The sequence below is a fragment of the Canis lupus genome, chromosome 33, assembly GCF_048164855.1.
Source record: "Canis lupus baileyi chromosome 33, mCanLup2.hap1, whole genome shotgun sequence".
In the NCBI taxonomy this organism is placed as follows: domain Eukaryota; kingdom Metazoa; phylum Chordata; class Mammalia; order Carnivora; family Canidae; genus Canis; species Canis lupus.
The window spans coordinates 19,824,145-19,968,323 of NC_132870.1; the positions used below are offsets into that span (position 1 = coordinate 19,824,145).

The window sequence follows — 144,179 nt, forward strand, 5'->3', positions numbered from 1 at the left end:
AATCTGTAGGTATTGGGTTTCCCAGAAAGAAGACTCTGAGATGGAAAGTGGGCAGAAAATACATCCGGAAGTGCTCTCAGGATCAACAGCTGTGGCAGGAAAGAGAAACAAGTAGGACTGAACAAAGGGAGAAATTCAGCTCTGAGGCTATTCAGCAAAGGCCTCAAATGACCCAAGAGAAAACTCTGAAACTGGGATAATCCTTCAAAGTTGCAGCAAACGTACTGAGCCTTTATGGTCTTATGAATACAGACTTCTTCCGGGAAGGGATGTGATCTTGGACAAATCAGCTCTCTCCAGCTGAGGGCAACTGCCAGAGAACCCTGATAGCTGGCGGTAATCAGCTGGGAACTACAAGACTCTATCTTTAAGTCCTGGAAGGAGACTTGAGCAACATTTCAGTATCCATTCTAGTCCTTGTACCTCTCAGACTTAGTTCTTTGTGTATGTTCTTGGTGCAGTTCTTCTAGGACTCGAGTTTTATTGGGACAATTGTCCTAAACTCCTGATTGCCCTTGATTGTTTTGGTTATTTAGATTGAGCCTACCTTTATTGACTACCATCTGTCTTGTTCCTAAAAGAAACATATTCTATGTCATTTCCATAATTCTGTGTGTCAAGCCACCCATTTACTCCCTTCTATGCTATGACATGGTCACTAATTATAATAACTGCATCTACCTAGTTTCTGTTGGTTAAGTCTCTCCACCTGTCGTTTGTTGCTATGGGCTCCTTATATCTGCATTGCTCCCAGAGAATGCAGTTCTGTATTCTCCTTTGGCTTGGCAGACAAAGGCATAGCTGAACTTCTTAGTGATATTGATTCCCTTATCACCAACACATTCCTTATTGTTCTGGGAGAACGAACCCTCGTTCTGGGTAGTCCCAAGAAACATAGTCATTGGTGTTATTTCAGACCTTACATAGTATAATCATTCTAGCATGCCCTTTTTGTTGAGGCTTTAAATCTCTTCTCTATATGCCGTAACAATTTTGGCATTTCCACCACACTTTGTATTACTCTTTTTTTGTTGATTTTTTTTTCTTTTAGATTTTATTTATTTATTCATGAGAGACACAGAGACAGAGAGAGGCCTGCCTCTACACAGGCAGAGAAAGAAGCAGGCTCCATGCAAGGAGCCCAATGTGGAACTTGATCCCAAGATCCCAGGATTCCAGGATCCCACTCTGGGCTGAAGAAGGCAGGCACTCAACCACTGAGCCACCCAGGCAGCCTGATTTTTTCAGCTTTTAAGACCCATTCTAGGAATGTGTTGCTGAGACCCTTGTTAGGGTGTTAAATCCCATATTCCATAACAGTGTACCCATATTGATAATTTATCCAACTTTATGATCTTTCCAACCATTGATATATCACTTTTAGAATCCAATCCCATGAGTACCTCACCTCCTAGTTCCTACTAATATATGTTGCCTAAGTTCTGTATATCCTTGTGAGTATAGTTCTTTTTCTCCATTAGCAGGCACAACATTTCCCTAGTCATGTTATATTGGGACTTAGCCCTAAGTATTATCTGGGTGTGCAGGAATGGATGTAGGGGAAATTCAAAGGGGGATAAGGGTGTCATGTTTTCTTGTAGGTAAAGGCCTCTGCATCATCCTTAAGCCAGAGAAAGCAATAGCCCTTAATAAGGAGTGAGCCACCTTCACAGGCTTAGAGAGTTCAGGAATATTTGATGATTCAATATTTGACTGCCTTGACACTGGCATTCCATTCCATGATTCTGGGATCTGATCTTTGGATAGCAGACATGACTAGGTTTTGCATGTAACTCTCTTAGTAGCTTATGATTAAATTCTAGACCCAGTCTGCAGATTTTTTGTCCTCCAATTTAAAGAAGTGAGAGCCTCTATATTCTAAAAGGAAGCCTGACTTTCACTCATAGTTTTAACCTCCAGTTAATTCTCCCAGCCTTTCATTATCTTTTTCCAAAATATCAACTATACTTAGCAACACACATTGGATTCCACTATCCTTACAGTTCTTATTTTCCCATTGTTTTCAAACACATGCAACACTGGCCCTATTAATGCAATCTCTTCTATAGTCATATCATTCCAATCTACCACCAGTGGAAGTTTTAAGGATTACATTTGATACTTTATACCAGCACCTATGTGCTCCACCTACCACCAGTGATGGAGTCCCCAGGGCCAGAGAGCTGGTGGATAATTGCCAAAATGCCATCTAAGTATCTGCTTTCTCACATTCTTCTTAAGACTGCTTATGGAACCAATTGCTGCAGGTTGGGTTCTTCTGGAAACAGTTTGAGGTGGAGATGAGCATGCAGAAAACTTGTTAGGCAGTACTCTTTAACACTGGTACAAGGAGAGTAAAGAAGCAGAATTGAGCAAGAAAGAAGTTATATTGTTAAACAGACCATAAAAGATTCTGCTGATCCTTAGGAAGTTCAGAGGGAACTCTGAAGCTGGAATAACTCCTTAGACTTAACCTGCTTGTGGCAAGAGGGCCAGACCTTCATACTCACATATCAGTCATTGAGTGTAGTCTGCTTCTGAAAAAGGAGCCTGATCTGGGTCAAAGAATCTCCCTGAATCTGAAGACAATTTCTGGAGAGGTGTTGATGAGGGCTTTAAGGCAGTACCACTCCTAGTAGCTGGAAAAAAATGTGTCTTTCAGTCCTAAAGAGGTATCTGGACAATGCATTACAACATTCACTACTGGGGAGATCTGAAAAAATGAATATTTTATATATTCATCTTATAGAAAGTTTATTTCCCTACCACTCTTTACTTTGTATAATGACAAATTTATTAATCTGAGCTATTACATAAAAGAACAGAGAATTTAGTGAAATTGTGAGAACACAATCCCATTTGTGTTGATTGCTTAGCAACGTTTCACAGGTTACATGAAGTTAAAAGTTTACAGAGCAAATTTGTTAATGTATGATAAACTCATAATTATATAGATCACCATGAAAATAAGCAAAAATAGTAAAGAAGTTGTAATAACCAGGTTGAAAGTTGATTAAAGCTCAAAAATTAAAAAATCTTTTAGAAAGCAATATAGGAAGAGATCAAAGAAAATATGTAAATAGGAGAATAGTTCACAGTTGCATTATGTACCACACAGAGGTTTCAAGAATAAAGCTGCAGGTTACAAAAGAGAGAGAGAGAGAGAGAGAGAGAGATTGTCATCCTGCAGTAGAATACCACTTCTAATTTATCACAAGAATCATTTTGGAATGCTTGATACAAACACAGATTTCTGGTCCTAGTCCAAACACATCAGATTGTCATAAGTTGGGTGACCCCAAAAGAAAACCTTGAGAAAAGTGTTGAGTATCAATAACAATTTAGAAGAGGATCTCAAGAAGCAATGGTAAGGGAGTAGGGAAAGGAAACAGGAAAGGAAGGGAAGCCAAAAGTTGTAATCATTGAGCAGATTATCATTGAGGATAGCTAGTGCTCAATATTATTGGAGAATTCTGGGGCTACGTAAATAGTTACAAATAGTTATTCCACCCAAAAGGCAAGGAATTTCAAGCCCCCCTTACTCATGCTGAGACCTGTTTCCAGGAGCATGAATACTTTATCACTTCTTATCTGTTCTGTGTGATCAAGAAAGAGCCCCCATGAGGAAAGTTGCAAGTGCTTATAGTGGATGTGCTAGAATAGTGAGTCCAGAGTAGATAAGGATGGGGCACTGATAGCGTCTGCCAAAAAAAACTTCTAGGAAGAGGAGCATGGAATTAATATTTTTAGTGTGATCATTAGGTAGTTCAAGCTAATAGAGAGCTATGCACATGTTAGAAATGGCCACTACAAAGATATTACTTCCATTGGGAAGTAAGTAGTCACAAGGTTGGAAGGGCCAAGTGATATGAGTGAACACAATCAAGCAATCAAAGGAATTCAATAGCCACCTAATCAGATAGCACTTAGATGATGAACTTCCAGGTAATCTTAGTATAAATGGAATGTGAAGGGCCCTGCCTATTTAAAAAATGCAGTATTATTTGTTTAAGTGAGTTTAAAAAGCTATGTTAAAAGTTATATTAAAATTGATAACATATTTTTAGCCTACTATCTACTAGGCACTTAATTTCTTGGGAGTTTTTCAATGTACTTTAAATAGAAAGATGTTTTAAGGCAAAAGTAATTAAATTGAAGGAAGTAACGAAGTTAGGTTCCTCCTAATATGGACTGTACCCTCCTCCTTCAGTATTCATGATGAGTAGCTATATTTGGGAGATCACACTGATACTCTCTAGGCTTTAAAGTGTGGGCTCATCAACAATAGGAATGTTTGCTCCCCCAAATATAATTGTGTCCAGTCTAAGACCTGAATTGTTACAGTACTACTCTTAATGATACGTATTGGAAACCAAGTTTGAAACAAAAAGAAATATATAAAAAGGCATCAGATTGTACATTTTTACACCCGGCTAAAAAGCATTAAAGAATCATTCATATTCACTTTTCTAGCTGTGTTTTCTTAGGGTATTTTAAACACTTCAGTTTCATTTTGAGGCTCATAACAGTATGTTGGAAATGGTGAGCAGGAAATAAACCTTAAGTGTCCTTATCAGTCAGAGTCAAGGATTTGGATTTTACTCTAAATGCATTTTTTCCTAAGGTATTGAATTTTTTTAAACAAAGGATTACACACCATTGTTTTTAAAGAGATCACTTTCAAGAATTAGAGGCAAGCAAGGACAAATAGTTAGAAGAGTACTGCAGTAATCCAGATAATAAAGAGAAAGGATTTCTTTAGACTAGAGGGTGGAATTTGATGAAACAGAATGGACAGATTTGAGATAAATGTTTCAGATGGATTGCTAGATTTAATTGCTGAACTGGATTTGGGGCCATAAATACTTTGATATTTGGAGAGTACAGACCATCTCTGCCACACTATTATGCAAGAATGAAGGGATCCCTGGGTGGCGCAGCGGTTTGGCGCCTGCCTTTGGCCCAGGGCGCGATCCTGGAGACCCGGGATCGAATCCCACATCGGGCTCCCAGTGCATGGAGCCTGCTTCTCCCTCTGCCTATGTCTCTGCCTCTCTCTGTGTGTGTGTGACTATTATAAATAAATAAAAATTAAAAAAAAAAAAAGAATGAAGACAAAGTAAAGATATTTGCCAATTAACAAACAGTGAGTATTGGATATCATCAGATTTACTGAGGATATTCTGAAAGCTCCATCTTGGGAAAATTAAAATGAAACGTCAAACGCTGAACTAAATGACTGCAAAGAATAATAATAGTTTTGCTAGCATATGATAAACCTTTACTGCATAAAACAATGACAAACTGATGTCTATAGATTTTTTTTAAATGATAGAATTCAAATAAAGAAAAATAACGATGTGAAAATGTCAAGGGCTGAACAGGGTTAGAGCATTCTAAATCCTTGTATTGTTTGAGAGGAGGGTTGAGATGTGGATTCATTTCAGACTTTGTTATACATGCAAATTAAAAATGTGAGTTTATACTAAAAAAAATAGAAAGAGAATATGTAACTTCCAATCCAAAGAAAAAAAAATCAATAAATGAAAGAAAAAAACTGATAGCAAGGAAGAAGGGGAGAAAAAAAGCATAGATACAGTTGGGTAAAGAGAAAGCACAAAATAAAATGCCAGAGGGAAGGGAGGAGGAGGAATGGGCAAAATGGGTGAAAAGAAGTGGGAGATAGAGGATTCCAGTGATGGAATGAATAAGTCACAAGAATAAAAGACACAGCATAGGGAATATAGTCAATGATATTGTAATAGTGTATGTTAACAGATGGTAGCTACACTGTGGTGAGCATAGGGTGATGTACAGAGAAGCTGAATCACTATGTTGCACACGTGAAACTAATGTAACATGGTGTGTCATGATACTCAAAACAAAATAATGGTATGATAAATACAAATACCTTTATAATCACATTAAGTGTAAGTGGATTAAATTTGCCATTTGAAATTCAAAGATTGACATTTTTACACAATCCAGCTGAATGCTTTTTAAAATAAGAAACATGTGAGATGCCTGGGTGGCTTAGCGGTTGAGCATCTGCCTCCAGCTCATGGCATGATCCCAGGGTCCCGGGATTGAGTCCCATATCAAGCTCCGGGCATGAAGCCTGCTTCTCCCTCTGCCTCTGTCTCTGCCTCTCTCTTTCTGTGTCTCTCATGAATAAATAAATAAAATCTTAAAAAGAAAATGCCTATAGCACAATGACAAAGTTTGAAAAACGAGAATGAATAAAATACACTCGGCATATGCTGTGCACTATGTAGCTGGTGTGGCTATATAAACATCAAATAAATGACACTCTAAGATTTAAAAAAAATATTAGAAATACATTGCTTTTGGGGACACCTAGGTGGCTTAGTTGGTTAAGTGTCTGCCTTCAACACAGGTCATGATCTGAGTGTCCTGGGATCCAGCCCTGTGTCGGGCTGCCTGCTCAGAGGGGAGTCTGCTTTTTCCTCTCTCTCTCTGCCCTTAGCCCCTGCTTGTGCTCTCTCCCTCTTTCTCTCTCAAATAAATTGTAAAAAGATATTTTAAAAAAGATATGCAGTGCTTTGACATACTAAATATTGATCCGCCATATGTAATATATAATAATGAACTCAATCATCATATATAATACTTATATAAATTAAAAACATAATGCATCTAATAACATCACCAAAAAAAACAGAAACAAAAATTAACAGAATTATGAGAAATCAACATATCATCTTATGTAATATATGAAAAATAGTGAAGAATTTGTGGTTTTGATTTTTTCTGTTAAATTATTTTTATTTCTATTTACCTAATGTTGTATAAGAAAACACCTTGAATCTTAGCAACTTCAAGCAACAATGTTTATTTTTCTCTTGAATCTACTAATTGAGCAGACTTAGTAGGGACAGTTGTCACTGCTCTACTTAACCTCATGTGAAATGGCTCAAAGGCTGGAGATCACCTGAAGGCTTGACAGCTGATGTTGTCTGGCAGCTGATGGTCACTCAACTAAGACTGCAGTTTTGTCAAAACACATATTTGTGGCCACTAAATGTGGCCTAAAATTCTTCTTGACGTGATTGTTGGGTTCCAAGGGTGAACATTTAGAGAAAGAGTTGGCGTGGGGAGAGGGCCAGGTAGAAGCTATATCACCTTTATGATCTGGCCTTGAAAGTTATACAGCATCACTTCCACTGCATTCTGCAAGACAGTCACAAAGACCTGCCTAAATTTAAGTGAAAGGCAAACAAACTCTACCTCTTGATTAAGTGGCTAGGTTCGAGAAGAGAATATAGAACTGGAAATTTTGCTGCGCCCTCTTTTTTAAAAACGCAATATATGCCATACTCTTGCGCTAGAAATACAAAGGGAAAAAGCATCTTATCAATTTGATAAATAATTACTTATCTACTCTATCTACCTATCTTACTTTAAAATAAGTATTTTGGCTAACCAGAGGTTTCATTGCCATCTATACCCAGTTCTCTTTTAAAACATAAATCAAGTTTAGAACTGTAAGACTTGTTAGGCCACCTAAAACTTATTATCTAAAGTAATTACCTATTATCAGAAGCAATACTGTCTTCATTGATAGGTGGAAGAAGTTGAAAAATTGCAATTGGACTAGGAAACAAATGAGGCCTATTTTATAATTGCTTTGCATGGAGTTTGCTCTAGCTGTTAAAAACCCCAGACTAGTATACAAGTTGGGTCAGATCCTAATATTCTCTACAAAACACTTATACATTTGAAGTTCAATGAGGGAATAAGTTATTACTTATTTTCAAAATCACATTTTTCTTAGTAAATGGGAAAAATGTTAATATACAATCATACTGAGATTCTATTAACTATGGGCCCAGAAAAACTAGTTTTTTGTTTCTTCATATGTTTTCACTTTACTTGCCTTTCTCCAAGGGATAACATCTGTAGGTGATAGCCCCTGTATTTTGATTCGTTTCAGATCATAATCCCAATGATAGCAGCTCTATATTGACTTTTGTGTTTCCTCCATGACATCCATTGGAGTGTACTCCTTTTGAGTACTCCATATGAGCTTAAAAATGATCACAATAATTTACTAAAAGCTCATACTGGAAAATGAAAGATGAAAAAAATAATAAGGATACAGAAGTTTGGAACAATACAATTAACAAGTTTCCACTAAATGTACATGTCTATTTTTTTCTAATTATTTGAGAAATGTATTATAAGTCAGATAGAAGACTTATGAAAACTAGTATTAGGCCATACAGTAATAAACCATTATCATTAAAATATGTCTTCTACTAGATTTTTCTTAAGTGCATTATAGTTTTTGTTGCTACAGGTAATTTTAATGTAAATTTTATTTTATAATTGTTTTGCTATGTAGGAATGTACTTTTATATTCTAATTTACATTAAGGTAACTTACTGAACCCTTTTGTTACTTCTAAGAATATATCTGTGATTTCTCTCTAGGTTCAGTTGCACAAGGACTATGTGGACTTCTGGAAAAGAAAAGTGGGGATGTAAGGATTGTTGGAACCAATTCTGACTTTCTTGGTAGAGAGTGGACGTTCTGTTCTAGAGTTCTTATACTCAGTGCTTAGTTTGGTGGTATAGTCTCCAGGCCATCTCCTTGGCCCTCACTTGCATTACTCAAAGCATGGCCACGACTAGAGGCTCACACTCCAGTGAGCCATTCTAAATGCATTCAGTAGGATAACATTAAGGGTTACGAATAGCTCTTATAAAGCAAAGACTCATTATGTGGAAAACCTCTTTTTGAGAGAAAAAATCAATCATTACCCACTTAGGTAATTGCCATTAATAAATTGCTTTTTAATCCACTCACTCCTAAATTTAATAGGTGTAAATGCTTGATGACATATTTGTTTAGTATTTTTCTTTGATTGCTCATATTTACTATCATAAATATCTATGGCATTTTATCTAGGGATTATATTGAATATTCCCAAATAAGCAAAGCCTCTAGTTAAATATTCTATACTTGTATATTGATTCCTCAAGTAGTATTAAAAATACCAGTGGACTATACAGCTGTTTACTTTGTAGGATTTGAGAGATATTTTGAAGGCACCCCTGGTTCTACCTGAAAATATAGTTTCCAGTGATAAGAACCTAAAATCCTACTATTAAATTCAAAAATTATTGTAAAAAGATAATAATAATTCAGGGATATCATGATCATACACTATCTAAAATTGCCCATATTTTAGCCTGTCCTATTATTCTCAAAAAGTAACAAACCTACCCTGAAATCAAGCTCACAAAACACCTCCTAAATAGAGGTAATACAAAAATCATTTATCAAACAGATCTAGCATTTGATTCACAATTTAAGGAGGTCCTAGGTCATGTCAACACCTTTCTGTTATGAATGTCTTATGTTGAATTAGATGTTTATGACTATGAGACAAAGACCTTATGGAAATGAGACATGAAATATGGACAAGCATGGTGAGGGATGTGAAGTCACTGTGAATACGTTCATAAATGGAGAGGCTGGGATGGAGAATGTATGCAAGAATGATGCAAGGAAATACACTCATACTCATGTTGTCTGAGGACGGATTCTATATGAACTCTAAGCAAAATAAAATGTATCCTGAGTATCATACTCATCAATTTTCTTTTAAGCAATTGAATATATTTTCTTATTGTTAACTTGTATAATAATATTTCAAAAATTTATCTTTAGGAATAAAATTTGAAGTCCAAAAAGAGATAGGTAATAAGATTTTAGAAGTCATGAGAGGCCTAATTCCAGACACAAGTCTAGGTGTGGGGAAAGGAAGTAAATGTATTTCTATACTAGTTGGGTAAATACTAGTTAGATAAACACACTCTAATAAATATATGAGTCTGGGCCTTAGTTTTCTCCTCTAATAAAATTACACTCATCAATTTTACCCATTTTTCAGGAAGACTGTTAAGTTGGTGATTTGGGATGTTTTGAGAGGAAATCATATATTCATTCATTCATCAGGGCCTTTTTGAATGCTTGTAATATACCACCACTTGGAATACGAAGGATAAAATCTTGGCGGCTTTCATAAAGCTCACATTCTATTAAGGGTGAACAGAAAATAAATATATAATATTTACTCCAGATGACAATAAGTGTTTAAAACACACACACATGAAAACTAAATCAGTGTGGTATTATAGTCTAGGGTTCTGTTCTACCAAAAGTGGTCATGAAGTCATCTCTGCAAGGAGCCATCTGAGTAGGGATGTGGATGTGAAGGAGGCAAGCTAGTGACTGAGCTGGTTACCTTGGGAGAGAGTAATTTAGGCAAAGCAACATACCAGGACAAGTGTTCCAAGACTGAAAGTGAGAATGGCATATGCAAAGGACACCAAAGAAGATAGCATGGTTGAAAGAAGTGAGTAAGAGGAAGAAGAAAGAGAAATAACGTTGTCCAGAACTCATAGGCTCTTACTCTGAGTTACACTGCAAACCATGGGAGAGTCTTAGAAGGAGAGGAGTGTGGTCTTATTTAAGTGTTAGCAGGATCACTCAGGCAGCTGTATTGAGGAGTAACCTGGGGTTGGAATGGCATGGGTGGAATTGAGGAACCTGTCCTATTGTAATAACCTGGGTGAATTATCAGGGTGAGCGTGAATAGGATGGTGATGGTGAAAATGGTGAAAAGGGGTCAGTTAGCTTGGGTTCTGTTTTAGAGAGCGAACAGGACTTGTTGATGGATTGAATATGGAATATAGAGGAGTCAAAGATGGCTCGAAAGTTATCATTACATTTTTTTAAAGGTTTTATTTATTTATTCACGAAACATGGAGAGAGAGAGGCAGAGACACAGGCAAAGGGAGAATCAGGCTCCCTGCAAGGTGCCTGATGCAGGACTGGATGCCTAGACCCCAGGATCATGCCCTGAGCCAAAGGCAGATGCTCAACTGCTGAGCTGCCCAGGCATCCCTACATTTTTTAAATAGTACAAAAAAAATGGAAAAATAGGTAAATGTACAACCCTGAAGTGTTTTGTTTCTTCCCTCTTTGGTTTAGATCAGTGGTTCTCAAACTTGGGTGTTTAGCAGAATTATCTAGAAAGCTAGCAGAGAATGCAGAGGCCAGCATACTGATGCAGTATAAACCTGAGCCTCTGTATTTTGCCAAGTTTCTCATGCTTGAGTTTAAGAACCACTGCTTTAGATAAAGATAATGTTTTCAGGATATTTACTAACAGCTAAAGTCTTTTTTCAGCAAAAGCCAAAAAATAAATGAGAGATTTACTTATATTCATTCTATGACTAGGGACTGTTTTAAAATATAAGTTATTTAGCATTTACTGAGTAGAAAATGAATCTCGTTAAATTAATGATAGAATTTTCTTTCTGATATTTTTTTTTTCTGCTTAGACTGAATTCCCAAACCAACTAACTTCTCTGGTTTTCCTGTTGTGTCTGAAAACTGCATTTATTCTAGGTGCCTGTTGCCCGTAACCAGGCAGGTGAGTGTGTTTTCTCTTAGTGTTTCCACACACAGAGGAAGGAATATTTGCTGGCACAATGGAACACAGTGCTAATAGTTTCTGCTTTGCTACACTCACCCCCTTGCTCTTGGGGCTTTAAATTTCACATTGTGCCCTCATTCTTCCAACAGAGGAAATTGTACCACCCACAGGGATCATGCTGTGTTTTCAAATCCTAGAGGTAATGCAACAATGGTCATTCCTGGAAATGGGGAAACCGAGAGCGAGGAAAACAGTTCTTATATCTGGGTCATCCCAGCTGCTGCTGGCTTAAGAAACAGGCGCAAGAAACCCAGGCATTTAGGACCTCTGGTTTGTACCTGTTCCCTCTCACACAGCAGGCAGCCTCTGTGTGGCTCAGAGGGTGCCTGATGAGATGCAGTGGAGTGTTGGGACCTTCAGGAGAGAGAACGGAACGTGGAGATAAAATATTGGACAAAAATGCAAATGAAGTAAAGGTAATGGCCAGCATTACCAGGCTCCGTTGCTTTCAATAACACAGATGCTTTCAAGAAGATGAATTTCTAGGACAAGCGACAGAACAGATACAATCTAATTGACAGAACTGTTATGGACAACTGATTCTATTATTTTCAATAGGCTGAATCAGAGAATCTGTACAAACATAGTCATACCTTGTTATAATATTCAAAAGAGAGAAATGTATAGAAAAAAGCCTGAATTTAACTTTTTCATATTCTTTCACATAAATATCAAAAGATGCAAAGTTTCAAAATGACCCAAAGTATAAACCTGAATAATAGAATCCGTGTAATGTTAATTAATTTAGTTAACATCATTGACACTTAAAGGAAAAATCAAAAGCAAAATCTTCTCAATCTGCTAGCCGTCTTTCATTCATTAATCTTCCAAACAACACCACTTCCTTAAAATTCATTCATCACTCACATGTACAAAATTATCTGAAAGCACATATTTTAAAAAATGTTTACAACCGATTTCCATAAACTGCTGCAACATATGTTATCTTACTAGATCTTAATATATTGTTAAGTACTTGTAACATTTTATTTAAGTTTGTTGGCTCAATTATATAAAAAATACTTTTTCTTTCATTTTAAAACCAATTTTCTGAAGTAAAATTTTTTTCTCAGTTTTAAACCAGGGAGAGAAATATATGTTAAGAGATTGTAAAAATATTTCTAAAGCTATAAATATCTATTTTAACTTTTTCCATATTTATGATTTTAGAAGCAAGCAACCAATGAGAAAAATCATTGAATAATATCTGCATTTTAGATTCCTTACCTGTTAAGTCCTTCTCTAAAAAAATATATATAGGAACATTATGGAGCCCATTAAAATTCTTAAGAGAAATGTGCCTCGTTAATGTAGGGTTACCAGCTTTTTAAAAAAAAAAACTGAGTTAGACATCATAGAGTTTTAGACACATGCTGTACTTGGAAGTCCCCAAAATTAGAACTGGCCTTACCATTCCCAGAGATAGTGGTGAATCAATACTCTAGTAAAATGGATTTTTGTTGTCTTTTAAATGAGAAAGCACTTTTAAAACAATAAAGAGCTTACAGAGAGTGCGAGTTTAGGCATCATTAAAAATACTCATCTGAAAAAAAAAATACTCATCTGTGTCACAATTATAGGTTGAGGATCACAGTCAGTCTCTGGCTGTGGGGAGCACCCATTAGGTAATTTAAGTGTATCTTATAAGATCAAGTAAAGCTTACTCAGTTTCCTAAATTCCATGTTCAATTAGGCAGAACTTTATAATAGAAAAAATTTACTGGAGCTACTGGCTCAATAAGTAGTTTCTTTATTTGCCTAATGTTTATTAAATTATCATTCAAAACATTTCTTTCTAAAGAAGGGGCTCATAAATTGTGAGGGGGTCACATTCCTTTGAGAATCAAGTGAAAACCAAGAACTTTCGCTGCCCTACTCCTGTGCGTATACACAAAATTGTACTTAGAATGTCAGAAGGTCTTCTAGCCAGCTGAAATCCAGATGAGGAATTCCTCAACCCCAAGGGGACTGAGGTCAATTCATTTAACACTCACTTATTGAGCGCTGGCTTTTTCCTTAGAAATGTCCAAGGTATTGAAGACATACAGGGAAATAGGTGCTGTCCCAATCCTAGAAAGCAATATACATATTTTGTGTAAACCATCTACTTCTACCTTGCTGAATCACACTAATGACTTCATTTGGATTCACAAAAAACGAATAGGAAGTAATTATGATTCCAATTGTGAGTATGGTAACAGAAGTGAAAATATTCAGTTAAAGGAAACAATGAGCTTTTTCTTTCCCCTTCCTTTTGCTTTCTGCTTTTTACTGCCAGAAAATACAGGTAATAATGAAATCTAAGTTTTGCTTTAAAAAAATATGTTACTGGGACACCTGGGTGACTCAGTGGTTGAGCATCTGCCTTTGGGTCAGGTCGTGATCCTGGGGTCCCAGGATCAAGTTCTGCAATAGGCTCTCACAGGAAGCCTGCCTCTCCCTCTGCCTATGTCTCTGCCTCTCTCTTATGAATAAATAAATAAATAAATAAATAAATAAATAAATAAATAAATAAATAAATAAATAAATAAATAAAAACAAAAAGTGTGTTATGGCTTATCGTCGAGTTAATAAGCAGTTTTGAGTGCCTACAATATGAAAAGCACTACCTAGATACTGTAAATTACAAATCCAAATATTTTAGAGCTTTCTTTTATTTCCATCCATTTCTATGCTTTCATAATCATGTGTTCTTTCTCACTGAGCACTTGCCTCTGAAAAATGGTATTTTAACACTTGACTGTGTCTTTAGCAAAAGTCATCTTATTGAAATGATAAAACAGACTATATCCTGCTGAGCATGATATTGTGTGAGCAAATAGAGAAAAGGAATAAAGAATTGCTTAACATTGACAAATGACAAATGTAAGGAAAAATAAACAAAATGTCAAAAGACATAGGATAAATGCCAGAAATACACGTGTGTGTGTGTGTGTGTGTGTGTGTGTTCTACGCAGATAGGTCCTGAGAAAAGAATGTGGGAGTGATACTCAGGTAAGGAGGTATAACAGTAAACCATTCCTCCATTTGTATTTTATACCTTCTTATATGGGATCCAATTCACTGGGTCACTGGAAGGGAGGTGAGTGGACTGAGGTAGGCAATATAAACAGGCAAAATAATGGAGAAGGATCCCCTTAGAGGCCCTCTGGGAGTTGTTCATGAAGTGGGTGTGCTTCTAGTGGAGAGAGAGAGAGGGAGACCCAATGCAACACTTCTATTTCTGCAACTATTCTTCACCTGGAAAGGAAAGCGAGAAACGCAAATAATAATCATCATAAAAAAAGGAAAGGACAGCAGAATAACAAATAACCACACACAGTCACTTCAGACCTATTCTGAAACAACAGAATACACTTTAAAAAGCAGTAAAAACAATAAAAATCCAGTCATTGTGAAAAAGGAGAGCCTTCACTGCAATAAAGGCAGTCAATAAAGAAGCTCTCTCATTTAAACATCAAATGCACATTGTTTTGCAACACCTGTTATTCAGCCATAATAGCTTTCTTAACCTGTCAAAGTGTTTAAGCTGAGGAAAAGAAATGGGCCTCCAGCTGTGCAGTTCTGTGGAGAAAGCCTGTGCGAAGCGATATTAGTTTAATGAAATGTGTACAGATTGTAATTGTGGTAATAAGAGGGCAATTCCCTGAGGTGCCATAGGAAGGCGGTGAGCGCAGCCAGGCAGAAAACCGAAGCTTGCAGGCTGAGGGAGAAAATGCAGCCTGCTCTAGAGAGAGGGCAGGGAGTGAGGCGGAAAGACCAGGAAAGAGGAATCCTGCCAATGTGTTTTCCTCAGACCCACTGCAAGAAAGAAGCCAGGTCTACAAGGGGTTAAAACCCTCTCCTCGCAGCACAGCTGACCCAGAGCTAATCTGAATCAGTGTTAACTCTGTGCTGCAGGTGCCAGGGAACACAGGGGAGACAGCTCTCAGTCTGTGACGAGATGACAATGACCCTTCTGAAACTCATATTCAGGATGAGAGACAATGAATAATCAAAAATAAGTGAGGTGTGAAAGGTTGATACAAAAGAAGAGACCAAAATAGATCACAAATCAAATAAACATTGCCTTATTTTTGTGTTTATCTAGACATCATCCTAGGATTTGCTCTGAAAAGATCATACTTTAAAGAGTATTCCTGAGACAAGGACCCACTTCTATCAGTTACTTGATAGACAATCAATTTGTCATTATTTTAAACTTCCTGAATATTTTAAAAGCCCGAAGGTGAGGCATGTACAGGTCTCCACAGACCATCATTATATTTCTAGTTCTTTTTCTAAGGAGCTGTGTGCCTTTGGGCAAGCCATAGAACCTCTCTGGACCCCCATTTCATTATCTCTAAATCTGAGGAAGTCAGTCCAAGCAATTACTCTGTATGTTGCCTGTCAGTACTCCCTTATTACCTAATAACATCAGGGTTCATTTTAATCTTGACCCTTCTCTCTCCTCAGGGCTCATGTCCTGCCACATGACTGCAGCGTTTTGATGATTATACCAAAATCCTAATGCTTCCTCATCTACCTGATATGATTTAATTCCTTTTTAACTTCACATGTAGTTTTCCTTCTCTCAAAACTGTATTCAACTGGCTCAATTCCCTTTGCTCTACAAGATAAGGCTGAAAGTGCCCTTCCTATGTACTCTTGTCTAAGCTGAAATGTTTCCTCCATTCCCCCCATTTTGCTAAAGTACTCTTTCTCTTCCTTCAATTAGCAGTTCAGCTGTCACTTCTTTCAAAAAGCCTTCCCTGAGTGCCCAAATCTAGGCAAAACGTTCATCCCATATGTTCCAATAGCTTCTTCTACTGCCCACATCATGATGTCAATCTATATTTTAATCACTTAGTCCCTAATGTCAGTTAGATTCAAACTTCTTGAGACAGTTTATGTTAATTTTATGTTAATTTTGTTTATGGTAGTTTTGCTAGAGACTAGTAAAATTCCTGGTATCTGGTAGACTCACAGTGACTATGCCTTGAACAAATGAATGGATAAAGGGCTAGGAGAAGCTTAGCTGTCACATCCATGCAGGGCAAAGGAGCCATTATCTGTGGTAGCACCTTATGTTCCCTATGAGTTAAATATACTCTCTGTCCACCTCACTCATTAGATTAACTTTCTTCATGGCAGGAAGACTACTACCTCACATGACATCTTGACTACAGAAATGTTCAATAAATACACATTGAAAAATGTTTATTGCTTTAGAGCTCTATACAGATAAGCCCTTATCTGTGTTAAGCCATTTCCCAAAAAGTTCTTCACCCCAAAGGGATTTTTTATCTTGAATGATAAATATTGATTAGGAAATGATATTATCTACCTGCCCAATACATGGCTTATTTCAGAGTGTATTTATTTATTTATTTATTTATTTATATCTATATTTATATTTATAAAATTTATATATAAATCTATATATAATTTAAATGAGGAAAACCAAAAACAAACAAAAAACAAATATAGCATTAGAGTTAACAACGATTATCCAGCTTACTTTCTATCTCCATAGAAGGACTACTGGAGATTATAATTTTTGTCCTCAAAATATATATAGATTGAGAAATCTTCAAAAGTTTTGGCTACCACTTATGAATATAAGGTGATTAAATTATGTAAAAGTTTCTTTGGAATAAATGTATTTTATTAATCCATAATATATGCTCAGAGACTATTTTTAGAGTAAATTAGATTAATCCTTTAATAAAATTGATCTGATAGAGTTTGAGCTCTAGAAATCATCTGTTAAATTATCTTTCCTTTGTTATACATCCAACACAGTAGAAGGTAGCTTAGACTTTGAAATTAAAAATTAGATTCGTGTCCTGGTTCTCCCAGTGTGTTGGTTGGCTTGACTGAGTCTCAGTTTCCTCTTATAAAAAATCAGAATAATAATATGTACTGGTTTTCTACTAGGTCCATCCACAAAAGTTTCATGTAGTCCTGACAAGTTCATATCCACGGTTGGCTAGGGGCAGATACCTTGAACTTTTAAGCTAAGAAAAGAGAGATCCAAGAGAAGCACATGGCAAATTCAACTCATATTTGCACAGTTTGGAATTTGATATTAGAACAGATTTTTAAAATCTCTTTAAGAATTCATAATTACTTGGGGACTGAGTATATCCTCTTTTCTTCCTCCATGTAATTGCTAGAATTGAAGTCATACAAATAGTTAACTACTCAGAAACCTCAGGGTGCCAAGCAGCATTACCTGTTACTACCTACTAATACTTGCATATGGTGTTATAGTTTGTGTAGCATTTTCATGAACAATTGCTCACTTAATCTATGTAAAACATTTACTACCTTATTACCTAAAAGTTGTGTCTAGGATATGGTTGGCCCTTACTAAATGGTAAATTTTCTATAGTTTCTCTTCAACAAATCTTACAAAGAAGACTGATATTTTAATTCTTGGTTAACATATAGGAAAACTGGCTCAAAAGGTCAAATGTCTTGTGTAAGCATACCTACTAGCAATTGACAGGTTAGAGTTCAAATCTAGACGAAACAATAGCAAACTGTGTAATTAATGTTATTATTACTCTATGTAATCACCTACTCCATAACACACGAAAGATGACTAAACTATACTGGAAAGATGACAGTATTACTGTCTTACTAGTGACTCTATGTATTGCAAATGTCATTTACTAATAATTGATTATAATTTCTGTTTCCAAATTATGCACTGGTTTCACTCTCATGAGAACTGTTTACCTGTGACAGTTATATTTTTATCACAGGTGTTATCTTTTAGATAGTTAAGCTACCGTTTGAAGAGGACACACTAGCTGTGAGGCCCTGCAAAGCTAGCAGTTTTACTGTCATCTTCCCATTTCATCCTGCTCTGAACCTTAGGTGGTAAATAGTATTATTCCTCATTTACTAGATGAGGAAATTGAGGTTTAGGGTTGCTAATTGATTTGCCAGGTACACACAATTAATGAATTGTTAGGATTCTGAGCCAAGTCTATTTGAGTTGTCACTGCCACACCACAATACCTTAGGGAAATGAAGAAACAAGTTAAACACAGCTTTTTTTGTCGAATTATTTTTTAAATATCCACAGGTCTTTAATGTACTAATGCATGGAGTGTCTCCAGTTAAGGGTGTAGAATACATCATTACTCACATTTTTTTGAGAATGGAACCATTTTTTTCCCCTGAACATCTTGTGGAAATAGTATTCTAAGTCCATACTCTTCAAGAATTAGATGATCTCTAAGAAAACTTCCTGTTCTAATATCCTGTAGCTTTAATCCTAACTTTACTAATTGGATCTCTCTTCTCTTCCCTGTCTGGATTGCTTTTTAACCATAAGCAGTCTCAATTTCCTCCATGTGAAATGATACCACATAAAGACAGAGAGTTGTGCAAAGGTCATAGGTGTCAGTGGGTGCCAAAAATAAAATAATATAAAACAAAAAGCATTTGTTTCTAAAAAGTAATAAGTACCATATACATTTAAGTAATATCAGAATAGATTGTATCATCAGTGGGAAAACTGAGATGCACTTTCCTAACTTAAGTGTATTTTTAAAATAATGTTCAAATAAATCAACAAATTTATCAAGTGTCCCATGAGATGAAACCTGAGCTGAGTTGGTGAGAGAATTCTAATATCTATCTCAAACTAAAGAAGATCACTGAGACCAACTTTATAATCTTTCTTTACTGCCATGTACTCTTAACGTTTTCGGAGATAAAATTTTGAGCCAAATAAAATTCAAATTGCCAAGCAAGCTGAACTTTTCATCTCTAATTTGTATTACTTTTAATAGTGGGTCGGAGGGTATCTGAGGCTTTCCCCAGTTTAGACTTCATATCACAAGGTGACTCTATGGTCTGTACTCTTCTCTGATCCATGATGTCATGTAGAGCATCATGACCGATAGAACCTGACACACCCTGTCATCGAGCCAGATGCACCAGCTGGGAAGCCTATTGAGCAACAAGCTTCAGCAAAAGGCAACTTGGAAGTTAAAAACTTGGCTTCTCTTTTTCCTTTTTCTTTTTTTTTTTTTTTTTTTTTTTTTGAGGACCAGTTGACTTGAATTACAGAGAACCTTTTTCAAATCCAAGCCAAGCAAATGATTTAGAACTGGGTCCATTTCACTTTTGAATATAACAAGATTCTAGACTAAATATATATATAGATATATATATTTAGAATATATATATAATAATACTAGAATATATATATATATATATATTTTTTTTTTTTTTTTGAGCTGCCCTAGCTTACTTCTTTTAGGGAGTACCTGGTGATGTTGCCATGAGAAACACTCTGCCTAGGGATTAAGCTGACATGACTATATTCCTATCTTGACATTATTAAGATATGTCTTCATTTTAAGAAGAAAGCCTTACTAGGACATCTGGGTGGCTCAGCGGTTGAGCGTCTGCCTTCGGCTCAGGGTGTGATCCCGGAGTCTCAGGATTGAGTCTCACATCGAGCTCCCTGCATGGAGCCTGCTTCTCCCTCTGTCTATGTCTCTGCCTCTCTCTCTCTGTGTCTCTCATGAATAAATAAAAAATATATATATTAAAAAAAAGAAGAAAGTCTTACCTTTGTCAACATCAGGGGAGATGAGTTTGAATTTTGGCTATTCCATCAACTCATCTGTTCCAATAGCCCCTATAATCAGCCCTGAAATATGACTTTTAGGTAAAATGCCTCTGCAAGCATTAAAGTAGTACATATTGCCCCAGCTTTAAGTAGCTGAACTTCTCCACATGCTTTTTCCTACTCCTTATCATCATCTTCTATTCAACATCTGAACCCTAAGATGTTACTTCACCTATTACTTTATCTCCCTCAATCAATTAAAAAAAAAAGAATCAGCTTTAGGTTAAGATAAATGAGTTTTGCTGATATATTATGCTTCCATAGATACTTAGGCCATTTCCCTAATCATGGAAACAAAAATTTCTGATACCCCATTAGAAGGAACATAAACTTCACTGAATGCAGTCAAAGTGGAAAATTGAATAGCAGGAAGGGGAGTGTAGGGGAGGGGGGTAGCAAAGTCCCCTAAAGTACAGAAGTATAATTCTGACCAGAATTTTATTAGAAAAGGAGTTAGTCCTTGTTCTATGTATTAATTTGACATAACCTCTACCTGTGCAAATGTTTCCCAGTTTAAAAGTCTTAGTTTCTCATAGTTTCCGAATGAGCTCTATTCATGTTATCATTTTTGCTATCAGTAAATGTCACCAGGGTGAAAATTGTCTTTTTCTTTTCTACTTCAGCCTTTAGCTTCAGCAAAAGCCTAAGAGAAATGTATGAGCTACCTCTGTTAAAAGGCCTTGTTCATTGGATCTTCTGTATGTGCTCCCTGGGCATCTAGAAGTTCTGCAGTGTTTCCTTCAAGCTGCTTAAGTTTGAGCATCTATTCATACTACTTTGAAATTGATACAGTCCTAGTTTTCCAAAACAATCCACTGAGTAGGTCCAGGTCTTCCTACCCCATGTCTTGAGGAAAATAATCAGAACAGCTTCCTTTTCTCCTTTCTACATTTTATTATGTGTTTGAAGTTTGAAAAATACAGAGCAATGGTTTTCCTTTGAAATATGACATAGCTATTTCTTGCCCAGAGAGTAGGTATCATAGATTTTCCCAGGTTACTGGTTGTGATACACATGAGGTTGGCTTTAATGAGTCAATTTGAGGTCACTAATTCTTCTAATTTTTGTAGGTGTAATTCACTTCCTGTCTTTACATATATCCCTGCTGACAGGGATTATGTATATGTTTCCTTTAAAGCATAGCACACAAAGCCAAGTGCAATAGTAGTTTTATCCATCCAGAAGCCCAGACAGTATTTCAAAAGCTGAAAATAGAAGAATTTTATTTAATTTATTTATTTTTAAATAGAAGAATTTTAAAAAGATATGTTAGAAGATGTGAATCATTAACTCTGGCTTTGCTTAGGATACTCATCCAACATGGGGAAAAATATTGGCTATTTGATGTTATCATCATTAAAGATTTTGCACCTTGATTCTAATTTATTTTGGTGATCTGGCTAATCGGAATATTCTTACTTTTTTTTTTGTATGCTCACACTCAAATTTGTAAATCTTTACTACCAGAACGTGAATTTATAGGATACCCAGGTTTTTGTTGGACAAATCTGAGTCATTCTTTCTGGTACCAGGAAGATGACATCTTTTATCTAAGTGAACACATAACCAAAGGAAAAAGTATTTTCTAATGGTAGCTTATAGTTTCCACTATTACTAATGTGTTGACCAGCATAGCAGAATTTTAATAAACATGGTTGAAGTAAATGGCTTTTTAGCAGTTTTTTTTTTTTTTTTTTTTTTTTTTTTTTTAGCAGTTTTAATCCAAATAAGCCAGAAGAGTTCACAGGCACCGTTGAACTCAGGAGAAAGCTAATCATTTTCTCTTCTTTAAAGTAAAATCACAAAGCATGAAATACAGAATTTAAGAGCACAAACTTTGAAGTCAGTCAAGCTTTGCCAGTTATTAACTGTTTTTTAATGTCCATGATCCACAATTTTCCACTCTCTAGTGGGGATAACAAAGGGTAAGTGGAGATAACTCATATAACATAAACTGGCACATAATAAATTCTCAATAAACTATTGAGCATTTAAAATACTCAGTACAAGTTATTACATTGTGTTATATAGTATTATAAAATACTAACTTGTATTTTCTTAATATTTGTCAAGAACATACAAGTGTTTCTCCAAGTATGACTGAAATTGGGTAATAGTTCTCAAATCTTAGCCTAAAGCTAATCATTCAAAAGCACAATAACGAATGGACATTCAAAACATTCCTTTAACCTTTTGTTTTTTATAGACATAAAAGGGAAGCATCAGCATTTTAACCTTCCCTTTTACCCATTTCCCACACCCTGGACTGAGCTTCACTTCAGATGTGGTTACTGAACAGTAGCCAAAATGAGACTGCCCACTGATTTTCAGCATATTCTGTTTCTTAAAAATGATGGTGTTTATGTCAAGCAGGAAGATGCTGCTAATCCAAATGAGGATTCCTACCACGTGGAAGATGGCAGAGATATTAACAATGCCAACCTCTAGAAGTAGGAACCCACAGACTCAGCTCATTGTATCTTCATAGGTTCAGAGTCACCAAAGAGAACTCAACATACAACAAACACACTGATTGGAACAAGCCACACAGAAAGAAGAGATGCAGCAAGCTCCCATGCGTCACATGTCCAGCAGGTCCCTCACAAGAGCTGACACAGGGCAGTGGACTACAACATCCTTCTCATGCTACAGGTGAAGACCCTTTTACCTTGGGGGTAGGGCAGATTTACTGGTGGGGCTTTCCAGGTGTCATATGATACATACCTAAGCAATAGAAGGAAGTTCACTGTGTACCCAGAACATGGGGGAGTTTCCTCCTAATAACACAGGAGAATTTGGGTTCGAGTGATAATTCAGCAACCATCTTCATATAGGAAAATGTTCCAAGCCCAGGACACTGGGCAATCCCAGAGAGGTAGTAAGCAGTCTTGCTCAACAGTTTGTTAAAGAAAAAAAAAATGGTGATGGAAAGACTGGAGTTCTGTGACTTAGCAGTGAAAGTCTTTGCATTAAATTACCAGGCCTTTGAACTAATATGTCTTCTAAATGGGCAATTCCTATCATCAAATTTTATTTTCTTTCTTTATGATTATATTTCACCCATCACTAATTTTCTATTTCTCTTGGTTCTCATTAACTGCTTTCTTTATATCTTTTTGTTTATCAGTACTTCGAGGAAATGTGCTCTGCAATGTTTTAAACAGTGGCAAGTTCTCATTTATTTACTCACCAAGCAGTCATTAAGAAAGCATCTAGTATGTGCAAAGAAATGTGCTAAGGATGGACAAGTATATAAGGATAAACAAGATAAATTTACTTCCTTAAGGATCTCACATTTAGTTGAAAAAATAAAAATAGTACTCACAGCAAAGAATAACATAAGGCAGATTATGATTAGTTCCATCAAGTTATCACCTCATTGGCTTATGATAACTGATCTTACAGTGTCCAAACTTGCATTGCTTTATTGTATACTTCATTCTGGAGTCATATTGGTCTTAAAAAGACAGATCATTGCTTACCTCAAAACTTTCAATGACTATCTTTTGCTGTCAAAAAAACTTCAAACTCTATAGGTTGACATTTCAGTACTTTTCATGATTTGGTCTCAGTGTAGCAATCTGTGCCCCATCTTGTCCTCATCTCTCCCAACCCCCACCCCATTTACTGTTTACTTATCTCCACCACAGAAATAGTATGCTGCTGATCACACTATCCATAGCACCTACCAGTATCTGACGTATTGAAGCCAAATGATACTTATTTTCATTAAAGGGAAAAATTATGTGCCTTTTAATATTGAATTTAATGTGCTAGCATAATATTCAGACCTATATATCCAACAGGTAATTGGAAAATATTAGGTTAATGCTTGATATGGAAACTGGGGTCCATCATGCAGAGTTGTCTACAGGCACATGACCCTTTAAAGCATAGCAACAAACAAGAAACCAAAAGAGTTTAAATAGTGCTAGATATTAAGTATAACACAAACAAATTTCTTTATTCTAGAACTTGAAAAAGAATCTAATATGGTATGGTAAATCATCAAGAAGAGAGTATAATATGTAATACTTTCCACATTTATTTGACAAGAGCATTTTTCTCAGTGACTATCATTGGCTTATAAACATTTCGAAAGAGAGAGAGAAAGGAAACAAGAAGTGATCAGAAAAGTAGAAAGAGAGACAAGTAAATTAAATGTCTTGAAAATAAAAGGATCAGTTTCAAGAATAAAATGGTGCTTAATAAATTGAGTGATTTGGAGGATCAAAAAGGATTTGTCTGGCATAAGTATTTCCAACAAAATAAATGTAACAAAATAATTATATAATAGGGTAGAGTTGAAGAAAATGAGAAAAGGCTAGTGAGTAAGAGATGCAGGCACAAAACAAGAGTCTCACAGAGGGCAAAAGTGGAACTCAAATGCAACCCTCTCCAATTGTCCTAATAATATGAATGAGGTGAGGCTACCACTTTCGTCCTACAGTTATATGAACCACACCAAACTGGGCCAAGAACTCCGCAATCTTAATTCATGGAGGGCATATAGACATAGCCCAAAATAAAATTTGGATGGTGGCAGTGCCTGTTGGAATTATATAATTGATGGACTGTAGTCCCCAAATTGAGCTTATTTATTTATTTTTGACAGCCTAATTCATTAGAACAGGCACATTGACTGTTTAACATTCCAGAATCATTTGCTAAGGGACAAATAACAAATCTGACCCCAGAGAGACTGCTGATTGCCAATATACCTGTGCTTATTTTAAATTCTTTATCCACACACCCCGCTTCTATGCCGTTTTATCTGTCATTTCTCTGTTTTACTTGACCTTTTCCCTTTAGAATCAGGTTTTCGGTGAGTCTCATTTTCCGCTTATTTTCCACCTTCTTTTTTTCTCCTTTTCTCTCTGACCAACAAATGCTATATAGCAGACAGACTCATTCATCTCTAGAACCTTATCTAGGGGAGCATATGTTTCTTTTCTTTGAGGTCAGATTAACTATTCCTTATATGTAACAAAGAGGAAATATGCATTGGCAGCAAATTCAGCTATGGTAAACCATCATTTCTGTCCACTACGTTAAGCCAATTTAACATGCTTAAACATACCTTTTGTCATCGACAACAAAAGCAAAAGGCAGCTGAACTCCGGTTAATAAATCATTTTCTGAGGCAGAAAGACTGCTTGGGAAATGTGATGCCAGACACTTAAGACTATTCTCCAAAGAATTTTAGTCAGGAATTCATCCAATTTTCTTATGATTAAAACTATTTTAACAAAAGACATTTAAAAGAACATGAGGAGTAACTAAATTTAAAAGCCAACTCACTAAGTAGTTGAGGCTGACTTTATGCTTGCAGAAGAGTCTATTGGATAAATCATTACTCCATAGTATAGAGTAATGGAACTATATTACAGAGGTACTTCATGAGATTATGAATTCCAAGAAATGTTAGCTTGTGTATTTCCAAAAAAACTGTAAGACTTTCCCTATTTGAGCTTGCATTTTCATTAAATTAAATAAAATATGTTCCTTCTAAGTTAAATTATTAACAGAGTATATAGTAATAAGGTTAATAGATGGCAGTGAAATGGCCCAAGCCCTCACCAAGGAGACATTTGTAGCCACTGCCTCCCAGTTCCAGGAGTACATCGTAAAGCATGTATCATAAAAGACAATATACTTCAACACAAACACATACACGTGCGCGCGCGCACACACACACACACACACACACAAGAGGCAAATTTCTGGGGACCACACGTTCACCTGAAATGGCCATCTATGATATGACCACACACACAAAGGTACTGTATGAGTATTATGGCAAACACTTGCCAAATATCAGATTTTGTAATTACCACTGCCAAATATTTGAGATGATAGCATAAACAGGACCAAAAACTCACACTCTTGTATTTTATTTTATTATACTCATAAAAAAAATTATGTGGTATTAGATATTCATTCATGTTGGATAGTACATATTTTCTTTTTAAGTAGGACATTTTCTGGTCAGATGATACATTTAGAAATACATCTTCAGGTGGTCTGGGATGAATTTTTCTGGCCCAGTTTTTATCTTCTCCTCCCATCCAGCTGGTATATGACTTTTAGAGCTTGGTCATGCTTCCAAACTGAGCAAACTCAGAGCAAAATCGAGTAAAAGCCTTTGAAACACAAGTACCACTGTGTGCAGAATTCTCCGTTGCCATGCTTACTGATGAATACAGGGGAGTGACAAACAATCTTGGCCAGATAATATAGTAATCTCCAATCTCTGAAAATGACATTGTTTCCCAATAGATGACTAACATTGCAAAATACCATCATCCATATGGACACATAGAGTAAAACTGGATTGAATGGTTTTTAAGGTGATATAGCAAGCCATGCTTTAAAAAGAACCATTGACAGCCAGTAGGTACAATTAGCAAATCTCTGACTAGTGTATCGCTTGCTGTTGTCCTTCTAACAACATACTTTATTTATATAAATGCTTTAGCCTTAAAGTAATTAGGTCCTCACGTTAGCTACATGCCTTCATAATAACCATGACATTTCTGTGCCAGTTACTGTTGCAAAATGCTAAACATTCATTATCTCTCTTTTGTATGAAAACACTGAGATGATAGAGCTTCTAATTGTGTGTTTATTAGATTTATTTAATGGAAAGAGTCCTACTATGAGACAACTTTTATGTTTAAGGCTAATTCTATTCCATACAATTTATTCTACCCCCACCATCTTTGTAAGCAAATATTTACTGAATATGTTATTCTAAATGCATTATCCATTTAAGGTTCACAGTTAACCCGTGAAATATTATTATTACCATCTTACAGATGAAGAAACCTGGGAGAAAAACGTTGTTTACCAGCTACTGCACATGGAATAAGAGACACATCTAAGACTTGTACCTCAACATTCTGGGTGTTCTTCACCGTTGTAATGTACTGCCTCTCTTAAAACCTTGGAAGAGCTCACTTCTTATGATTTTTATTGCAAAAAATCGTTGTGAGTAATGTTGTTGCAGAGTTTTGTCTTGTGAAAAGTACCATGCAAATGGTGGTGATTTATTCATCCATTCATCCTCAATTCATTGACTGTTTTGTTCTGCTAAGCAATGAAAGCATCAAAGTCCTTGAAATGTTGTATTGTTTCAAATGCTGGATTGACTTCTCCCTTCCTATCCAGGAACAAAGGGTCAATAACATTGATTAAGCCTATTCTTTTTTAAATTACTTTTTGCTAATCTAAAGGTAATTTTACATTTGCCAGCTCTCTTCTGACCATTTTATGTTTCCCATACAAATAATGAAAACAGATTGAGCCATCTGCCTCAGTTTCTCCAAACGTCCTAATAAAGGTTGGAAAAGCAATCTCCTTTATTAATATAAATACCCCAGAGAAAAAAATTACAACTTAAAGTCAACTGTATGTAATACTGTATGTAATTAAGTGGAGTTTATTCCAGGATTGCACAGATGGTTTAATATCATGACATACATCAGTGCAATTAATCAATTATTAAATTAAACAAAAAGAAAAATTCATGCTCATAGACAGTAGAAAGGCAGTTTTCAAACATATACCATTTATCCCTGCCCTACACAGCAGCCAAATATATCCTTTTAAAACAAAGCCTATTATAGCATTCCTTTGTTCAAAATTCTTCAGTGGTTTCTCACACTCTTTGAAAAAATTTCAAAGTTCTTACAGTGTCCTGAAAGGTTTTATATGATCTGGCCACAATCATCCCCCTAATTTCATCTCTTAGGCATTTTTCATCTTATTCTCTTCCATCTGCTTCTAAGAACCAATATACCTCCAGCTACCTCAGGGCCTTTATAATTGAAGTTTTTCTACTGAAAACACTTTTCATTATATTTTGCCTCCTCACTTCATTCAAATTTTGCTGGAGTAACACTCTTTAGAGAAACCTTCCTGTGGGAGATAGTTTTCTTTCTTTGTCCCTGTATCAAGATACTCCCTAATCTTGCCTTATTGTCTTTATGTCATGTATCCGTAGGAAACCATATATTTATGTATTATTTATCTGTTCTATTGGAACAATGCATAGCACATGCTAGATGTCCAATAAATGTAATTTAAACTCTATATGCCCCATGATGAATATAACTATGTATTCTTTTTTTTTTTTAAAGATTTATTTATTTATGATAGACACAGAGAGAGACAGAGGCGGAGGCAGAGACACAGGCAGAGGGAGAAGCAGGCTCCATGCAGGGAGCCCGATGCGGGATTCGATCCCGGGACTCCAGGATCGCGCCCTGGGCCAAAGGCAGGCATCAAACCGCTGAGCCACCCAGGGATCCCATAACTACGTATTCCTATTATCATCGAGAACAATTGACATAAATCAACAGCTTCCATCATATTTAAAGTAACATTTTATTTATATATAAAACACTACATAGTGTGCATGACTTTAATTTTGAAAAGGAAAAATATAAAAATACATACTTATAGATATACAAATTAGCATTTTATTCGGGACACGTAAAACTCCTCTGGACCCAGTAACTTCAAAAATCCACTTGAAAGAAGTGTTGAAATATTGTTGCTTAAATATGTTCAATGCTCAAAGATATAGTGACCGTGGCTAAATAAAGTAAAAATTTAAGATATATTCTTACAGTGCAAATATACAAATAATAATCACATTTTGAAGAGCAATCATATAAAAATCATTCACATCAACAGTGGATCTTCAGATATTTTTCATCCCACATAAGAAGCAATTTAGAAGTCAGTAAGGTTCCCAGGCTGATTTTTTTTTTTCAGTAGCTCAGTACTGTCATCAAGAATTCAAGTTTTTAAAATCTGTTATCCTTTGATCTGTCAGCTTCTCCTTGATTTGGGTCCTCAATGCCCCCAGTTTGTTGACATATCAAGTGAATCATTGTCTTTTGTTAGATCTTGTGGAAGAGCTAAAGAAACCTCTCCTTCAATCATGGACTATAATTGGGCAGACTTAGTTCCTCATGTACAGCTCTGAATGCATAATGTCACCCGGACAATGTTGCACATTTACTGGCTCAGATGAAGCAGGTTCCAGTGTCCAGATCAGCTTTCTCTCAGTCACATGGTAGAGAAGTAGATACGTGAACAAAAATGGAGTGCTGTAACTGAAAAGAAAGAGGTGAGAGATAGATGCTAGAGAGGCAACTGAAACTGTATCTCTCTTTATTGGCACATATTATAATCTGTGAAAGAAAAGACAGATAGACTGACGGAAAGAAAGAAATAAGTAAAATATGATAAAATATCTAATCAAGCATAGTAATGAGTCCTTATACACATTTTGACTTTTCATAATTTATATATTAAGAGAAAATACAAATTTTAATCTCATCTAAGTGATAAATATAAGCTTTATATCTTCTTAGATTAACAAACTCATTCTGGGTAAACAATAAAAAATCACATTTTCAAGTATACAGATCTGCTCTGTATGTTACACACTTAATTCAGCCTAGATATCTATGCAAATCTACAGAAATAATAAAGTAGAATATTGAAAGGAGCATCCATTTGGTTCACCAACATGGTACAAATTAATTAAATGCATTGAACCTACTTTCACAGCTGCACATGATAAAATTGATGCTTCTGCAAAGATTATAAGCTTGGTCCACTTGTCCCTAATCCACAAAGGACAGAAAGTCTGACTTTACAAAATTAATACAATGGACAAATGGTAGTATTTACAGTGCATTCACAGTGCAGCTACACGTTAAAAACCTCAGGAATTAAACATGCGGAGAACACCAGAAGTCCAAGCAGTATTCTACTTCTGTATTCTAGTATACTATACAGTTACGGGTTTCCTGTATATTTAATAACATTGGTTCCTGAACATATACATTGGGTTGAAACATATGCATAAATATGGCTCTTTTTATAACATTTGAATAGTTGCTTCTGGGGGTGGTTAGATTAATTATTTGTGTGATGTAATAGTTCTAAGTTCTTTCTGTCATTGAGAACTTGACTGTTGATATGAATAGTCATTACCTTCTCCACTTGTAAATTTGGATCAAATGAAGGAGTACTATTGCCAAAGTCAACTTTGATTCTAGCGAGCTCAACACATCTTGGGTTTTCTTACAACTGATGTAGAAAGAAAAAAAAGGTAAATATTAATTTTGCCCCTGTCCTCAGGAGTTTCTCCCTGTGAACTCAGATTCTCAACAGATTTCTCAAGGAACCTGTTACAGCAGCCCCTTAGATTTAGATTTGCTCTCAGAGCATATAACTCTCTCTAGGTCTTTCAAGTAACAGATAACTATATTCTGAATCTGTCTCTACCTCACACTTTAGCATTAGCAGGAAAAAAAATAAAGAGGGAATGCTTTGATTTATGAGGGCACCTAATGCAAAGGAATTTAGGTATCATTGAGGAGTGCTGTTTACTTGCTCAGTCTAATCAGATCATGAGGGTAGTGAGCCAGCCACAGTGCCTCTTCTTACCCTTACATGAAGGGCTTCTCTCAACTTAGTTGCATGAGGAATGAAACAAAAACAACAAACTTAAGGATTGGTCTATTATTTTGCAATGAGCTGATTTTCATCTTATGTTACAAAGGCATAAATATATAGAGAAAACTACAACTGTTACATCCATACTTTCCACATAATTTTAATGAATCTAGACAAGAAAAAGAATAAATAGGCCCTGTTAAGTTCTAGGAAATTACTTTAATATATAGAAATAAACATTTTCAGTAATATTCTAGTGAAAGGAGTTAATATAGTATACAATGTATCTTAGGCATAAAGTTAATCTCAGTGAACTAACTACATTTCTTTCCTCCATATTAGTTCAGGTTTTTTCCAATAGTTCCCATTATCTGTATGGAGTCATAAGGCAAAGAACGTCATTCAATTACACAATTAAGGATAGAAATGTGGGGGCACCTGGGTGGCTCAGTAGTTGAGCATCTGGGGATCAAGTCCCACATCAGACTCCTCACGGGGAGCTCCCTCTGCCTAGGTCTCTGCCTCTCTCTGTGTGTCTGTCATGAATAAATAAATAGAATCTTAAAAAAAAAGAATAGAGATGTGAAACGAATTGAAACAAACAATATTAATGGGTGCCTAATTTAAAGTAAGCAGTGTTTCTTAAAAAAGAGGACTCTGTGGATTGTAACAAGGAGCTTAAGATATGACGTTCCTTTCAAAGAATTGAATAGGTCACTGTGAGGAGAGAAGGCATGAAGGTATTCATAAATGAAACATACAAACAGTAATGTTTGTTAGTATTTGATTACATGCAAAATAACTGATTACATGCAAAATGACTGAAAGTCAAAGAGAATAATGTCAATGTGAGAAAAACTGGAAAGCTTTTCTCTCTTTTTTAAAAAAATATTTTATTTATTTATTCATGAGAGACACACAGAGAGAGAGGCAGAGACACAGGCAGAGGGAGAAGCAGGCTCCATGCAGGGAGCCCGACATGGGACTCGATCCCAGGTCTCCAGGATCACACCCCAGGCCGAAGGCAGCGCTAAATCTCTGAGCCACCTGGGCTGCCCTGGAAAGCTTTTCTTAATGAGGTAGAATTATTTAAGACTTATAGCTGTGATACAGACTATAAGGTTCCTGCCACTTTTTTTCCTTTACTCCTCAGTAGCATTACACAAATTCTCAGAGCATGTTACCACTCTAAATAAAAGAATACATTCCCCAGCCTCTGCTTCAGCAAGATGTGGTCATGCTAGTGACTAGGTTCTGGCCAATCAGATATAAGATGAAGTTGGAGCTTATATAACTTCCATGAAGGTTGCTTTATAAAGGCATAATATTTCTGGAAGACACTCCCTTGTTGCCTTTGGTTTTCTCCATCTTTGGGCCTGAAATCCAAAGGTGATGATACTGAGACTGTGTCGTCACTCTAGAAACAGAAAGTTAGAATCAAAGGAAGATTCTTTTGTATTAGAAAAAAAGCGAAGTCCCAACTTGTTTGTATTACTGTCATTTTTTAAAATATGCAGTCAAATCTAAACCAACTAATATGATAGATAGGGAAGGTAGGTGTCTCTGCCTGGGACACGAATAAGAGGTTTTCTTTGTATTGGCTGCCTTGGAGAACATATTAAAGAGACCATATCTGCTCTCAGAGATTTTACCCTAAAGAAGAGAAATATGCTGAGCAAAAATATTACTTCTTGTCTTGATATCTTTTCCTAAATTGATCTTGAAGGTGCAATAACTTATGTTGACTCGGATTCTTTTTTGAATGACAAGCTAGAGACCAGTTTCATATATGTCAGTTTTGCTCTAAAGCAGCGATCATGTGGTCTGAAAGAATTTTCATCATGATGTACTTTGTCCCAAGCATGTTCCAAAAAAAGTTAACAAATACCTTTGCATTGGATTTTACTTTAAAAGAGAGGCATGTAGAAAATAGAAACAGGGGCGCCTCAGTGGCTCAGCGGTTGAGCATCTGCCTTTGGCCCCGGGCGTGATCCTGGGATCCCGGGATCGAGTCCTACATCAGGGGCTCCCTGCGGGGAGCATGCTTCTCCCTCTGGCTCTCTCTCCTCTGTCTCTCATGAATAAATAAATAAAATATTTAAAAAAAAGAAAATAGAAACATTTAGGGAAAAAATTCACATATTCAAAGCATTTGACAATAGAAATGGCAAAATAATTTTTAGAAGATTAATAAGGCAAAAGCACATTTTAAAAACAATTAGAATAATCTTTTAGCCACTTAGGGGATTTTAACAAACAAGAAAATTTAGTAATTCTCAGGGTTAGCTTATTTTCTTTTTTATTTTTTTTATACTTTATACTTTATACTTTTATACTCACAAGGAGCCCAATATGGGACTCGATCCCCAGACTCTGGGGATCATGCCCTAGCTGAAGACAGACACTCAAATGTTGAGCCACCCAGGCTCCCCTATTTTATTTTTTTGAATTTGTTTCTTACAATACATGTTGCTTAAATGTTTAAGAACCAGAATTACCAAACTATATATGTGAAATATTTTCCAGTATCTTCACAGTAACGCTTAAGTTCAAATACTATGCATAGATAGCTTCAGCAATTGCCAAAAATGTTTTCCTGCTTTGTTTTTTTCCTGCTTTGTTTTGCCTTCATTCCGTAACACATTTATATTATGCATATATATCAGAAGTATGTGTTTGCAAAATCTTTTGTGACAAAAAGGAATAAAATATAATTGTACATACTCCACAAATGGCAGAAAACAAAGTTCAAAGGCACCGATAAAACCAGAAAAGCAATTTGATAAATTGCCAAAATGGTTTGTCTCCCTTGAGTTTTACAAATTCCTTTCTGCAAATCTGGAAAGATAAAGTACAGGGAGTTTTCAAGGATCATCTTAAAATCCTTTCCAAATGTCATTTGCTTTCTTGTCTAGAATAAAGCTTCAGTTCAAATTAACATAGCCCCCTTGCTTAGGTTTAATTTGGATACCTTCATTCTTAAGGAGCCAGATATTTTATACAAACAGTTAAGAGTCTTGTTTGGCAAGCAGTTGGCAGAGGGGATCCCTTTCCCTAGAGTTTTGAGTGTGGGGGTCTATCAATGTCAAATCTAATTGTTCTCAGTGTTTTCCATGATTGATGGAGTTGAAGCCAACAAGTCCATAACATATCTCATCATTATAGCTTTCTCACTGTGGGGCTGATTGGTGCACCTGCCCATGTCTGACCAAGGGCCAGTCAGATTTTTTTCTCTCTCTCTCTTCTGCTCTTACAGAGTAAGCTCCTTCCTACCCTGAACATGGATTTACCTATCATTTAAATGAAACATGGATTCATGACTAAATTCATCAATGAATCAATATAACTAATTTTAAACACAATATAGGCAAAAGAAAAACTGATCTTTGTATATGAACTGTAAGATAGACATAGACTAAAGCTGTAAAATGGGTGTATGATTTAACAATAAGATGGGAATAACTGCAAACTAGCCATAAACTGTAAGACAGGCATTGACTTAGATGCAACAGCCCATCGTGGAGAGGCAGTTAAAGAAAACACACAGAAAAATTACAGCTCCAGTAGCTGCAGAATCCAAGGGCCATCCATTTACAGTCTTAGAAGTTCATGAAGATGATTTTTGCAATATCTTTTTTTGATACTGATAAGCTCGTTCTGTGTTCCTGGTGCTAAGCTAGTTCAGATATGGCAACCCCTTTGCAAGGGAACTATTATGAGAGGAATTCACTGATGTGAGTTAGTGGGCATAGGTACAGAGATCATTTTCTCTTAGTAGAGAAATAATTGCCTATCAGAACAACATCTTAGAATGCTCATATGAGTCATAGTATGGTAAGTGCAAACACACTTACCGTGTGCACGTGTCTGTATGGGTGTATAGTGTGTCGAAAACAACAAAATTAACATTCCATCTTAAGACTTGGCAGCACATAATTAATGATTTCATAAACCTGATTTATTAGTCTCAAATGTCTATAAGTATCATGTTTACTATAAGTATAAAATACAACAATTTAGTAGACAACATGAAATCATTTTTAGCATAAAAATTCACAATGAAAAAAACAAAATTCAGGATGAAGGAGTCTTATACATTTTTTTTGGCTTACAATCTTTATTTCAACATCAACAATTAATCAACAGAACTTATCATGGTCAATTGGCTTGCCATCCCAATGGCCATTATATAGGATGGCAGTATGTTTCCTCTTAGAGACTGTGCCAGTTTCACTGTGGAACAGATGGCAAGTCAACTGGGTTTACGTGGGTAGTCTAGATAATGCCATATTAAGTGACATCTTCCAGCAGGAATCAGTTTCATTGGACACTGGTGCCACTTTGACACATCACAAGGCTATCTGCTGCTTTCCATCAGACCTGTTGCCACTGTCACATGAAAATTGAGAATCTTGGGCCGTCATTGAGATATTTAAAACGTGCATTCCTGGAGATCTATTACAAAAACACCCAGCGTCCAGGTGAATTTCTGCCCTTTAACTGTTGAGAAAGAGAAGGGTGTGGTTCTAGTCCACATTCAGAAAGAACTACTGGTTTAACGGATTAGAATGCACCTTCTCTGTCATATCAAACACACAATCCACAACTTTTTGTCTGGCTGAAAAAAAAAACAATGATATTCTATTCCCTTTATGCCCTGCAATATAGTTGCCTAGAATAATTGAAAAACAGCACTTTCACAGGAAATTAATAAAAATACTAATAATGTATAAAATCCTTCCTCATTATTATATTCTTATTAAATGAAAATATCTGACACCCTATTTAGTCTAAACCCAGGTTAAAGCTGGCATGAATTTGTACATCCTTAGCATGAGCTTGGAGCAGAAATAATTTCCTCTCCTACTTTCCTGGAGCTCTGACTTCTATTTGACTTTAGCTCAGCACTTCCATTTTTATACCAGAACATGAACCCTCACTGGTGTTCAATTCCTCTGAATTGAAATAATGTCTCAGCTAACGAGCAGCTTCCAGTAGGGATCATGTAACTGGCATAGCTACGGCAGAAACAACATTGTGCTCTGCCAACGTTCCTATTTCATCTGCCCTGGGTAGCTTTATTGTTGTGCATGTTTATGAGCATGAATCTTCTTGTCTAAAGATTACAATACAAAGGAAACAGATCTCTGCCTCTGAAATGACTAAAGCTTTAGAGTGTGGTGCCTTTGATAGCAAGAATTGTAGTTGGGCAATTTACATCTTAGAGCAATACTACCCACCTTTTTGCCAGATTGTAATCAGTTTTAAGACAGTCTCTATTTCACCAGCTGAAAGAAATATGTAGATTGCCTTTCAACAGCATCTTTTAAAATTAGTTTAATGCCTATTTTATTATTTTTGAAGAAAATAAGCAAGAATTTCCCTGTTTTCTATGCTTAATCTTTTTGATATATTATTAAGAAATTATTTTGAATTGGGGCTTATTATCTTCAGTCCAGCATGCTTAAGTTTGTATTGCAAATAGTCAACATTTTTTTTTTTAAAGATCGAAGCATTCTCTGTTGACATCTTTGTGGGTTTAGCTTTAAAATCCATCTCACATACACCTGCTTCCCATGAGGAGCAGCCAAAATATTTTGTTCAAAGCTCAGTTCTATAGAGCATTACCTAGTGGCTAGGGCAGATGACAAAAAGTGAAGATAAAGCAAAATTTCAGTGGATCTGTATTTAACCGAGGATTACTTTGTGAATCCAGGCAACATGTGCCATGTATTTGCTGTTTGGTAATATCCCACTCAAATTTTCCTGTCTGCATGCACAGGGCAGAGAAGGTATGCACCCCTGAAAGAAAGATGATCGTTTTGTTTTATGAGTTAACTCAAACACCTCCACCTTATCCTCTATTCTTAATCAAGATTTATTTCTTTGCTTTTTTTTTCCCCCAAAGGGAAGTTAAGAATACTACTCAAGGCAGACGGGTGCAGACACTATATCAGGTGCCCTGTCTATATGGCCTTATTTCATTCCCACAACAACCATTTGAAGTAGGCATTATCGACGCAGTTTTATAGTTCAGAGAACAGAGGCTGAGGGAGTTCATTTAACTCTTCAAGACTCACAATTTACAAGTGAGAGCAAAGAGTCAAGATTTGAACCCAGGTCCACATGACTTCAGAACCCATGCTTTTTCCCACTATCACTGATGGCAAAACAGTTTTTCATCTCTTTATGCCAATTCCAATTGATTGGCAGTCTCTCTGGAAATTTTGTCCTTAGAAAGATTCTGAAGTCAAGACTGGTGTCTGTTCGTCTTACCTGAGAAAGGTGGGGACGGAGGAGCTTTGTCAGAATGCTGCGTACTTGATATGAAAACATGTCTCCCAGTATCAGGCCTGTTTTCTGATCTACAAGTTGGAAAACAGGCTTTTGTGTGTTTTCATGTTGGCACTCAGAGTTGAAGTGACATCAGGCGGGGCCCTGCTATGATGCTTCCTTTGGAAACAGAAATCTGTTGCAATGAGATTGATAGTTAAGGAACAGTTTAAGCATGATGCACATTTCACTTTTGCTTATGTGCAATTTCATAAGTGAGGAAAAACTACATGACAATAGAAAAACTGCCCCGTTCTGAACCAAGATGCAAAGGAATGTACAAAATGCACACATGCGCACTCCTCAGATATCTACCGGTTATCTCAGCTGAGCTGCGAGCCGCACCATTACATAGCTGGCATTACAACTCTGGCAGATTTCAGATCATTCTCGCTTCGCCACTTCACTGACTCTCAGGCCATAATTCTGAGGCCCCCTCCCAAGTAAACATCAGATCTCTCTGTCAAGGTAAAGTTTCATATTGAATTATTTATCTATTTTCCCAACCACTTAGAAAGTATAGAACTATGCTACCATTTGTATGAGCTTCCTATCTTTTTCTAATTTGTCATTGAAGTGTTTACGTGTTTGTGCCTCTAACCCCATTTTTCCCCATAAATCTGTGATCTTAACTGTATATAAGAGATTGGTTAAACCACTCTATGGTATTGCTGCCTTGGGATCTGTTTTGTGTGGTCAAGTGGCCCGCAGGGGGCTTTAACTGACCCTAGCCCCTCATGCAAGCTCAAGCCCTAAATAAAAGCCCACACATACATGAAAGTAAGTTTTTGATATAACTTCCCCAACTGCCCCTGTGATAAGCACTCTCCCCAGCCCTTCCAGGGCTTCCCCTTGTGCACCCCATAGATTAAGATCCCTGAAAAATTTACTAAAACCCCACTCCTTTTGATTTGAATTGACCAAACTGGCCTTAGCCCAGAACCCCAAAGCCCCCTGCCCGCAACCCTAGTAAAGGCATGTGCTCCAGATTCGGCTACTTTCCCTGCCTACACCCTGCCTTGACTTCCCCAAGCAGCCTCTCAAGGTGTGCTATGAAACCTCCTCTAATCAATTTCTCAATTTTGATTCCTCTGTGCTCTTTTGTTAAACCACAGCTCACCCTCAGATACTCTGAGCTCTACTTAACAATGCTATTTTAACAAAGTCGCAACAGAGTGAATTTGTATAGTGATTTTTAGGAACATGTATGTCTCATTTTAGCAGCACTTACTGTACCTGAAATACTCAGATTAGACTTTGATAAACAGGCATTAAAAAAACACACCTGGGAAGAATCTAATTGATTCAGTGGCAAACCAAAGGTAGGGAAGCAGGAACAGACTCCCCTGCAGATGGGCAATGCAGGGATGCAAATCACTCTACTTTTTCTTATCACTGTGCTCCAAGGATCCTAAATGATGCTAGTGGTAAATTACTCCTCTGTGAAAAAAACTTTTGATGGTCTAAATTCTAAACAATCGCTGCAGTTACTGTTGAATTCCATTAACTTACAAAGAAGTTTAACATTAGCACATTTTTATGGCATGAACTTTAATGAATATTGTTTTTTTTTTGAATATTGTTTTTTATATTAAAGTGATTTCAGGCAACTCCCAATATGCAATTGGCCCTGACCTATGTGAGCTCAACTATATGGATTGATAACAAGAATAAATTCCTAGCAATGCAGAATTTTTCAAGCTCACTTTTGGGGTAGTTCATTTCTCTAATGCCTGTGAAAATCCCTGTGTCTAATAAATTAGATTAGGAATAAACATATTCTTGTGTTTAATTTGTTAGAAATAAATGAATAGAACACAGTGATTATAAAGACCAAAAATTAAAAAAAAAAAAACAAATAAACAGAACTTGAGTTCCTTCAATTCTGTAAGTCTATGTGAGCATTGTGTGTGTGTATGTGTGTGTGTGTGTGGTGTGGGTGTTTGAAATGTAAAACTGAAACAAAGGGCAAACCATAATACACAATACTTTGGATTGGCATGTTAAGCAAATAATGATACCCACCCACCCAAAGGTGTCCCTGAATCTGTGAACCTGTTACCTTACTCAGCAGAAAGAAATTACAGAGGTGATAAACTTAAGGATACTGGGATGGTGAGATCATAGTGGATTATTAGGGTGGGCTCAATGTGATCACAACGTCAGTATAAATGAAAGAGGGAGGCAGGAGAGTGAAGAGATGAAACAAGGAAGGAGAGGTTGGAATGATATGATTGTTGGATTGAAGAAGGAAGAGGGGCAATCTTTAGAAACAGGGAAGGAAAGAGAGTGGCCCCTCTTGAGCCTCCAGAAAAAACAGTCCCTGCCTGTGGCTTGATTTTAATATCTTGAGACCCATGTCATACCTCTGACCTCCAGGATTGTAAGGTGATAAATTTGTGTTGTCTTAACTCATTGAGTTTGTGGTACCATGTTACAGTAGCTACGGGAAACTAATACAATTATTGAAGTGCGATTTTAGTGCACAAGTGAAATTTTTTTTAGATGTATTTATTTATTTGAAAGAGAGAGAGCAGGGGCAGGGGAGTGTAGAGGGAGAGGCAGAGAGAGAATCTCCAGCAGACTTCCTCACTCAGTGCAGAGTCCGGTGTGGAGCTTGATCACATGCTGCTGAGATAATGACCTGAGCCAAAACCAAGAGTCAGACACACAACTGATGGAGCCACCCAGGTGCCCCATGTGAAATACTTTAATAGATTTTAGTAGCTTTAAAATTGAAAGCAATTCTCTGTTTAAATTGTTTTATTAATAAAGAGAATCAATAAAATTGATTGTGATTATTGTTACTTATTACATAATTATTACTCAAATAATCTTGTCACAGAGAAGAGAGGAATGTTAAAAAAAAAAAAAAGATGTCAAGTATGCCAGGTACGTCACAGCGCTAATGCTACAGTTCACGAATTCTGTTGGCTCTTCCCCACTCTATCATCTTTATATGATATCTGGTCTGATTTAATTTTCAACCTTTATAACTCTAACTGACTGGTTAAACAGTTGTTTAAAAATTTGTATCAATATGTTTATACTGCAGAAGAAAGGGAAAAAGATCAATTGCTTCCATGACATGAACAATCACTGTAATTTCTTTGAGGGCAGGGACCACACTGCATTCATCTTCTTCCCACCATCTAACTCAGTGTCTGGCATACAATAGAACAATCAAGATTTGACTAATAAATGAATGATAAAAAGAGGAGGTCCCTACTCTCCAGGTATTTCCTCTATAATTCCCATTTCTCTATTAATATTCTTCTTCAAAACCATAAGTTAACCAAAATTTTACTAGACACTCTCCACCCAGAACCAAATTCCTTCTTCCCAAAGTTATCATGGCCCATTTGTACCACTGTGAAGCTCTTGTCACGGCCTGCCACCTATTAAATCTAATTATATACGATTTGATTTCCTCTGCTGAGTTATAAGCTCTTAATGGTTAAGGGCATACAGTTTATTCATAACTGCGCTCACCAGAGAACGTACAGAATAATTTTCATATGTTACATGATCATAAATCGTTGTTCAATTTAAGTTGAAAGTACCATCTCATCATTACCTATTTCACTCCTATCAATTCATGTTTGTAAAGGTATGAGAATGTCAAATGTCTTTACCTAGGCTTTAAAACATGTACATGTAAGATCATACCTTTACCTCATTACCTTTACTTATTTTATACTATAATACATCAAATGAAGAAATTTCCTACAGGAAACTGATTCTTTGAGATTTCAATATATATTACATGCACTTGTTCATGACCCTAGCTATAAATGAGTTATTTTTTTTCTTCCCCTTATCAAAACTGAACAGTTTAAATGAGTCTTTTTGATGTAAATGCATTTTCATACGTTTTCAAAACATTTTCCTTCCTCCTTTTTATCTCTCTTGATCCTCACCTTACCTCTGCCCACATTATATTAATGCATGTCACATCCTTATTTTCTCCAGTTAAGTGACCTATTGAGATTTATGGAGACTAAGTGGTAATGACTTTAATAAAAGATTTGATGTGAAACTGCCTTTGCAATTTAAGAGTATGTCTCCCACAGCCCTTCCTGGACACTAAAATAATCTGGGCATCAACCTTATGTCTCCATGTACAAAGGAGGCAGACAGCTAGAATTTCAGACAAATTGTCTGCATCTCCCCCTGCTTTCAAGACACCCCAAGCTCAAAGCCAGTAACACCACTACCTCGGGTGCCACTAACGTAATTATACCAAATGACCCCAGGGAACTGCAGCTTTTCCAGGGTCTAATGCAGAAACATCAACAGAACAACTGTCACAAAGAACAGTATCTAGCTTGACTCTCACATTTCTATCACAAATAATCTACATGGCAGCATCTTGGATAAACCGAGTCCATGATGTTTCACAAGTGCTAAGTTTTTAGGGAACAGTAAAGAAGTTTGTAAAGCAAACATGAAAAGAATATTGGAGAAAAATGAATTTGACTGGAGGACATGGATGAAAAGAAAAAGTTTTCTCTGAGATGAAGCTACTCTCTGAAGAAAGAAAAATGGTCTCAATGAAATGCAAAGGAGAGATCACTAACAAATATAAAACCTATATATATATATATATATATATATATATATATATGTTACAAAACATGTTTTAAATACACACAATGATTAAGGGTATGGTTTCACAGATTAAAAGGATTCACATATTTCAGATGACATTTGTAGAGTTTCTAATAAAACATGAGAAATACGGTATGTTGAGACTTGAATTGTCTAACAAGAAAACACCTCCACATCTCTCTCCAGTGATCACAGTAACTTCTACATATAATGAAAGAGAAGATGCTTTTAAAATTTAGAATGTAGGGACACCTGGGTGGCTCAGTGGTTGAGCGTCTGTCTTCAGCTCAGGGCGTGATCCCACAGTCCGCAGATGGAGTCCTGAATCGGGCTCTCTGAGAGAAGCCTGCTTCTCCCTCTGCCTATGTCTCCACCTCCCTCTCTGTGTCTCTCATGAATAAATAAATAAAATCTTCAAAAATAATAAAATAAAATATAGACCTATCAGGGTTTCATATATAGCAGAGCAGCTCTCTCATTGTCATCTGTTGAAAGCCCATTACACGAGGGTTTGTTAAATAAATAAAATAAATAAAATAAAATAATAAAATAAAATAAAATAAAATAAAATAAAATAAAATAAATAAAATAAAATATAGACTGTATGCTGGAGCCAGCTCACACCAATTTGTGAGTATTAAGGAAATTATGTCAGTATAAGGAATTCTGTTAAACCATTGGTAGCTGGAAACTGTCCACAGTGGAGATGTTTACAAACATGGAAATTATTTATAAATAATTATTTTGCACACATTAATTTATGAAGCAATATTTAGCTTCTGTGGGTTATTTTGCGTGCTTATTTTGTAATTGCTCTCACATTGTTGTGTGAACCTATGTTTTATCTCCTTAGCTAGTTCCTAAAGTTCTCATTGTCAAGAAGTGAATTTTCTGTTTTCTGTTTCTGTCTAAAAGACCGCAGTATGGTACTACCTATAAGATTACAATGAATATTTAAGTGATGTCAGGTAATTAGTTACATATTTTTGAAAAACACTTAACTAATTCTCAAGAGGAAAACAAATATAATAGTTTTGTGTCCCTTTACTTGAAGCAAACAGTTTCAAAAGCAATAATGTTAAGAAAAATGTGCTTTATTATTGTATTAGATATAATCATACAAATGTACCTTCTTTGGTACATAGCATCCTCATTTTATTAAGCTGTTCCCTTAAAACAAGGCTGATAGTTTGTCTTTTGGTTGTTGTTTTTTTTTTTTCTTTTCATTCTTTAATTTAAATTTCAACTAGCCAACATATAGTATATCAGTAGTTTCAAATGTAGAGTTCAGTGATTCATCAGTTGTGTATAACACCCAGTGCTCATTATAAGGTGCCCTCCTTAATGCCTGTGATCCAGTAATCCCTTCGCCTCCCTCCCCTCCAGTAGCCCTCATTTGGTTTCATATAGTTAAGAGTCTCCCTCACTGCACTGCTTCTCCTATTCCACATATGAGTGAAACCGTATGCTAACTATCTTTCTCTGATTGACTTATTTCTCTCAGCATAATACCCTCCAGTTCCATCCACGTCAATGTAAGTGATAAGTATCCATCCTTTCTGATGGCTAAGTAATATTCCAATATATATATATATATATATATATACCACAGCTTCTTTATGGATTAATCCGTCAATGGAGATATGGGTTCTTTCCATAGTTTGGCTATTGTGGACATTGCTGATATAAACATTGGGGTGCAGGTGCCCCTTTGCACCACTACATTCTTATCTTTGGGATAAATACCTACTAGTGCAATTGCTGGGTCATAGCTTAGCTCTATTTTTAACTTCTTGAGGAATCTCCATACTGTTTTCCAGAGAGGCTGTACCAACTTGTATTCCCACCAACACTGTAAGAGGGTCCTCCTTTTTCCACATTCTTGCCAATATCTATCTTTCCCTGACTTGTTCATTTTAACTATTCTGAGTGATGTGGTTTTGAATTGTATTTCCCTGATGCCAAGTGATGTGGAGCATTTTTTTTCATGTGTCTGTTGGACACTTGTAGGTCTTCTTTGGAGAAATATATGTTCGTGTCTTTGGCCCATTTCTTCACTGGATTGTTTGTTTTTTGAGTGTTGAGTTTGATAAGTTCTTTATATATCTTAGATGCTAGCCCTTTATCTGATATGTCATTTGCAAATATCTTCTCCCATTCTGTAAGATGCCTTTAGTTTTGACTTTGTCTTTTTGACAATGCTGCATGCCAATCACCAAGGATGCTGCTACTTTGCAGTATTTATCAATAAATGTTTCTTAAATGACACATTAGCTCTCTTAATAGTTACAGCAAGGAGAGAAGATCAAATGTGTAACTTTCTAAGTTTATAGGGGCCAGGTTTTGTGTCCTCAATTTTAGTTTCTAGTCGCTTGCTATTGGATCAGAAAAGTGGCAATGATATTTGTAGTATAGTTTTGTATTTAGCAAGCTCTCTTTTTTAAGTTTGGTTCTATTGGGCTTTCTTTTAGATAACCATATCATCTGAAAATAAAATTTAGTTTTAAGTTCACAGAAATAATTATGGATCCTAGAAATAAATCCAAATATGGGTCTCCAAACTGGTATTGTACAGGTGCCATGGTAAAGGATATTGTGTTGCTTCTGATCTTGAAAAATGTTTCTAGTCTGGTGTTTGCTTAAAATGTTTTAGTAAATACTCTTTGTCAGGTGAAAGGTCCCTTTAGTTCATAATTTTCTGATCCTTACTGTTATAAAATTGGCTTTGAGCTTTATCATCCGTCTATTGAGCTAATCATGTGATTTTAATAGTTTAGGCCACTTATTGCCAAATTGCATTAATAAATTTTCTGATGATGAACCATCTATGCATTCCAGAATTAAATCCTACTTGCTCTGATGTATCCATTTTTAATATAACGTTGTGGTCATTTTCCTCATAATTCACTTAGAAATTAACTGCTTATAAGGTGAGAGTAGTCCTATAATTTTGTTTTCTTCAATAGATTGATCAGACTTCATTAGCTTCCTACTCAGTGCTAAACCCTACATCTTTGCTAATAAAACTCCAGTTTGTTCAGTGCAGCTATCTTCCTAGCAGTTTAAAGATCTTGATTAGTCTATGCCAGAAGTTTTGAAATCTTTTTTCGCAAGCCCTATTACACTTTTCATAAGTTTTAAGGACACCAAAGAACTTTTATATTGGTTAAACGGTTGATATTCACTGTATTAGAAATTAAAACTGAGATATTTAAGACATACAAATGCATAAGCATACATCCCATAGCCACCAGATCATTAACATTATAATTATCACATACGTAGTCTCTGGGAAAGTCCACTGTACACTTGTGGAAAAATTGAGAGCAAAGGAGGCAAATAACATCTTAGTATTGTTATGAAAAGTGTTGACCTTTCAGATTCCCTAAAAAGGGCACGTTCCCATATTATCCTTTGAAGACCTCTGATCAGAGTAAATCAAAATCGTCATGTTCTTCAGGTCCCTAACCTCCTTCTGGGTAACTGTGCCCCATGATCGGATTGTGGCCAAAGACATTGGAGCAGAAGTCACGTGAGGAGGTTACTCTTGTGTGAGTGATAAAGAAGAGGAATGTACCTGGCTCTCCATTTCTCCCCGTTCATTGACCTGAAGGGGGTTATGAAACATGGAGTTGGCAACAGTCCACTTCCAGCCATGAAACCACAAGGATGAGGATCAAAGCCAGCCTGATGCACTGACAAGAGTAGAGAGATAAAAACAGCCTGAGCTTTGTTTCCACAGAAAGGAGGTTGGTTTTTCTGTTATTTGAAGCTGAACAGACTTATTTAATCCATTATCTTTATTCAGTCTGGGAGTCCATGTTTTACTGCATTATCAAGTTAGTTCAGAGCACCCTCACATCTCTTTTGTGGAGCAACTTGTAGAAGATAGGAATAATATTTTGCTAAAATGTTTGGTTGATATTGCACATTAGATATGACATATAAAACCATCAGGATGTGCTGTCTCTTTGGTGTCTCTCATAAGATTTGGCCCTTAAATTATATTCTTACTATTTTAGCTTCATCAGTGGTTTTGATGTATTCAAGATTTTATTTCTTCTCAGACTAATTTTAACATGTATTTGGGAAGGAATATTTTCATTTTATCTAGTTTTTAAGTTTGTTGCCATTCTCAATATTTTATCATGTTTCTTTTAACCTCTTTCTTTATGTTCTCTTCTCTTAATATTCTGGATTTTGTTTACTTGAATCTTTCTTTTCTTTTTTCTTTATCTGTCTTGCCATGGGGTTAAATATGACTTTTTTTTTTTTAAGATTTATTTATTTTGAGAGAGAGAAAGTGAGCAAGAGTTAGCAAGGGGAGGGGCAGAGGGAGAGAGAGAGAGAAAATCTCAAGCAAGCTCCCTGTTCAGCTTAGAGCAATGAGGGGCTCAGCCTCACGACCCTGAGATCATGACCAGAGCTGAAATTAAGAATTGGATGCTTGGGCAGCCCAGGTGGCTCAGCGGTTTACCGCCTCCTTCAGCCCAGGGTGTGATCCTGGAGACCCGGGATTGAGTCCCACGTCGGGCTCCCTGCATGGAGCCTGCTTCTCCCTCTGCCTGTGTCTGTGCCTCTCTCTCTCTGTGTCTCTCATGAATAAATAAATACAATCTTAAAAAAAAAAAAAAAAGAATTGGATGCTTACCTGACTGAGCCATCCAGGAGCCCATATGGCTCTTTCCAAAAAACAAAGTTTCAGTTTTCTATCCATTCCACATTTTTCTCTAATTAAGTTTGTTTGTTTGTTTGATTGCTTTTTTCTTATTCCTAGGGTCAAACACTTGGCTCTTTTTGTTTTTAGTCTTTCTAAAGCTAAAGCTACATACTGTTTTACCTGTGTCAAACATTTGACAGATGGTGCTTTCAACATTATTCAATTTCAATATTTTTATTTTCCCATGTTCTTTAACCCCAAAGTTATTAGCATTTTTCCACTTTCCACATATATATTTTCTTCATGATTATTTTTTACTTCTATTAACAGTCACTCCGAGTTCCCATAGGAAACCACTGATACACCTTCTGCCCCTATCGATTTGCCTATTCTGGCATTTCATATAAAACAAAACCTATGACAAGTGGTCTTTTATGACTGGCATCTTTTACATGGTATAATATTTGCAAGGCTTATCCATGTTGTAATCTGTCTCAGTATTCCATATCTTTTCAGTGCTGAATAATATCCCATCGTGTGAGTACACTGCATTTTATTTCTCCATTTGCCAGCTGATAAGCATTGTGTTGCTTCCACTTTTTGGCTATTATGAATAGTGCTGCTATGAATATTCATGTACAACTATTCTTGTGGACATGTGTTTTTATTTTTTTGGATATATACCTAGGAGTAGAATTTCTGGTTGTTGTTGGTTTTTTTGTTTTTTGTTTTTTTTCTGCCAACTCTGTTTAGTCTGCCACTGTTTTCCCATGTAACTGAGTCCTTTACATTCCCACCAGCTATGTATGATTCCAATTTCTCCACATCCTTACCAAAACTTTCAATTTTCTGCCTTTTTGATTATAACCATGCTAGTGTCTATGAAGTGGTATCTTGTGATTTCATTTGCCTTTTCCTGATGTCTAATGATGTCAAGCATTCTTCAAATACTTGTTAGCCATTTGTATATCTCTTTGAAGAAATGTCTATTTAGATCCTTTGACTGTTTTTAAATTGTATTTGTCTTTGGATATTGAGTTTTAAGTTTTTAAAATATATTCTGTCACATGTATTATTTAATAAAAAGATGTAGTTATTGCAGAAATTTCCCCCCATCCTGTAGGTTATCTTCTCACTTTTTTTTTTTTTTTGGTGTTGTACTTTAACATGAGAAAAATGAATAAATATTTATTGGTTAAATGCATTAATGCTTAAATCCAGCTAATTATTTCTTTTTTAACATTAAACCAATGTATGATTTCCTCTAAAAGATGGCTTAATTGAGTGCTTAAATCTAGACATTACAAGCCAAAAGTTCAGGCTATGTTTCAAAATTTTCCATCTCATTTTGCTCACAAACTATTATTTGGGTCCTTACACATATAAGACACAATTCTATACTTAAAGTACAAGGAAAATTACATACTAAGTTAAATTATGTGCCAAACGTATAAGGTTTTAATTTGAGTATCACCCATATATAGACAAGAAAAATGAGACTCAGAGCATTTAAATATAACTTGTTTAAATTTTATAACTGAGAGAGCTAGAATAAGGATATAGGAGTTATGATTCCAAATTTAGAAATTATTTCCCACTGTATTAAACAAAATCGTATTTTAATAGTTCAATTTGTTTTTTTAACTGAAATATAATTTGCATATAACATCATATAAATTTAAGGTGTACAATATGTTGACTTGGTGCATTTATATATTACAATATGATTACCACTGTAGCATTAGCTAACACCTCTCCCATGTCAGATAAGTATCATTTCTTTTTGTGGTAAGAACAATTAAGATCTAGTCTCTTAGCAACTTTGAAGTTTATAATACAGTATTGCTGAAAATTATTGCTATGCTATGCATTAGAACTTACCTATCTATTAGTTGCAAGTTTGTACTTTTAAACAATATCTCCCCAATTCCCCCACCTCTCAGCCTTAGTACCATCATTGTACCCTGTATTTTTATGAGTTCAGCTTTTTTCAATTCCACATACAAGTGACATCATACAGCATTTGTCTTTCTCTGTGTGACTTATCTCACTTAACTTAATGCCATGCCCGTTAAGGTCCATTCATAGTACAAATGGAAGGATTTCCTTCTTTCTTATGGCTGAATAATATTCCTGTGTGTGTGTTTATGTATATATATATATAAATAAAAATTATATATATATATATATAATTTTCTGACAGGTGCTTGGGTTGTTTCCATATCTTGGTTATCATGAATTACGCTGCAATAAACATGAACTTTTCAATATCCTCTTTCATTTCCAACAGCCATGCAAGATCACTCAGTAGTGGGACTGCCAGATCAAATCGTAGTTCTATTTTTTTTTTTTTTTTTAAGAACTCCATACTGTTTTCCATAGCGGCCGAACCAATGTACATTCCACTAAAACTGCAAAAGTGTTCCTTTTTCTCCACAACTTGATCAAAATTTGGTATCTCTTGTCTTCTTAGTGATAGTTATTCTTTTTTTAAAAAAAAAAAAGATGTTATCTATTTGTTCATGAGAGACAGAGAAAAGCAGAGACAGACAGAGGTAGAAGCTGGCTCCCTGCAGGGAGCCCGATGGAGGACTCGATCCCAGGACCCTGGAATCATGACCCAAGTTGAAGGCAGATGCTCAACCACTGAGCCACCCAGGCATCCTGATGATAGCTCGTCTAACAGGTGTGAAGTATTAACTCATATGGTCTTCATTTGTATTCCCTGATATTTAGTGATGTTGATCACTTTTTCATGGACTTGTTGGCCATTTGTGTGCCTTAGAAAAAATGTCAGTTCAGTTCCTCTGTCCATTTTTAATAGGATTGTTTCTTTCTTTGCTATTGAGTTATATGAGTCATCTAATTATTTCTTCATTTCAATTGATACATTCTTCATTTATAAGCTACTACTTTCTTGTGGGCTTATATTCCTCTGGATATATCAGCTTCATTGACTGGTTATTAGTCACATAAAGGAGAAGCCAAACACGGCACAGAGATTTTGTCCCTATGGTGATATAGGGTGTGGATACGCAGGATCCATCTCAGGGAAGAGAGTTTCTACTATTACAATCTGCTTGACCACCTCTGACCCACTCCCCTCCCCCCCCCACACACACACATGCTACCCTCCCAAGGTTACCCTGTCTGGAGCAAAAATTCCCATACTTTGAGCAACATGATGTTCTTTTAGATTTTATTTTGGCTAAATGTAAAATCAGTATTGCAGCTCTTCTTTGAACTGATATTTTCCAGTATATCTTTTTTGGTCTCTGGCATGATTCTTTGCCCTGATCTACTTCTCTCACTTAAAATCACTTAAACAAAGTGGGAGAAGAAAATACTTTGGAGATCACCCACTGATTTGCTAAAGATACTACACGTTCTTCACCTCAGCTGTACCCCAGTATCATGCTGATATTTCCCTATCACTTATGGCTAGTTCTACTGTGGTACCACTGTTTTTTTCTGTTCCACAGTAGTGCAGGTACAGACAATTATCTCTCCTTCCATACTCCTTGACTAAGAAGGGAAGAAAGAAATGCACAACCGTAAAGCTCTCACCCAGTTTGAGGCATCTATTTTTGCCCTGACCTGTACTCTCAGTGTCCACATTGCAGATGTGACCCCAAATATCCTCTTTCCCCAGGGGTTTCTTACCATTTGTCTTAAGTTATTGAATCCTTAGTGCCATTCTCGTTTCCATTTTTGGTTTTAAGTTTAAGCAGTAAGCCAGCAGCCATGCTAGATCATCTTTTCAGGAATCAGAAACATTTTTTTTTCTTGTTAATTATTTGTAACTGGGAAATCCTCACATTTAAAATATTTTAACTCTGTATCTCTGAGTATCCTTACCACTTTCCCTAAAGGCTTAATAACATTTAACTAAGATCTAGAAATAACCTTTAACATACTGTTTATAAAGATGTCACCAGGGAATTGCTGAACACTTGCAACTTAAAATACTTTTATTAATAACATAGGAAAGAGAGTAAGCATGGAATGGAAGGGCTTAAGAACAAAGCGTAGAAAGAATAATCTTTTTTCAAAGATGTATTATGGATAAAATTCTAACTAAAGGTAATATTTTGGGAACAAAGAAAAATTGGGGAAGTAAGGATAATAAGGCATAAGAGAATTTTAGACAGGTTGCCCTTTCAAAATATCCCTCAAATATTAATTTTCCCTACCTTGTTTATGCAGAGCTTTAGCTCTGTTACTGCATTTAGGCCAAGCTATACAATTATGTCATATAAAAAATGAAGCTTATATTAAATAATTTTTCTTTTACAGCTGTTTTAAGAAATCTACAGCCTGTAAAACAAAAAGTTTCATTTGCAGAATAGCCATTTCTCAGTCTAGGTTTTTTTTTTTTTTAAGATTTTATTTATTTACTCGTGAGAGTCACACAGAGAGAGGCAGAGACATAGGCAGAAGGAGAAGCAAGCTTCCCTTGGGGAACCCGATGAGGGACTCAATCCCAGGACCCCGGGATCACCACCTGAGCCAAAGGCAGACGTTCAACCAGTGAGCCATCCAGGTGCCCCCTCAGTCTAGTTATAAGTAGTATCTTAAGAGTTTATTCTTTTTAATATGTTTTTTAATTTGAAAAAGATTTAAAGTCTCCAGAAAAATCAATCCACATCAGAGAGGGCTTTTTCCCCATTCCTTTCAGTGGCATATAATGTGCTTGTCAAAGAATTTTGATGCGACTAAAATTGAAATAACAGGGACAGTTCTGTAGTTATTTATGGGCTATGTTCAGCAAGAAAGGAGAAGGATCTGCTATTTGGAATTTAAAGTTGTCTCCCACTACAATAGATGATAGATGAGTTTCAGAGTTGTAATTGCATATTGATAAAACTGACGTAGAAACATCCCAGGGTCTACAAAACAGTTAAATCTCCCCCTTGGTACAAAGGGTACGTGGCTATTTCTACATCTCTCTAACGAGGCAGATTGGCTGCTGTTCATTGTAAAACCTGCAAATGTGAGGATTCATCTTTGGAATCCCTCACATGTTATTTATGTGATTATTTTCAGATGCCATAAAGTGAACTAAAAAACTAAATTATCATCTGAACAGATTAAAAGTGGAAACCATTAGGATATTCTATCCTAAAACACAATCTTTGTCTTTTATTCAAATGACCCAAACTTCTTCAGTCTAGTTAACATAGAACCAAATCTTTACATTTTCCAAAACCATGAAATTATAAAAACAGAAATGTCAAATAACATACACATTAAATTCAAAATAGTTCCCATTCCTTATAGTGGCAAATTTAAACACCAGTATAAGATGGTAATGATGGTGTGTTAGTTATTTGTTCATAAACCCAACACATTTTTATTGAGCCAAAAAAGTCTTCTACATTCTAAAGATCTTGCAATATACAACACAATTAGAAGGTTCCTTTCTCAGGGGTCTTACATTTGATTCGGAGAGACAGGCAATTAGCAAGTAAATAAGTAACTGAGATAAATTCAGATCATGATCTTAACTATGAAGAGAGGAAAACAAAAAAAAAGTGATACGTTAGTGTGGGTGGGCAGTGGGGTGGATGGCATTAGATAAGGCATTCTAGGAAAGAGCTCTCTGAAAACGAGATATTACAGCTAACATTTTAATGATAAGGAGTCAGCCATGTGAAGATCTTGGGGAATGACATTTCAGGCAGCATGAAAGACAGAAACAAAAGAGAAAGAAATCAAATAAAGCAAACAAAGAAACAAAAACTTGAAACTTGATGGAATTCAGTAGTTATCTTAGTTAACAGAATACTGTCAAGTCATGACCACATGAGTGTGTTTGGCTGGAACAATCTGTGTATGTCTATTGCCCAGGCATAGTTACCCATAGCTCACTTCTTCACTCTTGAAATGTTCTGGTTTCAAGAAGAAATGATGCAGTCATTCTGACTATAAATCTGGGATACTTGTAGCCATTCATAAGGCACTATTAGAAATTTTGAATATTAATTTTACTGTATTTATTACATTCAGAACTCAGAAAATTGTTTTCACTCATTACAATCTATTGTTTTAAGAAAATTCTTTGAAATGAGAGCAATCCATTTTATCTACCTTTTTCTATCATCCTCATACTCTCCTCTGATAATTATCTAGCTATGTATTCTACAGCTGCAAAGAACAAAAACAAAACTACATAAAACAAAATTGAAAAGATGCCTTCTATTAATAGGTTTCTTTCATTGTCATTATTTTCCTGTTAGTCTTTGTAATGTACTTGGGAAGTAGGACTATGCAAATAAGGGTGATTGATTAGACTTTTACCATGTTCCTTCATGTGTGCTCATCCATGGGTTTATTTCCCAGTTTTCTACAATCTATACACAGGAAATTCCTTCATGATATGAAGTCAGTTTGAAGGCTGCCACCACAGATACCCCAGACCGAGAGAGTTTAAAAAGTAGAATATTTGTTAGCATAAATGTGCCAAAGGGGCATTCTTTCAATTCTTTTCAATTTTCAAGCTCTTTTAACTTTCTGTTTTGAGAAAAGGACTGTGATATAGATAGATAGATGATGATGATAGATAGATAGATAGATAGATAGATATAGATAATAGATACACATATTTTTAAAGCATTGTTATGTAGCTATAATAAATATGTAAAATATTATATGATATATATAAAATACTACACTTAAAGAGGAGTGTGAATATACAGGAAAAATATACTTGCACAGAATTTTTTAAATATAGGATTTAACATAGTAAAATTACAGTACATAGTATATTGGAAATATAAGGAGTATCTAAAATTCATCCTTTAAATTGTTCAGCATTTCTTATATATCAGATGTTTTAGCTATTGTGCTTAGTAAATTCAATACTATTCCCCCAGAGTTTGCATCTTAAAAAATTAAGAAGGTCTTCCATAGGAAATTAAAAACATCTTGAACTACATGAAAGGCTACTTAGGGGAAAAGGATTAGATGGATTGTGTATTGTCTTGGAAGGGAAAATAAGGATCAAGAGACCTAAGCCAAAACTTCTAGGAATGAGTAGCAAGAATAAGCCTGCATTTCACCTTCAATATCAAGAATTTGTAAAAGTTAATATTCTCACATTTGAGTGTTATCTAATTCTTATTTCCAAAATTAAGCTCTTTATTCCCACTAATAAACATCTGGTACTAGCCATAATTTTTAGGCTGTGGGTGGTAGAGAAGTATATATTTTTATGACCAATTTAATATAAGCTTCCTACTATAAATTTACTGTCTCGAAAGCAGAACACTGAAATAATGCACATCACCTGGAATTGTTGTATTGTCCACACTAGAAGCATCTGTTTTTAAAGTGTCAACAATACACCAGGAATGAAACACGTTAAAGAAAGGTCAGGGGGTACCCTGAGTGTTCCTGGGTATGGCACTTTCTAATCGCCATTGTTTCTTAACCAGGATGGTTCAAAAAATTGGAGTTTTTGACAGGATTCAAGGCTTACTTATTTAACTAAATTAAATTCTAAATTACTTAATACGTTTCTGGAAAAATAAAATTACTGAGCTATTCATGCTTGCTTACACATAATGTTGCTAAATTCTTAATCATGCCCAAACCTAGCACATTTCTTGACACTATAGCAAAAATAAATAGAAAAAAATAAGTAGGAAAAACCATTCTACTAATTCTACTACCTGAATTGTTCAGTAAAAATTTCAGATGTGGCTGTAGGACTCAAAGAGATCTTTCCGAAGTCAAAATGCTGTTTGGACACTAAGGAGTCTAGCTCCAGGCCCCAATCCTATGTGTGACCTTGCACTTTTGGACCCAACAGGCCACATAAGGGTGGGGATGTGGGGGTATGACTCAGCCCCACCCTCTCCATGGCCCAATCATGTTCATATTCTCATATGCATATCTGCATTCCTCACCCAGTCTTCTCCATTTGGAGGCCTTCCTATTGGGGGTCTCAGCTGAGGCACTTTTATTCACCTTGATTCAGCATTTTCTCACTTCTAGCCTCTCCCCTTTCTCTCCCCTGGCCCACAGGTCCATAAAAGGGAGGAGTTTTTCCTTGGGGGCTTCTCATCAGTGAGATGATTCCTCCCATTTTTGTTTCATCCACCTGACCCTCACCCTGTGCTGTTCTAGCGGGGAAATGGACCACCAGGGGGCTGAGAGTGGTACCTGTTTTTCTGCCTTTTGTTTGCACTGTCACAGTAAGTGAAAAAAGGCTTGGTAGTTACTTTCACTTTGGTTCATTGTCCTACTTGACCACACTGACACCTCATTACATGGCAATCGCTAAGTGGTTTTTGGACACTAAGTCTACCTTGAAAGTTGTGCATGAAAAGAGAAGGCCAGCATCCCTTCTACAAGAATTATAAGGGGAATTATTAACATTGCCATCATGGCACATGTAACTTGTGGCTCTGAATGGAAATTAGCAAATATGAGACATCATAGGAGCACTTCCACAAAATCCAGATTTTCTCAGAAGCGTCTATTAGCCAACAGCACAATAAGATGAAAACATTTGTATAATTAAGGAAATACTTCTGATCTTCTTAAGCCCTGCCCAGGTCATACAATCTACTCTCCTCTACACCAATTCTTAAGACATTTCTAGCTCATAGGTATAGATAATCTATCCTTCTCATTTCATTTTATTATATTTTCCTCAGATTTCAACCATCGCATTTGCTTTGCTATTACTTTCCTTAGAATAGTTATTTGTGCATATCTCTGTCTCCCTCCATATATTGTAAGCTCCTAGCATACCGCCTCACATCCAGTATCACAGCCAAACCATTTTATTTAACACTATTTTGATTGTAATAAGCATTAAAAAAAACATTTTTTAGGCTGAATTATTAATTTGGATTTGGAAGTTGTAAGAGAAATTCATTATGTAGTTTTAAAGAGTAAGCCTCATCCAGGAAGTTCTTTTGGTGGAATAGCCAGTTAAGGCCATTTTTTAGAATGATATTTTTTATTTTGAGATATTTTTACTGTGAGGTGTATTGATATATAATTGTAAGAAATAATACAGTAGTATCTTATGTACCCTTAATCCAGGGTCCCCCAGTAGTACCACTTGCAAAACTATAATACAACATCCTAACCAGGATCTCAAGATCTATAATATCAAGGTATAAAACAGTGTAATTGCCAGAATTCTTCTTGTTGCTCTTTTATGTTCACCCCTACTACCTTCCCACTTCCACTGTCTCCTTCTTCTGACAACCAGTAATCTGTAATCCATTTCCATAAGTATGTCATCTTAAAAATGTTATATAAATGAAAGCATATCTTTGAAGTTTTTTTTTCAGTCAGTACACTTCTATGGAGATCCATCCAGGTTGTTATGTATTTCAGGAGTTTGCTCTTTTTTATTGCTGAGTAGAATTCTTTAACCATTCATCTACTAAAAGATATCCGGGGGCACCTGGGTGGCTCAGTCAGTTAAGCACCTGCCTTTGGCTCAGGTCACAATCCCAGAGCCCTGAGATGGAGCCCCACATCAGGCTCCCTGCTCCACAGAGAGCCTGCTTCTCCCTCTCCCTCTGCTGCTCCCCATACTTTTGCTCTCTCATTTTCTCTTTAAAATAAGTAAATTAAAAATCTTAAAAAAAAAAGGCATCCAGATTATTCCTACTTTATATTCCCACCAGCAATGTATATGTCATCCAATTCCTCCATATCCTTGACCTTGGTATCATTGATATTTATTTTTAACTTTATCCATTTTGGTAGGTGTTAGTGATATCTCATTGTGGTTTTATTTTATTTATTTTTATTTTACTTTTTTTTTAATTAGCATTTCTTTTCAGTAGGAGCTTTTTTTTTCTTTTTAAGATTTTATTTATTTATTCATGAGACACACAGAGAGAGGCAGAGACATAGGCAGAGGGAGAAGCAGGCTCCATTCAGAGAGCCTGATGTGGGACTCGATCCCACGACTCCAGGATCACGCCCTGAGCCAAAGGCAGATGCTCAACCGCTGAGCCACCCAGGCATCCCTTTCGTTGTGGTTTTAATTCCAATTTCCCTTCCCTAATTGCTAATGACATCATACATCTTTTCATATACTTATTTGCCATTTGTGTATCCTCAATGACAAAATATCTTATCATGTCTTTTGCCAATTTTCTAATGGAATTGTTTTTGTTTTTTTGTTACTGTTGAGATTTGAAAGTTCCTTGTATATTCTAGATAATAGTCCTTTATTGAATGTGTGATTTGCAAATGTTTTCTCCCAGTCTTCCCAGTCTGTAGCCTGTCCTTTCATTGTTCTAGCAAGATCTTCTCAAGAGTAAGATATTTTAGTTTTGAAATATATTTTATCATTTTTTTCCTATTATGGATTGTGCTTTTGGTGCCTACTCTTAAGATTATTTGGTCTAGCCCTAGATACTAAAATCTTTCTTCAATTTGTTTATGTTTTATAATTTTATGTTCTACAGTTAAGTCCGCAATACATTTTGAGTTAATTTTTTACATAAGGTCTGGGATGTTGGTCAAAATGTCCTTATTTATTTATGTATATATTTAACCTATGAATTTCCAATTGCTCCATATTTTAAAAGCCCATCTTTTCTCTAATGAATGGTTTTTCCATCATTGTCAAAATTCAGCTGAGCATATTTGTATGGGGCTACTCCTAGATTTTCTGGGTTTTTTTTTTTTTCCATTGATCTATGTGTCTATTGTTCTGCCAATATAATGCAGTCTTGATTACTACAGCTCTGTAATAAGTCTTGAAATTGGGTAGAGTGATTCTTCCTACTTTAGTTTTCTTTTTCAAAATTGTTCTATTCCAGAATCAGAAAATGACAGTGGCATAAGAGGACCCGAGGCTCATCTCATCCCTGAACACAGCTAGATACTTTCAAATCATCCTAAATACACCAGAAATCAAACTGAAGACTCACAGAACAAACTCCACAACTAAAGAGAGAGAAGAGACCACATCAAAGAAGGTTGAAGTGCAGAGATGGGGTCCAGGGAAGAAATGGATCATGGATGCTGTGGAGGGGAAGCAGCTGTGCTTTCAGAGTAAGGTGAGAGAGAGGGGAATGCACAGGGGAACACAAAAGGAGAGCCTTTCCCCAAAGCCATTGGCTTGGAAAACAACAGGGGCTGATTTTTGTGAGTTCTTGCAACCAGCCAGGCTTAAAACCTAAGTTTTAAAGGTTATTAGGCTTGGTTGGGATGAAGCCATGAAGGCACTGCCCTACGCCTGGAAGGAAGGCAGGTAAACAACCCAGGGGCAGACAATGTGGAAATAGCAATCTGAAGAATGCCTGGAACACACATGAAGAGATTATTTGCTCTTCCCAAGGGAGTCCCTGAGAGGCAATGTTCAAGAAGAAGCTGCTCCAGGAACAAAAGAACTGCCTCACTCCATTTCCTTCTCCCACCCTCCAGCATAAACACAGAGTCACCCGAGGGAAGTAGCTAGGCATGGACAGTGGCTGCTTAACTTGCTTACACCAAGCCCCACCCCTCTGTGTTCTGGCAGGACTGCTCTTCTCAGTCAAGCTTGCCTCAGTTCCAGAACAGCAGGGCTATCCCCCAGAGCACCAGCACAAACCTTGCCTACATCACATCTCCTGGCCACACCAATACTGCAGGGCCTCAGTTCTGGTGGAGTTGGTATCAGGACTGACCTTGCAAGCAGACCAGAGCACACCTAGTTAAAACTCAACACATTCAGGCCAAGGACCAAATGCTGTTCATAGCAAGCAAGGAGACACTGTGAAGATGACTGGCCTGAAAGATATAGCAGCCAAAACATAACAGCAAAGTTTATACAATGAACACCAGAGACAGAGAAGATGTAGGGTTTAGCACTGAGTAGAAAGCTAATGAAGTCTGATCAATCTATTGAAGAAAACAAAATTATAGGACTACTCTCACCTTATAAGCAGTTAATTTCTAAGTGAATTATGAGGAAAATGACCACAACGTTATATTAAAAATGGATACATCAGAGCAAGTAGGATTTAATTCTGGAATGCATAGATGGTTCATCATCAGAAAATTTATTAATGCAATTTGGCAATAAGTGGCCTAAACTATTAAAATCACATGATTAGCTCAATAGACGGATGATAAAGCTCAAAGCCAATTTTATAACAGTAAGGATCAGAAAATTATGAACTAAAGGGGCCTTTCACCTGACAAAGAGTATTTACTAAAAACATTTTAAGCAAACACCAGACTAGAAACATTTTTCAAGATCAGAAGCAACACAATATCCTTTACCATGGCACCTGTACAATACCAGTTTGGAGACCCATATTTGGATTTATTTCTAGGATCCATAATTATTTCTGTGAACTTAAAACTAAATTTTATTTTCAGATGATATGGTTATCTAAAAGAAAGCCCAATAGAACCAAAGCTAAAAGAGAGCTTGCTAAATACAAAACTATACTACAAATATCATTGCCACTTTTCTGATCCAATAGCAAGCAACTAGAAACTAAAATTGAGGACACAAAACCTGGCCCCTATAAACTTAGAAAGTTAGACATTTGATCTTCTCTCCTTGCTGTAACTATTAAGAGAGCTAATGTGTTATTCAAGAAACATTTATTGATAAATACTGCAAAGTAGCAGCATCCTTGGTGACTGGCATGCAGCATTGTCAAAAAGACAAAGTCAAAACTAAAGGCATCTTACAGAATGGGAGAAGATATTTGTAAATGATATATCAGATAAAGGGCTAGCATCTAAGATATATAAAGAATTTATCAAACTCAACACCCCCCCCAAAAAATAATCCCACTAAAAAATGGGCAGAAGACATGAATAGACGTTTTTCCTAAGAAGACATACAGATGGCTAACAGACATATAAAAAGATGCTCAACATCACTCATCATCAAAGAAATACAAATCAAAACTACATTGAGATATCACCTCACACCTGTCAGAGTGGCTAAAACAAAAAATACAAGAAACAAGTGTTGACAAGGATGTGGAGAGAAAGGAACCCTCTTGCACTGTTGGTTGTATTGCAAACTGGTGCAGCCTCTCTGGAAAACAGTATGGAAATTCCTCAAGAAGTTAAAAATAGAGCTAAGCTATGACCCAGCAATTGTGCTACTAGGCATTAACCCCAAAGATACAAATGCAGTGATCTGAAGGGGCGCCTGAACTCCAGTGTTTATAGCAGCAATGTCCACAGCAGCCAAACTATGGAAAGAGCCCACATGTTCACTGACAAATATAAGAAATTTAAAGAGGAAAATAAAAATAATACAGAACCAAACTTTCTTACACTAGCTAGAATATCCAACATTGTGTTGACTAAGTGTGGTGAGCGTGAACATCCTTGCTTTCTTCCTAATCTTAGAGGAAAAACATTCAGTCCTGTACCATTAAGCATAAGGTTAACCACGGCAGGTTTGTTTTCTTGTTGTTTTATATAGGTGGTCATCATCAAGTTGTGGGAGTTTCTCTATATACTTACTTTTCTAAGATTTTTATCAGGAATTGGTATTAATCTTTTTCCTAACTATTTTTTGTATTAATTGATCATATAATTTTTCTTCTTTAGCCTTATTATGGTAAATGATATTTGATTTTTGCATTTGAACCATCATTGCATCTCTGGAATACACCTCACTTGGTCGTGATGTAGAATTCTTTTTATATATTGCTGACATTTTTGCAGGTATTTCTGAGGATTTTTGCATTGATTTTTGTGAGGAACATTGGACTGTAGTTCTTTTTATATTGTCATCTGGTATCGGTATGAGGGAAATACTAGCTTCATAAAATGAATTCCATTTCTATTTTTTAGGCAGGACTGTGCAAAGTTGGTGTTATTACTTCTTTAAACTCTGGTAGGATTTTCCAGTGAAACCATCTGGGCATGAAGATTTCTATTTGGGTTATTTTAAAATAATGAATTATGTTTTCTTATTGTTTATAGAGCTCTGCTGCTTTAGCTCTGTCACACAAATTTTAATATGTTATATTTTTATTTTCAGTTCCATGTATTTTTTGAGTCAACTTCTTTGACCCATGGGTTATTAACAAGTATGTTTAGTTTCCAAGTGTTTAGAGATTTTTCTATTACCTTTCCATTACTCATTTCTGCTTTGATTCCATCATGGTCAAGGAACACATTCTGTATAATTCAATTCTTTTAACTCTGATGAAGTTTGTTTCTGGGTTGCTGGTATCTTCTGCTCCAAGTCTGGGATTCAAGAGATAAAAAGAAAACCGGAAACACTCACCACTGTGTTCTTCTTCAGGTTCTCAATCCCTAGCCAGTCTACTTTCTTCCAGAAGAGGAAAGTGAAGCCTTGTTTTATCAAGGCATTTGGTTAACTATTTCATTGTGGCAGTGGTAGAAATGGTGGCTGGTAGCATATGGAGAAAGTAAAATATATGTGTGTGTGTTTGTGTTGGGTCATACCACTTAAAAAATTTCTACATAGATCTATATGTGTGAATAAAGAACTAATAGGAAAATAATCAAACAATAGCATCTTATAAGAAAATATAATTTAACAGAAAATTACAGGATAGATTAAGAACTTCTAGAAGTTGGGATGCCTGGGTGGCTCAGCTGTTGAGCGTCTGCCCTTTGGTTCAGGGCATCAAGTCCCTCATCAGGCTTCCTGCATGGAACCTGCTTCTCCCTCTGCCTATGTCACTACCTCTCTCTCTATGTCTGTCATGAATAAATAAACAAAATCTTAAAAAAAAAAAAACCTTCTAGAAGTATAAATGACTGAAAAAATCAGAAACAGAAACACAGATAAGTATTACTAGCATTATAAGAAATCTTTCTACAGGGCAGCCCCGGTGGCACAGCGGTTTGGCATCGCCTGCAGCCCAGGGCGTGATCCTGGAGACCCTGGATAGAGTCCCACGTCAGGCTCTCTGTATGATGCCTGCTTCTCCCTCTGCCTGTGTCTCTGCCTCTCTTTCTCTCTCTCTGTCTCTATGAATAAATAAGTAAAATCTTAAAAAAAAAGAAATCTTTCTACAAAAGAAGTATATAGCTATGTAGCATTAAAAGTACATAGTCATATATAGAGAGTGTCTATAAATATTTATGAAGAGGCCAGTAAGATTTGAAGAGACAATTCGCAGAAGAGGAAGCATGCATAGGTAATTATTAAATAATCACGCTTTATAACAGTTTAAAAACAGAAGTTAACGATTTTCTAGATGATGTGTCTTTGAATATTTATTGTGTCACATATATACTACACACTAGATATCTGATTGTAACTTAAATCAGGCACATTTGATAGAAAGAAATTTTATAACAATGATACAGTAACTTCCTTCAAGACAAGAAATAGCCATCTAGGTTCTTACTGCCAATGATCACATTGCCAACATGGCAGTAAACAAGCTTATGTATTTCCTTCAGCATCTACATGATTATTTGCAAATAAATAACGTGGTTCTGCGCTTTCATATAAACTTCATATTCATTGTGAAGTAAGCTAAAAGATAGTGAAGATCTATATATCCCCTTTCTGAATGATCTTTCAGCCTCCTGAGAGGTCAGCAAACTTTCTCTGAAATGCCAGATAAAGCAAAACATCTTAGGCTTCATAGGCCACAGGATCTCTGTTGCAACAATTTGACATCACATTTGTCAGGGAGGAAAAACTCTCCTCAACCCTCTTAAGTTTGTACTTAGGGCCAGCAAATTAAACTGACAAAAGGCAGATTAGCAAGAGAAAAGACAAGGTTAATTCTTGTTTGTTCACAGGACAACTCACAGAAAACTGTGGCTTAAAGAAAAGGTTAGAATTTGGGGCTTATATACCATTTTAATGTGGGAAAAGTTGGAGGACAAAGGGCATTTATGGGAAAACAAATCTCTCTTAGGAAAGACAAATGGACACTCAGGAAAATGGATAGGAGATATGAGAGCTTTGTAACAATTTCCTTTTAGACAATTTCTTATCCCAGTGCTGACTTCTTATCTCCTTGATAGAAGTCATCTTCCTAGGTTATGAAATTCTGAGGAAGGGATTTATGACAATTGAATTCTTTGGGGACGCTTTGCTTTTTGGAAGGGGAGTTTAAACAAAGCCTTTTTTACATCTCTTAACTCTCAAATGTCTTCAGCTCAACATAATCCTTATGTCACAGTAGTATATTCTGGAGTCCTTCACAATGTTATATGAAAGCAGTCATAGACAATATATAAGTGAATGGGGATGGCCATGTTTCAATATACCTTTACTTGCAAATACAGGCATCAGCCAGGGAGCCATGGCTTGTGGATCTCCAACTCTAGATTTTGCCTGTAATTTCAGGACATACACATTAAATATAGACAATGGTTAAGCAGTCAACTTTGATTAGTAACGGTAGTGAAGATTAATGTACATGGTTTGTCAAGAGCCTCCAATATTGTGTTTCCACAGTTTTTATAATGCTGTTTTTGTAAAAATGGAAAATAATAGAACATAATGTTTAGAGAATTAGATAATAATTGTCTATGTGGAAGAGCATGACTTTGGAAACACACAAACCGCTCAGATTTCTGGCTCTGCCATTTACTAGTTGTAGGTCCAGGGAAAATAATGTCTGCAAGCCTTAGTTTCTTCATTTATAAAAGAGTAAGAATAATATCTATTTCTTAGGGTTATTGTGAATATTAAAACGAAAATACATAAAAGTGATTAGCATGCTCCTTAGCATGCGGTGACCTTTAAATAACTCATGGCTAAGTTATTGTTTATAGTTTATTATGTATTAGTAAATAGAAGTTTCATCAGAGGGATGATGGAGAAATGAGCATTTGGGCTATGCTATTATCCCTGTAATAGATTTGATATCTGCACCTTGAATCATTCAGTTTTAATGATGATAATTACCACCGAAAAACAACATGGCCTATATTTTAAAACCAGGAACATCCCATATTATTTTGTTCAGAATTCTGAACAAAAAACTTGTCCTAGAGCCCCTTAGTAGTTAAGATAAAAGAAAATACTAATGAAATAGGCACAAGCGGCAGTTTGAAAACTGAGCATTTGAAAGAGGAAGAGGCTACATCAGTTATCACCGTAAGGTCAGAGCATGGTTCTTGTGCCCTTTTTTTCTGGACTGCCTAATTTTATGCAGGGTGACTAGTAACTGAATAAGAGTAGTGCATTAAATTATAATATGATGAAATAAATCACTATCAAGCATAGGAGAAGCTGATGATATCACCTCCTCTAAAGTCAAAAATGCTTTATTCATCCTTATCTCTCATCAGGGAGCACTGACACACTAATGACATCTGGGTTTCTTTCAAACCAGTGGATTTTGGACAGGGTTGAAAGTTTTTTCCTTTTTCTTTCAATGGTTCACAGCCCCAATTAGGAACAAAATTAGCCACTGTCAGGGGATGGATGATTCTTTCCACAGAAGACTTCTTCCTAGTAAATTTGAATTGCAAATGTCAAAACCCCTAAAGAAAACGAGGGCAAAATAAATAAATAAATAGTGAGGTTTTTGTTTTTTGTTTTTAAAGAGCAGCAGTAATTCATTATCAAGCAATTAGGCTTGCCATAAGCTCCCATTTCTCAGTTTAGAATATCTCGGTCAATATTGGCAATATAATTATGATAAAGGTTGAAGACACCGTGCAGCACTCAAATGTTAACCATTTACAAACAATTTGTCTTTAATGACAGACAGGAGAGCATCTAATTACACACAGCATTTCAAGAAAGGCTGACTATTTGCCAAACAGCACTCCATTTGATTGCCTTTAAAGTGCAGCCCTGGGTTGTTAAAAGGAAAATAGAATTTTTGGCTCCAGGTAATTAACTTTCCCCGCTGTTCCTTTCTGAGGCCCTAATGAAGGCCCTTTGAAGTCTTCATTACCGATGGGTATTTGTCAGGGCCAAAATAGTAATGCACAGCCCAAGTCCTTCAAATAACATTTTCCTTTAGCATTCCTCTGTAAAATCTTTGAAATGATTAATAATGGCCTGAAAGGTGCAAAGGGCAAGACTCATGGCCTGAAATAAGTCATCTATAGGGCTGAGACAAGACAGCCCCCAAAAGGAAAGTAATACCAAACTGAAGGAGGATAGAGAGAGATTATTTGAGATCGAGATTATTTTAAACAAGGCTGGTTCTTCAAAGTGTTGTGAAAAAAGTACAAAGGGAAAAAAAATGGAAGTATGAAAAGTAAAGACAACGGAGAAAAACTAAAGCATAGCTTCAAATACATACAGGATCATAGGAATTCATTATTGACTGGATGGGCCCATATTTAGGAGCATTTGGCTTGAAATAGGAGTAAAGGTGAAATTAGTTATAGAGTTGGTCTGCTCCGTTTGTCTCAGAGATAACTAGATATATTTCTAGCACTTCTTTTTCTCCTAAGAGTCCAGTATCTATAGAATCTATTTGAAGAGAACTCAGAAGTGCATTTCATAGGCTCTTGATAGTGCCAATGTGCCATGGATTTTCTCAAAACCCCTTCCTTTATTAACTAAAGTGCATGAAGAGACTCTGAATTATTGATTTGCTTTTGTTAAGACTTTTCTGCCCAGCTTCTTCAGTATTCTCAACACAAGTTTCGTAGAGCTGGTAATGAGCTCTCTAATTTTGAGGGTCTCATTTGTTTATATATTTTTTCAGAATATTCAAAATAGAAGGGATTCAGCATTAATGAAATACTCACTTTGTGTCACATTTTCATTTTCTCTCTTAGGCTCCTGCTTTTGTGTGGCTGCAGGGGTATTTAAATTATTTAGTCTCCTCCTGGTTTCAATTCCTAGGAAGCAGCCTAGACTTCACCTTCACCATTCCCTTCATCATAATGTTTACTTGTCTGACAAAACTCAGTTCATGGCTACATCATACCTCATCTGCAAATCTTGGATTCCATTTTCCTAATACATCCCAATGCCAACCACTTCTCACACTAGTTCAAATCACCATGACCTGCTCTTTAAAGAGATTGCTGCAATTTCCACTGACTTCTACCCTTGCTCACCCCATGATTCTCCCCTACACTGCCAGAAAGACACTGAAATCCTATGTCAGATTATATTACTCCTCTGTTTACAACCAACCCATCAATGAACTCATTCAAAGGAATATATATATGCAACATAATATATACATGAATATATACATATATACCCACATATAGATCCATATAAATGACTCATTTCTTCATTCCATTCAAATGCTACCTTATGAAAGACACTTCATCTGACAACTCCAACTAAAAGAGCATCCTTACTCCAATAATCTCCATCTTCTTAACCCACTTCATTTTCTTTCAAAGCATCATCCAAATATATATCCTATATTTGGAGCTTTTCTTCTGTTGTACCCCTATAGAAGGCAGTCCCCAGGAGAGGGGATCTTCACTGTATCGTTCACTGCTATACCCCTGAAACAGGTGATAATGAATGAATGGATGATAGATGAATCTATGGTCTTCTATTTTGTGTCCTCCAGTCACTGAAGATTCCAAGTTAAAATATACTATCACTTTTTTTATGATTCTCAAGGCAGTTTCTTCCAAATTTTGAAACATTTGAAACAAAGGGCATTACATTTCTATGTTACTAGTACCCAGTAGCTTATAAATACATGTTCATCCATTTGTTCATTTCAAGGAGCTTACAATTCAGGTGGATGCTGTGTTGGGGACGCATCAACACCATACAGTACCTTACAGAACAGAAACAATCATTAAATACCACATTTGCTTGCCTAAACCAATTCCATTTTAGGTATAGCTCCAAATCTTATTTTTTTTGGGGGGGGGAATATGACAGTTTAAATATACCAGGTGTCTTATTAATTTCCTAGCACTGCTCTACCAAAGTATCACAAACTGCATAGTTTAAAACCAGAAAAATTTGTTATCTCACAGTTCTGGGGGTTCAAAGTCTAAAACCAAGGTGTCAACAATGTCATATGCCCTTCAAAGGCCCTAGAGGAGGATCTTTGTTTGGATCTTTCAGTTTCTGGTGGCCCCAGGTATTCCTTGGCTTGTTATAGCACAACTTCAGTCTTTGCTACTGTCTTCGTGGCCATCTTGCCTCTGAGTCTGTCTCTTCTTCATATAAGGATTCTAGCCATATTAGATTAAGGGACTACCCTACTCCAGCATGATCTTATTTTAACTAGTTACTTCTGCAATAACCCTATTTCCAAATAAAATCACATTCTGAGGTACTAAGAGTCAAGACACCAACATATTATTTTGTGGGACACGATTCCACCCCACAGCACTAAGGAAACAAAACCTCATATATCTCCTGCCATGGAGACTGTTCCTTTATTCATTTTACAGACATTTATTCAGTCATTTTTTTCTTACACACAATGCTAGATTCAGGCAATAAAAATAAATTAGACCTAGTTCTTATCTGAAAGGAGATACAGAAATAAACAATTAAAATATGATCTTTAGGTGCAATACTGGTGCTATGACCACAGTGCCATGGAGGCAAAGATGAGTATGTGATTAATTCTGCCTGTGAGACCAGGCTAGCAATTACAAAGATAATTTTTTGAAGTTAATATTAATGGAAGTATAAGAGCTAAGCAGGCAGAAAGATCAGAGGAGGCATTTTAGATATGAGTCCATTCAATGCACATATATTGAGCACCTGCTGTGTGCTAAACATATAAGAAGTTAGATGCTGGCATACAGATATAATTTGTATTCGTTTTGGGGATAGAGGCATTAAATGCTCCTGTCTTGATGGAATATTAATTTAGTGGGGAAGACAAAAAGTAAACAGAAAAGCATAATAGAATGTGATAAGCACTATGACAGGGCTATAAAGGAGGATGGGAAGAAAGATAATTAGGTTTGAATGCCATGTTAAATGATTCGGCAATATCATGAAGACTATTATATAGGGGAGTCACATGATTAGACATTTTGCTAAATGAAAAAAAAAAGACTCTTATCAAGCTTCCTATTGCAGAATGAAGGATTCTTCACACTGTCCAGTGTCTTGTTTTTATTTCATTTTAAGTTCAGATTTTCATACATCCATACCCACATGCCCTTTGCTAGGTGTTGCTTGGATGCTGTGTTTTTTAATCATCATCCATAAATTAGCCAGCCAGGGCCTAAAACAAACAGATAATAAGAAAGGAATAAAAATTGAGAGCCAAATTTCTTTCTCTAGGACTTCAAGCTATGAACAAATGGAAAGGGAAGGAAAGTACCAAATCAATAAGTCTTTGGTAATATGAAGTTAAAGTTTTCTGAGCATTATTAAAAATGTAATCTCCTTTGAATCACTGGATTTTGCAGTAAGAATGGATTTGGGAAAAATCTTCATTAACCAGACTCCAGAGTTTTTACTAAACTCTTCATGATTCCCTTTTTTAAAGGTATCTCATAAATAAGAGTTTTATATAATTAGACATGTGAAAATTACAAGGAATTGATTTATGTGTATATATATATAAATATGAGTATACGTGTTATGGTTTCATCTTTTTAAATGCACGTAGATGAAGTTGTATAATACACTGGTCTCTGGAAGCCACCTAAAGAAAAATGACAGAACTTCTAAAACTGTTAAGTGTAAGCATAAAGTACTATTTTCAAGGAAAAACTTCTACCCTCTTAGTTAATTCTTGGGGACCTGTGAATGCAACTGACAGAAGATGGGTTAGGAAGACAAAAAAAAACGATTTTAATACATAAAGTAGAGCATAAGAGAGTTCAACGAGAAATACGACTCAGTGTGGTGCTTAGAATTTAGGGCTCATAGACTAAGGGGATAGGGAGAAGAAAACTTACGGAAGTAAAATAAATTCTTAGAAGGGGGTGTAGAGAGAAAGACACTTAAGGGAAAACAAATGACATTTTGGTAAAATAAATAAGCCCTTAGGAGAACAGATGGGCAAGGTGATAGTTTTGTGACAAGGTAGGTCTTTTCCGAGTGCTGCAACTTTTTTTTTTTTTTTTTGTCTTTTTGTCTCTGGTGATAAGAATCAGTCTTTCCTGGTTGCTCTCCGGGAGGGGATTTATGACAATTGGATTCTTTTGGGAGGCTCTGCTTTTAGGCAGATAAGAGATTTCAGAAACTCAAGTGCTTAAAATAATTGTTATGCCACAGTGGCGTGTTTGAGATCCCTTCATGAGAACAGAAGGATGGGTACAGGTACGGGCCTCGACAGACAAGTGGAGACAATAGGAGCCTCGCTCGGTTGTAAGCACCTAAGGTGAAGAAGAATCATCTCATTTCTCCCGTGCTCTCACTTTGTGACGGGGCAGCTAACAGGGCCAGTGGAGGGTTTCGGGATACACAGGTTTCACCTCCAAGTTTTAACCCGGGAATAACGAGCCCCTGGCTTTTGTTCTTATCCCTCTCCTCTTTTATTACCCTTTGCTTTTTACAGGGAGGAATAATAAATAGCTTAAATCAGCCCAAGTCTTCTCTGTCTCAGTTATTTTCTAACTAGATTTATAGTTTAAAAAAAAAAAAAATCCAGTCCTGATAGTAAAAGAATTTTAATTAGGACTTTGAAATCCGAAGGCAGGATACAGCCGTGTGTGCGCTGAGTAACTAAGGAGGCTCGGAGCGTCCAGAGCGTGGGCAGGGAGCCCCGGACCTGAGGGCGGGGCGGGGCGGGCCCCAAGGGCTCCCCTGGGGAGGGCTGCGGGGGAGGGGGGGCTGCGGCGGGGAGGGCTGCGGGGAAGGAGGTCTGCGGGGGGGAGGTCTCTGGGGGGGTCTGCGAGGGAGGGCGGCGGGGGAGGGTTGCGTGGGGGAGGGCTGTGGGGGAGGAGGGCTGCGGGGGGGTGCTGCGGGGAGGGCTACGGGGTGGAGGGCTGCCGGGGAGGGCTGCGGGGGAGGAGGGCTGCAGGGGGGGGGCTGCGGGGAGGGCTACGGGTTGGAGGGCTGCAGGGGGGGGCTGCGGGGAGGGCTGCGGAGGAGGAGGGCTGCGGCGGGGTGGGCTGCGGGGGAGGACTGGGGGGGTGCGGGGGAGGACTGCTGGGGGAGGAGGGCTGCGGCGGGGAGGGCTGCCGGGGAGGGCTTCAGGGGAGGAGGGCTGCAGGGGGGGGGCTGCGGGGAGGGCTGCGGAAGAGGAGGGCTGCGGCGGGGTGGGCTGCGGGGGAGGACTGCGGGGGGGGGGGAGTGCGGGGGAGGGCTGCTGTGGGAGGAGGGCTGCGGCGGAGAGGGCTGCCTGGCGGGGGGGGGGGGGGGCTGCCTGGACGCCCAGCGCTCCCCGAAGGAGCCTCCGGCCCGTGGCTCTAGAGCCTGCTGGGCCCGCGGACGGCGGCGAAGGTGCCCAGACACTTCCAGTCACTACATTCCCTCCTCGCAGGCTCATTCTGACACCACTACGATCAAACACGCTTGTAAATTATCTGTACTAAACACATGTGATATAAAATGTGACCCTAAGGGCTTTTTTTTAGAGGTTTATTTAGGCTTCTTTTTTTTTTTTCATATTAAAAATATATTTCTCTTTTTTCCGTGGACCCATAATGCCCTGTTGTTCTCTAGTTTTCCATCATAAATTCTGCGGCTATAGCTTCTATTCTTTTCCATTTTTTTTACTCACTTTTATATACAGATGAGAGATTTTAAAGGTACTCTCATTTGCTGAATGTAAAAACTGAAGTGCAACTGAAATCCTTAGAAGAGCAAACTCTGTCTATCACACACCATTACCTTCTACATTGTTTGTGATTACTGGGCTTGAACTTAACAAAAGGCTTCAATCCCACCTTTTTGAAAGAATCTATTAAACAAAACAAAACCCATGAGATCTGGGGGGCAAAAAGAAAGAAAGAAAGAAATATCTGACCCATTTTTAGCATGCTAAAATAAACCACCAGCACCACCTATCAGGAGATTTCAAACAATGGCAGTAGCACATACTTGATCCAAATGGAAAGATCTGAGTTAAAACCTGTCAGTATGCCTAACGGTCTTTAGTTAATTCGCTAACTGTTGTCCAGTTCAAACTCAAAACACACTTCTTACATGCAAAATATACAAAATATAATGTGCATGTGTGCACATCTGTGTATATTCATTTTTGTGTGAATATATACACTCTGTAAAAGTGGGGCAAACACAAGGTCGAACACAGTAGAGCCATATCAAGGTGAATCTAAAAAACACTCATTGTAAAGATTTTTCACATATTAAATATGGGCTCTCAAGCACCTAATGACAACAAAAGAAAGATGAGCAGTTATAAGATTTATAGTGGCCCAGAACTTGAAAATCTATTTCAATTGAGGTATTAACTCTATTTGGAACAAATAAATAAATAATCTCACAGAGCTTGTGACTAATCAGAGTTGTGCTCTGATTGCATTGTCCAGCATATTCAGCAAGTTTCTATGACTACCATTGAAATAGGAAAGCAGTGACTAAAAAAGTTAAGAACTACTTGAGGGTAAGTGTGGAGATCTTGACTATTGTCACAAGTTCTAAAACTCTGATGACTGCAGTCTTCATTTGAGTCCTTTTCAAAAAATTGGGCTTTGCCAAAAGAGAGTATATAATACATAAATATAATTATGGAACTTGTAATCTAGACTAAAACTAAGAAGAATGTTTTTTTTTTCTTTTGCTTGTGTTTTAGAAATAAAGCTTGCTAGCATTATTGGTAATCTACTTTCTCAGCAATCTCCTCTAAATGTCCAATTTCCATTTATCTGATCGAAAAGACACAGCATTAGTGACTTTATAAAAATGATCCTTGGTCCAGTCCCTCATGCTATCCTGACCCATATAACATTTTGAAGATATTGTTTTAGGAGATCAGAAACAAGTGAAAACTCTGAAATCCCAAGCCAAACCATCTTGTTTACCCTATGTATGAATTTCCCCTGTCCTGACTGTCCCCAGCATTAGGAGAAGAAAGGTGCAAATTAGGACTACACTCCAAAGAATTATCCTTTGGTATAAATATCCTTAGCTGCTGCAACATCTGTTGTAGACACTGGTTAGAATAAGCACTATTAGTTTTGGAGAAAACTCAAAGTGCAGTCTTTATTGTCTCGCTTTGGCTCTATATTAAAAGTGAGATATTTTATTCAGCAATTTTCCATCTAGTGACACAACGGGACTCATGATGAGTGATGGACAGGTGGATGATTGAGTTGTTTTTGAGATAAGAACTGCTTAGCGGAAGAGTTATGGACCAAAGCAGCCAATAAAACCATCTACAAAGAATAATGGACAGTGATGACAGAGCTATAAGCACAGCAGGAAACATTTTTAGCTCCCTTTCCTGTCATGGGGGTGCACTTTCCTCTGCATTAGCCAGGATTGGGTCAACACCTGCAATATAATGCATTTTAAAACTCAAATGTGAGCTCACCCTGCTCCAGAGGAAAATGTTCTATCCAATTCCACCTTCAGCTCTGTGGAACTCTTGTGATTGTGTAACTACCTAACAAACACAGGGGTGGCTGGGCATTGCAAGAAGAAAATCAGCCAATTTACGACAAATTCTTAGCATCTGGTAATCCCAACTTTTTACCTATGGGGATTAAATGACCTCATCAAAATGACAGAAGTTGACTTCTCTCTCAACAGCAAATATAGAAAAAGTGTTGAGTGAGCATAATTTATTCCTGTCACGTAATTTCAGTTTCCACCAATGTGTTTCTAAGATATTATTGATGAGAAGTGGAGAAGAGTGGTGGGAGTAAAAGAAGTCCTGACTTGAACTTAAGCTGCTGGTACTCTGGGACATAACTGGGAAACGTGAAGAGTAGAGAAGCCTAATTTTATGAGACAGTAAAAATATCCTGGGAAATACTCAGGCTTAGAGACTCTAACTCACTCATACTTTTTGAAGGGGGCAAGAGCCAAGAGAGTCTGTCGTTAAGATTTTCCCAATGGATATGTGACCAAGGGGAGTGCCCCATAAATAACAACAAAAACTTGACTTTCCAAAGATCTTGGTAAGTCACAGTAAACCAGAGGGGGACATAAGAATTCCTTGGACTGGTTGGCTTTATGTGTTACATCTTCAAATAGGTAGGAAATATTTTTGTATTCAGTGCACATTAAGTCAAGGAGAAATTGATTTTTTTCTTTAATATTGTTTAAAAACCAAATTCACTTACTATTTCATTTTCATTGTCTGAATCAGACCTGGTATTCTGAAAATAGTTTGCAGACCATCTCACTTTTCTTTGGTGCTTATTCTTCTTTAGCCTTCTTGTGATTTTCTAAAACTATTTGGGAGGCACAGTGAGCTATTTACAAAGATAATAAAAAAAGAAAATCAGTCTCAGTAAATAGCACTATGCCAAGTATTATTATTTTCAAGTTTTCAATTATCTGTGATCACTGACTTTCAACTAATCAAAGCATGTGACCTTGCAAGAATTGACAGAAATATAACTGTTAGTGAGGACTTGATGCCGTTACCGTATTGTGGTTGCATTTGGTTTAGTTTTATCAGCTTCCATCCTGTGGCCCAGTCCATTTCACAGGGAGTAAACATCACAGTATACCAGTAATGTTTCATTTTTATTACATATGGATAGCAGAGCTACACCCTCGCTGATCCACTCTTTTTCAGATTCTTCACCAGAACAAAATGAGCTCTGCTCAATACCTTTCATCTCAGAGAAACCTTTCTCAGTGAGAGACCCACTGGTCTCCAACTTTCCCTTAATGCGGTACACAATGGTAGGGGGTATCCTATTTCATTTTTCTCGTGTTTATGTGAATTTCTTCCCCCAGCCTCTGTCCTTTCCTTAGTCCCTCCTCTCCATGGAAGAAGGATTGGCTGCCATGATTGGTGAGATGTGGAAATCTGGTGCCTACTGTTTCCTGTTCTTCAGTGGGTGAGCAAGCAGCTCATGCCTTGGGGGCCTTGCTATTTGTCCTATTATCAGGGCTCAGTGGATATGAGATTTCCTCTTGCAGCTTATCTGTGTCAACAAACTGCATATCCTGTGTTCCTAAAAAGAGTTTTCCAAGATCAGAACTCAGGCAATAGCTAGTAGGTGATCCATGTAGTCAAAATCCCATGGTGTGTTTTCTAATTCACCTCCACCGGTAATAAAGCTAATATTTTAGTCTGTATTTATCAAGCTCCTGTGTCTGCTTTTCCACTGGCTCTAAACTTGAGGTGAAGGAGGAAGATGTACTATATGGTCCTATTGAAACCCTCAGTTCATAGATCTACCACCTCTGAAGCTCGAGGGCACTGTTCCCAGAGAAGACAATGGCCTTGGCAGATTCTCAGGAGCCTACACAGGCAGCCCAGGGAAGGAAAAAAAGTAGGAAATTGTGGATGGCATCTGGCTGCTGACTAGAGAGTATTTATAGGAATGTGAGATATTCTTTAAAAGTTCACAAAACCACTCGGGACAGGGAGGCTGGATTTCCAAGGAGGTACAGTGAACTTGAAATCACTTGTTGTAAATTATGGAATCAAAACATGTCAAGTCATTATTATATATGGGATCTCAGACTAATGAAATTTGAGGAAAGCTAGGCCACCTGCACATAAATCTTATGGTTTTAAGCAACTGATTTGTTCAAAGCACTTTTTTAAAAATGTCAGTTAATTATAAGAATATGTTCATGAGATAGGCAGGATAAGTACACTGTTCCTATTTCACATGTGGGAAATGGAGGCGTGGAAGGCTAGACATGATCCTATGCTATGAAGTTAGCAAAGAGTGGAGAAGGATCAGATAATATATGTTCTCTAACTTCTAGACTGACTTCATAATACATCACTTAGAACTCCTTAAGTCTACAAATTCTCCTTCCCAGAAATGTTTGTACAGAATTTTGCAGGAGTATAAAGTTATTTAGATGTAACTGGATTCACAAGTAGAGAAATACCTGGTGAATGGGATGTGCCCTCAGTGATCCCTGACTCCTGGTATTCATGCCTGTGTGTAGTCATTCCCTTTTGAGTGTGAACAGGACCTGTGACTTGCTTCTTCCCAACAGAATCTGGCAAAGGTGATGGATATCACTTCTATCATTAGGATATGTAGGATCGTAGTTTCTGTCTGCCAGAAGAGTCTCATTTTAGCTCTGTCTCTTGCTGGCTTTGATGCAACAAACTGCCATATGAACATGGCAAGAACAGAGGGAGACCTCAGCCAACATCCAGAGCAAGGAACTGGGTCCTGCCAACAACAATGTGAGTTTGGGAGTAGAGCCTTCCCTAGTCAAGTGTCAGATGAGACCCCATCCCTGGTGGATACTTGGTTGCAGCCTTTTGAGACCCTAAAGCAGAGGCCCCAGCTAAGCCAGGCCCTGATTCCTGACCTTGAAAACTGTTAGGTAATAATTATGTATTACTTTAAGTGGCTAAGTTTGTGGTAATTTATTATGCAGCAATAGATAACTAAAGTGGTTTTCAATAAAACAACAGGAATCTTCTTGCAGATATAAGCTACAAATAGCCTAACAATTATGTTTCCTGTCATCAGCCTGGTTCATAGGCTACCCTAACTTGTACCAGCTAATATAATAACCACCGGTGCCTGGTGATCTTGTACAGCAGACATCGTCATCTTACTGTGATATCTCTTACCTCCTTGGCAGAATTTAAAGCTCAGTTGTCTACCATCAGGCACCACAAGGCCAAAATCATTTATTACAGAGCATTTAAGAATATTTCTGTATTAACAAGTCCTTGTCACATAAACATTAATGGAAAGCATAACTCAGTCTCAAGGTACCTTATGGAACATTTATCCTGAATTGCTTTACCAAGGCCTGGAAACAGGTGATCCAAATTCTCCTCTGATGATGTATGCAGCCTGGGACTATTGTGACAGAAGAAGGAAGGGAGAGAAAGGAAAGAAAAAAAAAGATATCAACCTCCTTACGTTGTTCCCAGGCAGCTTTCTATCTGAGTGTCAATTTTTACTAAAGGTCTTTTATTCCTCCTTTTCTCCATGCAAGTATTGGAAATGAGGAAGAAATTGGTTTAATAATTTTCTGAGAAATCAGCTAAATTCTAATGTTGTTCGATCACATTCAGTTACAAAAATGTCAAATGCATTTCCATTTAGAGTGCTTGCTTAAATAGCCGTGCAAATGGGGAACACCCGAAAATCAGCATATATCATAAGAGAGTTTTGAGTTTTTTTTTCAGTACACACTTGCATTAATCCACTCTGTTACTCTTGAAAATAATGCATTTTTCCAGCACATCATTCCTTAAATGAGGGTGATCCATCACCACTGGAGATTCACCAGTGAGGCACATTAATAAAAGCAGACAGATTCAGTGTGTTTTCTTTGGGAAGGTTTGCTTCTCTTGAGTACAACGTTTGGTTGCCTAGGATGAAAATCCAACCCAGATGTTTCCACAATTCCTGTTTTCCTTGCTAGGACATTTCCCTAGATAATAGCCTATCATAATTCTCATTCTACTCTTCATTAAGGAGCTGTTCATCTCAACATATTCCATGTGCTGTAAGGGGATGGGATTTTTCTCTCCTCTTCTGAAAACTAAAAAATACTATAGTGACAAATTAGACATCTACTCTGATTGACTCAGAACTACATTGTGATTAAAACATACACATAAAAAAAAGAAAAAAAAACATACACATACACACATTCAAATACTCATTGAACAGAATCAGTGAGGCTCAGACATGTAGAATTCAGACAGATTTCACATTTTTATCACATATTTTTCATATCTTAAATATTTCTGGACCATTTGCTCCCTGAAAATGAGTAATAATGGGCTGTATGGGAGAACTGAATATTTAAATTTCAGTATTTAATTAGATTAAAAATTAGCTAAGCAGTATTTTATTGAATATGGTATTTCTCTCCTAATCCAACCCCCCTTTTTTATATCATTCCAAAATATGTATAAGTACATCACATATTTAGGCACCACTATTGATTTTGTGCAATTTAATCTCCAATTCTTGTTACTATATTTTAGAATATGGACTTTATATCCAGAAGGAGGCAGCTTGGGCCTTGAGCAATGTGGCTGCAGGGCCCTGTGAACACATCCAGTGGCTGATCGCTTGCGGCATGCTGCCTCCCTTGGTGGCTCTGCTAAAAAATGGAGAATTTAAAGTCCAGAAAGAGGCTGTTTGGACCGTGGCTAACTTCAGAACTGGAGGCACCATAGACCAGTTGATCCACCTTGTCCACTCTGGAGTCCTGGAGCCCCCGGTGAATCTGCTTACCATCCAAGACACCAAAATTGTTATCATCATCCCTGATGTTATCTCTTTTATCCTCCAGGCAGCAGAGAAGCTTTCAAAGAAGGAAAATCTGTGTCTTCTGATAGAAGAAATTGGTGGCATTGATAAAATTGAGGCTTTGCAACTTCATGAGAATCCTCAGGTTGCCCTGACTGCTTTGAACATTATCGAGAACCATTTTTGTGAGGGAGAAGAAAGTGGTGCAATATTACCAGCCCTGGACCAAGATAATGAATTCTTAAACTGCTTAACAAAAAAATACCAAGGCCCCACGACTTCTAAACAAAGGACCAAACTATAATGGGTAACTTATTTGAGAACCTTCTATGAATTGGCTTGGCACGGGTGTAAAGCTTTTTAAACTAAATGTTAATAAAATTTTCAACAACAACAAAAAAAAGTGAGGGAATTTTTCGGCATAGCTACATTTTAGCTTTAATGAGAAGACTTCATCTTTGTATTCATTTTGATAATTCCACACTTAAAATATATGTAATGATTGAATTGAATGTCTATATCTAAGTGTTGCATCAAATATTGAATCATCTCAATAATACTGAGAATAAAATATTCTTAATCTATAAGTTATCAAATAACCAGTGTTAATATATGTAACATGTTTATAAAAATAAGAGTAATATAAAAATATAATGACCAGATTTATAAAAACTCCCTAGAGTTTTATGTTATTCTCAGTAAATAGATTTGAGGAAATTCAATCAAGTAAAAACAATTGATAAAGTATTTATTGATTAATCATAGCAACATACTTATGTGACAGATCTATGGGGCCATACATTATTTGAAACATAATTTACAAAAAATCATCAGTAGAAACTGTGATGAGTATCTAATTGCGTGAAGTTGCCAAAAAATGGGAAGGGTTTAAAAAGAGGAGAGAATTACCATAGACCAAGATTTAAGATCAGGAAAAGTCACATGTCCCTATAAAAAGTAAAACTGGCCTAAAGAGAGAAATGGTACATTCAAATCAAATGAGGATATCAGCACGAGGAAAGTACTAAAGAAACAAATTGGAATTTCAAAGCAAACACTGAGTCTGAAAGAAGAACATGGTATATGGGCAGCCCGGGTGGCTCAACGGTTGAGCGCCGCCTTCAGCCCAGGGTGTGATCCTGAAGACCGGGGATCAAGTCCCACATCCGGCTCCCTGCATGGAGCCTGCTTCTCCCTCTGCCTGTGTCTCTCTCTCTCTCTCTCTCTCTCTCTCTCTCTCTCTCTCTCGGTCTTTCATGAATAAATAAATAAAAATTCTTTTTAAAAAAAGAAGAACATGGTATGAAACAAAGGAGGAGATAAGAAATAGATTTTCATGTTTGATTTTTTCCTTATAATTTTCTGAGGTTGGCTGAAAATTTCATAGTACCAGACCATGAGATCAAATTAGAGGTGCTAATTTTTAATCACAAACTGGAGTTACTATGTAGAAAGCTACAAGTGAGTAGCACTCGACCCAAACTACTAGAACAACCTGTGTAAGCAACAAAATGGAGTTTATAAAAAATCGGAGAATTGAATATGCAAAGAAACTAAAATGAACTAAAATTCCACGAGTTGTGAGCACTTGTGTGCTAAATCAGCCTTTTTACAGAGATAAATATTATTTACTTTGGTCTGTTATGTATAAAGTCTGCCATAAAAAGCAACAATAACAACGATAATAATAAAAGACACAACAAAAGAAACAATATGAACTTTAATGTAGGGAGAAAATAATCAAAGGAAATAGAGCTAAAATTGGCTTCAGTGCTGGAATTATCATAGACTTTAAAATAACTAGGGGAAATGCTCCTACTCAAAGATGCGGACAATATACATGTATAGACAAGGAATTTTAGCAGAGAGGTAGACACTATAAAAATGGCAAAAATGAAAAATACATTATCAGGTTTTTTTCCTGTGAGATTAGCAGAAGACCAGACAGCAGAAATATCAGTTGAAGATCTATTAATAGAAAGTATTCAACGTGTAATCCAAAGAGGAGTAAAAAGGCAGAGAACACCTGAGATCTGTGAAACAATATCAAAGGGTGTAATTTATGTATAATTGAGGTCTCAAAAGAAAAGAGAAAATGGTCCAGAAGAACTATTTGAAGACACTATGGCTGAGATTTTTTTCCTGACTGATAAACCATGTCAACCCATAGACTAAAAAGTTCAACAACCCCCAAACTATGTAACTGCAAAGAAAACTACCACTGATCTCATCATAGTTAAACTGATGAAAACCAAATATAAAGAAAAGCTAAAGAAAAAAACAACTATTACATGGAGATATTTTGGTAACTAATTTATCAAAAACAATGAGGACCAAATACAATTGAATGACATCTTTAAAGTGTTGAAAGAAAATACAAAAAAGAATGGCCAAGTGGAATTTCATGTTGAGGGAAATTATTCTTCAAAAATAAAGGCAAAAGAAAGACACTTTCAGAAAGGTAGAAACTAGGCAAATCCATCACTAGTAGATCTGTATTGGATGGAATGCTAATGATGTTCTCCAGGAACTGATATCATATGGAAGTCAGATATGCAGAAACCAATAAGGGGACCAGATAGGATAAAAATATGGGTAGATATAAAATATCTTTTTACCTTATATATACACACACAAATTTATCTGTAAATGTTTTAAAAAGAATAACTTATTGGGCAGTCCAGGTGGCTCAGCAGTTTAGCACTGCCTTCCACCCAGGGCGTTATCCTGGAGACCCGGGATCGAGTCCCACATTGGGTTCCCTGCATGGAGCCTGCTTCTCTCTCTGCCTGTGTCTCTACTTCTCTCTCTCTCTCTCTCTCTCTGTCTCTCATGAATAAATAAATAAAATCTTAAAAAAAAGAATAACTTATTAAAGCAATATGCTTTTAACACAATAGAAGATAATTACAGTAAGAACATGGAATTATATTGTACTATTTTAACATTGTTAATGACCTAAATAGGAACGAATATGAAGATGATAGACAAACTCAATTACAATGTATTTCATCAAAATGGACTAATAAAAGGCAGGGATTTTTAAACTAGATTTTTAAAAAGAGGATTTGATTATATGCTATTTCCAAGAAACACGGTTTAAATATTAACAAAGATGCTGAAAATAAAAGCATGGAAGGATATATATGCAAACACTAAGCATGGATGGGTCTTGCATTGGAGTAAATTTCAAGGGAATGGTCTTTACTAGAGATAAGATATCTCATAATGGAATTCATTTAGACCACTTAACAGTTTTAAATTTTAAGTATATAAAAACAAAGCTTTTAGGTACATGAAGAACAACTTAAATACTAACAGAACAAATAGAATTCACATATAGTTAAACATTTCAAGAATGTTTTCTCAGGAACTGAAGGGACAAAATATCAGGATCATTATAGAAGATTTGGACAATCACATCAATTTAGTTAGCCTGATTGGTATTTATAGAACCGTACCCAACAGCTATCAATACACACTTCTTTTTGTGAGCATACAAGGAATATTTGCTGGGAAGGACAATATGGTGGGGGCATAAAATGAGTCTCAATAAATTTCAAAAGATCAAAAGAATAGAGAATAGTATTTCTGACTACAATTTTTTTTTTTACAAATTAACAATAAGATATCAGGAACATCAGAAAATATTTGAGAATAACAATGCCTTTTAAGTGGCCAATTATAAAGATGCAGAACTGGGTCAGTCTGGCAAACTTTCAGATGCTATCAGGAAACAATATTGTGAGTAGATAGCTTATGACTGAGTGGACTTCCTTTCACAGCATAATTAGATGATTAGTTGTTCTAATGTGATAATGAAATGTCTTTATGTTTTTCATGATCACTGATAGCTAATTCCTGCTCCTTGGAGCCTTGATCAACTCTGTCATTCATTTCTGTCTGAAATATCTGGAATATTCTTTTACAATTTCTCCCCAAGTCCCCATTTTATTCTTACATCCTCAGTAAAACAAACTTTATAGATTACCAGAATAGTGCAAGAGTCAGAGGTGATAAATATATTTAGTTTCCCCAGGAGCCTATAATGCTAAAGTTATTCCAACAAAAAGATTTAGGAAAGGTTAGAATCCAGGAATGAATGTTATCAATGTAGTCAACTCATAATCACAGTTGTTATTTAAATAATGAAATGTTGGCATAATTAAAAAGTAAGTTCTCTCATATTAATTAAATATCTTATAATCAAGCAAGGAAAACAAATGTAAATAATGGAATATTATGCAAAAATAGAACATAAATGCCATAACCATTGCGCAATAAATATATGCAGCTGCAGTAACGAATGTGCGTAAAAATACTTCACAAATATTTTCTGTTAAATTACTAGTAAGTATTGAACCTATTTTGCATATGTAATTAAATTTCTGTCCCTTGTTTGGAAGATGTTTTTGCTCTTCAGATTGTTTCTACAATCAATGTTACCTTCCTGTTCTAGTTTATAAAAGTAATGTATGTATATTATTAAATATATCATAAACAGAAATGTCTAAACTGAAGAAATGTATAAAGGGAAACATGAAGCTGTCCCTTAAATCACCCTAGAGAATATCACTGTTTAATAGTCAGTAACTATCCATTCAGACTTGCTTTTGTACCCACAAATTGGAGAGATATATGTATATATGTGTGTATAAAACATTTATTAAATGTTCATATAATTATAAATATATATAATACATATTATCCTCTAATCTGATATATTCATGTAGCTAGCTAGGCAATGCAGCTATATTTCATAATCTACCAAGGATAATAAAATCCAGCATTTAAAATAGCTATATGCCAGACATCTTTCTCAGTACTTGACATAACTCATTTTATCTTTATAACAACCAGTATGTTAGATACAATAATTATCCTCATTTACAGTTGAGAAAAATGAAGTGCAAAGAAATTAAGAAATTGTCCAATGTTACATCACTAGGAGCAGAATAACAGAGAATTTATCCTCTTTGACAGTTGCCTAGTAGGTCAAAGTATAGCTGTACCGTGGTTCATTTAATTAATTCCATGTGGTTAACATTTAAGCTACTTCTATTATAGTTTTAATTCTTATACACATATTTTTGTATTGTTATCCAATTATTTCCATGGGATAATTTCCTAGGATAAATAGACTAGCTGGGCTCTAGATGAGAGAGAGAGAAAAAGAGGAACATATGTATGCATGTATATATATTTATATATATATACATGTATCTACATAATAAATAGAAGTAGTTTTTGTTTTTTGAAAGATTATTGGTAACAGTATGTATGGAGAAATCTATACTTCAAAAATAAATTTCATATATGTAGATATGTTATACATATGTGTGTATATTCTTGCAAATAGATTTTATATACACACATACCCTATGTATATAATGTAAACATTGTATGTATCTTGTGCATATGTCTCATGTATGTGTATATATGTATGTATACGTGAAATTCATATGTAATGCATAACATTTTATATTTAAGCATATTATATTTATTTATTATACAATATAAATTTATAAATTTACTTTACATATTTTACATATAAATTTCATCTATATACACATATAAATGTATGTATAAATTCATATATATATGAAATTTTTATCAAAGTGTATATTTCTTCACACATGTCCTTACCAATAATCTTTACAAAACACAAAACAAGTTGTGTTTCTTTTATTATAAATGAGAGTATGCAATTTTTCATAAAATTTATTTTTATTTTTATTTTTTTATTTTTTATTTTTTTATTGGAGTTCAATTTGCCAACATTTAGCATAACACCCATTTATTAGCTATCTGGTCTTGGGTTTGTTTGTTTGTTTGTTTGTTTGTTTTTCCAAGAATGTTTGATCCTGAGTTTACCTCTGCTCTGGGGGACCATTGTTCCACATTTGTCGTTGGAGTTGGGTAACTATGCTTCTACTCTACTCATTGCTCTCCAAGGCAAGCATATGTTCCCTCTAACTCATCTATAGTTAAAATAAGAGTGCCTGAGCATTGGCCTCTGTGGGAAGAACACCTGCCTGGAATTGCAAGGAAAAGAGTTGCAAAAGCCCCCACGTGTGATATGCATGCCTCTATTTGTAATGTAAAGTTTGTTAATAAGAGCCAGCTGTCTCTTACAGATCCAAAGAGTTCCTGCTCAGAACACGTTTACTAAAAGACCCTCTCAAAGTGACAACCAACCGGGCAAGTATCCTCAAGCTGCTTTTTGATGAGAGAAAAGAAGGAAAAATGGGTTTAAAGACACATTTTATAGAACTCCTGGTGAACAACTTCAAGAAGCTTTTCAATAAATTTAAGGTAGTACTCAATAACGGAAAAATTTATTTCTACTTAGAAATTGCTTTCAAGAGCTCATGAAAAGGCTAAGCTGTTTTTATGACCTTTAAAATTCTTCATTTTCCCTTCATTTGGACCATTTCATTAAAGCAACTTCTAACCAGGTAATGATGCAGATCTCTTTGCTTATTCAAAATATATACCAATTATCTATTTTTCAGTTTCATGTAACAGTGTTTAAAGATCATTATTCCTGGATCTAAAAATGAATGCCTTGAAATTACTTTTTCAAAATAAAATGTTACTCTTACTGTGTGTGTGTGTGTGTGTGTGTGCGTGTGTGTGTGTGTGTGTGTGTGTGTTAAAAAGCACTTTAGATAAAGAGTAACTTTTCTTTATCTGAAAAGACTTGGGAGGCCAGTAAGGAACTTTATTATTCCTGAAAGGATTAATCCTGTCCACTTAAGCAGCATTTTACTTATTTGGAAGTCACAAATTTTGGAAATCTAATGATTTCCAACCTATGCAAACTTTTCAGAATCTTGTGGCTATATTGAGCTATTGCACAGAGTTGAATAAGATCCAAATGCAAAGCAAAAATGTATTGTAGCAAAGTTGTTGCCTTATATTTAAAGATTTCTTGCAAATCAGTAATGAAGAAAATCGTGATCCCAAGAAAAAAATAGTGAGCAGAAAATACAAGTAGGGAATAGATTTTATGTAATGCCAGTTGTCAGGACATGGAATTTTAAAATGTTCCTTTTCTCAGTAGGAAAGGTTGAATGAGATAGTGTTGGAGTACCCACTCATGGATAAAAAGGATTTGGATTCTAGCTTTGAAACCTATGGTTAGATCCTTAATGCATTCTGAATCTCAGTATCTTTATTTATAAAAGGAAAATAGTATTAGTTCTTACCTCATAGAGTTCTGTGAGAATTAAGAAAGAGAATGAATTGGCAGCTAATAAGGAGATTGCTTTCTTTATTATTTAGTCAAAGAATTAAATGATGCTGTTTGCTGTTTGCATGATTTTGAGAAATAAACATACCAGATTATATGTAGAAATCCAAACTGAATCATCTTGCCATATTGGAAAGAGACTTCGCAATATGAATCAACAAGGGAAGTAATCCTATATGTATAGCCCATAATAAATAAAAAAAATCATAACTATATGTGCAGTATTCTTTGCTACAAATTTGCTAATTGTAGCAAAAAATTAATTCTAAGAGTATAAAATTCAGGGATAAATCTCTTACATGCATATAATGGTCTATAACAGCCATTAAAAATAATCTGATGAATTAAAAAATAATATGGTGGATTGATATAATTACATGAAACGATATTTATACCATATTATCCAATACAACAAAAGACTAATTCACATAAAATAGTCCCATTTTCTAAGAAGTTTTTAAATATATACATTTTTAAACATGAAGAATATGTTATAAAAATTTTATGTTATTTCTAGTGAAATTTAAGTTGATACATTATTTTCTTACATTTTCTAACTGTTCAATAATCAATGCATTTGATTTATATATTTTTGAATAGTATAAGAAGTACAGATGGAAGACGTATATTATATAGTTTCTGATTACAATCACAGCACACTTAGCCATATAAAGCAGTACATATAAATACCTATATTCATAGATCACATCATTCATTGACAAGAGCAGGTAAATGAAAACTTTTTGAGCTACTATTTCTGAATAAGTCCTTAAGTTCTATTCTGCTGGCCCTAGTAGGGCAAAACTATTGCAAAAAAATGGAGACATTTTGTTCTTGTTGTTTAAATCTGAGCTGCTATCTTAGATCCACTTTTCTTGTTGTGAAAACAATCTGGGCATTTCTTGTATTTTGAAGTGTGAAAATAACATTGGTCAAGTTAGAAAGAGTAATTTTCCTAAGGTTTTCTAACTTATTTTTTACTCAAAAAACATATCAATGCTGTTACTCTTTCATTTATTGGTCCAAGAAATATTTATGGACTATCTACTGTGTCCCAGGTATAGACTTGGAGTGGAAGCCTATGTGTAAAAGATGGCTAGCGGGTCGCCTGGGTGGCTCAGCAGTGGAGCATCTGCCTACGGCTCAGGGCATGATCTTGGGGTCCAGGGATGGAGTTCCACATCAGGCTCCCTGCATGGAGCCTGCTTTTCCGTCTCTCTGTGTCTCTGCCTCTCTCTTTGTGTCTCTCAGGAATAAATAAAATCTCAAAAAAAATAGTTTAAAAAAAAAAGATGGCTAGCTGTATCAGTTGATATCTAAAACAAAAGTGTTACTAAAACTTAGAAGAACCTAGTAATGAAAGAAAGACTAGTTGCATTCCTTTTCTCCCCAGTCAGTGCTAGACAGTAATATGCCAGAAGCAACTCAAAGAAAAAAAAGTAATAATTTTATCCAAGGATTGATATAGCTCTAAAATCATTTGATGTTTTTTTTCCCCTATGTTGGCCTTTACTTCCAACTGTAGACCTCTGACTACTATATTTGATTTGAATATTTTTAGGAAGTTTACAATGTTAGTATTTTCATTATTCACATACAGAGCAGATAGAAAGAAGATAGAGAAAGGATGGAAAAATCATAGTACTTGGCAATTCCAGATGAAATACTTCACATACATCAGAATCCCTTTCTAAGGGGTTTATGTATGATTTCAATAAGACAAGCAAGTATCATCTTCTCTAATCATGGCTGGCTGAGCTAGAATTTGTGAATTCAATGACATTGACTTTTCTAAGTGAATTTATTGCTTTCTTTATAAAATGCAGATAGTGAAGAGAAATGAATAACCACAGGAGGCTCAATTCAAGTTTCTTGAATCAACTCATTTAAATTCAACAAATGTTTATTGAACACCCACTGGGTGTCAGATCTTGGAGCTGGAGTAATTGATTCATAATGGTTTGGATAGTTATTAACAGCATTTGCAATATTTTCATTATTATATGTGTGGTTGGGCAGAGTTCTGAGATAATTAACATATTAAAATCCGGTAAATTTCTAAAGGAATCATGCAGAAAAATAAATGTTATTCTCTGTACTTACAACTATCATTTCTTTTATAACAATCTATTTGTTAGAAAATTGCACTTTAAAAACAAATATGGAACATTCAAACTTTGTAACAAATGTAAATGAAAATCAAGTTTGCAAATTATTTTGAGATTTTACAAAAATCCTGACAAATCAACATCTGCTCCTAGAAAGTTACTCAAGACACGCTAATAAATAAAAAAGATAAAGTAATACATAAAATTATGAGGCTAAATGAGACTTAAAGATGAGTGTCTTAAAAAAAAAAGATGAGTGTCTTTTTTTTTTTTTATCTTCTCAATAAAACTATATTAAACCTTTTATAGTTTGGCTATTCTATTCATGCAAAACTCCAGTAGAAGAGTGTGTGTGTGTTTGGCTATTCTATTCATGCAACTATATTAAAACCTTTTATAGTTTGGCTATTCTATTCATGCAAAACTCCAGTAGAAGAGTGTGTGTGTGTTTGGCTATTCTATTCATGCAAAACTCCAGTAGAAGAGTGTGTATGTGTGTGTGTTTTAAGCTGTGACAGGAGATTAATTTATTCAGTAAAGTAATACTTATTGAATTCTGTAGCAAGCCACTTCATTTCTCTTCATATGGCCAAAATTCATTAAGCCTACTATTTAGCTGCCAATTTCTATTTTTTTATTACTGAATTTCCTTTACATTTCTCACAGATTATTCTGAAATATTTCACACCCCTCTGCCTCTGTTCACTAGCCTCTTAAATCTGTTCTAAAAATTCTTCCATTTTAATAGGAACAAAGTCTAACCATCTAGAACTTAAGCAGTGTGTACACAGTCTTGTCAGATAAACTCTTCAGTACAAGAAGCAAGAAAGACAGGAGTTCAAGATTCTTATGTGAGGTATCCATGGGTGGTGCAAAGCAAGAAAAGTAATTCCAATGGGAGGTTCTTAGAGACAGTCATTGACAGCTTTGCCTGCTTACTTGGTTCCCTGAAGCAGAGTGGCTTAGAAAACATGTCTGCTGCCTGGGCTAGGCATGTGGCAAATCCCAAATCCACACCAAGGAAGGCTACACTTTTTTTTTTTTTTTTTTAACTAACCAAGGCCTCCAGGGATAGGAAGCCCCTTGTAAGAACTCCAGTATTCAAACCCTGAAACTCAGGTACCTATTACCCTGCCACCCTACATCACTTGCCAATAAAGGGATTTTGAGTGCCACACATAGTGTATTTATTTATTTATTTATTTATTAATATTTATTACAACAGTGTTTTTTAATGTCCTTTAATCCAGTTATTTTTATTTCCTTTTACATTTCTGTATTAACTGCCTTTCTATAATTCTATAACTTTCAAAATTAAAAATAACTTTAAAAATCTTATTAAAAATAATTAGAATATTATTTCTTCAATTTGATCCATAAAATTCCTTCTTCAGATTTCTCGCATGCCCAATAAATTAACATGCACATCTACTCATTCAATCAACATATATTAAACACATTCTATATATGAGACAGTATATTAGATGCTGAGGACACAAAGTGTCAAACTTTGAATCGGGAATCTTTCCTTTGTTACTTTTGAAATGATGAAAACTGACTTGCCATAAGATACGATAAACATATGCATCATGGGAATTTTTACTAGGGTGTTAAAATGTGTATTGTCTTTTTGCATATGTTGGGAATTAAACGTGTGTAAAAAACTCACCCCAAAAAATCAGTGAAATATATTAGCTACAGTTAAGTTCCAAGTGACATTTTAGAAGTAAATCAGCCTAAAAATAAGTAATAAAAAACGTGCTTGTACCACTCTCTCAACACCCCCAAAAAAGAATCAAATTAAAAGACATAAGTAATTGAAGAAACAAAAAGACAACAAAGTCAACCAGGGAGAACCATCCACAGGCTACTTTCATTGTCTTACACTCACTCCTCGGGTGATCTCAGTTCAGCACATTACATACCATGTTCAGGTTCATGTCTCCAGATCTCATATATCTTGTCTAGATTACTCCCTTGAGCTTCAAGACATATACCCAACTAGCTCGTAATTCTATTCTCTTGGCTATCTAACGGACATCTCATGTTAAAAACTGGACTTCTGAGACTTTCCCCAAAATCGGTCTCTCTTACAGTTTTTAGTTTTATTTTCTCAGAGGCTCAGACCAAAATCTCAAGTCTCCTTTATCTTTTCTTTTTCTTTTCTTTCACACTCACATCTCATCTGTCAGCAAATACTGTTGGCTCCGCCAAAATATTTCCAGAATCGAGCCAATTCTTTCTACCTCCACTACTACCACCCATCTCTCACCTGAAATCATGATCTCTATTTCGGTCTTTAATATCTCCTCATTCTCTTCTCAAAACAGACACCAGAGGGATCTTGTCAAAATCTAAGTCAAGTGTCTCATGACTGTCCACTGAATTCCCATTTCTGAGTAAAAGCTGAAGTCCTTATAAGGCCCTCCAAGGAGCACTGTGATTGGCCTCACTCCCCTGGCCTCTCTGATTTCATCACTTATTCACTTCATACTAGTTCACTTTGCTCTAACATGCTAAGGTAACTGTTATTCCCTAAACAGTAAGCTGTCCCTTCAGAGCATTTGCATCCGTGCCTGGACATTTTTCTCTTAATAGCCACAAGGATGGTCCCTCCTCTCCCTTTTTGATCTCTCCTCAAATGCCCCGTTCTCAAGGATACTCTCCCTTGTTAAAGCAGGCAGTTAGTTAGGCCTCAGCAGGAGGCCTGAAGGCCAGCAAAAGGGGAGTCATGCCTTGTTATCAGGAAAGGTAGGGACCTGTCCTGGCAGCATTCCAAAAACAAAGCCACAGACAGACCCAAGACAATGAAGGCTGGGGAGCCTGACCAAGTAAGGGAGAAAAGGCAAGAAACCCTACTCCCAAAGAAATCCCCTCCTCAAATAAATATTCCACCCCTTAGTTATTAACAACGGTCAATAAGCTAGAGAGCCAAACCTGGGCATAGTTCTTCCTTGAACTTGCTTGTGCTCAATTCTCAAGAGTATGCTCTATCATTAATAAACTTCACTTGCTCCACTCAACCACTATCCGGTCCATCATTGACTTCTTTTCTTGCTACGAGATTAAGAGCTTCTGATGACATTCCAGGGATGGCTGGGCCAAGGCCTCAAGGCCCAGGGGTCTCCCCCATCCAACTGACAATACCCTGGCTACCCTGGCCAAAAATGCAAGCCCGCCTCCCACACAGAGATTCCCTAACTGCTCCCTGCTTTATTTTCCTACCTAGCACTTTTACTTATCTCTTCAATTATCTTCCACTCTCCCCTCCCCAATGTAAGCTTCATGAGGGCAGTAATTTTTGTCCAGTTTATCCATTGCTATATTTCCTCCAGTGCCTAATAGAGACATTTTGCATGTAATTGATACACAGCACATATTTGTTTGATGAATGAATGAATGACCTGTGGGCTGAGGGTGATAACTTGGGGAGAAATATGAGTAGAGTAAAAGGGACTAAAATAAGAAACGTGCTTGTTTAAGAACACCTAGGGAATACAGCTAAGTTGTTTCTCTCATCTAACAGATTAGTAGATGGTGAAAGTAAATCAGTATTGGCTAATTCTTGTTGTTTCACTTTGTCTACCAACCAGCCTCATTGTAAAAGTTGGCTCCTATCTTCAAAGACTGAATGGCTTTAGCCTGGTCAGTTTTTGGCAGTTATGCCACAACCAGATTGCTCTCACAGTGGAAACTCCCAGCTAAGTCAGAGAGGGAGCTCCTCTACTACACCTGCACAGGCCTGGTGCATTTTTCAGGGTCTTTGAATTTACATAAGAGAGAGTTAAGTTGCTGAACAGGGTAGATGCAACCATTGGAACCATTTATAATTGCAGTTACTTTAAATGAACTAGAAATGCTTTTGGAAAAGACAGTGTATTCAGTATTGAGGGATCTAATTGACTACATATGGAAACAATTAGAGAATTAGATAATGGAAGTTACACTTAGTTTTATATTTCAATAAGATTACTCGGTAGAATTATTTTTTACCATGTTTTATTTAAAAAAATCCTCCATGAGTTGCAGTGAGCTCAAGCAAACAAAAATATGACCTACTTCTATTGCTGAGGCCCAAGTGACAATGATTCAGAGGTGCCATATTCAGAACATAACTCACAGATAATTATGTTCCATATTTGTAAGGAATCTAGTACATAAATCCTTAAATGGAGCAGTTTAACCAACTTTAAAAGAATGAACAGCTGAATGGAATTGTAATGATATAATGTAGAAGCATAAAAATTGAAAGAGTATAGTCACCTTGTAAATTTTCTCCATTTCATATTTATGCTCTCTCCTCTATTTATTGTATCATATATCAAGTAATTCTACTTTCTAGGAAACCTATTTCTATGAGAATAGCCCCAGTGATACAGGCATGGTCAATCTGGAATTAGAACCTAAGAATACATGACCTCCTCTACGCTCCAGATGGCCTTGTATGATTCCTTCATTCGTTTTGAAATGCAGAGAAGCTCTGTGGACATCAGTCAAACGGTGGCATTTAAATGTCTACTAATCTAAGGTTTTCTTGGATGAAGAGGGCATCTGGATAAATGTGCACATTTGGAAAGCAATGGAGTCCTAGTTTCTGCCATGCAGCCCTGTGAAATAGCTGGGATGAGCCATGAATAATTTGGTGAGCTCCAACGCAAAAGCAAATCATGTTGTCCCTCAAACCAATCCTTCATCTTGAGTGTTAAAGTGGTTAATATATCCATTGGTCTTAGAAAGAGCTTAATAACTGTTGATAAGACTGGTTTATTTAAATTGCCACTAAATTGCCACCTTCAATAACTTTGCCATGATCAGTAAAAGGCTCACTACATTTTGTAAGGTGGTATCTAAAGCTGTTGTTTGTGATGTGATGGCTGAAGCATTTAGTTATTATATTACTTAAAAGACACTGATTTTATAAGGTTCTGATATATAATTATCAAGATATTCTCTGTCACTAATAATTACTTTAAGTATACTTTGAATTAGAATATTCATATTTATCCTTCTGTCACATACTTTTGGCCTTCTTTAATCTCATCCAAGCATATTCTTTTATTAGAGAAGTAAAACATATCTTTAGATTATTTTGATGAGAAAGTCTTTCCTTTATTTGTAATAATAATTCAGATGTGTAAAATGCTTACAATTTATAAAGCACATGTATTTACAGAGCAGCCATATGCCATGAAATTCTTAAAGCCAAAGTAAAACTTTGCATGGCACCAGTTTTATTCAGGAATAAATATAACAAAATTTTATGCAGTATGCATAAAATGTACTTTATTAAGAAGTAGAATTAGACAATTACGTGTATTTTTTGGATTGAGAGAATAAGTATGTTTATTTATTTTTTTAAAGTAAACTCTGCACCCAACATAAGGCTTGAGCTCATGATCTTGAGATCAAGAATCTCACACTCTACTGAGCCAGCCAGTCACCCCAGTTATATGCATCTTTTTATAAAACACCTAGTAAATCAGAGAAATTTTATATAACCCCAGAATTACATATCTACACCCCGAGGACCTTGAGACATACATACATAGAAACTGTGAGACACGCCAAATACATCATTTATATTATTTTAATCATTTTAACAACTGTATAAGATAGAGCAGAACTTTAACAATCCCATTTTATAGACAAAGACTCTGAGGCTAAGAAGAATGCCATGATTAGCCAAAATGATGAATTATTAAGTGTGAAACCCCGTACCGGGTCTCTGAACTAAGTAAGTCTAAATCTCCTTCCTGAATTTCATGCCCATTTTAATAACAATGGTAAAGGACAAAGAACTATAAAGAAAAAGGTAGTTAAAATATGAATAAGACTAGACCTAAACCATCAAATCAGGAATGGACTTTCTTCTCCAATTCTAATACATACTTCCTCTGATTTATAAAAATTCTATTCAATACATTTCATCGGTACAGCAGTTTTAGCATGGCTCAATTTCCAAAATGATCTAGCATGAATCACCCATAAGAAGTATCTAGCTAGCTAGCTACTTACCTACTCAATTATCTAAACATGTCTGTGCTGAGTTAAATGCAAAAAATAAAAATCTAAAAGGAAATATTCCCTGACCACAATAATGACTACAATAAAATTGTTCTCTGCATGACAGCCGTGGCCTGGTGTGATCTGTATTGGATGCTGTAATATGAACTAAATGTAGTATATTAGTCAAAGGATCTCAGCAGCATATGCAGCTGTTAATTGACAAAAATAAATTCAGCTGGTACATGAACTCATACCATGAACCACGTTTTATATTCCAACCATTTATGTGAAACTGAATGGGGCCCACATGGCATAACAAAACAACGGTTGTTAGAAAAATGACCCCCTCCACGGCCACTTGATTTGCATATTTAAGTACTCCCATGGTTTTGTACTTCATGTTAACAAAGTCCTTACCTAAAGGGGGATCAACAAAGAAACCAAAAGAAAAAAATTGTTAATAAGTTTAATTATTTTGTATGTCTACCAAATACCTAAATAAATAAGTAAATCCAGTCCAATCTAATTTTAGAGAAGGAATTATTTAAAATGTGAGTTTTATGTTTGGAATTTCTTAGATAGAAACTTGTGAAATTCAAGTTTCTAAAAATCAGTGTTCCGGATTAATGACAACTATCTCTAAATCACCTATGAAAACTGGAATGTGATAGGTAAAGGAGATTAAGAGTACACTTATCATGATGAGCACTATGTTGAATCACTATATTGTACACCTGAAACTAATATAACGCTGTATGTTAACTACACTGGAATTAAAATTAAAAAAAAAAAAAACTGTATTTGATACCAGGTCTATGTAACTATTCCAAAAGCACCAAAGTTGGTGCTTTTAACTAATGCCATATTTGCCTCTAAATGAGTGCAGGAATTAAAAAAAAAATCAACCCAAATCTGGTTATCTTTTCATTTGCTAAGCATAGAAAAACAACTAAGTTCATGAAATCTTTAACTGGGTATTGACAGGCAAACCCAAAGGTAACTACAAGTATTGCTGCCTTGTGGCATTTGTAACCTTGCCTAATCTCCTTTCCTGGAGTGTGGGTGGGACCTGTGAGTAGTTTCTAACTAACAGAATAGGTAAAAGGTGATGGGATGTCCCTCCTGTGATTACATTGGGTTATATAAATCTCACCAGCCAGTTTGCTTAAGAGCTTCTCCTTGCCGGCTTGATGAAGTACACAGTTATTTTGAGAAAGCCCACTTGGCAGGGGATCATTGATGGTCTGTAGGCCCGGAGGGCAGTCTCAGGTGAATGCTGACAGCCAGTAAAAGTCAGGGCCTTCCATCACACAGCCACAAAGAAGTGAATTCCACTACACCCCAGATGAGTTTAAAAGCCAATACACTCCCAGCTGAACCAATTGAAAACACAGCTGAGCCAACACCTTGATGGTACCCCTGGTTAATCTTGAACAGAGCATCCAGTCAGGCTGTGCCAGGACTCCTGAACGACAGAGACTGTGAGGTAATAAACATACGTTGTTTTAACCACTAAGTTTATGGTAACTTTTCATGGAGCAGTGTAAAACTAATGCTCGAAATGAAGCAGGATTGGCAGGCATACTTCAGAAAGGAAAGAAAGGACATTTCTATTCAAGGCAGTTACATCTGAATCATATCTGTGTGCAGTCTCCATCCTTAAGACATCCACTGTAGACTTCTGAAGTTACCTCAGTGGTCTTGACCTTGAGGCTTGGAGCAAATACCAAAACATGTAAAGTGGACAGAAGTTCTGCTTTTTTTCAAAGTATTTTTATTCTGCAAGTGAGAAATCATCCCCTGAGTCATTATTATTCAACATCAAATATGCAATATTTGAATTGAGATTTTGCTAATGCACCAAGCAAAAAAAAATAACAATATTCTTTTATTTTTCTTGTTGTCCCTTGATTTTCTTGAGTGCCCTTTATAAAAAGTCAAGGCATACCCAGGGAAAAGAACTGAATTTTAGCAACTATGGAATAATGTTTCTTAATTTCAAAGACTATTAAATGTCAGAATACCATGTGAAGAAAGGTGAAAATGTTTGAAAATGATAGTTTTGATTATTATTAAATTGTGAATAGTGTTTGGAAGAAATTTTGGTGTATTTACAAGCATTGTGGTGTTTCTTGATTTATTATTTGTATAGTTTCCATTACTATTATACAAATTACCATGAACTTTGCAGTTTGACAGCATAAATTTACTATCTCACAGTTTAATAGGTCAGAAATCTAGTAGGCTTAGCAGGTTTCTTTATCCTAGGTCCCACAAAACCAAAACAAGGTATTCTCAGGGCTGTGCATTTTCCAGAGGTTCTGGGGAAGAATCTATTTCCAGATTCTTTTAGAATCCATCCATAGGCAGAATTCAATTCCAGGGGGGTGGGCTCCCGAGGACATGCTTCCTTGCTGGATGTTGGCAGAGAACTGTTTTCAGATTCTTGAGATGAAGTTGGCTCACGGCCTTGGCTCATGGCCAACTTCCTTTATCTTCAAAGTCAGCATTAGGGGTTCAAGCCCTTCTCATGTTTCAATTTATTTTTTGCCTCATCTCTCTCCTTCTGCATCTCTTCAACTGTAGGCAGAGAAATTTCTCTCTGTTCAAGGATTTGTATGGTTGAATTTAGCATATCTGGATAAACCAAGCTGATTTCCTCATCTCAAATGCTGTAATCTTAATATCTGCAGAGTCCCTTTTAATATAGAACTACAATATATCCATAAGTTCTGGGAATCAGGGAGTGGGCATCTTGGTGGAGGAACATTATTCTGTCTACCACACTGTTCTTCAGATGAATTAAGTTATAATTTAGTAGCAGACAGCTATATGGAGCCACTAACATCTTCAAGTTGGGGGAAATAGTGTCCAACAGAGTTTTTGATTGTGCCATTTTTGTGATCTTCATTAAGAATTAACCCAATCTGGGGTGCCTGGGTGGCTCAGTTGGATAAGTGTCTGCCTTTGGCTCAGGTAGCGATCCCAGACCCTTGGGATCCAGCAGAAGTTGTGTAGGACTCCCTGCGCCATGGGGAGCCTGCTTCTCCTCCCTCTGCCCACCACCCTCTCCCTCCCAGGTTTGTGCTCTCTTTTTCATGTTCTCTCTCTTTCTCAAATAAATAAATAAATAAATAAAATATTTGGGAAAAAATATAATTAATCCGATCAGACTAGAATGGGGCACACAGGGACGCCTGGGTGGCTCAGTGGTTTAGTGCCTGCCTTTGGTCCAGGGCTTGATTTTGGAGTCCCGGGATTGAGTCCCACATCAGGCACCCTGCATGCCTGCTTCTCCCTCTGCGTACGTCTCTGCTCTTTTCCCTCCGTGTTTTTTTTTTATGAATAAACAAAATCTTTAAAACAAAAAGAATGGGACACACAATGTTGATTATATACAAAAGCAAAAGTTTAAAGCAGAAAAGCATATAACTTGTAATATTTTCTTTTCTTCCATGTACAGAAGCTCATTTGAAAGTCTGTATATAGCTACCAAACTTCATTAACTTTTATGTTTTTACATCTAGTTGTCTAACAATTAAATGTTCTTCTATTTTTCATTCTTTACTCTGAGTTTACTTCAATGTTTTTAATCATGATAAAATTTACTTAACACAATTAAAAATTTTAACCATGTTTAAGTGTATAATTCACTGTCTAAAGTACATCCACAATGTTGTGTAACCATGACCACTATTTCCAGTGGTCATCTCAAATAGAAATTCTGTACCCATTAAGCAATAACTCCTCATCAATTCCCTCTTCCCAGCTCCTGGTAAGATCTATTCTACTATCTATCCCTAAAACTTTGTCTAGTCTAGGTACCTCACATAAGTTGGAATCATATAATTATTTTCCTTTTGTGTCTGGCTTATTTCAGTTAGCTTAATGTTTTCAAGCTCCATCTATGTTGTAGCATGCATCAGAGCATTAGTCATTTTGATTGCTGATCAATATTCCACTGTGCATACATGCTATATTTTGTTTATCCAGGCATATGTCAATAGACACTAGGGTTGCTTCTACCTTTTGGCTTTTGTGAATAATGCTCCTATGAACATGGGTGTATAAATATCTCTTGGAGACCCTGCTTCGATTTTTTTCCAGGTATATATCCATAAGTGAAATTGCTGGATCATGTGATGATTCTATATTTTACTTTTTGAGGAACTGCCATACTATTTTCCATAGCAGATGTATCATTCTCCATTCCCACCGACAGTGTACAAGGTTTCCAACTTCTTCACACCCTTGCCAATACTTGCTTTCTTTCTGGTTGTTGTTTTGTGTGTTCTTCTATAGCAAATATACTATTGGATGTGAGGCTGTATTTCATTGTGGTTTTGATTTGAATTTTCCTAATTATCAGTGATGTTGAGCATCTTTTCATGTGTTTATTGACCATTTGTGTATCTCCTTTGGAGAAGTGTGTATTCAAGTCCTTTGCCCAACTTATAATTTGTTTGTTGTTGTTGTTGTTGTTTTGTTGTTAAGTGGTAGGAGTTCTTTATTCTCAATATAAGCTCATATCAAAGATAACTCATATAGATATACAATATGCAAACTTTTTCTCCCATTCTTTGGGGTTGTCTTTTCACTCTCTTGATAGTATCCTTTGATGCACAGAAAGTTTTAATTTTGATGAAGTCCACTGTATCTATTTTGTTGTTGTTGCTTGTGCTTTTGGTATCATAGTTGAAAAACATCATTGTCAAATTTAAGGTCATGAAGATTTTCTTCTGTTTTTTTCTAAGAGCTTTATGGTTTTAGCTCTTCTATTTAGCTCTTTGATCCATTTTGAGTTCTTACTGACTCAAACTTCTAGTTTATTCTTCCATTTTCAAGATTTCAATTCAGATAGCAAAAGAGTACAATTTCTTATCTTTTTTTTTACATTGTTAGCAACAATGATTTTCCCTTCAATTTCAACTAGAAAGCTAAAATGAATAGTACTGATTGCTTGGTATTGTGTCTTATTTATTTTATAAGTGTAATAGAGAATGAAAGTGTAGATGAACTATGACTACCAACCTTTTTCTCACCAAATGCACATGTGGAAATCTAAAGAACTCAATTTTCTTCTGCTTGGTAAGCAAGTTGTTAAATTTGTGTATTTATTATTGTGTAATAAAGGATCTGGCTGGCTCTTGTCCCCAGTTCTTAGGAAACAACCTCTTAACCCTTGGAATGTCCCAAGCAATAGAGCTATCTTTGTTATCAAGTGTGGACCCCTGGACCACATTTGCTAGTTTATGTTAATGGGGTGACTTATGGTGGGCCCCTAGATAGTTTATGCTAATGAAAAAACTCAGAAAGGGGACTCTTTATGCCTGAAAGACCAATCATGTGTTTACAGAGTTGGGACTTTTAACCAGGTGATATTGACTTTACCTCTGAGGAGGCTGGAGATTGAGTTCAACCATATGGCCAATGTTTTATTCAGTTATGCCCACATAATGAAGCTTCAATAAAACTTTGGAAACCACAGCTTGGGTAAACTATTTCACTCTTTGATTCTGAAAGGGTCAGTCATACATCCCCCCAAAACTCTGCATTTGGAGCTCTCCCAAACTTTGCCCTGGGTATCTCTCCTCTTGGCTGGTTCTAGTTTATATCCTGTTACTATAATAAAATTAATTATAAGTATGATGCTTTCAGTAAGTCCTTTGAGCCTTCCTGAAAATTATTGGGTTGTCATGGAACCCCTGAATTTGTGGCCAGCTGGTCAGAAATGAGGGTGGCTTTGGTGACATCCAATCTTGCAGCTGGTATTGGAAGTGAGGGCAGTCTTATAAAGGAGTGTGCACATTGCCGACTCCCAGTACCTATTCAAATAAATATAACAAAGGGAGTAGCCAAGTATCTTTGTGTTAGCATACCTTAGTGCCACCATCTCCCTTGCTCTCAAGCAACTGAAATTTCACATTTAAGAAGATACAATTAAAAACCATGTATCTTCAGAGATATCTTTTAAAATTCAAATGTATCTGTGATTGGTAACATATTAAAATGTTTTTAATCACTCATATCTAAGCCACTTAATTCATTAGAGCAATAAAAAACAATCTGTAATGAAGTATGAAGGAATAAGAATTTTAAGAAAGGATAGTAACCTTTTCAAGGTTGGGTTTTCATGAGGAGCCCCAAAGAGCACCATGTCCTCGCAGAAAAATGAGATTGTAAAGAGAAGGGACAAGATACTGTAAGAACAGTTGGGAGTGTCACCAACACAAACCATCAACTTCATTATTTTCCCTGAGGCTAACTATACATTTTAAAATAAAAATTACTCTTCTCAAAATTCCCAGAAGATGCAATGCATATTTGTTTCTCTTTTGTAAAAAACCTTCCTAAGCTCATTCTCCTTAAGACAGATAACAAGAAAATAGCAGGGCAGTCCTAAGCCATAAACAAACAATGAAACCCAATGACCTTTATTTGTTGTTGTAGGTACTTGTGGAATTATAGCCAAGTGAACTGAAAAACTATGAAGCAGACTCATGTGATTCACCAAAGAGACTTCTAAATTGTAAAATATATGTATTAAATATTCGTTGAGTAGTACCATAGTTCATCCTTGTTGTAAGTTTTATAGGGAATTCAAAAGAAAAATCTGAATCATATTATCTTCAGAAGTCTTATAATTATGTTGGGAAAACATTTCACATTTTAGTGATACAGATAAATGTGGTAAAAAAATTCATTCTGAGAAAGATAAATAGTATAGAAACACACGAAAGTCACTGGTTATTTCTAGGTGGGTGTTTTAGGAAAAAATTTACATAAGGCTATTTCTGAGAAGGAATTTACAAATAAATAGCAATTGCAGGATATGTATTTTGGGTAGATAGACAAAATATGGTATGTATAAAGAATAGAAAGTAGAAGCACAGATTAAAAGAGAAAGTAAAATAAATATAGAAAATAGGACAGTATCTAGCCATAAACTAACAGCTAAACCCAAAGAACTTTGTGGAGGAATGGAGAGGTTCAATCAAGAAAGTTCTCCTGTGTTCTCCTAAGGAGCCTGGGCTTTATTAGGTAGTGGAACACAAGTAAAGGGTTATCAGGAATAATGATTACTGTGAAAAATAAAATAGAACTCTGGCTTTAGTATGGAAGGGGATTACATGGGAGTGGAATAGAGAAAAAGAAAAAGGTTAAGGGGTTATTGCAATAATCTTGCTAAATAATGATAAATACTTAATACTATATTGTGAGTAGGTTGAGGATAGTGAGAGAAAAGGAGAGAAATTAAAGATATACAAAGATTCTTTCCCCAGGAGCAGGTGATGCCACCAATCATCATTGGTTGGAGCGGGGGGGTGGGGGTGAGCAGTGAGAGGTAAGTGTGGTCTTGAATTAGTTCAGTTTTAATATGTAGTGTTTTAGGTATCTGCAGAAAAGTCAAGGATAGATAGAGATGTAAGTCTGAAACTCAGGAGAAAAAATGCATTCAATTAACATCATTGAGAGTTATTATTGAGTTGATTCTAGTTGAAGCCCTGGGAGTAGATGAAATCACTCAGAGTAAGTAGATGCAACAAAAGAAGACAAGAAAAGAAATAATAAACCATAATCCTGGGGAGTGCCAGCCCCAAGTGAGATAGAAAAGACAGAGAATCCAGTAAAGAAGAATTATATAGAGCGATCTGAAAAGTGGAAGAAAAATAAGAAGAGAGTGAGGTGGCAGCCAAAGGAAAAGCTTTTCATGAGGGGGTAGCGGCCAATAATTTCAGTTACCATACAAAGAGCACAGGAGAACAATATTAAGAATAGCTAATTCGAGAGATGCCTGGGTGGCTCAGTGGTTGAGCGTCTGCCTTTGGCTCAGGGCATGATCCCAGGTCCAGAGATTGAGTCCCACATCAGGCTCCCTATGAGGAGCCTCCTTCTCCCTCTGTCTATGTCCCTTCCTCTCTCTGTGTCTCTCATGAATAAATAAAAAATCACAAAAATAAAACCTGTTATTCTAAAAAAAAAAAAGAAAGAAAGAAAGAATAGCCAATTGGATTTGAGAATTAGAAGGTTACAGGTAATTGTAATGCAGTCAGTCCCATCTGAGCCTAGAGCTTGCTTTCCCCGATCCACAGGAGGGAGTGGAGAGAACAGAGGGTCAGCTGTGCTGTGAAGGCAGGAGAGTGGGAGAGCTTGCTGCAAGATGTTCAGTCAGAAGTTTGCACATGTATATACAGGAAAGAATAGGGCTTTGGTAAATCTGAAAAACATTTTAAAAAGGACAACTAATGGGAGAGAAAGGAGGTGGAGTTCAGGGGAGGATTTAGCTTTACAATTAATGCGAACACATGATGTGCTGAATATGAGAAAGAAAGATTACTCTGGGCTTGAGGTATCTGAGAGACTTTTTGGAGAGCCAGGGCTAGTGTGGGCCTTGAAGGTTGACCCAAGTTAGTGGGAGAGATGTGTGCACTCTGGGTAGAGAAACAATGTCAGCATAGTCACACAAGCTGGTTGTTACACTCATCATTAATTTAAGAGAAGCTTCTTGGGGTGAGCATCTAGAGCTACAAATTGAAACTGAGAAATGAATTTTTTTCTAGAATTTCTTTCCTAAAGCTATAAAAGTTTGATAATCAGAAGGCTTATAACCCTGTTTTTCTTATTTTAGTATAAAAGGATGAAAACCAAAAGAGATCATATACCACAAAATAAACCACTCAAGTTCACTTTATGGAACCAGAATACCTAAGTTTCTTTTTTCCTTTTCATTTATTTTTCCTTGTAGGCAAGATTTATTTATTTTTACTATTCCAAAAGTGTGCAAGTGTGGCATAAAAGCTAATCTTAATAAAGATAATATAATGAAGCCAAGTAAAATCATCCATAAGACTTCTGTCCAAAGATTATAGTCATTATAGATAATAACTATATGTTTTCAAGTAAATACCCTTCTGGTCTATGCATTTTTTACATATTTGAGATATTATAAAGAGGGAATATATCTTCAATTGCATAAATTTATAAGCAGTATCCCATGTCTTAAAAAAAAAGTCTTGTAAAACATTCTGTAGGGCTGCAAAACATACCCTATATTTAGCCATTTGTTTGTTATTAAGTATTTAGTTTGTGTTCATTTTGACAATTATAAATAATATTTATGTGCATAAAATGTATACATTACAGGTTATCATAATAAATATTAGACATTATATTACAAAAATAATGGATGGAACTGAGATATCCTATTTCTTCAACTGATATTTTTGTCAAACTCACAAAATATTTGTTTTATGTGATTTTATGAATGACCAAGAATCAAACCCATACCCTCATACACAAAGGAAAGGGTAGTTTTCTCCTCTTGGAGTCTTTCACATTGTAATGTCAGAATGAGTTTGTGGGAAGTTATTTTGTGTAAGCACTTGGTTTGTTTAGTTAAGCTGAAGGAAAAAAAATAAAATAGTTGTATCATATACCTGAACAGTGGTGAACATCCGCTGTAATGCATGCAAATAAAACATGATTTATAATGGTATTTAAAACAAGAAGTACATTATATCAAGGAGCACTCATGGAAAAGAATGCTTGCTAGAATCTGAATTGTCCATAACTCCCAAACCCACAGCTGAAACTAATAGAGAGCTTCCTTTTATTCAATAGATTAATGTAAATCCTATGACAAAAGGTAGTATGAACTCCTAGACAGATAGGTAGGCAGGTAGATAGGTAGGTAGATAAGTTCATATGTCAATTTTACTAGACTAGAATGCCCAGTTGTTTGGAAGTACCAGTGTAGATACAACTATGAAGATATAGTTTTAGATGTGATTAACATTTAAATGGGTAGACTTTGAGTAGCAGATTCCTCTCCACTTTGTGAGTAGGCCTCATCCAGTCAGTTGAAGACCCCAAGAGAAAACACTGAGGTCCCTGAAAAGGAAGGCATTCTGCCTCCAGACTACCTGAAGACTCAAGAGTGCAACTTTTACTGGAATTTCCAACCTTCTCACCTGCCCTACAAATTTCAGACTTGTCAGACCTACAATCATAATAACATGAGCCAATTCCTTAAAGTAAATATCTCTCAAAAATAAATAAATAAATACCTCTCTATCTCCATATATATATATATATATATATATAGTGTATATATAAAAGAAGGTATATATAAAATAAATACATATTTTTTCATATACATATATACACACACATATATACATATACACACATATATATCATATATATGATATATCATATATATTATGACATATATTACATAGAATAGCTAGGTAGGAAAAGTATTAACAGAGATACAAATATACATTTCTTTTTTTTTCCCTCTCTGGAGAACCCTGACTAATATAAATGGATACATAGGTAGTTACGTGGGAATGAATGGAGAGATGGAGAGACAGACAGATAAATAAGTGCTGCTTCCAAGTGATTTGAGAGTGTGTGCTGAAAGTACATTGGAATTAGAGTCAAAGACTGGGGTTTGAGTCCTGGCTCAACCACTTACTAGTTGTGTGGTCGCAGAAAATCTTTCAACCTTTCTGGTTTACAGTTTCCTCATCTATTAAATAGAATCAATAATAACTTCTTTGCACATCTTGGCAGGATATCATGAAGAATAAGGATGAAAATAACATGGACAACGACTGTTTTCTAATATGTATGAGTGCTAAGTAGGAACCATACAGTGGTAATCACTTTGCACACGTCGTATCTTTTAATCTTTACCAAAAACCTCCAAGCTTGATATAATTATATCTCAATTTTATAGACAAAAATCTTAGCTCAGATATTATTTCCTCAGAGACCATCCTGATCATCTTACCTAGAGCAGTCCTTATTCTGTTGCAATTCTCACTCACCTCCCTGTTTAATAGCTTAAGAGCACTAGTCACAGCATAAAACTTTCTTGCTTAAATGACCTGTTTACTATTTTACCATTAACTTGACAGAGAGTTAGCATTCATTTAATACTTGAAAAATGAATGTATATATGAGCGAATGAATGAATGAAATGCTTTCGGGAGATATGAGCATATGTGATTATTCACCATACGTAATCATTAAAAATTTAGAAGTAAAAGCTCTAGGGATGAACCTTACTGCAGTTTATACTACTACACAAACAACAGGGCAAGACTCATCTCCACTCCTGTTGAGGGACCTGAGCCTCAAGCCTCTTCTCTAGTTGCCATCTCCATTTCCCTGTAGAACCTGGGAAGGCAGACTAAGAAGGAAGGTACACTCCAGGACTTACATACTCTTTCCCTGTGCAGTGCTTACTCTGGACAAGCTAATATTTGTTGTGTTGACTTTTGCCTCCTCCACCATAATTTCTTTTTTTTATGTATCCCAGTCTTTCCATAAATCAGTCCTTTGGCTCTTCTGTATTGTTGTTATAGTCTTGGTGTTATCTGTGTCTAGATGATGAAAAGGAGGACCTCCACTTCTCCACTGGCTCATGTACACGGCAGGCTGTGCCCAAGGACCAACACCTGCATTTCCACACCATAGTCTAGGGTGAACCAATCTAAAAAAACAAACAAAGCAAGGACTTGAGGAGGAGTGTGAGAAAAGCTATTTTAACTGAAGTTTTACTGTTGGGAAAACTGTCACCAAACAGGACATTAATTGCCCAGGTGTCACCAAACAGGACATTAATTGCCCAGGTGTAATGATAGATCTAGAATTCTGATAATTATTTCCATTAATATGATGCTTCATTTTTTCCTTAATTGGCAATAAGTATTACAAAGCTTTTTCTTAATATTTATTGAGATTTAAATAAAAGAGAAGAAATGATATTTCAGAATGTGATGAATGAATACTTGCATTTGCTAAGGCAGTCTCTTCCCAGAGGCCCAATTAGGTTATAATTTCAAAGGATTCCTCATGTGGCTCTCTGATGGTGCCACTACTGTATTTTCATGCTTCATTTCTTACCTGCCCCAGAAATGGTGTTGCACATGGCCCAGCAGCTGTTGTAACCAGGCATCAAATTTTCCTTTTATTTATAATTTTGTAGGAATCTTGGACATGGTCACTCTTTTCTTCAGATGCAAAGTCAAAGTCAAAATATTACTTTATCTCCCAAAACAAATGCTTTCAGAGTCAAGTTGTGAAGGGCACTTTCCATTTGGCTAGCATTTGGCATCTTATGGGTTGAATTATGAGATCTTATCCAGCAAAAATTAAGCATTACCTATAGACTGGTGGTTCTCTTCATTGGAAAATTGTGCTTTAAAGTTGTATGATTACTGGTTCAGACTTACACATTGGATGAGACAAACTACACTTGGATTTCATGTGACAAATGCTCACCCTGCAGTGTTAGAGGGTGGTTAGAGCATTTGGTCTCATGGGGTTTAGTATTTATACTTTTGATGACAACTCATATTCCATCAGCTTTTCTCTCCTGAACACATTCATATCCAGAATCCCTAGAATCCTTCATTTCTCTGTTATTTTGTATGATGTTTGGATCATTTCCTTTCAATTTTAAATTCATCCTAAATTCATTCTTTTCATCATCTTGAACAAAGTTTTCACAGGAAGCAAACTTTGTTTTAATGCACAGTTGACTTGGCGTACTGTATTTTTACATGTGTGTAGCCAATGTGGAAGCTGCTACAAAGTGTCATGGTTTCCCATAGGTCTTAATTATATATTTCTTTTTATCAGACAAGGTGATTCACCAAAGTAAAAATTTCCACAGCGTAATAGTGAGAACAGCGGCTGTCTAATTAAGTCATTCCCTGGGTGAGAGAAATCAGATAAAAATAACTAGATGGGCTCCAGGTAACATCTAGTTCACTCTTTCTTTAACCTTCATTTATCTTACTTTAAGCAAAGAGGGCAGAGGGAATACTTATTTGGGGTAAGTTTAATGAGAGCTGCAGAAGTGGCCACCAGTGACCAGGTAAAGTATCTTCCATAGAATGAAACAGTATATAGAGAAACAGCAAGTACCTGATGCTCCAACATTCCCTTCAAATATGCTAATAAAATAGACTGAAATAAGGTAAAAATTATTAATATACTCTGCTCTATACTAAGAGGGAAATGTTTATAAATAAGGATGACTCTTGGGAGAATGTGTATATGAAAGTAGACTATGCCCACATCAATATTTGCTTTTTTAATTTTTTTAAAGACTTTATTTATTTATTTGACACAGAGGGAGAGAGAGAAAACACAAGGGGAGTGGCAGGCAGAGGGAGAGGGACAAGCAGGCTCCCCACCAAGCAGGGAGCCCCATGTGGGGCTCAATCCCAGGACCCCAGGATCATAATCTGACCCAAAGGTATACCCTTAACCAACTGATCCACCCAATTGACCCTGCCAACATCAGTATTTTCAAGAAATCTTATTCAATCTTCCTTTAAGCGTATCCTGATTGCGAGCAGTTCTTACGTACTTCACTACTACCACCTCTATCCCAAACACCATGGGCTCATACCTTAGTTACATCACTGGCCTAATTTTCTTCCTTCCACCCCTTACCCTTTACGGTGTTTTATCAAATCAGCACTCACAGTGATCCTTTAAAAATATAATGCAGGGACGCCTGGGTGGCTGAGTGGTTGAGTGTCTGCCTTCAGCTCAGGGCATGATCCCAGAGTCCCAGGATTGAATCCCACATCAGGCTTCCTGTGGGAGCCTGCTTCTCCCTCTGCCTGCGTCGTCTCTGCCTCTCTCTCTCTCTGTGTCTCTCATGAATAAATAAAATCTTTAAAAATATATATTAGGCAAATCATATTAATCTTCAGCTCAAATTTGGTGGCCTCTTTAACTCAGGATGGAAGCCTCACAATGACCAAAAAAGACTTCCTGGATATAGAACCTGGTGTTCTGATCATTTACCTATTTCTTTGTAACAGATCGCCCCAAAAGTTAGTGGATGAAGAAACACAGATTATGTTGTATATTATATCTCATTATTATCATATTATATAAAGTTACATTTTATTATCATATCTGGGATTGATTAAGTTCAGCTAATGATTCTTTCTCAGGCTCTCTCATGCACTTGGAGTCTGATGGTGGCTGGCCTGGAATCATCCAACAGGCCTTTTCGATTACAAGTCTGAAAACTGATGCTGTCAGAGGTCTGTTAGCTGGAACCTACAAGTAACCTCTCCAAGTGGTTTGCTCTTTTTGAGGCCTCATAGTTGTGCTCCAAGAGCAAGTATCTCAAGGGAAAGAAGGTAGATGGTGTTGATTTCTTAAGGTTTGGAGCTAGAAACTGGCACAGCATAACTTCAACTCTATGATATTGGCCAACCAGTCTCCAGGCATAGATTTAAGGAAACAGAACCTAGGCTCCACCTTTGATGAGAAGAATGTCAAAGAATTTGGCAGTTGTTTTAAATCAGTCATAGCTGGTAACTCCTCAGACCTTATCTTGGTTTATTTTAAATATTTTATTTCAATTCAATTTGCCAACATGAAGTATAACATCCAGTGCTCATCTCATTAAATGTCAGACCTTATCTTGTATACCTCTTCTTGGTCACTCATTTCTAGTCATACTCACTTCCTTTGCTGTCCTTGAACATACCAGGTGGACCCCTTTGCAATAGTGGGCCCCCTATGTCCACAAATGAAACCACCTGATGTCTCCAACCCCCCCCCCCACACACACACACACACTAAGTTCAATAGCATTCCTAAAAGTCAAATCTAAAATTCCCCTTGAAACTATGTAACTTTCTATACTAGGTTGTTCATTTCTTAAAAAAAAAAAAAAAGTATCTTCCTCTTCCTCTGGTATGCTTAATGAATGAAGTTATTACTGAATACAGAGTAGATGAAGGGTGATTAAGCAGTGATACTTATAATGATTACTTATGAATACAAAAATAACCTTGACTCATCAAAAAATTATGTTTGGCAAGATATAGTAAAACAGGGTTTTAACAATTTCATTTTAATAAGATTTTCAATAATGAATATTGATATAAAGAGAGAATTCTGGTTAATTTAGAATTAGCCAGAAAGTGATTTGAAATACTTCTTTCCTTAGATTTCTTTTAGTTCAAGGTTCCATGCAAATAAACATGTGAAGTTAGATCACAATAGATAAAAATTGCATCCCACATTTATCTTATGTATACTTGAGTATTATGTTCACGGTTTTTTCTCGAGAAGTGATGTGATAGTTTATTCAAAGATACATTTTATTTTTGCTGTCTTACAAACTGGCAATATAAAGCACTATAAATGGATGAACATTTTCAGGCTTTTAACAAGATGATTGAGAAATGCAAGCTTTGGTGAAGAAGTATAAAACACAGCAGAAGAACACACAATAGTACAGAAATGTCCTTTGATGAATGCTGTAGGAGGAAGGGCTAAAGCATAATTATCCCATGTCACTCCTTGTGTCTAATTAACCACTAAGTGCTATCTACTCAATCTCTTGAATCTGTCCTTTCCTTTCCACCCTAGCACCAGCACCTTGAATTATGGCGTCATCTTTCTGCAGTCCACCCAGGTAACAATTTTCTAAATGGTTTCCAAGACTCCTATCTTGCCCCCTTAAGTTCACTTTTCACATTGTCACTAGGGTAATATTTCTTAAAACAAAACTCAATCAGGCAATGACACAATTTCTTTCTTAAAACCTTTCAATAGCTCTCCATTGGCCTAAGGAAAAGGAAAGTTGAAACTCCCCAGTGTGATATCTAGGTCCTCTTATGGCCTGGCCCTTGCTTCCTTCTTCAACTCCACCCTCTGGCCCTCCCTCCCACACTTGCATTCAAAACCTACTCATTTTGAAGCACTTGCAGTTCCCTAAAAGAGCCATCTCTTTCTTACTTTGAGTCTTTGCACTTGTAATTCCTTCTGTCAAAACACCTCTTCACTGTCCTTTCCTCTGTGGGAATACATAAAGATGTTAATACTGCCCATTGTTTCCTTCTCTCTATACACATGAATTGGGAATAGCTAGTACAGAAAATTATGAATAAATCAGATGGTTCCAGGCAAAGTAGGAATAGTACCCAGATCAGGAAGGACTGGTCAGCATGAGTGGCCACATACAGTATCCATTAAACGAAGGTCCAGCAGAATGTCACACTGGACCGTTAACCCTTGGCAAGGCTGCAGCTGGATTCACACGCCCTTGCTCATGTGGAAATAAATGAATGTGTGTTGTCTCTGGCTTACTTATCTCATAAAGAAGGCCAAATGTATGTGGGATCACTAGGGAATTCTTCTGACTACTTTGAATTTGGTGCTTGTGACTTGGAATCTGATAGAATGAAACTACTAAACAGCAGTCAAACTTGAGGATTAACATTCCCCTGCTCCTAGAAGACTTCCCTTACTTCTGTCTGGCCTCACCTTCCCATATTAGGTTAATCCCCTCTTATGTGCCTCTAATAGTCTTTGCTTATCTCTGGAGTAGCATGTGTCAACCTCTATTGATTATAAATTCCCATTTATTATTTTGCCTTCTCCACCTATTTGTATGTTCTTTAATGACAAGGCCTGTAAATAATACTATCACCTAGTACAGTATCTGATATATAGGACTTTGAATTAATAAAGGAAGTCCTGAGACTTTGAAGGACACGAAAGTTCAAGACTATCACTACGGTATATTTATCTGCAAATTGCTAGAAGAAAACAAAAATTAAAAAGCCTACAAATAGAGGACATTTTCCTAGATAAGAATGACTCAGCTTACTTGGTAAGGATCTGTGATTTCAATATATAAAATACATCACATTATAACATAATGGTCAGAGTTGACATCCTTGTGTTTCTTCTAATCTCAAAGGCAAAGTGACGACTATTTCATGAAATTTATCAAATGCCTGTTCTGATCCTACGGTGGTTATTTCATGCTATTTTCTTCTTAATATGGTAATTAAATTGGTAAAAACGTTAGTGCTGAACAAATTTGCATTTCTGAGATAAACTCTGTTTGATTAAACTGCATTATCTTTTTCATGTATTGCTTGATTTCATTCATTAATATTTTTATCTATGTTCATAGGTTTCAGATTTGATAAGTTCTATTGACATTTATTCAAGTTCACTGAATCTTTTCCCATCTGCGCCCAGACCACATTAGCTTATCAAATAAATTCTTTATGATTTAAAAAGAAATTTAAAGATTTTACATATTCATTTGAGAGAGAGAGAGAGAGAGTGAGCACAGAGGGAAAGGGAGAAGGTGACTCCCTGCTGAGCAAAGAGCCTAACACGGGGCTCAATCTGAGGACCCAGAGATCATGACCTGAGGTGAAGGCAGATGCTTAATTGATTAAACAAACCAGGCCCCCTTTTATTATTTCACATATTTTTTATCCCTAGGAATCCCATTTGATTCTTTTCTAGTTTTTCTCTCCTATTTTCCTTTAAGTTGCTAACCTTTCTTCTAGAATATTTAACATATCCCTCATACTTATTTAAAAACTCTGTCTGAAAATTCCAACATCTGGACCATCTCTGTGTCTGATCTTATTGACTCTTTCCTCTTTAAACTATATGCATTTTTTGTTTACTTCTTCATGTCTTAGAAGCTTTTAAAGATCACATTACAGTTACTATGTGTAAAAAAAGAAAAAAACAATATGACGTTAAATAAATATTTTATACTACCTAGAAAAATCTGCGTTGTGTAAGGCAATCTCATGCTCACAGTCTTCCAACCCCTGCTTGGCCTCATGGGAATGGACTTTAGGCATCGAACACTTTCTTACTAAGAGATAAAGAGCCCATACAGGGATCCCTGGGTGGCGCAGCGGTTTGGTGCCTGCCTTTGGCCCAGGGCGCGATCCTGAAGACCCGGGATCGAATCCCACGTCCGGCTCCCGGTGCATGGAGCCTGCTTCTCCCTCTGCCTGTGTCTCTGCCCCTCTCTCTCTCTCTCTCTCTCTCTGTGACTATCATAAATAAATAAAAATTAAAAAAAAAAAATAGCCCATACAACCTGTGCCAGGTTTATCTTCTTGTGTGGGAATATCTTTCCCTGTTTCAGGCTCATTGAACCCAAATTGTTCTGCTTAAGTGTGTGTGTTACAGGCTACCTGGTCAACCCCACTGCTATGTCTGTCCTCTATGGGGAGGGGACAGCAGCCTTTCATTGCAGCAAGAGAAGGGTGCACGTAGGAGAATTGTCCTATGTTGGCTCTCAGGGCTCTCAGTTTCTTAGGGTGTCTTATGATCTGGTCCAATGCAAAATTCCTAGCAGATTTCAAGCAATGACAGTTTCTTTTGACTAGCTGTACTACCAAGGGAATTACTTTGAAAAGGGCAGTGTCTCTGAATCAGTAATTTGCTTCTGCAGAGTCAGAATATAGGGTGCATACAAATCACTTGGAGATCTTATTAAGATTTAAGTTCTACTTCAGTAGATTGAAGGTGAGATCTGAGATTTAGCATTTTTCTTAAGGCTCCATGCCCAGGGATCCCTGGGTGGTGCAGTGGTTTGGCGCCTGCCTTTGGCCCAGGGCGTGATCCTGGAGACCCGGGATCGAATCCCATGTCGGGCTCCCGGTGCATGGAGCCTGCTTCTCCCTCTGCCTATGTCTCTGCCTCTCTCTCTCTGTGTGACTATCATAAAAAAATAAAAGCCATCTGTATAAATGGTATATAAACTTTAAAAAAAAAAAAAAAAAAAAAAAAGGCTCCATGCCCAGAGTGGAGCCCAACATGGGGCTTGAACTCACCACCCTGAGGTCAATACCTGAGCTGAGATCAGAGTCAGATGCATAACCAGCTGAGCCACCCAGACCCCTAAGAGTGAGCATTTTTAAATCAGCTCCCAAGTGATGCTAACCCTTGGATTCACCTTGACAGCTACTGTTTAATCTTCTAGGCCTGAAATCAAGATGCCTGACTCCTCACTAATGGTAGCTAGCTTCCAGGATGGTTCTTAATGATCTTCACCTGCTGATATTAACCCTTGTATAAGTCCCCTCCCACACTGTGTTAGGATTTATCTGTGTGATCAATTAAATATGGCAGAAATCATGGTATGTCACTTCCAAGATTGGGTTACCAAAGTCATTATGGCTTCTGTCTTGGTTCATGTCCTTTCTCTCCATCTCAGATCATTGACTTCAGTGAACGTTCACTGCCATATCTTCCATGTAAATAGAGTCTTCCCTGCGATTGAACATCTCTATGGAGAGGCTGACCTAGTGAGGAACTATGGCCTAAAGTCAACTTAGAGTGGTGAACTAAGTGAGATTTTAAGTGGACCTAACCCTATTTAAGCCATCAGATGACTATATCCTCAGAGGCCAGGTTGACTACAACCTCCTAAGAGATTCTGAGTTAGAACCACCCAATTAAGCTGAATCCCTGACCCTCAGAGACTGTTAAATAATAAAGATTTGTTATTTTAATTTAGGAAGAAATTTCTTATGATGTAATAGATAACTAATACAAGTTGCTTAACTTCTCCATTTTATATCAATAGTATCGGTGGGCCTCAGAGAAATTAGATCAATACTTTTCACTTCAGGTTTTTTAGTGATTAAATTTCCCCAAATATGGTCAATTCCTAATCCCTAATCCCTATGAATGTCCTTATAAGGAGAGACCTGGAGAAACAGACACACAAGGAAGAAGGCCATACAATGCCAACAGAAGCTGAGAATGGAGCGATGCAACTGCAAGCCAAGGAATGCGAAGGATTGCCAAGGATTGCCAGCAATCACAGAAGCTTGGAAGAGGCTTTCAGAGCTTTCAGGAGCTTGGCTCTGCCAACCCCTTGGTTTTTCACTTCTAGCTTCCTGAACTATGAGAGAATAAATTTCAGTTTAATTAAGCTACCCAGTTTACAGTAATTTTTATGGAAGTTCTAGGAAACTGATACAGATGCCCATCAGAATGATTTGTGAAACACCTAAAAAATAGACATGCCAGTTTCCCATTGAAGACACAGTAAGAATCTCAAATTCTTATTCGTATTCATAAATACCTGCGACTCAGGTTTATGTGTTTTAAATCCAAAGCTTGTTATAATGCATAGTCAAACTTGAAAATCTCTGGACTGGATGATTTTGAAGGCTCAACTTTACAACTCAATGGTTTCAAGTCCTGATGGACTATTTTAAAAGAAAAGAAAATACAAATTTATAACTTACTTTGGTTATTCATGCAAACACATGAAAGCCATTTGCAATTGTTTGTGTGGATACATGAATAGACTTAATTAACTGTGTGGTACATAGACATTCTAGGTGTTGAGTTATTCATATTAAATTGTTTGTTTTGGAGTTGATACTAGTTTCAAAGACAAGTGCATTTAAATATTTAAAGATTTATAATTATCCCAAACAAGAACAGCATATGGTTTTGCTCCTGTAAGTGCTCCACAAAGAATAACTGCCTGTATTTTGCTGCATTTTTGAATTGTGTGATAAAGGAGAAAATTATCAGGATCTGGCTCCTCAGTTTTTGCTAAAATAATTACTGAAAAAATTGAACAGATGCTAGATATAAATAAATTTCATAAACTCAGATATTTGAAGATCTGTGGATTCTGGGCACTACTTGTAGAGATATATTTATGATGGCCTCAATGAAACAATTATTTTGTGTTTTTCCAGGTCAGTGCAGTGAGGTGAATCTCTCCTTCAAAAAACACCATAGCAACATTGTGTTGGAATGTCAATTCTTATCTGGCAGTAGGAGGGCAAACAAGCTCTTATTTCTATATAACCAGAGACTCAGCAGCCATAAATTACTTCCAAAATCATAATGTTCTTCTTTTTCTGTTCTCTACTGGCAGTACCCAAAGCACAGAAAATAAAATCTCTCTACTGAAAATAGAGATTCTAAAATTTGTTCCTATGACTTATAAAAAGAAGAGGTGACACCAATAGGATATGACCACATGGATCTCATTACACATGGTGAGGGCTTGGTGAGAAAGGCTGCCACTTCCACTGCATCATCAAATTTACCGAAGAAGAGGATTAGGCCAATTGGCAAGTGCCATTCTTGGGGAATTAAATTTAGAGCTGCTATCACTGCCACACTCACAACAGTACAGTAAAATCAGATGAATATACACAGAAAAGTTGAGAAGTATAAGATTATGTTTCTAACAGCGTACGCTTACCAGAGGGCAACTTAGGATTTATGATGATTTCTGTGTATTCAGGCAGAAGGAGCCAGCATGCAGCAGAAGATGTGATTCACATGTGGGCTTCAATTAAGGCTATCAAAGAGCAACAAGGGAACAAGATACAAGGGTAGGAAGGTAATTAGAACTTACTCTTAACATTTCTTAATTGCCAACCTTTATCAGTAGCAGATGGTAGGTGGGCAGGAATTTTGGGGAATAGCCACCTTTTTGACATTACCTCTAATTAAGAAGGCTTCTCAGTTATCAGGACAAACTTTGAAATCATTGTATTTTTCCCAGGTCAATATTAACTCAGAAGGTGTAATGAAGTCTGTTCCCCTTCTGTCTATCATTTACTCTAGCTGCTTCCATCTGTTCTAAGGTGAAAAGATGAACTTTTCAATGATTCTTGTCCAGGCTGCACACTCAGGGGTCCCCAATGACTCATGAGTGTTACTTCTCACTGGGTAAGTTTTAGGGGAGAATCATCCTAATCACATCATTGAGACAGACCTTAGAGAATCTAAAATGGGCTCTAATATGTCAGACCACCATATGCCATAACAAGGGGATTTGATACAAAACAACAATGGAAACAAAATATTGCTACCCAGCACTCAGTTCCAACGCAATACTGTTTTGAAAGAAGGAAACCATCCCAGGCCAGTGCAAGACCAGTGCAGACCAGTTGAAGATGTTTATTATTTTTCTTTACAAATCCTATTCTTAGTAGACCCTAGGTTAAGACAATCACTCTGCCTAAATGCAGTTTTCTTTAAAAAAAAAAAATGTTTATTTTAGAGAGAGCAGGGGGAGGGGCAAAGGGAGAGTGAGAGAGAGAATCCTCAAGCAGATTCCCCACTGAGTGCAGAGCCCAATGTGGGGCTTGATCCCCAAGCCTGACATCATGGCCTGAGCCAAAATCAAGAGTTGGCCACTTAACTGACTGAGCCACCCAGATACCCCTAGATGCAGAATTTTCCTAAATGTGTCCAATTCATGTATCTGTAAATTCCTCTTATAAATACAACATCATCACTGTGACAGCTTCTCTTTTTATAGAACAGTTACTCTATGGCAATGATGTGTGGTTTTCATACCAACAGCATCAGCAACACCTAGAAAGTTGGCAGTAATGCAGATTCTCAGGCCTCACCCCAGGGGCACTGAATCAGAACTCTGGGGATAGGGCTCAGAAGCCTGTGTTTTAATAAGTTCCCCCATATTTCTAAGGCAAACTAAAGTTTTAAGCCATGATCTTAGGAATAGTTACCAGTTAGTGGGTGATGGCCTGTACCATATCATTTACTTTAAAAGCATTATGTCAGCTAGTCATCACAATTATGTGAAACAAGTTCTATCATTACTCTCTTTCTATAGGTCAATAATAAAAGGCTTACCAATACAAAGTAACATGGCCAAAGTCCCAAGCTAAAAAGTGGGAGCTTTTTTTTTTTTTTTTTTTTTTCTGACCAGTCTAAGCTCATACTTCTAACCACTGAAGAATATCCAAGCAGAAATAGAAAAGACAAGAACCCCAATTTTGTGCAAAGATATGCCATAGGCACTTAGAAAAGCCAGCTGTAGGCCCCAAATAGAAAAATTACAGAAAACTTTTCAAAAAATACAAGGCTCTGGGAGTCAGCAATTGACCCAGTGTTGGGAAAAATAACCGCCTCCCTTAAAGACCTAAAATCTCCTGTACTGTGGAATAAAATATCTGTATCCCATTTTAAAATATGATCTAAGACCAAGTTAGTAAGTGTTTTCCAAAATCTCATTTGGGAGGCAACTAATCTGAAACATTAATAATATATAAGTTATAGTCCTGGATATTGTGGCAGATGGTGCCTGCATTTCATCTTCATCCTATCTAGTGACCCCAGGAAGGTTACATGTAGGTTAGCTTCCTTGAGGATCATCTTTAACACATTGTGTTTTAGTGCTAAACATTCAATTGAAAAATTGATAGAAGCATGTAAAAACCAGTTTGTATTTGTTTTTTGGAATAAATAAATGTATGTTTAGAAAATGTTTAACATATTATTCAGTGCCCTTTGAAGGACTCACATTAAACAAGACAACATGACTTTTCCAAAGGTGATTCGTGGTGAGTCATTGGTTCTGCAGGATATTAATGAGCCTCCCAGGAAACTTGTTCTGCTGTTGAGTAGGCCTATAAATACTAGCTTACATCTAGTTATCCTATGTCATTGTTGTACATCTTCTCAGAAGCTTTAGCATGACAGTGTGTTTGTGAATTTCTAAGGAAATTTTAAAAATGGTTAACATAGCTCAGTTCATTGACCCGTGGAATCCTTTTTTTTTTTTTTTTTGATAATCATGGTGGAAAGCTAGAGTTCTGTAGAATATGAGCTAGGATACATTTTTATAATTAAATATCAGAAGAAATATCTTCCTTGAGGCATTGTTATGCTCTCTTTTTGCCTTATGTTCTAGAACTCATAATCAAGTCAGATATGCAATTGTGCAAAATGATAGCATGATGTAGAGAAAAAAAGCACAAACTCCAAAGCCTATCTATTTGGATACATCCCAGTTCTACCACTCACTAGCTATACGACTAGCAAAATGCTTGAACTTTGCCTCAGTGCCCTCAGCTGGAAAATGTTATTCTTAAAAAATAAGACCAACCTCTTAGAATTGTTTCTAAGATTAAAATTTGTGAAGGACTTAGAAGAGTACCTGACATATGGTAAAAACTACATAAATATTTGTTAACTAGCAATTAAACTAGCTCTCAAAGCTAGTATCATTCACTTTTGATCTAGCTCCTGCTTGTCAGAATCTATTTCTCTTTTATTAATTTTAAGGTATCCAAGTCACTTGTGGGTGGCATACTTTTTTAGAATTATATAAATGATATGAGGGCATGTTTCAAAATGAAGCAGATGGTACAAAAAGGAACTTTCAAAATAAACCAGTCAGTGTTTCTGAGAACAGTTCAGGAAAATAAGTGCCTTGTCAATTTAATGTTAATATAGTTAATGAAGACTCCACTGGATCTGGTTGGTCGATTGTAGGTGCCAGCTTTGTGACACTCCTCCAAGTTTAGTATCTAATTCCATTTGCTCTGATTTTAGTTTCCCAAGAAAACTTTCCTACTGTAATAATCAGCTATAGTGGGCATAATTTATTCCTCTTAACAGTATTTTGGTTTATCTTTTGTTCTTCTCTGACTTTGAGTAAATTAATTTATCAGAGCTTGAACACTTTGAGTAAATTGCTAGAAATGCGTTTTTATACTGGCAAAGATAAAAAGTTGCAGAAGAGACAGAAACAGAAGCAGTGCCCATGACCAGGGGACATGGAACTGATTATACTGGAGATGACTCTGCTTCCATCCCTAGCTGCCTGAGGGCCGTGCTCTACCCCTATAGATCTCTGGTGATGAAGGCATGCTATTTGAAGAAATGGGGAAAAAAGGTGTTTTCCACCTGACAAAAGAGTATGTTGTGAGACAATAATTAAATCAAGATTGAAGGTAGGTTTGGAACCTGCCAATGTTAATGAAGATTTATTCACTAGTGACATTTGATCAGAACTACTGGGTGGATTTTTAGATTTCATTAGTTAAAGACATAAAATGGTCCTCTGATTAAAGAGGGGAAAAAACAGTAGGGAGCACCCATAAATTACTATAGCTCAATTAGGTGCAGACAGTTTAGTGAGTGTTTATTACTAGTACAAAGGAAGATTTTCCAATTAGATTAAAAGGTTTTGAAAACAACAGTTATAGGCACAGTGATTTAGACCAATTGCTAGAATAATGTATCGTGAGAAGTTTTATTGATTAAAAGTAAACTGATAAGTGATTTGTAGTGTTCATTGTTTATCAGTAGAACCCCTGCTGTGAGGTACACTTTTCCTCACAAGATCAATGAGAGGACTGGGCTAATTTCTTCTCGCCCTGAAAATTGATAAGAATATAAAGGGCAGCTGTATCACTGCTGAAAATACCACCATGATTTATTCAGGTTAATCATCAAGAAAGTGACATTGCATAAATCATTGGGAATTTACCATGCTGGGCTGGGTCCTTCAAGCCGGTTTCACTGTCATGACGTGGACCAAAGAAAGACAAAAAGAAGCCTAGGATTTAATCAGACAAAGCCTTCAGCTCACTAAGCTGCCAGGTTACTGCAAAACCTGGACATGTCAAAGAATCAAAGGGAAGTTGCAGAGACACTTTCTCCTATATAATTTATGACAATAATTTGGTGGGATGGAGCCTAAGATGCAGGCTGGTAGTTCATGGGTCCCTTTTGCCTTGAGGTATCCATATGACTTCTAGGGGCAGGTCTTGAAGTAGGCATTTCATTGGCCACAAACTTTCTTACTATGTGTGATTAAAATGAAAATGAGAGAAAAACAGAGAAATGGTAGCTGAATCTCTGGATTCTGCAGATAAAAGCATACTAATGTATGCTACATGTAGATATCATGACATATAGTACAGGAATTCTGCATAAGGAAGGGAAGGAGCAAGTATCACCCCCCCCCCAATGTTTAGAGATAAGCAATATTCCCTTTTCTTTTCCTTATTGAAATATATCCCGAATTTGTCATGCTAGAAGATTTGCCCCTTGTGGTTCTATTCTTTCTCATTTGCTTTTTCTAACTTTGACTTTCCTAACTGAAGTTCTGTAGCGAGAAGCAGCAGCTTGAAACCTCCAAAGGGCGGAATAAGACAACAAACGAGCATTCCATCTGTTGTGACATTTAGTATTCGCTTTTCCTGAGAAACTGCTTAGTGAATCAACTTCATATTAGCATTAAGAAATTAAGATCTTAGTTCACATGATACATGTACATGTCTATTTCCCCCGAATATGGAGTCTGCCTGGTTTGAATACCCGCATTGCTCTTCCTATGTGCATGTGTATGACATGGACTTATTTTTCGATGAATGAAAGAAATCAAAGCCGTATACCTGAGGTGCCCCGGTGGGGAAGTCAGTGCCACATCCGCCCTGGCCCCAGAGATCACCCCTCTGGGTCTGTCTCCAAAAAAGGTTGGTGTTGACATTGCCAAGGCAACAGGCAATTGGAAGGGCCTGAGGATGACCGTGAAACTGACCATTTGAACAGAGAGGCCCTGACTGAAGTGGTACCTTCTTCCTCTGTCTTGGTTATCAAAGCCCTCAAGAAACCTCCAAGAGACAGAAAGAAGCAGAAAACCGGGAAACACAGTGGAAATATCACTTTTAATGAGATTGTCAACATTGCTTGACAGATGTGATACTGATCTTTAGCCAGAGAACTCTCCGGAAACATTAAAGAGATCCTGGGGACTGCCCAGTCTGTGGGCTGCAGTGTTGACAGCCGTGACTCCATGACATCACAGACAGCATCAGTAGTGTGTGGTGGAATGCCCAGCCAGCTAAGAACTGCCAGGGAAAATATTTCAATACAGCATCATTTGACCAAAACAAACAAACAAACAAAAAGGCCTAATCTCCCCACTAATGACTTTTGTCTATAAATGGAGATATTTTATTTTTATCTTTTTCTCCCCAAAGATTATTTATTTATTAATGAGAGACACAGAGAGAGGCAGAGACACAGGCAGAGGGAGAAGCAGGCTCCATGCAGGGAGCCTGATGCGGGCCTCGATCCTGGGTCTCCAGGATCACGCCCTGGGCGGAAGGCAGACGTTAAACCGCTGAGCCACCCAGGGATCCCAAAATGGAGATATTTTGACTTACAAGATAAAAAAAGCATATTAATTTCACTTCTGGTAAATACCTATTTAAATTATCAGATATTGCATAAGAGCCATCAAAACATATTTATTGAGACATATTTATCTCTTCAAATAAATGCTGAGTTACCACAAACTCTTCAGGTATCTGTCCTAACAATATGTGAGTCTGAGAACACAAGAAGACTGTGGACAACCAATGCTGCTATCTTAAAATGATGTGATTTCCTTTCTGTTATGCATGTTGGAATAAAACAAGTAGTCTTACACTGAAAATCCCTAGCAATCTGAACAATATGCTTAGAAACTAGCAGTTATGTTCTATCATTGAATCCTGTCCATGTGCCTTTGAAATAGCTCAAATGTTTATATTCCCTTGTTCATATTTACAATTTGCATTTGCATTTTGTTCCATTATTTCCTCTATTCTAAACTACAGCAATTATCTCAGAAATGACCGTGGCTTCTGTTTTCTTCTTTATTCAAATCTATGATCCTAAAATCTTTCATGAGCACTCAGCATTTGCTGAGCACTAAACCGAGCAGTGGCTTCTGTTGTGGTCCAGTTCTGCAGTGGGGCTTTGGGCATCACTTTCAAATCTCAGTATCAGTACTGTCTTCTTCAGTCAATGGTTCCAAATGCCATTTTACATTCTGTAGTAACTCTCTCCAAACTGAGACTAAACTCGCCAGAGTGGATGATGGTAACCACAGATGAGCACTAACTCCACAGATAAATATATTTCCACTGTACATTAGAAATAGAATAGTTAAATGTCTGTTAAGTTTATACAGATAGTGAGTAATTGTTTAGGATTCAAATCCAGGGCAAACTATCTGAGACCATGCTTTCAAGCATGATGGTATAAAGTGTGTGTATGTTCACTCTTCTATTCTCTCCTTGTAAAGAGACAAGGAGACATCCTTGTCTGCTGACAAGATGAAACCTAGTTACCTTCACTTGTCACCATAGGTCACGTTTAACTTCTCCCATGCTTCTTTCTTATTGTTTGTTTCTACCCTAAAGCACTCTGTGATTCCAGTGCCACTGAGCTTCCTCCTGGACTTGCTCATCTGTGGTGTGTCAAACCCTGATTCATTCTTTCTTTCTTTCTTTCTTTCTTTCTTTCTTTCTTTCTTTCTTTCTTTCCTTCCTTCCTTCCTTCCTTCCTTCCTTCCTTCCTTCCTTCCTTCCTTCTTTCTTTCTTTCTTTCTTTCTTTCTTTCTTTCTTTCTTTCTTTCTTTCTTTTCTTTCCTTCTTTCTTTCTTTCTTTCTTTCTTTCTTTCTTTCTTTCTTTCTTTCTTTCTTCTTTCTTTTAAAGATTTTTATTTATTTATTCATGAGAGACATAGAGAGAGGAGAGGCAGAGACACAAGCAAAGGGAGAAACAGGCTCCATGCAGGGAGCCTGACATGGGACTTGATCCCGGGACTCCAGGATCACGCCCTGGGCCGAAGGCATTGCTAAACCGCTGAGCCACCAGGGCTGCCACCCTAATTCTTTCATCTGGAATTCTTCCCATCCATTTGCCCAAATCCTACCTATACTTTGGAGGATTTATTCTTAAACTATTTCTCTAAGAAAATTGTAATGCATAATGATCCTTTGGTTTTAATTTCATATTGCTTTAAAGCACCAAATACCCAACTGAGACAGGAGACTGAAATGGTAAAGGGTAATAAGAAAAAAAAAGAGAGGGATATTATGACCAGAGGAAGCCAGAAAGTGTTCCTTACTAGGCAGAAACAAAAGATGTCTCCTAGACCACTAAACACTTGCGGATAAATTGTGGAAAGCTGGTATGAATCTGCAGAGGAGGAAACATCATGTTGGTTTGGGAAGTTTGGAGGGCTTAATCATACATGTGGACAAAAGTATGCCAATTAGATGTTTTTCCAAAAGCCTTTGATAAGGGATATTAATATTAGTCATTTCAAAGTTATAACTATTGTGTTTTCCCAGCAGATTCAGAACAATAGGGAGAACTAAAAGGGCTCATCTACAGAGGGTATGATACTAATCCTGGTGGTTTTCTGGCATCGGAACTAGGCTTGGTCCTTGTAACAGATTGTATTATGTTCTGAATTATTTTCTCCCTCCTTCCCTGTTAGAAGATTACGTATTTCTATCTTTTACCATGTGACTTGCTATCCCCTTCTGTGGAAAGAGTATACTTTCCAACCTCATGGTATCATGCTGGTCCAAATGATTTACTTTGGGCAATGGAATTTGAGTAGAAGTGAGAATATGGCAATTGTGAGTAGACGGTTTGAGAGCCATTGCATACTTTGGTTTGATCTCCTTTCCTCTCTTATAAGAATCCTATGTTCAAGATAGGGCCTTCAGGTTCTATTTGTAGCCTGCATTCTGGAATAGGGCAGAAATGTGGGGCAGGAGCAGAACTATTGGGACAAGTAGCTAATACAAAACAGGAACAAGGGCAAAACAAAACAAAACCACACACAAAACATCCCTTTGTTTTTATGAACTACTTGAGACTTAGGGGAGGGTCATTTGTTACAGTAATGTGACCTAGAAAAAAATTGATGTAGTCTTATATAAGTAGTTAAATGACCAACTATGCATAGTCTTATGTAAATTTTGTTGAATGACCTGGAGAAAAGCCTGCATTGTTTTCCCTTCAATTTGCAGATAACACAGAGCCATTTTGAATAATTAAATGAAAACAGGTAATTACCTGAGCATTTGCTAAATCTCAAGCATTGTGCCCACAGCTTTACCAACTTTATTTCCAGTATCCTATATAGTTCTTGCTAAAACCCTATTACAGGATCCCTGGGTGACGCAGCGGTTTAGCACCTGCCTTTGGCCCAGGGCACGATCCTGGAGACCCAGGATCGAATCCCACGTCAGGCTCCCTGCATGGAGCCTGCTTCTCCTTCTGCCTATGTCTCTGCCTCTCTCTCTCTCTCTCTCTCTGTGTGACTATCATGAATAAATAAATAAAATCTTAAAAAACAAAAAACAAAAACAAAAACAAAAATACCCTATTACAAATGTATACCTTTACTGGCAAGGAAGTTCACTTGCCCAAGGTCATAGATCTACTACCATGCAGGCTCAATGAAACCTGGCTTCAAGTGCCTGACTTTCAAGCATTTATGAATTTTAGAGTGAACACGTGATATCAAACTAAGGTATGAAGTGGTAATCCAAACAATGGTAATAGAATTGAGAATCCTAAAAATGTAGAAATTACTTTAGGAAGGGTAAAAAAGAGCCTCTATAAGACATCCAAATAGAAGCAATTGCCACACTATATAGACATTGAAAATAAAAGCTTAAGGATGCAATGGAAATCTAAAAAGCTATGGAGAATATGGGAAAAATGAATATGGCTTCAGATATAAATTTCAAACATCATGAGTTATTATTTCTTGCTTTGCTTGAATACACGTAATTTAGTTTCAATAAAATTGTGTTATGGGTTGAATTCATATGTTGATGTCTTAACCCTTAATGCCTCAGAATATGACATTATTTTGAAATAGAGTTGTTGCAGATGTAATTAGTTAAATTAAGATGAGGTCATTTTGGAGGAAGGAGAGTCTCTAAATCCAACATGACAGGCATCTTTATAAAACAGGGAAATTTGGACATATACATACAGAAAATGCCAAGTGAAGATAATGGCACAGATCAAGGTGATGAAGGAGAAGCTAACAATGGCTGAAGATTGCTGTCACACCACCAGAAGCTTGGAGAGAAGAATGGAACAGATTTCTCCCTCACAGCCTTCAGATGGAGCCAACCTGGCCCTGGGTTTCCTAGTCTCCAGGGAACAAGAGATAATGCCTTTCTGTTGTCTAAGCAATCCAATTTGTGGTACTCTGTTACCCTAGTGGTCCTAACAAAACTATTGCAAAGTGATCATTAACTTAGGAAGTAAGTCGTAAACCTAAAGAATACGCTCATTACAATGTCATAATAATTTATCAACAGGATAAAAGAAACTTGTATAAATTCATAATTCATAGAGCTATAATGATCTGTGAAGAACAACTGTGACCTGTTCAGGCTTCTAGTCTTTGAGGCTAACTTCAGGGCAGAGCGGAGGGTGGAGTGGGGGGTCCGAAGGCATGAAAAGATTTTAGTTTATTATATGAAAGGTAGAGACATTTGCAGTTACTTGAACAATTAAGGTTACTTCAGTAAGACTGGGATAATTTTCCAGATTTAATTTTTAGTGTTTCCCAAGAGTGCCTAATATCTCCTTGGCAACTATTTAGTTACCTTAAAAATGTAGGCATAGTGGGAAGGGCAGAAGCACTCTGGCCTTCTGTGGAAATAGTATATTCTTTCATATTCTTTCATGCCCTCTAGCATTCAGCGGAAAACGGCACCCTCAGGGTCACAGAGAGTTAATTCACATCCCAGATGCCTAACTTACTCCCTGTGAGGAAATTACTCATTGGCAGGACAAGGTCATTCTTCATTTTAACCATTACCATAGCATTTTATATTGTCATGTGCTATGTGGTTTTGCGATCCTCAAATTCCCCTGGTGAAGTAAAGGGGATGACAATCACAATTATGTCTGATTTACAGACTAGGGAACTGGGACTCCAGCAAGAGACAAAGCCATCATTGGTAAGGGCCATCCCAGAAGGCAGGGGCTCTGGCTCAGGTCTCTGTTCATCATGTGGCATGCAGGAATAAACCTGAGGGATATTAGCCGTGTGTGCAATTCTTACATTTCTTGGAACTTGAGCTCCCCACCCAAGCTGATTTTTGTCAGCAGCCATCTGTCAAAGAAACAAAAGGTACCAAGGAGGTTAAGTACAAATTGTGTACAATGTGTTAGTTTCAGGATTAGAGACGGCTGCAAAATCAAAATGAAACACTGTAACTTAAAGTCAACTTTCGGAAACAGGATCAGGAGGGCTAAGGACAAACTCTCCTCACTAGTTGAGACTATTTTGGCAGATGAATCCAGTTAATAGCATCAGTGGAGGTGTGTGCACGCCAGAAAACACAAAGCTTAGAAAAAAAAAAAAAATACTAAGAACAAAAACTCCATTACTTAGCATATTTTTCATCTGAAAATCTATGTTAATTTGAAAAAAAAATCACTATTTCTACTCTGTCACTTCATTATGAGATCAAAGCGTGGCTGGGCATTTATTTTTGACAAACCTGTTCTTACCTACATTTGCAGCATATGAACTTAGTTTTTGTCCAGTGAAGCATTTTGCCTGTAAAGCAATGCTGGGCTTTTAGTTCTGAGTGTTGTGGGGATGTACTTTTATATTTAAATCCAAACCTAGGATCTCGGTTCTTGAAAACTGATAAAAGTTTGAAAATGAAATATCTGAAAGAGCCCTTAAGTCAACATTCAAGTCTCAGCTGGAATCTTGATCTACAAGATCAGGGTGGCTGGTTGATTTTCGAATTTCTAAAGTTGAAGGTTGGATATTTCATGTCTGTCTCAAGGTAAATCCTCAGAGAAGCAGCCAGAACAGATGTGATTTTATGTAATTTAATGTTTACTTGCTTTTATTTTAAAGTTTGAAACGTTCTTACCCATTTTCCTGCTGCCAATCAGAGATCCAACTTTGCCCTGAATGTGGCAACATTGATTCCAAAATCAATATTGTGTTGCCAGTACTTAGAGAGCATGATTGCTCTTTCAAAGAAAAGAGGCTGGATAGAGGTGGCCCTTCTGAGTTTGATCAATTTTACCACAATGAGGCAGAAGAGTTAATAATCAGTGTGGTGACCTATTTATATTGATGTCACGCAGGCCCAGGGCTCTTCTGGTACAAAGGCTTACACATGGGAATTATAATTTGGGGGATGACAAGTGTGGAAGCAGCTGCCACAAATCTATGTCAGAGTACACGAAAACTTTTCTAGTGATTTTACGACTTAGTAAAACAAAAATATAATTACACTTAATTGTACCATCCAAATCACACTCTAATACAATTATAGAATTTCTTGTTTGGTGGCAAGACTATAGTATCTACTAAACTAAATAACTTTCATAACAGACCAAGCAAATTGATTGCTGTCATATGCTATTCCGTGTACTAATAAGGAAGCATCCTTGGATATTTTTGCACCTAGACTTTAAGATAAAATTCTATCCAAATACAAATGTTTGGAAAGAAATTTCTACTTTAAAAAATTTTTTTTTAAGATTTTATTTATTTATTCATGAGAGACACACAAAGAGGCAGAGATATAGGCAGAGAGTGAAGCAGACTCCTCGCAGGGAGTCCAATTGGGACTTGATCCCAGACCCCAGGATCATGCCCTGAGCTGAAGACAGATGCTCAACCGTGAGCCACCCAGGTGTTCCAGAAGTTTCTACTTTAATGAGAAATTAAACTTCAAAAGAATGTACATTTGGTGGGGCATCTTTTTTTCTATAAATCATTTTTTTGTTTGTAAAATTCACATAACTTAAATTCACCATTTTAATTGTGCAATTTCGTAACATTTAGTGTATTCACAATGCTGTGCAACACTCACCTCTGTCTAGTTCCGGAATACTTTCATCACCCCACAAGGGACTTCCATACCCTTGAACAGTCACTACCCCTTTTTCCCTACCCACAGTGGTTCCCTGGCAACCACTCATCTACTCTCTGTCTCTACAAATTTATATGCCCTGGATATTTCATAGAAACGGAATCATACAACATGTGGCCTTTATGTCTGCCTTAAACTTTGACTAGGCCTAATGTTTTCAAAGTTATCCATGCTATAACATATACCAGTGCTTCATTATTTTTTATGACCAAGTGATGTCCGATTGTACCACATTTTGTTTATTCATTCCTCAGTTTATCAACATCTGGGCTGTGTGTATTTTTTCAACGACTCTAAATAGTACTGGCATGAACATTATGTACAAGGATTTGTTGGAACATCTCTTTTAAATTCTTTGGAGCATATACCTAGAAATAGCTGGCTCACGTGGTAGTTCTACATCTGAATGAAACACTGCCAAACCATTATTCATAGTAGCTGTACCATTTTACATATCAGCAATATATGGGTGTTCCAATTCTCCATATCCTTGCAGTATTTGTTATTTATTATTATCATTTTCATCCTAGTAGCTGTTACTTGGTATCTCATTGTGTTTTGATTTGCATCTCCCAAATGACAAATGATGAGCATCTGTTCATGTGCTTATTGATCATTAGTGTATCTTCTTTGGAGAAATTTTTATTTATTTATTTATTTATTTATTTATTTATTTATTTATTTATTTATTTTTCCTTTGGAGAGATTTCTGTTCATGTACTTCACCCAGTTAATTGGGTTCTTTGTCTTTTTTTGCTGGTAGTGAGGGTTCTTTACATACTCCGGATACTAGATTATTTTCATATGATTTGCAAATACTTTCTCCCATTATGTGGGTTTCATTTTCACTTTCTTGATAGCATCCTTTGATGCACAAATGTTTTTAATTTTGATGAAGTCCCATTCATCTTTTTTTCCCTTTGTTGCTTGTGTTTTTGGTGTTATATCTAAGAAGCCATTGCCAACTCCAAGGTCATGAGATTTACTTTTGCTTTCTCCTAAGAATTTTGTGATTTTAGCTCTGACATTTACCTCTTTATTCCATAATTTTTGTATATAGTATGAGGAAAGATTCCAATTTCATTCTTTTGCATGTGGATACCCAACTATAGCATCATTTGTTAAAGGTGATATTCTTTCCCCTTAAATGGTTTTGGCATCCTTGTCGAAATAAATTGACCACAGACCTATTGGTTTATTTCTAGATTATTATTATTATTATTCCATTAATCTATGCTTTTCCTTATGTCAGTACTACACTCATTTGATTACTATAGCTTTGTAGTAAATTCTGGAATTAAGAAATGTGAGTACTCCAACTTTGTCTCCAAGATTGTTTTGGCTATTTGTGGTCCCTTGGAATTCCATATGAATTTTAGAATCAGCTCTTCCATTTCTTAAGAAAGAAAAAAAAAGGCCATTAAGACTTTGTAATAATTGCATTAATGTTGCTTTAGAGAATAATTCCTTTTTAACAATGTTGTGTCTTCCAATCCATGAGCATGCAATGTTTTTCCATTTATTTAGTTCCTTAATCTTTTTAGCAATGTTTCATAGCTTTCAATGTACCAGTCTTGAGCCTCCTTGGTTAAATTTATCCCTTAGTATTTTATTCTTTTTATGTTATTATAAATGAAATTGTTCTCTTGATTTCCCTTTTGGATTGCTCACTGGCAGTATATAGAAATACTACTGATTTTTTGCATATTGTTCTTGTATCATTCAACTTTGCTGAATTCATCTCATAAAACTATGTTTTATATTATAGAAACTAGTTGAAAATAGACTAGAGAATATCTGGAAATGGGTACAATGGGTTACTATAGGCAAACCATTACACTTTAAAGAAATCAACAGGACTATTTTTAAAATCATAATTGATGTTATGGCTATTATCATATACCTGTTTCATAAAATAATAGTGATTTTAAGATAAACACTTCTTGCTATGACCAAAATAATCATAATATACACTGGCTTTCAGAATGACTATTCTTTATGCTTACAAAATATTTTTGTCTCATGGGTAAATAATAAACCTGCCTGCCCCAAACCTATAAATCATTAGAAAAAGCAAAAAGGAACCTAGGAGCTAAGCAAAATAGATTTTTAACAAAAAGAAATGGTGAAATATATAACAACCTATTGAACATTTAGTACTCGCATACATATTTTTTGTGAAAATTTGTATTTTAAATAGCACTTTGGTTTGGGTGAGGGCGTGGGTCCTCTCTGTCTATATATTGGTGGAAACTTTGTGGTATTTACAGACAAGTTTAAACCATAGCACCATGGGACACCTGGGTGTCTCAGCAGTTGAGCGTCTGCCTTTGGCTCAGGGTGTGATCCTGGAGTCCCAGGATTGAGTCCCACATCAGCCTTCCTGCATGGAGCCTGCTTCTCCCTCTGCCTGTGTCTCTGCCTCTCTCTCTCTCTCTCTGTGTGTCTCTCATGCATAAATAAATAAAATCTTAAAAAAAAAATAAACAGAGCACAGAGAGTCTGCCACTATAAGGAAAATAAATACACAAAACTTGTTAAGCAAATTTTATCAGTAAACAGACAGGATTTATACTAAATTAAAAAGCTTAGTGGTGATAATATAGAAGTGACCAAATTCCACAGAAAAAAAAATCTAAGAGATAATTGTATGATTAAAAAGAGTGGGAAGAGGAGCTTAATTCTCTAGCAATAAAGAAAAAGAACTGAAGCAGAATAGGATGTCTCAGGGATGAGACTGCGATCACAAAGAAAACTTGAAGGAGCTTGATAGTTCCTGGCCAAATACAGGACAAAAAAACCTGGGGAAGAATCAGATTTCAAATTATGAGCTTAATGAACGAAGTAAGCAATGTGCAGGGAGCTTAAGCAGCAGAATTGTGAACCTATGCAATATCTCCCTGTGATCCTGACAGAAGCTGAGCTCTCTAGGCAGAAGTATGAAGTAACTGGTTGGAAATATTTTAGGGCAAATACATAGGATACAGTTTATGGCATGAAGAGCATGGCACTTAAAATAATTTTGTTTTAAAGTCCCAACTTAAATTCCCTTAAGCAATAGCAGTGAAAGGTGACCAGTGACAAAATAACAGGAGTCAGTCTTCAGAATTTGCTCTAAGTCAGCTTCATCATGCTGATCAGACAGTGTTTGAAAGTTCAAGTCAGCACCCATCAGTGTAGGAAAACATATAGCATTCAAAGTTTTAGAGGGTGTCCAGACATAAAGGTTAACCCTGCTTCCAGCAAGGGTCAACCTGTGAATATATGGTTATCTTAAAGCAAAAAAATCTAAGATAGTGTGTGCTTATTTCCTTTATGAAATAAATAATTCTTCATTTACAAAAGTTCTAAATATGACATCTCTTATATCAGAAATGGTCCAAATAAAAAAAAGAAAAGCAATCCCTAGAGTATTAAGAGAGTATCTTTTACATTAAGGTAAAATAAATTCATGGAGGTGCTCACTCATCTGTGTCTTGGACACTGAAATGCGATACTCAGGTTCTTTCTGGTGAAGGACTTACTGCCTCAGCTGCTGGGGAGTGCTGCTGCCAGACAGCTTTGAACTGTCCACCCCTTCCAGGGATCAATTCAGCTACAGAGAGCTGCCTTGCACATGGTCACAGTCTCTCCTGCAGTGGGACCCCCAACCAATGACAGATTTATGCAGGAATATAAAGTTCAGCCATTTTAGCCTGACTTAGCACAGCTCTGGAAGTCCCACTTTGTCTACAGAGCCCCACATTGAGTTGACTAGGGCCTCTGATGAGCCTTGATGGTACCCCAACTTCTTCCTCTGCTCAAGCTTGCTACCCCACCTCTCTTCCATAAGTGCTGATTTCAGGATCCTTAAAAAAACAGTCTACATGTTAAATCCTCTGCCTACCAGAGACTACTTCCCCAGAGATCCAACTTCTACCAGTATACAAAGTCTATCAAACATACCTGTAAAGAAAAATGCATCCAGATTGTAAAAATGTACCGATTAACAAAACATATTGTAAGGAAAATGCATCCAGATTGTTGAATTAGATACAGATTTTCAGAGATAATAGAGAATTGAGGGGAAATTATAAAAAATGGAAGAGCTTAAGAAATAAAATAAAAAATTTAAAAAATAAAAAAAAAGGAAGAGCTTCAATAGTAAGAAGTAGAGAATCAACATTCAAGCTAATATAAATGTAGTGGTTAAAGGGAGTATGTGGGTGTATATTCTGAATAGTATGCCTTTCTATTTTTTTAAATGACTATTACTGGAAGTTAAAAAAGATGTTTCTCTTCCCTCTTCCCATCCATAAGAAAACATAATTTTCTACACTTTATTGTTAATTGGCAAAATAAGGAATATTCATAAAACTGAAAAAAGGTAGAAAGAATGGAAATTAGAACAGGAAAAGAAAGTCTATGATCACTTTACAGTATTTGTTCATCTATGTTTTTGATTTGTTTTGTTTTTATTCTTTTTTAGTTTTCACTTCTAATACTGGTCTATATATACAGACTTCTAAAAATTTCACCAAATTAAAATTTGATATTGCATATAAATTTTTGTTGACTTTGCATCACAATTATTATTGCCCCCTAAAGCACATTTTAACTAATAACAAAAAGGTTAAACATTAAACCCATTCTTATATTGCCTAAATAAATACATCTAAATTTTTTGTTTATGACTCATGCATATTGTGTTACTTTGCTAGGGCTGCAGGAACAAAGTACCACAAAACCAATTGGCTTAAACAACAGAATATTGACTAAGTCCTGGAGGCTTGAATTTTGAGATAAAGAGTTAACCTACACATGGAGTTCTCTCTGTGTGCATCCATAGGGACAGGAATTTTCTCTCTTTTACAGAAATAGAATCATATTGAATTAGGACCCACTCAAATAATCCCGTTTTAACTTGATTTTCTGCAAATGTTCTATTTCCAAATAAAGTCACATTCACAGATACTGGGAGTCAAAACTTCAACATCTTTTTGAAGAACATAATTCAATCATATACATATGGAATATCCTTTTCATCTGTACAAGTAAGTTACAACAAGTTCTAGTAAAATAGGTACAGTGGTCTAATATTTTTTACTACATTGCAATAATATTTAGCCTGAACAAAAAGAGAAGAAAAAACACCTTACCTTGTTTGCTGCATCTCTTATTTTATCATCAATCTGGCATGCACATAATTTATCTTAATAAATCAACATGTTTTATTGACTAATTAGTAAATTGACTATTAGATGCAAAATATTTTGCTGTGCCTTTTGGGTAATATGAAGATAAATAAGTTGAAGACTTTGTTTCTGAAAAGTTTATATTGTATTAACAAAAACAGCAAGAATTAAAAACATTTAAGTCTACTCTCTGCAGTTAAGAAAAATGTTAATAGAGTTCTCCCATTATGTACACATTTCTTCATTGCAGAATTGTGTTTATACTCTGTGAGCTGGAAGTTATGAAAAGTCCCTGAGTCTTGTAATTCTATAAATTTATATCACTAACTGCATTGAAAATGTCTAATAGAATAAGGCTTTATCAATTATTAAAGGCAATGTAAAGCATTTTTATAGCTGAATAAAACAATGATCTATTGCACAAAATTTTCAATTGGTAGTGAAACTTTTTGTTTTAGGATCAGCAGTTTACACTTATTTGACATGCATGGAAAAATATCCTTAAGCATTATTTCATAACTTTAATTGAAGTAGCTTTATACACAGTATCTGGGAAAGTAAATTTTCCTTACCTAAAAATTTGCTCTGTGATCCCTTAGCAAACAGCTTGCAATACATTATCATTTTTACCTAAAAACTTACTTGTCTCACTTTCTAAAATTATTTTTTAAAGATTTTGTTTTTAAGTAATCTCTATACCCAGTGTGGGTCCTGAACTCACAACCCGAGATCAAGAGTTGCATGTTCCACCAACCAAGCCAGCCAGGTGTCCCTGCTTATCTAATATTTACAAAAATAATAAGAATTTATGCAAGTAAGAAACGCTTTCTAAGAAGATGGGTTTAAGGGTAATGTTCCACATAATCCTATAGATTACATGGATCCCCACTCACTTTTGAAGCAATTTACAAGATGAAATTCAAAATGAGACAATTTGTATTTTTAGAATAGTGCCTTCCTTTTTATAAATCAGTTTTGCAGTAAGATTTAAGACATATGTAACCATGAGAAGACAAGCTTCAGTAATGAATTTATGCCTTCTCTATGATGTTATCTACTAAGAATGATATTAAAACCCACTTCAGATCTTTTATTATTTGACTGTAGAGAAAATTATATGGATCAGCACTAAAGCAAACTGAAGACAGTTCATCAATAAGATCTACCTCACATGAAGATAAAATCATAATCCTCAGAGTATATATAATTCTGGATATCTGAATTATCTAGACAGGTGAGCTAAATCTTTTAAATACTATCAATGAAAAGTTTTAATTATTTTTAAAGGACGCATTTCTTAGGTCTGCTATGCACTTCACTGTCATGTTAAATAGATGCTTAATGAAACTTTCTTGACATCTTAGTCATTATTATATAATATTTGTTACTTAATGTAGCAAAATATGATTTTAGACATAAATGTATAATGAAACACTTATTTCATTGTGCTGAAGGGGTCCCGACCAAGACATGGGTCCTGAATTTTCTTTCTTGATGTCAACTTGTTTTTTAATCATCTATTGCCTCATATAGAAGCTGTTCTGTGAAAAATTAAGTGGTAACTCATGGATTGATGTTATCTTCCACTGCATGGCTTTCTTATTGTTCCGAAAATTATCTTTATTGTGTTCATTAACATCGCTCTGTTTTCTCTCTGACTGAATACCATTGGCTCAAACTGCTTCTCAAAATCCTATATCCTTTCTTCTATGCTAAGTACTTACTTTCAAAGGAGCATAGAGAAAACATTCCTCACCTTTTCAAGAGTTAGGTAAAAAATTTTGGAGAAGTAGCTTACTGTAAGCTTTATACATACACAATCACACACACACATGCATGAGATAATTCTGCAGGCAAGACTCCAATATTTTCTTAGTGCTCGGCATTTATTAGAATTCTAGGTATAAATAATATTAGGGATCCTACACAAACAAATTTATGTTCAGTAGTTATGAGTGCAAGATTACAAATAGAAGGTTTGTTATCTTGAGTTTATTAGGTAAGACTTGGCTTTTAAACTCTATATATGTACTACAAAAGTAAACTATAAATAGTTTTATAAATTATAGTTTTATATTTTATAGCATATATAGTTTGTAGATAGTATATATATATATATAATTTCTGAATAAATAGTCTCCATTAAATATGATGTATAATTTCTCGGTAGAGATACATTTTTAATTTCTGAGGGTTTAGTATTAAATCCCATAAAAACTGCTTCATGCATTTCCTCCAAATTTGGGGATAATCACTGGTAAGTCCTGATTTAAAATAATGGAAAATAGGGCACATAAAGTACATTGTCAGCAAACTTGGAGATAAAGAGATAGATAATAATTTTGTAGAGCTGCTAAAAATGAGGTATAGTGTTAGTCTTTGAATAACTTCCGATTGAAAAAAATATACTATATAGTATTAATTAATATGCCAGACAGCAAGAAAAAAAGTAATATCTTTAAAATCAGACATAGAGTTAGTAGTCACAAGGATGATCATTCAAATCATAGATCCTGTTTGCAATTTAGCTGCTTCTCACATGGGGAACTCAAGGCAGCATATCGCAGTGTGGGTTAGAGTAGGGATTTATCTATGTTACCATAGTTAATGATAACTGTAGACAACATAGGGAAACCCTGACCATGTAACAGTAACAGCATACATCTTGAGAGTGCCCACATGGTGGATTCCTGCCCATGAAATTCCTTTTGTAATAGCACTGAATATCTTGAACATTAACATGTTAAGCAAAGGTTAAATTGGTCAGTAACACTAGAGAACAGATGAGTAAAAAATATCCCTGAACAAAAAATTGGCTCCACAAAAAGAGCTCTATAATTATCAAATAAGAGATAAGTTTCCTCAAGGAAAACTAATATTAAGTGATAGTGATGGTTCAATTGAAAGAGACGAAAACTAACAAAAGCAAATAAGAGACTTACTGAGTACAATTATTGGAAAGGATCAGTTGGTGGTGGTGGATATCTTTTCCAACTAGTTGTGTTCTTCCAACTAGTTCTGGTCTATAAAGCTTTGTACAATTTTAGGAATATAGACATAAGAATTGTTCTAATGAATATTTAATATGTTATCTTAAGAGTTGTGATTGATGGGGACACCTGGGTGGGTCAGTGGTTTAGCATTTGCCTTTGGTTCAGGGTGGGGTCCTGGGATCTAGTCCCATATTGGGCTCCCTGCATGGAGCCTGCTTCTCCTTCTGCCTGCGTCTCTGTCTCTGTCTCTCTTTCTCTCTGTCTCTCGTGAATAAATACATTTTATTTTATTTTATTTTTTTTAAATTTTTATTTATTTATGATAGTTACAGAGAGAAAGAGAGAGAGGCAGAGATATAGGCAGAGGGAGAAGCAGGCTCCATGCACCAGGAGCCCGACGTGGGATTCAATCCCGGGTTTCCAGGATCGCGCCCTGGGCCAAAGGCAGGCGCTAAACCGCTGCGCCACCCAGGTATCCCTACATTTTATTTTTTAAAAAAGAGTTGTGATCAGTGAACTCTCCCACATTCTGAATTTTCATCTATTTTTCTTTCATGAACAGATTTTCATATTATGTGATATATTATAGAGGAATACAATCAAGAGGAAGATGATAGAAATCATTCTATAAGATATTACCTGAAAAGAATGCATGCAAGCTTGTTGCAACATATAGGATATACTTCAAATGCTCTTGGTTTTCTGAATTTTCTGTGACCAAAACTATATTTTCCATGGTTCACATGGCATATGAAAAGGCAACTGCTGAATAAAATACTATAGAGATGACAAAGACATTGGGAATTATGTAGGTAGAATTTAATTTCACCACATCGACACCTAGAAGATAATACAGGTTCCAGGGCTTCGTCCCAGAGTACAGACCACAGTAGCTGTGGAGTTGTTAGATATTGGGAAGCTGTGGTATTTTATTAATTCATTTAGAGACGGTGAAGCAGCAGCTATGTTTGAAAACTACTGACCTAGTACATCTTGCTTTTAAAAGCAGCCATAGAACAAAGATGAAGAACTTTAGTTAAGGTTACAGAGCTAGGACATGAACTCAGAGTTTCCATCAGCTCTCAATTCTGTGCTGTTTTCTCAATTCAATTTATCCATTGCAATGGAAGAGCAAGTACTTGTTGACCATTTGTTCTGAGTTTTATTATTCTAATCTTGAATGATTGATTTTAGCTACATTAATGAAGACATTTTATTTTTATTTATTTATTTTTTATTTTTGATTGGTGAATGAAGACATTTTAGATGAAGTTTTCTTAAACAAGAATACACTGAAAAGATTTCAGGGGTACCTGAATCCTTTGAAATTACATGTTAAAATTTAGGGGTTTTTTATCAAAGATATTTCCATAGCTTTTATCAAAATTTCAAAGGACCTTATGGGACCCTTCCAAATTAAGAATCATTGACCCAAATTCTTATCTCTGACTGATTTGTTTTTCAAGACCATTTTAGAAGCATACCATTAACCCCAAAGTCTTGAGATTTAATATTTAAGTTTTTCCACCTTCCCCAATTATATAGGCTATTAAATAAAATTAAATGTTTGCTACAATTTTTTAAAAAGATTTGTCTATTTATTTTGAGAGAGAGAGAGAGAGCAATCACCAGCAGGGGGAGGGGGAAGGAGAGGAAGAGAGAGAATTTCAAACAGACTCTCATGGGGGCTCGATCTCACAACCCTGAGATCGTGACCTGAGCTGAAATCAAGAGTCAGATGCAACCAACTGAGCCACCCAGAGGGCCCTATGTGTTGCTATAATTAAATAACTTTTTCCCTGATCTCTTAACTGTACATAAACTTCACACAAAATAAAACATACACAAAGTAAATAATATTTTGTATGATTTTTATTCTCCACTTTTATAATTTCAGAGAAATGAAGAGTAAGAAAATAAGTCAAGTGGATAACACATACATATAATAACATCATGTACCTATTTTCAGCAAACCTAGTATTTGGAAAGCAATTGTATTATCTGGTTAGAGAATGAAATACAAAAGTGAAAAAGAAAAGGTTTTCAGATGTCTTTATTCAGCATTGTATTTTATACGGAAGCACTAGTAATACATGTTTAGAAAGAATGCAATGAATATATATACTGCTCTTTTAATAGGAAATTTTTGAGAAAAAAATAGAGAATTAAATGTCTTACAAGAACAGATTTTTCTATCTCTCAAGGTTAGAAGAACAATTATATTCCTTTGAGTAGCTGGTGGAGGGCATCATCAAAATGGAATTACTTCTTTGTCAGAGAACTGTCAGCTTATCTTTATATTAATAGATAATACCTTTACAATATATCTGCAGGGAAAGAAAAGCTGTTTCAGTAAGTGCTGTCTCTATTGTACTTCTCAACCTAAGCCAAAATATTCTTTCAGATTGCTCCTCCAGTTCATTACCTCAAATAAAAGAAAAGATACAAAAATTTCACAGAATGCTCTTTTTTTTTTTCTAACTGGATTTACTAAGTATCACTGATATCAAGTAGTTCATATTATGTGATAATCCTAGCTTTTAGGATAATGACTCTGCTAGAGACACAAGGTAGTTAAAAGTGTATATTAAATTTATATAATACCTGCAGTTGTTTGGAAAGTACATCATAATATTAATATATTTAATCTAATTGAGAGAACAGAAAAGAAATAGCAACCAAATAAGCTGTTCAAACTTTCAAAATATAATTTAATATACTAATTTTTCCATTGGTTAATATTCTGGAACTTCAGCTTTTTTATAATTAAATTATTTATAAAATGTACTTGTAACACGGAAGAGGCTATACTAGATTTCATCTCAGAAGAAATATCAGTTCTTTCACTAAGCTTTATGTATGTGAGACTACACATAACAAAAATATTTTATGTTCATTTCCATTATGACCAGGAACATTTGAACAAAATGTGGCTTGATTGACCCAGGGTAAACCTGTGAAGTCCAAAAATTTGTTCTGGTGACATCACCTCTGTTATTTGTTATTCAGATGGCAATTCTTTCCCACTTTCAATCATCTAACACCCTTCTGTTATCTAGCTTGTTCTCCCTTCATCCAAACATGAGTGGAGCTGATAGCAGCCCTTTGAACATGTTAACTTACTCATTTTTCTTTAGAGTTAGAGTAGCAGCTCAGCCGAGCATTACATTTCTCTCTAATTGTGAAATAAATTTGTTTTTCCTGAAAGTTAATTAAAGGAGGAAGCCTCCAAATGACACTATGCTGACTGAAATGTAGAATAATTCTGAATGGAAATCTAATGCTATTTTGTGAGGTTTTCTGTGACGAAATCTAAATGCCTTTTTGTGAATGGACATCTAATGCCATTTTGTGAAGTTCTCTGGTGGTCATGCTAGGAGAGTACATAAACAGAGAAGATGGAAACAATCTTTTTGTTCATCCATAATGGTAGTGTTGAACAAGTTGCTAGCCTGGTTTCATCTTCTGAAGGTCAATTTCACAAAGGGTTTGGGGTGTGGGTGGGCATATCTGAGATACTAAAACATTTTTGAAGGACTTATTTTTGTGTGACATCAGGTAAAAATAATTAAGTAACTAAATATATAACCTTAACACATTCTTTTAGTTTATAATATGACAATAATAATCTTCAAAGAAATAGATTTGCAAATTAGTTTAATAAGAAAATACATTTCCTTACAAAAGAATATATATATTTTTTAGTAGGATGTTGAGTAAATAGTTACATGTCAGGCTATATCATGTCCAGGAGATATTCTTTTTAGTTATAAATGTTCACCAAAGATATAGGATTTCAGAAATTATTTTAGAGGTAAAAGGAAAATAAGGCAAACTATAATAAAGGTAGAATTTCAGATGTGGCAAAGTAACTCATTTCAGACCAAATGTCTGAAAAACATTAAAGAATTTATTTCCTTTTATGTTTATTTAAGAGAATGGAGGGGTTGCCTGGGTGGCTCAGTCAGTTGAGTGTCTGCCTTTGGCTCAGGTTCTGATTCTAGGGTCCTGAGATTGAGCCTCACTTTGGGCTCCCTGCTCAAACCAGGTCTTATAAGGCTCAGGAACCTAGTGAGAAAGTCAAGGAGGGAATAGCATTGAGGTGAGCCTCACGTTCCCTTAGAGGACTCTTTTAATTTTAAAGTAGTACAGAAGACAATCACAAACTGGATAAGAATCTAAATTAAGATTTTGGCTTTCTCGGGGTCTATAGAAACAAACTTTAGAGCTCAAGTCCAGGATAATATGACTTGAAGGGACAAAATCAACAAAGGAAGGGAAGAACATTGATGAGTTTGCATTGTATCATTTTTCCCCTCAAGACACTTGTTAGATTTTATTTGATGTAGGGCAGGGCCAAAGGACTAAGACGTAGAGTCAAAGTGGTAGCTAAAGATCTAGGCAGCTACACAGAGTGTTTGGTAGCCTCAAAGCATGGAAGTAAAAAACCTGGAGTAGGAGCTCTAGTGATTATCATTGACTTCCTGTTAAGATCACAGAAAGGTTACACCCTAGGAACATACATGATGGGCATTAAATCAACTCTCACAAAAACACTGAAACCAAAACCAAAACAAAACAAAAAAATATTGAAACCTTGTTCAATCCTGAACAAGCAAAATCCCACACTAGGAAAGGTTGGTTTGCCCCATTATAAGATGCCTGAGATATAGTGAAAGTTTGTCCTGTCTGGAGAAAGGCAATATGAAATAAAGCATCAAATTACCTCTATAATTTTTCATAAGTTATGACCGACATTTGATGAAGCTTATTATCCATGCCAGGAGACAGAATCAAAAGACAGAAACTAAGAGACTAAAGAGACAATAAAAGCATATCCAAAGGTGAATCAGAATTTGTGGTCTTTAAAATAAATGAAGAGTAAAAAGTGTAACAAAATTGTTGAGAAGATAGAGGATCTTACCATATAATTGGAATTCATAAACAATAATTAAAATAAAATTATAGAATTTAAAATATAATAATTAACATTAAGAATGCAATAGGTGTGTTAAATTGCAGACTGCACCACTGAAGAGAAGATTAGTGAACTAGAAGACAGAGTGTTAGAAAATAGACTGAAGTGTAGCAAGAAAATAGGATCTGTAATATAAAACAATATACAAGTTATTTGAGACACAGTAAAGAGATTTAGTATCTGTAATTACATTATCAAAATAAAAAGGAGAATGTTATAAAGGCCATATTTTAAGAGATGATGATTTTACACAACTGACAAAAAGGCATCAACCTACACAATTCAGAAATTTAGCAAACACCAAGGATGATTCGAGTAGGGGCAGGAAACCTATGGACATTAAAAATAATTTCTTAAAATGCATAGAGAAACTTTGGAAAATGCAGCCAGATAAATAAAAGGAACATCATTTTCAAAGGAAAACATTTCCTTAGAAACCATGGAAGGCATTATACGGTGCAGTGACATTTTTAAAGTGCTAAAAGAATATATGTAGGAACCCTTAATTCTTTATCCAGGAAAAATATCTTTCAAAACTGAAGATGAAATAAAAATGATTCCAAACAAAAAGGGAGAGAACTCATCAACAGAAAACCTTCATGAACACAGATAAAAATAATTTCATTAGAAAGAAGAATAATGATCCCAAAGAGAAGCATAAAAATGCAAGAAGGAACAAGGGGCAATGAAACAGGTAAATATATGGGTAAATCTAAATAGATATAACTTAAGAAATGACAATAACAACTTTTCATGGTATCAAAAATAGATATAGAATTAAAAATGATGACACTTATAGCACACAAGTCAGGGCAGTAGTTTTAAATGACATTAAATAGTCTTCATATATTTGCATTTTAAATAATTTTACTATATATTAATAATTAATAATGAATATTTAATGGGCTATTGTTCCCTGTCATAACAAAATATATAATCGAAGTGAAAGTATAATGTGTGAAATTGAAATGAAAATAGAACATTATTGTAGACATTGTTTTGTAATATAGTGATGAAATCACTATTCTAAAACATAGATGTTCTAGACCAGCTCTGTCCAAAAGAAATATAATATGAGCCTATGATCATATTAAAATGTAAATATAAACAGCTTATAATAATCATAATAGTATATTTAACTTAACCCAGTATATCTGAAATACTATCATTTCAACATGTATTAAATTAAAAAAATATATTATTAATCAGATATTTTATATCCTTTTTTGTCAAACTAAGTCTTCAAAATCTGGTATGCATTTTAGACTTACAGTACATACCAATTTGAAATAGCCACATTTCAAGTGCTCAATAGTCTCATGTGACCACTGGCTACTATTATGGATGGCAGAGGTCCAGGCTGTGGCAAGAATAAACTCTGATGACATCTAGACAAATTTGATCTACTATTCCAATAAGTGGTCTAACAATTTATGAGATATTAAACTCTATATTTTATTATTTTAATAACTACTTTTTTGTTTAGAATCGAATTCCCTTGCAACTAATATAATCTTGATCAGTTCCTGAAATACAATGCCATTTTGTGGTGTGGATACTGAAATGAAAAGCAATCTTTGTCTGGAATACAGTAACATCAAATTATTCAAGCCCATCTTATGTTACAAAAAAAAATTCCCCAAATTAAAGTCTAAACCACTGTTAGTCATTACTATATACTCAGTGTTTAACCCATACCTATAAACTATCTGCTTAGGAATATTCTTAGTTCAAACTTACTTGATTATATAATTTGTTTGAAAAAGCCTAAATACACAGTAACTGACTAAAGCATGGCATTATTTTTTAGATTTCTTAGTGTTAAAAGATAGGTTAATTAAAAGAAATGCTGTCAACTTCACCTCATTAAGGTAACTCTTCTATCTTAGCATTAAAGGCAAATGAAAAGCAGACCTTCTAAAAATGAAAATATACTGGCTATTCTTGACCAGATTAGCACTTCTTTCTAGAAGCCTACAGACTGCCCTCTACCATAATATGTTACTTATTCCCTGGGACTCTAAACATAACCAATATCTAGAATAAGGATACAAATGCATTGCTTTGAAGACAGAAAAAGATTGTCTCAGAGATTCTGTATGACAGATAATTTATAAATTGTTAAAATATAGCATACTTACCATTTAGAAGATTTTACTTTGCTTCCTGAGTATTTTTGTTTAGCTTTTTGATCTATAGGAAAAGTGTTTTCTCTTGTAATCAGGGAAGTATTTGGCAATGTGACATTAAATGTCCTCTTCAGAACAGAATGTCTTAAGAATGGACTGAGCTATGGATATTCAAAAAATGAAAAGCATATTTTAATTATATGATTCCTAAACTTGGAAAAATTATTTCTTGTAAATCTATAAGAGCTCATTAATGTAAATAACTTACAACTTACCAATACTATTCATTAATATTGTACACATTTAGATTCCTAGAGTTAATATCTATAAATGTGCTTTAAAGTATAAGGTAATTGCTAGTCATGAGGTTAACTAAAGCATTTTTAATAGTTTTGCTGAAGAGTATACCTATTTGAGAGAGACCAAAATCTTTTGTCTAAATCACGTTTTAAAAAGATATAGCTTTTTGTATATATCAATATCAAATCATCTTTATTATCAAAATAAACTTTGCTTCCTATGAAGGTAGATATTGATGTCTCTGATGTGCCTTCTCTTAACATTTATCATTTCAACAAATATTGATTAAATGCATATCATCTGCCCAAAACTATCTTTGGTGCTATGAACATGCAATCACAAGATAATCCATTTACATTCACCATTTGTTTACCAATGAAAACATTGAGAAAGCAAAAATCAAAAAACCAAAAGCAAAAAAAAAAAAAGAAAAGGAAAGGAAAGGAAAGGAAAGGAAAGGAAAGGAAAGGAAAGGAAGAAAAGAAAAGAAAAAAAAGAAAAGAAAGAAAAGAAAAGAAGAAAAGAAAAGAAAAGAAAAGAAAAGAAAAGAAAAGAAAAGAAAAGAAAATGGTGTCTGATTTTCAACTGCTATGAGAGATGTTTACCAAATCTCTTACAAAAAAAGAAGATCACTAAAAAAAAAAATATTATGGAATATTCATTCAACCAATATCTACTGAATGCCTCCCATAAGATAGGTACCAATCCTAGCACAGTGCAATCAACATTTGTCTTTTGTTCGTTCTCATGCCTCTCTCTACAAGAACACTGAACAACAGGACACATAAAGAAGTTGGGAATTAAGATGAGTAGTTGATAAGTACAAATTGTTGAGAACATTGTATTCTTAGATTTACACTTTTCATTGCCTGTATGTAATAGGATGAAAGTTACAGGTTTAGAGTCAGCTTTATGCAGAAGGATAATTAGTAGATGTCAGTGCAATTTTGAACTTGGACATTTGAAATGTCTGGGGCCTTTGGAAGGTTATTGCCCCTCTCTGAACTTCAGTTTCCCCTTTTTCAAATGGAGTTAATGCTATCTACCTTATATGGACTTTCTGGATCTATTAGTTGAACTAAAGTATGTAAAGTAGTCTTTGTTCTCGAGCAGGAATACAGCTTAGTGGTTAAAAGCATGGGCTTTCGTTGGAACCAAATTGTCTTATTATCGCTGTGTGTTCTTAAGCAACTTATTTAACCTCTCTCCCTGTGCTTTGGTTTTCACATTTAAAAAATAAGGATGATAGAATGATAACTATTTTGTAGTGTTGTTTTGAGAATTAAATGAGTTCATATGTTTAAAGCATATCAAGCCTGGCATATCAAAAACATTATTACTTAATAATACTTAATAATAATTAAGTAATACTTATTACTTAATAATAATTATTATTATCTTTATCTTGTACGGTTTCTCCCCCAAAATAAGCATTTTACATGAACTCACATAAAAATAAATTTTCATCCTTATAGTTACAGAACTGTGAAACAGAGCTGGTGAAATTAGCCCTCAGTCTAGTGGTCTGCAAAAACACTGAAAGTTCAGTGGGATATATTATTATAGCAGGATAAAATTAAAAGGCAGATTATCTTCATGATCAGAAAACAAGAACAGAGTCAGGCAATCCCCACATCTTGCTGTCAGGAAATACAAATTTTTCATAGATATTCTCTTTTAAAAGCATGAGCAAGCAGAAATATATTTATACAATTCCAATAAATTTAATGCAGCATAAGGAAAATAACATTAATTTGAGTAATATCTAGTATTTGTTTACAAGTAAAAAATATGTTTCAGGAAAATATAATAAAATTAGAACTAAATAAAGCTGAAGAATAAACTCTCAATCATTCAAAAAAATTATAAGAGCATTTTAAATAAGTATAAAATTAAAGGAAATATAAATATAAATGATTTAGAAATAATACAAAATAACAACAAATCAACATTCATAGAATTAACCCCAAAACTACAGTCATAATCCAAAATGTTTCATGATTTAAAAAAGCAAAATGGGAGATTCTACTTATTCCTCCTTTCTGTCATTCATTCCACAAGTGAATAATACCAAGTGTCTTTAACATACCAGGCATTGTACTAGGGTCTAACGATAAAATTGCCAACAAACAAAATTCTAGGCCTTATGATATCTTAAGAACTCTCAAAGAGAGGTACACAGAGACAAATGGGAATGCAATGAGAGGCTTTATTAAGAAAGTGATGATTGAAGTTGGAAACCTGGAGAATGGACAGACCCTAGTTTAGGCTACAATGAGGAGGAAGAAAAAAAAAAGAAAGAGGAAGATGGAGGGACATATAGTGCAGGCTCAGAGACCTGTATGCAAAGACCTGTAGCATGTTCTAGTCACTGAAAGAAGACCAATGGGCCTGGAGTGGCAGAGGGGAAGGGAGGCATTGTGAAAAGCGATGATGTAGAGGTAAGTCGCAAGTTTAAGATTTTTAGTCTTTGTGCTAAAAGTAATGAGAGACCATTGAAGTTCATTAAAAAGAGGGTGAGAGATGATTTCTGATTTGCCTTTTGGAAAAATCATTCATTACTATATTTTGCATTAATGTTTTTATTACACAAACATTGAATATCATATGTATACTTACCTAATTATTGAAATAATTTTATATTATCAATTTCGATGGGAATTATTTATTTTTGTTTATTTAAATAAGAATTACTCACAAGAGGTTTTCAGATTACAATTACCTTCCAGAGCAGGGAAGTCTCCACAAGTCCACTGCTCAGAGGAGAAGAATGGGTTAAAGATGAAAATGTGCCGGTTATATACAAAGAATACTGAAAGATTATAGCACAGAGAAAGGACTCAGGGTCAAGCCATTAAGAACTCCCAAATTCATGGCCATGTATGGAGAGGAACCTATAAAATATAGGAAAATGGAGCAGGTGGAGAGATAGGAGTAATATCAGAGAGTAGTGTGTGAGTGAAGCCAAGAGAAGAGCATGCAAGAGAGTGTACCAAGATTTCAACCCTGCTGAGAAGTCTAATAATAAGTAGACTGAGAAATATTCTTCATATTGAGAGAGAGAAGCATACTGATTATCTTAGTTGAGGTAAAGTAAAGTGATTATAAGCCAGATTAGAGGAAATTGAGAAGTAAGGAAGGATAGCACTAAGGAGAAACTTTTCAAGAACTCTCTTTTCAAAAACAGAAAAGAGAAAGAAATAGCCAAAGGTAAATGAAAGGTCTGGAAATATTGGTATATATATATATATATATATATATATACACACACACAAATATATATATATTTTTTTTAACAGGAGAGATTTGAGGGGGTACCTGGGTGGCTCAGTCAGCTAAGCATCTGTCTTTTGCTCAGGTCATGATCCCGGGTCCTGGGATCAAGCCCTGAGTCAGGTTCCCTTCTCAATGGGGAGCATGCTTCTCTCTGTCCTCCCCATTCCTGCTCTCTCTCTTATTATCTCTGTCACCTATCTCTGTCCCTC

At 36.0% G+C, this 144,179-nt stretch overlaps 1 protein-coding gene, 2 long non-coding RNA genes and 1 pseudogene across 28 annotated transcripts in view; 2 read left to right on the plus strand and 2 right to left on the minus strand.

The window, feature by feature from the left end:
- Positions 1-28,592: 28,592 nt before the first annotated feature.
- Positions 28,593-112,958, minus strand: LOC140623588 (uncharacterized). 5 transcript variants are annotated; one of them, XR_012023148.1, is made up of 7 exons: positions 112,832-112,931; positions 111,686-111,812; positions 74,905-74,991; positions 72,313-72,444; positions 36,924-37,116; positions 30,183-30,278; positions 28,593-29,293 (listed from the first exon to the last, which is right to left on the minus strand). It is a non-coding gene; the product is annotated as an uncharacterized lncRNA (long non-coding RNA). The 5 variants fall into 5 exon arrangements; XR_012023151.1 differs by lacking the exon at positions 111,686-111,812 and having other exon boundaries at positions 112,832-112,958; XR_012023150.1 differs by lacking the exons at positions 28,593-29,293; positions 30,183-30,278 and adding an exon at positions 34,770-35,147.
- Positions 73,961-82,863, plus strand: LOC140623587 (uncharacterized). The gene is made up of 2 exons (XR_012023147.1): positions 73,961-74,360; positions 82,539-82,863. It is a non-coding gene; the product is annotated as an uncharacterized lncRNA (long non-coding RNA).
- A 4,809-nt stretch (positions 112,959-117,767) lies between the features above and the next one.
- Positions 117,768-118,244, plus strand: LOC140623572 (large ribosomal subunit protein uL11-like; annotated as a pseudogene).
- A 16,897-nt stretch (positions 118,245-135,141) lies between these two features.
- Positions 135,142-144,179, minus strand: part of STPG2 (sperm tail PG-rich repeat containing 2) — a 531,130-nt gene continuing 522,092 nt past the window's right edge. For 4 of the 22 annotated variants that reach the window (XR_012023503.1, XR_012023491.1, XR_012023486.1 and 1 more), the window contains one exon: positions 140,422-140,555. Coding sequence is in view for 5 of the 22 variants with exons in the window: in XM_072810719.1 (XP_072666820.1) it covers positions 135,709-135,712; positions 140,407-140,555 (153 nt within the window). In the remaining 17 variants the exon portion in view is untranslated. Of the gene's footprint in view, positions 135,713-140,406; positions 140,556-144,179 lie in introns of those variants that run through there. The other 18 variants (XR_012023507.1, XR_012023495.1, XM_072810717.1 and 15 more) reach the window with 10 other exon arrangements.